The following is a 144,179-nucleotide window of genomic DNA, read 5'->3' on the forward strand; positions in this document are numbered from 1 at the left end:
CCTTGGCTGACGTTTTCACTGCACAGACTGCTGTACAGCAAAGTCCCTGTGGCCTTGAGGAGGAAGTGGCTGGTTCCTAGGGGATACTCCAGATGTCTGCGATGTTTGGATTGCTCTGCTTATCCCAGTAAAGATAACTGCTAAATACTGTCTTCCCCAGGGTATTCTGATTTTCCACACAGACCTGGACTCCAGTTCTATAAATGCTCATTTTGTCCTCTTCTTTGTCCCTTGTCATCACTTCTGAACCTGACACCAGCTGTATGCTATCTATTAACCTGTCATACTCATTGATCTCCCTAAGAAATCAAACCATCCTTCTAATTCCCCTATCTGATCTTGGTTTGCCAGAGCTTACTGACAAAATTGTCCCTTTGCAAAAGAAAAGTATAGGCTATTTGCTTTTGCCTTAACAGTGCCAAATGCTGTATAGTCCATACATGGTTTTCTGTTCATTTCAAACTTTATGGCCTTATTGAAAATGAAAACAGTTTGTATCTAACTCTGCTTTGATCTCCAAGACTATATGAAAATACAACTAAAATAAACCTAGGTAGGGATTAAGTAAGCTTATAAAGTATAAAGCCTTTCCATTGGTACTTTCATTATTCAACAGCAAATAGGTGTACTTTGTAACATCTATTATCATAATATCAAATACAAGCTGATAATTAATTTTCTCCTCTCTAATTTGTTGGTGAATTATAATGGGGGATTACTAAATTCCAATGTAGTGTAATATGCTGACAATGAAACTATGTCATGCCCTTTTCTGTTACAGAACCCCAAGAAATTCTCTATTCCTTGGTGATGATGTTCTTCATCCTCATGATGACTCTGTACATGCATACCTTCCTTGTCAAAACTAGGTCTTAATTTTAAAATAAGTACACAGTCAATTCATCATTTAACTATCCATCTACTCATTCTTTCACCTATAAATTCTTTCATTATTCAGCACTAGCAGTGTGCTAAAAACTTATATTAGTCAGTGTCCAATCAGGATAACATGAATTATTTTAGGCATTTCAAGAAGAGAGAGTTCAATGTAGGAAATAAGTTAAATCACATTGGATGTACATTGTAGCATTATCTATAGTAGGCAAGACATGAAAACAGCCTAAGTGTTTGTCTATGGATGAATGGATAAAGAAAATTTAGTATATATGTACACACAGTGCAATATTATTTAGTTATAAAAAGAAGGAAATTTTATTTGCAACAACATGGATGGAACTTGATTGAGGGCATTATGCTAAATAAAATTAGTCAAACTGAAAAGGACAAATACTGTTTGATTGCTTGCAGATGTGGACTCCGAACAAAGCGAAGTCATGGACACAAAGAACAGAGTGGAGGTTACCAAAGGTGCAGGGAAGGGGGTGGGCAAAAGGTACAAACTTCCAGTTATAAGAAATACATCCAGGGAATATAACATACAGCAGGGCAACTGTAGTTTATAACACTGTGTTGTATATTATATTATAATATAATTATATTATATTTTGTTGCAAACTGATAAGAGAGTAGATATTAAAAGTTCTCATGACAAGAAAAAAATAACAATGTGACATGATTGCAGTATTATGGTAATAGTTTTACAAATATGCATATATAAAATCCTGTACATTTGGAGTAATAAAATGTCATATGTCAAGTATATCTTAATAAAATGGGGAAAGGGAAAAATAGGGGTAGTAAGGATGAAATAGTAAAAGAGAAGAGCAAGTAGTGACAGAACTCAGAGTGGCCGCTCCTGGAACTGAATGCTAGGAGCTCAGTGGTCATTGTGAAGGACAGGGTAGGCAATATATCTATCTGTCAGTGCAGTCACTGATCTGTTGCCACTGAGCAGGTAGCTAGGAGCCTTTTCTTTGGAGATGCTGCTGAGAATGCCCCAGAGGCTGCTGGAGATGAAAACTACTGACACACTTTCTAAAAAGCTTTAGATATGCTATTCCCCTGATCTGAAAGTCACCATTTCTCTTCCTAAAGAACTTAGCTTGCTTTTCACCATCTAACACAAGATTACGACATGTTGGGAACCACTCTGCTTGGTTTCAGGAATTGTAACTGTCCCCCATGGATAAGGCTGAGTGAGCAACCTCCGGACTGTGAGCCACTAAGGAGACAAAGCTTATCTCCCTGGCAGCAGTGCTGCTTCTGCTTCATCCATCTGTGTCCCCAGTGCTTGGTCAGTTAGTCAGTGACAGGTAAGACCCCTCAGTGGGGTGGGGGGGGGCTCAACTTAAGCCAGACACGATCACTTGGGAGGCGCTCAAGGAAGGACTCTGGGGGTTGCAGCAAAGAAGGAGTAATGGACCCTCACCCCTGGCTATTCTGACATAGTCTGAGTCCCCATTTCCATCTGGGAGAAGTGCTTTCTGGCTCTAATCCACTTAAGCCTAAAAATCTATGACGGGGAAGGCAGTGCAGCCCTTTTCTGGCTAGAGTGGGTTCTGGGGTAATCAGGCATAAGAAAGAGTTCCTCAAGTCCTGTGAAGCCTGCTTTGCTAAGAGTGCTTTCATTCATATGATAAGGGTTTGAGCAGGAAATGAGTATGTCTCCCAAAGTTTTTGCAACCCGCTTACCTGACAGACACTGACTCAGACTAAGCCCTCAGATATCTTTGAAATGTTATCTATTGTTTAATCCTTGCCACCTGTCATTGATTGATGAGCTTTACCTGTATTCCTGTGTATTATGAACCTAACCTAATAAAAGCCATTGAAGAAGAAGTTCTTGGTCCTTCTCCCATGAGAGACTGACCACCTTTCCTCCCCAAGCAGATCATGTCTTGGTAGTTTCATTTTCATCTGTGGCGGACAGGGGGACTTGTGGGCAAAGTTGCCCCCACAGTGATATTGGGAAGTTTCCAACTTTATCATTCCCTTCCCTATCTGTTGCATTATATTTATTATTGCATGTCTCATGGTATGTCTGTTACCTGTGTATTTATTAGTCTCTTATTAAGTTGAGAACTTCTCAAGGTTGTGCCTTTTGTTGTTGTTGTTATTTATACCCTGTCAACTAGCACAGAGATCCTATTAAGTCTTAAGTAATATTTGTTGAATTTATTTTAATTGAATTAAAATATAGATAACTATGTTATATTTTGATGGGTCTAATATGCTGGATCAGGAATGGAAATGCTATCTTGCAGGTGGTGGGGAGTTGCTGGTGCTTTGGAAGACTTCCAGGGACATGATGTGATTTAGGTAGTCTGAGCTGGCAAAAGTTAGAGAACAGGAGCGTGGAGTGCAGCTCCATATCTTCAGTGTTCATAGGAGGTGAGCACATGAGTTTAGCTTGACTCTTCAGTGACCACTATGTCTTTCTCATTTGGGATATAGGAGTGTTACATTATCTTTATTGTGGAGATAGGGTTTTCTTCAAGATTAAAAAGTATTCTTTTCAGATCTGAAGGTGTCTGGCTGCCAAGCTGGCTGAGGTTTTATAATCAACCATTTATAATCATTAAATGTTCTAATTATAAAAAAAATAATGTAGTCAGACATTCTAAATTGTTTCCATTCAATTTGCCAAGTCCTTTTCTAAAGCCTTTTGCTCAGGCATCCTACTTCTTCCTCCTCTTCCTATTCTTATTCTTTTCTCTTTTTATAATGTAGAAAACTGGAGAGTCTAAATGCAAAAACAATACAACTTAGAACAGATTTAAAGATGTGAGTATCCATGGTTCAAGATAAACCACAATCTAATACTGTGCATCTCAAATCTAAACTCAACTTTTTCCTCCTGGAAAAACTCTCTAGAACAACAAAACCATATGCCTGTCAGGTGGAAATTAAACTAACAGTGATAACCCAGTAGTACTTCCTGACTTGGGAAGCGGTCTTTCTGTTCCTCCCAGAAGCTTTATTTTCAAGATAGAGTACAGTATGATCAAGGCCAGTGGATTTCCAATCATGTTTCATAGAGTCTTGATGGGCTTAAAGGTCCACCAAGGGAGAAAAAAAGAGACAAAGAAGGCAGAACTCCTTCTGCTTTAGCTTCACCTATCTTCACCCTCAGCTGATTCACTCTCATTCTTTTAATATATCTCATTCTCTATTAAAATGATACATACAAAAGGAATTTGACTTCTACAAACATTGTGAAAAAGCGCTGATCTATTCTTCACATATATTAGGAGAATGTACAATTGCATAAAAGGCTGTGTGAGGAAAATTCTATAGATCTAAATTTAGAGAGAACTTCTTTGATTTTTGACTGTGAGGTCTTGAACAATTTACTTAACCTCTCTACACATTAGTTTTTTCATCATGGATGTTGTGAAATTTAAAAATTACTAAAAATTTTCAAAAGTTGTTTGCAATCTGTAGTATTCTACTCAAACAATAGTTATATTTTTTTCCAGAGAATGCATCAGTAAAGTAATGAAATTCTAGAGGATTAATATAAATATGTCATTATCAATAAACTTTTTTGAATGCCTACTCTAATGGTTAATTTTATGTTATGACATTAACATAAATTAGTGGCCCTGAGTAAAGCAGATTGTGCTCAATAATGTGGGTGGGCCTCATCCGATCAGTTGAAGGCCTGACACAAACAAAAAAGCTGACCCTCTTGAAGAAATGAGAATTATTCTGCCTGATGGTCTTTGAACTGGGAGACCAGCTTTTCCTGTTTCTATTGTGGCTTTTGGCCTTTGGACCAGAATTGGGACATTGGCTCTTCTAATTTTGAACTTTCTAGTCTCTATAATTACATGAGCACACTTCTTATGATAGATAGATGGATAGATAGATATCCTGTGAATTCTGTTTCTGTGGAGAATCCTAATACCCTTACTGAGCTGATCTTGAAATATCTTCACAATTTTTTGACATCTTTTCTTCTAAAATGTGGAGCCTAGTTCCTCTATCCCTTGTTTCTAATTAATGGAATAGAGTGGAAGTGACAGTGGATAGGTGAGTGATAAAAGGCACTATGGCTTCCTACTCCTTCTGTTACATCACTCTGGGGAAGCAACTGCCATGTCTTGAGAACATTCAAGCAGCCCTATACAGAATTTTACATGATGAGGAATTAAGGCCTATAGTTAACAGCTACATGGGCCATATTGGAAGTGGACTCTAGTTCCTGTCAAGCTTTTGAAGACTGAAGCCGTTGTTGACATCATCACTGCAACTTAATGATAGATCCTAAGCCAGTGCTATGCAACTAAACTACATCCAGATTCCTGACCTATGGAAACGGCATGAGGCAATGGATGTTTATTTTTTTAAGCTACTATGTTTTATATTTTAGGGTACTTTGTTTTCCATCAATAGATAATTAATAACTGGCATTGAGTGTGCATTGCCTCTCCCTGTTAGGTCTTCTTAATGCAAAAGTGTCTTCTTCAACTCTTGGAAAAATTCAGTTTTATTTTGAAAAAAATATAATTTCACAGCTTGCATACATCAGTTTACAGACTTCAGATTTATAGATTTACAGTTGCTCTGCCATCTTGGGAGGCAGTTTTATTCCAGTTCTCCCAACTCTACTCTTTCCTGACTTTTTCTTTTGAAGCTTGATTCCTCAAATTGAGTTTTCAAGAAGATCTCAAACCCTTGTTTAGACTTCATATACCCATGTATATAGTGAAGATAATAATGTGTATCAGGGTCACTGTCAGGATTAGAAGTAATTTACATAATGTGCCTGTCTTACAGAGTTGAGACATCATAGATGCCCAAATACTACTATTACTGCTAATCCTGCTATAGCTAATGATAACAGTAATAAAAATAATGACAACCAGACTGGTTCTTAATAGCATGATCACTTGAAATTATCAGAATGGCATATTCTATTACATCAATATTTACATTATCAATATTAAATTATTGAGGTTGTCAAGGTTAATATATGTGCCTGGGACACAATGTTGAGTGTCAAAGACATACAATGTCTTCTCAATGCTAGATCTATTATTTTTTATCAAGAGAACCCACTGTGTTTTTCCTTCATAGGCTGTGTTTCTCTTATTTAGAGAAACAAAGAGAACATTTTACTTTTTTAAAGAATGCATTTCCATACCTATCAAGAAAATGAAACATTTTCAAGAAAATTCCTGTGAAAAGCCTGAGAATATTAAAAGAATAACTGTTGGAGAAAAAAGAAACAAATCATTGAATTTTTTTTCCTGAAAAGTTCAAGATTCTACTTCACAAATTTCTGCAATCTCCAATTTTATACAAGAGCTAAAGAAACTAACAGTTCCCAAGGCTCTAAGATTTAATTTCCATTGCATAAAATGCCTCTCACGACAGAATTAATCAAGTTTCACTTCCACAGTCCCATTTCCCTTTAGGAATCCTGTGATATAAACCTTGAAAGTATGCAACAAATATTCATCTCCTCACCTGGTTTGAACAGAAAAATGTTCAGGGAGTTAAATCATTGGCAGTGATAGGTATGCACTGACTTGGGTATAATTCATCTCCATCTAAATGGACAGAGTTCCTTTCAGCCTGCTATGCTCACAAGAACAAATGCATTACTCCAATATCTCATGCCAAATGAGCGTACATTTATGCTTTTTGCTCCTCGTGAGCAGACAGAACAAACCTTGACTTTGTTTCTTTTTTTATTATTTTATTTAGTTAGTTTTCAAGAACAGTTTTTTGTCTATTTCTCCCATCCCACTTTGTTTCTTTTTTAAAGAAATTTTAAAAAATCAGATGTGTGAAATAGCAGGTAACATTATCTAGGTATCCAGTTTTGCTACTTCTTCTGTGAACCCTGAGAAAATAGATAAAAAGGGCCTCTGGTGGTTGACTGGGCTCATTTTTTTAAAAATACAAAGCTTAGCAGCTATTTCTACACGGGGGCCTCTCACACAAACTACTTCAGGGAGAAGCTGACACTGAACTCCCTGCCCTCTGCACTGAGCTGCCAGACTGCACTGTGTTTCTGTCATTTGAGCCAACCCTTAAAAAAAAGGAGTTTCTGGAATCATATTTCAACCAATAGGACTGAGGCTTTCCCCATCCAATTGGAGCTCTGCAGCTCCAACCAACAAGAGTAGCTCTATTCTGACTAATGGGGATTGTGTATTTGGACCAATCAAATTGTGAGGGCTATTCAGGGACCAGGGGTGATGACTTCTATCCATACAAGCCAGCTTCCTTCTGGCTCTGAGAGTGTACTTCTTCTTCCCACTGAACTCTTGAGACTGTTTTGTTTGTTTTTTTTTGCCACAAAAGCTGAAGCTGAAGAACCAAAGACATCTAGCTGGAGAAAAGTGGAGCAGACCAAAGCAGAAAACAGGTGCGCTGGGCTGAACTGCCTAGCTGAGGAGACCTGGCCTGGGGCCAACTGAAAGCCATGCTGTTATTACAGCTGTGCTGTGTCACAATTGAGATCTTTGTACTGAATAAAGTTTCCTTCTTTACTGAACTCCAAATTGGGAATTCCTGTTGTGTTTATTTGACACCAATGACCATCAGTTGACACTATAATCCCTCATTCACTGATATTCTAGAATTATAAGAAAATTATTTCTGATATAATAAAGTAATTTCTGCTAGCAGTTTGGACATTTGTGAGCCTAGCTTCTTGGGTAATTTCTTTTTTTGTTGGTAGAAGTTTAAGGTATTCTCAAAAGCAAAGTTAAGATTTGGCCTTAGCTACAAGGATGTGAGGTGTTTTGTTGAGTACTTACCATACTTGTTTGTGGAAGGATGGGCCTGGTGTTGTGTATCCACACTGGGTCAGCTTTAGTTTACCTCTGTGTTTTTATTTTCTGAGCTTGCAGTTATACATTGTAGGAATGAAGGATGTGATTTCCCAGAGTGGTTTTTGTGGCAATAAAAGACTTAACTTATCCCTTCTCTCTTTCTTCCAGTTTCAATTTTTAGCAAACTCTGGTAATTTTTCTAGTTCAAAAAGTGGACAAAGGACAGGGAAGTGCTAATTTGCTAATCCCTCTTTTAGCAGAGACAGTAGGGAATCAGAAAGGATGAAATATGTCTTTGGAAGCTTTCTGTCCCCATGATAATTAGCATTCTCTTCAAATTCATTGGCCTCTGGGGAACTTGTTTTATGTTTGGGTTGGCTGTAAACTATATGCAGGTATTGCAAGCAGAGAAGCTCAAGGGAGTTTGGGATGTACATTCAGAGCATAGTAAGTAGCTTAAACTATCTTACTTATAACATGTGTACTTGGTCCTAAAGGATTCAGAAAAATTTTGAAGTCAAAAGATGCTTTATTTCAGCTTTGGTTGCACAAGGAGTACAGTACTTGAAGTTACTCATTTTTAGTTCACTTTGGATGTACAGATAATAATTTAGGAATAATAGTATAGCTTGTCCTTTCATTCCTGAGCTTTGATAAATTCAAAGACAATACCACATTTGGTTAATTGTTGGAGACTAGTGTAAGGAGACACCTAGATCAGCTGCAGGTTACTTCTGACTTTGGTGGAGTCAGATAACAGGAATCCAAATACGCACTAATATTGCTGTTTTTTTCTGGGTGTTGCCATGCCTGGCTGTTAAGTCTGAACAAAAAAAACTAGAGAAAGTAATATGCCCAACCAAGCAGAGACTTCTGTGGAACAAGCTGCCATATGCTGGAACCAACCAACTTTTCTTAAGTATGTCTAACTAAAATGAAACTGTGGAGGAAAATGTCTGGATCCTAAAACCCTCCTACAACACTTACACTGACCCCACCAAAACTTTCCTTAAAATATGCCCTTGCAATTGCCTGGACACTTGCTTCTCTCCAGCTATACTGTGAGCTCCCTGAGGGTAAGGGCCCAGTTTTATTCATCCAAGATACGGCAGTCTCATGTCTGAATGGGAGTAAGCATTTGAAAAATGTTTGTTGAGTTAATGTGCCAGATCTCTTGTGTAAGGGAAATATGACTCTCAAATCCTTTTTTAAAATGAGGATAATAGCATTCAGTTATTATTATGTATCTGATACTGTGTTGAGTACTTTGTCTATCATCTCTCTAAGTTTCACAGCTCTGTGGATGTTGGAACTAAATATGGTCGAATTAATGAGGTTTTAAAGACGGATAAATCTGAGTTCTAACTTGTTCTTTGCTCCTTGTTAGCTCTTGAGCTTAGTCAATCTATGTGAGGCACCAATTTTTATTTGCAATATGGCTTAATAATTACTTTCTCAAATAATGCAATGAAAACATTAATATTTGCCTCACGTGTAGCTTGGACCCTTTAGTTGTTATTTCTATGCTTAAGATTATTTTATTCCTATGCTTAAGATTATTTTATTCCAATGAATACTAGAAATAATTTATTAGTTAGCAACAGAGAAGGAAAAGGAATATTTTCTGTAGTCAAGTAGTCTCTTATTCTTACATTTTTATATGTCCATGAATTCCTTCTAATGTTAATATAATTTAACAGCTTTAAGTTATTTTGAGTCTAGTATATAAAATCCCAATTTTAGAAGTAATAATTTCCATTTAACAGAAACTTTTCTGATTATGTTTCATTGTCCATTCTACCCAGGGTTCAGTTTTTTGACACCTACTTGTTTGATACAGTATGAGAGACTGTGAGAAACCCTACTCAGATGCTTTTTCTAGTAGGACTTGCTGATTACTTTTACATAGCAGTTTAAGTCTCTTCTGCTAGGAATCAGTATTTCAACAGAAGCCAGAAGATACTACTATATAAATAAAATACATTCATGATAAAGATACTGCCATTGTTTTATTAAAATACAAGGTTTAATTATGGTTTAAAATGGCTTGTTGTTGCTTTCTATGTGGATTAAATAAATCAACATTTTGGATCAACACATGTTTATGGACAAATTGTAAATAAATGAGTCTTGAGGAAGGTAGATACATTGGATGTTCAGAAGTGGTGGAAATATGACATTAAGAAGTGTGAAGGGTCAGAGATTCTATCCTGCTTGCAAGTTAACAAGGTAGCCTGCCACAGTTTCATAGATTCTGATGGAAAACATGAGATACCTAGTTCAGAAACAGAGGAGTTTATTATTCACTGTGCAATGACCACAGAAGCTTTATATTCCCACTTATTCTTTATGCTCCCCAATTTCCACAGGGCAACACAGGTAGATATAGATGAATGCTGTGGAAGTAGTGTGTTTATGTCTCACTAAGAAATCCCAAGCTTAGGAAATCCTAATTTTTTATAGTGAGCCACAAGCAAACATGTTTAACCTTTGCTCCCCAAAAAGACATATTGATCATACTGGACAGCAAACAATCTACTTTCTGCTCTAGCAGAAGACAGTTCTCAATTACCTATGGCTGCTCTCCACAAAATATCCTTGAAAAGATAGTCTAGTACGGAGCTTGCTGATGTATTTATTTGCAAGATGTATAGAAGTGTGAAGGGCCCTTGTAGACTTTTCTTCCAAGATATGAAAGCCCAAAGAGTCATCTGGTTGTGAACCAACACTAAAAAAAAAGATTTGAACTTTTCCCTCTCCAATTCATATGGTTAGCATCCTCTCTCTCTTTTAGATAATGCCCTGACTAAAACAAATTCTGAAAGAATCAGTGCCACAGGCCTTTTTTATAGAAACTGAACCCCAGGGATGCCAATTGGCAATGCATTGCTGAGACTAGTCCATTTGTTGTTTCTCTGGCTAAGTTTGTGCATTTGAACTTTAAAGGTTTTGTTTTCATGGTCTGTAGTAAGGGGGAGATTACAAAACCAGCTAAATCTTCTATCAGCAACAGAAAAGTGAAAGCAAAAGCTTGTTGTCAAACCAATTTGATCTCCTTTTTTTGTCTTCTAAGCCCTGCTTATACACAGGTATTACAGAAATCTGTAGAAGAAAGACAAGTTAGACAAAAAGTAGGTACAAAACCTGGAAAGACTCCAATGGGTTAAAAGAGAACTGAACTGTACGCAAAATGTATTTAGAATGAACTTCAGAGAATCAAGTAGAGAAAAGGTCAGGATATGATATTTCTAAGAAACTAGAAGTGAGTCATAATATGTCTTTATTACATTTCTATTTGTGAAGCATTTCTCACTAGTTTTTAATTATTTGCTTTTCACTTAGAAAGTCGGTTTTATTTTTTTTAGCAAACTTTATACTAATGTGCTGTTTCAAATGTGAAATATATTCATCTTAAATGTAGGCTTTGGCACAATAGCTCACCTTTTAAATGAGAAATATAATCATTTTAAATGCAGGCATTGGCACAAGAGCTCATTATATTTTAGCAATGTCAAATATTGACCTGAAAGGAAGAAAAAAAGTCTTGGGATGACCAGTTAAATTTAAGTACCCATTTTTCCCTCTGGGATTTGATAATCCCTACAAAATTTCATAAAACTCTATATAGCTAGAAACCTTTAGCATCTAATTTGAAATATATTAAAAGGCATGTGTAATGTCAATAGATGGGGATAATTTTGCAGAACATGCACACATCGATATTTTGTCTTTTAAAATATATTAAAAAGTAGAAGAACATATAGTTAGTGAGTACATTATAAGATACTCTGGAATGAAAAGACTAACTGTAATACATTGGCAAATTCAATGTAAGTCCCAGGTAATTTTATACCTAAGTATCATAAATAATCTTTAATTTTTAAAAATTTATCAATCCTAACTGAGCTTTTACACTACAGCTTTCTTTCATGCAGCTGTTTTAATACAACAAACATTATCTTTTCATGTATATGGAGAATACATACTGACAGTCTTACCTGCTTTTAAGTGTAATGTTAACCACAGTTAAATGTATTATTATTTCTCATTTTGTTCTTTCCCAAATTCCTTCTCCTTATTTTCCTGTTGGCACTATTACAGATGTCCCCTCTCTCAGCCCCCTGCCACTTGGCTCACCTCCACCCACCCCCACCCCCTTCTCCAGGCCATCACCACACTGTTGTCTATGCCTGTGGGTTATGCATATATGTTTTTTGGCTAAACTCTTCACCTTCTTTCATCCAGTTCCCCTCACCCCCCTCCCCTCTGACAGCTGTAAATCTGTTTCATGTGTCCATGGTTCTGTTTCTACCACATTTTGCTTTGTATAATGTGAACTTTTTTTGCACAAATTTTTGAGGTGAAATAGGATGCACATTATACATGGGCAGTACTAATTACATATCTATATAAATGTTTTCCATTGTCTTGTTTATGCTTATGTGTTAAAAAGTATAACTCTAAAAAGCAATAACAATATCTGTATGCAAAATAATACCCTGGGACATGGCAATCAGTATTGTTTCTAAATATAAATAAATAAAAATTATAACAAAAGATTTTTTCTGAAAGTTTGGGCCAAAAATTTGAGTGTGGATTATACATGACAAAATATGGTATTTTGTTCATTAAGAGTGAGATTATATTATATTTGTCTTTCTCTGACTGGCTTCACCATTTACATTTAAGCCTATTACTCTTTTGGGTTGATTTTTTTGTACAGTATGAGGTAAGGGTCAATAATTTTTTTTCCACGTGGAATAAAGATATCCAGGTGTTTTATTCTCATTTTATTAAATCATGTTTTACTAAGTGAATCATCTTGACAAATCAATGGATCTTTATGTGTATATCCATTTCTGGACTCTATTTGGATTTAAGTTTGAATTATCATTTAAACAAATAATCAAGTAATTCATCATGTTAACAGTAAAAGAGAAGAAATCATCTCAATAGTTGAAGAAATATCATTAATTAAAATTCTAAACCTACTTGTTATAAAACTCTCAAAAAATAGGAATAGATAAATCAGATAAAGGACACCTACAAAAATGTACAGTTGGTGAAAGACTGAATAATTTCCCCCTAAAATTAGGGTAGGAACCAAGGTTGTCTACTTTTATCACTTCTCTTCATCATTGTACTGTAAGTTCTACCCATGTAAATAAGGTAAGAAAAATAAATTATTTACTTCTTTCCATTTCCAAAATGAAAAGGGCCGAATGTAATCTCAGCTCCTTAACAGTTAAGGAGTAGTTACACTTATAAAGTTCTAAAATTATTTTGGCCCTTTGAAGGCAACCACAAGGCCGATGTGACCCCCAGTGAAACTGAATTTGACACCCCTGTAATAGGTTAATGAGACAAAATAGAGAGTCCTGAAATAAAGCTTTATATATCTATTATCATTTATTTTGACACATATTTAAAGGAACCAACAGGTAAAAAATAATATTCAACAAATGGAGCTAGAAAAATTGAATATCTATTTCAAAAACTGACCTCTACACATAACTCACAGTACCTACATGTAAATTCTCAACTATAAAACTACTAGGAGAAACATAGGAGAAGATTTTGTAACCTTGGGTTAAGTGAGATTTCTTAAATAAGATCCCCAAATATGACACAGTGAAGGATAAATTGACAAATTGAATTTCATCAAAATTATAAGTTTGGCTTTTCAAAATCAATAGTATTGGAACAAAAAGACAAGCTACAAGCCATGGTAGTTGAAAATCATTTATCTAATAACTGACTTACATATAAATAACCCTCACAACCCAATAATAATGAAACAACAATATCAATAAGAAAGAACAGAAGATTTAAATGGTTACTTCATCAATATGAAAATATTTTCAACATCACTAGTTGTTATAGAAATAAAAATTAATACTATAACAAAATACTACTATATCTTTTTTAGAATGGCTAAAAATAAAAAATAGAAACAACCATTCGGCACACATAAAGTGTTGGTGAGTGTGTGAAGCAACTGGAACTTTCACAGCACTGCAGCTGGGAATGCAAAAGGAACTTTTGAAAAGTGTTTGGTCATTTCTTTAACAGCACCGAGTTACCTTTTGACCCACCTATTCCACCATTAGATAGTTATGCAAGAGAAATGATAGCATATATCAATATAAAGATATGCACATGAATGTTTATGGCAGTGTTTTGTCCAATGCCATTCACACCAATAGAATGAGGCTGAGTTCAGTAAAGCAGAGTAGGAACTATACTTGATCAAGGAATGGAGAAGGGTAAGTTCATGCTGTAATAGCACCTGCTGCCTGACTGGAAAGGAGCTTTCTGTAGTTATAGTCTGCAGTGTGGAGTGATTAAATTCTTCTAAGTATGTGGAAATTGTTTATTGCACTTGGCCCTTTTGCACATGATGTCCCATCACTCTGTTGATTTTTGTGCTAGGACCTTGGACTTCATAGCAGGCACTCCTCATTTTGAGATCTGGAGTCTTTTTTCAGTTCTTGTAAGCAAGCATAACTCATGACACAGTTTAGGTATTGAGAAACACGAAAGCTCTGGCCCAGGTGACTCAGTTGGTTGGAACATCATTCTATGGACTGAAAGATCATGGGTTTGATTACTGGTCATGGCACATACCCAAGTTGTGGATTCAATCCCCAATCAGGATCCACATGAGAAGGCAACCAACCAATTGATGTTTCTCTCTCTCTCTTAAAGCAGTGGGGAAAAAATGTCCTTGGGTGAGGATTTAAAAGAAAGTGAAATGCTAGGGTCTTTTGAATGATAGCCCAATGATAGTAGCTTTATCTATATGCAAAAAATAATTATACTCTACACATAAGTCTCACTGTATAAAAAAATAAAAACAACTCAACTATCCATCAACAAGCTAATGGATTATCAAATTTTATGAAATAGTTCTCGAGCATAAAAGTGAATAATGATTGATACATGATACAACAAAGATTACTCTCAGTAGATTATGCTATGTGAAAGAAGCTAAGGGTACTTTATATATGAATGCATTTATATAAAATTCTAATAAATGTAAACTCATTAATATTGCCAGAACAAAGATCCATTGACTGCACTAGAAAAAGGGCAATGAAGAGAGGCCAGAGGGAGGGATTACAAAAAGCATGAAGAATCACTTGGAAGTGACGGGTATGTTAAATACCTTGATTGCCATGATGGTTTCATGAGTGTATATATGTTTAAAACTTATACATTTTTTCACTTTTAATGTCAATGTCAATTATATTTCGGTAAAGCTGTTTAAAATAAAATAACAACTTAGGGCCTAAAATAATATCAAGTAACATTATTTCCCTCCATATGTAGTATTTTGAACATTGTCATTATAGTTTTGAAGAGTATAATCTGTAAGGTAATATATCATTTGTATTAAACCAAGGAAACAGGAAATAACCCCTGCTCTTAAGAAATTTATAATCTATTAAAAACACCCAATCAAATCTTTAGGATGAATATTTACATATAAAACCATAGACTAATATTTCAATGTGGAACAAACTCAGTGCCTGAAGGGATACAGGTTTTAGTTGTAATCAGCTCATTTCAGGGTTTTTTTTAAAGATGATGTTTACTTACTTTTTAGAGAGAAGGGAGTGGGGAGAAGAATGAGTGGGACAAAAACATCAACTGGTTGAGTTTAGAATACCCCCATCTCAGTACAAGGCCTGCAACCCATGAATATGCCCTGACTGAAAATTGAACCAGGGCATCAGTTGAGGTTTTTGTGAGCAAGTGATGTTTCCTATTATAGCAAAACTTTGTTACCTGTAGATTCTCAAGTCTTAACTATGTATAACAAACAAGTAAGTAACTTGTTGCAGTGTGTGAGTGGGAGTAGTAATCACTTTGAATTTACATCCAGGTATCTTTTCCTGCACCTCAGAACACACCTGTCATTTCCCATGCACACTTCTGCATAAATCTTTACATTAGATTTAAGAACATGAATGATGGTCTCTGTTGTCTTTAAAATAGATTTTATTTTTCTTAAATGAGTCATGGTTTTAGTGTACAAAAGGACAGCATTTCATTGTCTCATGTATTCCTTTAAAATCTAAAAATCAGAATTTTAAGTTTTTAAAAGTCTAATAATAATATTTATTTATTTGTATATGACAACAATTTCTTATATATTATGATATTTCTCAATTGATCCTCATGTTATTTTTTTCCTCCCAGTTGTTAGGGAATGTTATATTGGTATATGTTTTTGTCTATATTTATATATAGTGTTTTCTATTCATTTTCTTTCAAATGTCAAGGGCAAATACATTTTTTATTCATAGAAAGAACAAAAGAACTACTGTTGTATGGAAATGTATTGTGATGTAGTAATGAATTCTTATTCCCCAGTGGGATATATATGAACTCAATGTCACCCCGTAACATAATTAGAATGCTAAATGTGTGATGGTTGTTTATCCTTACATGTCAACATATAGCAGATTATCCTACGCAGAATATGTAAAATTTATTTGCATGTGAACTATCAGATTCAGAATAAACAGTTTCAAAATGCCTTAGGGCTTACACAGTGGAGAACTTGGTACTCATAGAGATGAACAGTACTGAAATGCTTATTTACTGCCTTCTTACTTAGGAAGAACTACTGCATGTGCTATATGGATGCTCTCTAGCATAGTAAATCTATTTCTATGGTTCAAATGTAATGCCATAAGAAAGATAACATGCTCTACTTAGAAGTTAAGAAACTATGTAGGTGAGATGCTGAGTTTCAATGACCCATTCAACCTAGAATTTAACCTAAACATGCTGCACTAAAACTTAAATTGAAAAGAAATAAAACAAACCTCATCCTCCACAGATTTGTGTTAAATTTTGCATTAGAAACAGATGACAAAGTAGAGAAGCTGTTTGGAAATCAATTGAATTTAAAAAATTAGATATGGAAAAATCAAATAATTTAACCAGCCCAATGGATTGTTTGGGGGTTTAAGGACTATTCTTCATAATACATACCCAGAATGTTTTGTCCTATGTAATCAAGATCAACAGGTGATAATTATTACTAATATTATTATGATTTCTCTATCCTCTTGTGGGGGCGACTTCTTCGAGAGTCCCCCTGGTGCCACGGACATGAGAATGAATAAATATGGCCAAGAGATGCTGGATCTGTTTGGGGAGGAGGAGTGGGCAATGGCCAGTTTCTCAGGGGAGACAAAGGTCAGCAGCGGTCAGTTTCTCTGAGGAGAAAAAGGCCCCCGAGTGCCCTCTTCCATAGCCTTTTATTGGGTTGTAATACACAGGAATACAGGGCCCCAAAGATCAAACAGTAGATAACACTTCAAAGATATCTGAGGGCTTCAGAGTCTGAATCAGTGTCTGTCAGGAAGAGAGTTGCAGAAACTTTGGGAGAAATACTCATTTCCTCTAGGACCCTTATCATATGAATGAAAGCACTCTTAGCAGAGCAGATTTCACAGGTTTATCAGGAAGTCTTTGTGGTGCCAGATTTTTCCCCAGGACATGCTCTAGCAAGGCAAGGAGCTGCACCCCTCCCCAACAGGTATTCAGGCTTAAGGGGATTAGGGCCAGGAAGTGCTTCTCCCAGAAGACATGGGGACTCTGGCTTTGTCAAAGCTGGGGGGCAAGAGTTCATTGCTCTTTGTCACAGCCCCCCGAGTCCTTTCACGAAGGCCTCCCAGGTGATCGAGTCTGTGTTAGGTTGCCCCTTGCTGTGAGGGGTCTTACCCCTCATTGACTGCTGATCAAGCTCTGGGGACAGGGAGAGAAACTGAGGCAGTGTTTGCTACCATAGACAAGCTTTGTCTCCTGTGGCTGGCATTTGAAAGGTTGTCTCCCACCCTTAGCCACAGAGGTATAGATATAATTCCTGAAACCAGGCAGAGCGATCTACATCTTCTCCCTCAAAAAAAACTTTATTTCTTATTCTAAAAGTCTTTATCCTCAAAAGTATTTCTATAAATTAAGCACTTGTGAATTTTAGGACAAGAGGGACTTAGAATAAAACCAAGAGAAATAATTTTAAAAAACATCAAAATCAATTTAAAAAACAATAAAAATAAAGTCCGTTTATTGACACTAACTCAAAATAAAAAAAAAATATTTGGGCTCATGAGTAGCCCAAATGACATACTGAAATCAGTTTATCTTTTTTCTTTTTTTTTTTGTTTTTTGCTATACATATGGGATAATGTGCATTGCTTGATCAGTCTGCACAGTTTTCATGTTGGTTTTGCTGCTGTCAAGAATGGAAAGGCATCATAATGAGCTCTTTAAAAGATGCCTTTCCTCACCCCAGAGCAGTAGATTCTTTTCAAATGCACATGGAACATTTTCTAGGACATACCATGTATGAGGACCCAAAATAAGTCTCAGTGAGTTTAAGAATATTGAAATTATATCAAGCATCTTCTCTGACCATAATGGTATGAAACTAGAAATCAATCACAAAAAACATAACAAAACAAAACTTTGAAACACACAGAAAGACATAGAGACTAAATAGTGTGTTACTAAACAATGAATATTTTAAGAGTGAGATCAAGAGAGAAATCCAAAGATACCTTGAAACATGAAAATGAGAACACAACAACACAGAATCTGTGGGACAAAAGAAAAGCAATCCTAAGAGGGACATTCAGAGCATTATAGTCCTATCTCAAGAAACAAGAAAAACAAAAAATAGACAATCTAACTTGACACTTACAAGAACTAGAAGAAGAACAACAAAGTGCAAAGTTAGTAGAATGGAAGTAAATGTAAGAGCAGAAATATACGAAATAGAGTCTAAAATACAAAGGATTAATGAAACCAGGAGCCAGTTCATTGAAAAAAATAAGTAAGTTTGACAAACTTTCAACTAGACTCCTCAAGAAAAAAGGAAAGGGGAGCCACATAAAATCCAAAATGAAAAAGAAGTAACAACTGACTCCACAGAAATAGAAGGCACTGTAAAAACATCACAGACAACTATATGATAACAAATTAGACAATCTTAAAAATGGATAAATTTCTGAAACCATACAATCTTCCAAAAGTGAATTAATATGAATCAGAAACTCTGAATAGACATGGTATAACAAATGAAATTGAAGCAGTAATCAAAGACTTCAAACAAACTAAAGTCCTTGACCAGAAGGGTTCACAAGTGAATTTTACCAAACATTTAAAGAACTAACATGTATTCTCTTGAAACTATTCCAAAAAATTCAAGAGTTATAAAGAGTCCTAAGTTCATTTTATAAGAACAGCATTATCCTGACTTCCGCCAAGATGGAGGCCTAGGTGGAGACACCATGCTTCCTCACACAACCAAGTTTAGAGACAATTAAATAATAGCAATAGAAAACATAGCCAGAACACAGAAAATTGAACTTTTCGGAAGTCTGATAACAACAAATTCTTCAGTCTGACCGGTAAGAGGGGTGAAACCAGCACCTGGCAGAGCGGGGTAGCACAGGAAAACTCGGTCAGACGGACTCAGGTGCGTGGAATCCAGGCGCAGGGTTGGACCTGGTGGGCAACTCAGCAAGCAATCTTGGGGAAACAGCGAGGAAGCAGGGCTGCGTCATGCATTCGTGTGTGGATAGACAAATGAGGGAGTGGGCAATTGGACGAGAGCCAGCAGCCCCAGTGGCAAGCGGCTGCAGAGGGCACCGCCATTTCCCTGCTCTAACCCCGCCTCCACATACAGCATCATAATCCAGCGACCTAAGTGGCCCTGCCCCGGTGAATGACCTAAGGCTCTGCTTTTCACCCAGCAGGGCGAAACAGCAGAGGGGGCTGCCATTTCCCCACTCTGACCCCACCTCCACATACAGCATCACAACCCAGCGACCTGGGAGTCCAAGGCTCCGCTCCTCATACTTAACGGGCGCGAACAGACCAAAAATTGCTCAAGAAGATCTCAAAGCCCCAGAGCCTATAAATCTAAGTGATGAAAAAATAGCAAAACTCTCAGACACACAGTTTAAAACACTGGTGATCAGGATCCTCACAGAACTGGTTGATTATAGCCACAAATTAGACAAACATATGAAGGCGAAACTAATTGAAATGAATGGAATTGCACAGAAAACCAATAGCAATGAAAAGGAAACTGGGACTCAAATCAATGGAGTGGACCAGAAGAAAGCAAATAATGGCCAAACAGAAAAGAGTCAAGAAGCAAGAATTCAAAAAAAATGAGGAGAGTCTTAGGAACCTCCAGGACATCTTTAAATGCTCCAACATCCGAATTATAGGGGTACCAGAAGGGGGAAAGGAACAGCCGCCAGTGGAAAACTTCTTTGAACAAATAATAAAGGAGAATTTCCCCAATCTGGCAAAGGAAGTAGACTTCCAGGAAATCCAGGAAGCTCAGAGAGTCCCAAAGAAGTTGGACCCAAGAAGAAACACACCAAGGCACATCATAATTATATTAGCCAAGATGAAAATGAAGGAGAGAATCCTAGAAGCAGCAAGAGCTAAGGGGACAGTCACCTACAAAGGAGTTCCCATCAGACTGTCAGTGGATTTCTCAAAAGACACCTTACAGGCAAGAAGGGGTTGGAAAGAGGTATTCCAAGTCATGAAATCCAAAGACCTACAACCAAGATTGCTCTATCCAGCAAAACTTTCATTTAGAATGGAAGGACAGATAAAGTGCTTCTCAGATAAGATCGAATTTAAGGAGTTCATCATCACCAAGCCCTTATTATATGAAATGTTAAAGGGACTTACCTAAGAAAAAGAAGTTAAAAAAAACATAAACAGTGAAAGGACAACAAACTCACAGTTATTAACAACCACACCTAAAACAAAAGCAAACTACAAGGACAGCTAGATCAGGAGTGGAAACACAGAAATGAAGATCTCAAGGAGGGTTAGCAACAGGGGATTGGGAGGAGGAGAAGTGGGGAGAAGGTACAGAAAATAAGTAGCATAGATGGTAGATAGAAAATAGATGGAGGGGGCAAGAATAGCATGGGAAATATAGAATCTAAAGAACTTGAGACACATGGTCATAAACTAAAGGGGGGTAATGGTGGGGACGGGAGGGTAGGGTGGAGGGGAATAAAGGGTGGGAATAGAACAAGTGTAACAGCATAATCAATAAAAAATAAATTAAAAAACCAAAACTTTCACATCTTAAAAAAAAAAAGAACAGCATTATCCTAATTCCAAAACCAGTTAAAGACACTACAACAATAAAAATTACAGGCCAATATCCCTGACGAGCATAGTTGCTACAGTCAAATATTACAGTTGCTCAACCAAATATTAGCAAACCAAACACGAATACATCAAAACAATCATGCATCATGATCAAGTGGGATTTATTATGGAGACAAGATTGGTACAATATGCACAAACCAATAAATATGATACACTATAGAAGTAAAATGAAGGGTGGAAACAACATGATCCAATCAATAGATGCAGAAAAAGCATTTGAGAAAATCCAGGACACATTTATGACAAAAACTCTCAACAGAGTGGGAATAGAGGGAACATACCTAAACATAATGAAGGCCATATTTGACAAACTCACTGCCAGCATCATACTCAGTGGACAATAACTATAATCATTCCCTTAAGATCAGAAACAAGACAGGGATATCTGCTTTCACTACTCTTATCCAACACAGTGCTGGAAGTCCTGCAACAGCAATCAGAAAAGAAGAAGAAATAAGAGGCATCTAAATTGGAAAGGAAGAAGTAAAAATGTCATTATTTGCAGATGACATAATACAGTATTCAGAGAACCCTAAAGATTCCACTGAAAAACTACTAGAACTGATAAACAAACTTAGTAAAGTAGCAGGATATTTACACAGAATATAGATATTTATACAAAATAAATATCTAGAAATCAGTTGCATTTTTATGCACCAATAATTAAGTATCAGAAAGGGGAATTAATTAAACAATCTCATTCACAATTGCTTCAAAAATACTAGGAATAAGTTTAATCATGGAAGTAAAAGACTTGTAGAGTACTTAGAAAATTATAAGACGGAGAAGAAAAAATTTAAGAGTTACAAATAAATGGAAGTAAATACAATGTTCATGAATAGGAAGAATTAACATCATTAAAATGTCCATACTACCTAAAGCAATCTATAGATTCAGTGCAATTCCTATCAAGGTACCAATGGCATAATTCACAGAAATAGAACAGATAGTCCAAAAATTTATATGGAACCACAAAAGATCCCAAATGGCCACAGCAATCCTGAGAAAGAACGAAGTTGGAGAAATCATGCTATCTGATATCAAACAATATTACAAGGCAAAAGTAATCAAAACCATATGGTACTGGCATAACAACAGACATATAGATGAATTAAACAGAATGGAGAGCCCAGAAATAAATCCATGCCTTTATGTTCAATTAACATTTGATAAAGGAGGCCAGAACACACAATGGGGGAAATATAGTCTACTCAATAAGTGGTGTTGGGGAAATTGAACAGATGAATGCAAAAAATTGAAATTAGATCACCTTCTTACACCATATACAAGTATAAACTCAAAATGGATTAAATACTTAAGACTTGAAAGCATAAAATTCCTAGAAGAATACATAGACGGTAAAATTTTAGAAACTTCTTGTAGCAATATTTTTTAATATATCACCTCAAGCAAATTAAATAAAAGAAAAATTAAAAATAGGACTACATCAAACTAAAAAGTTACAGCACAGCAAAGGAAACCATCAACAAAATGAAAAGATAATCCACAAGGGGAGAACATATTTTCCAGTAATAAGGGATTAATACCCCAAATTTATAAAGAACCTATACAAGTTAATGCTCAAAACAAACAAACAAACAAAATCCAATTAAAAATGGCCAAAGGACTTCAACAAAAAGAACATAAAGATGGCTAATAGACATATGAAAAGATGCCTGACATCACTAATCATCAGAGAAATGCAAATTAAAACCACAATGAGATATCACTTCACAGCTGTTAGAATGACTGTGATCAATAAATAAAAAGCAAAAATTGGTGAGGATGTAGGGAAAAAAGGAACCCTCACACACTGTTGGTGGGCATATAGATTGATGCAGCCACCATAAAAAATGGTATGGAGTTTACCTCCCCAAATTAAAATGGAACTGCCTTATCACCCAGAGATTCCAATTCTGTGAATATATACAAAGGCTAGAATATCAATTTGAAGAAATATATGCATCCCTATGTTCACTGAAGCATTATTTACAATAGCTGAGATTTGGAAGTTGCCCCAGTGCCTATCAGTAGATGAGTGGATAAAAAAATATTGTGACATATTTACATGATAGGATACTATTTGGCCACAAAAAGAAGGGATCTTACCTTTTGTGATAACATGGATGGACCTGGAACGTATTATGCTAAGTGAAATAAGTCAGTCAGAGAAAGACAAATACCATATAATTCCACTTACATGTAGAATCTAATGAACAAAATAAACAAACAAATTAGACTCACAGATACAGAAAACAAACACAGTCATTAAAGGGGAAGTTTCTTGGGGGATGGATGGAAAAGATGAACAGATTAAACAAAAAAACAAAACAAAGGGAGGAACTCATAAACACGGGCAACAGTTTGATCATTACCAGAGGGTGTGGGAGAAAGTAGAAGATGATAAAGAGAGGACAAGTAATGAAGGAAGGAGACTTGATTTTGGCTCATGAACACACAATACAATCTAAAGATGATGTCTTATAGAATTGTAGGCATTAACATATAATTTTATTAACTAATGTCACCCCAATAAATTCAACAAAATTTTTAAAAAGAAATACATCTTCATGGAGTCAATTGGTAATATTAACCCTTTTCAGTCATTCATGGCCCTGACAGGCCCTTCTGAAGTGATGATTGAGGAAAGAGCTAACGATGTGGCCTCCAAAGTAAAGATGACATACCCTGGAACATGTACAAAGCATTTAATTGATAGAGCACCAAGTTAGTAATATAATTTATATTGGTAGGTATGTGTATATACAAATGAGAAAGACATCAATTTGACCACTATTTAATAATATGTGGACCTACATGGACACCCTAAATTGATCTCTAGTTCAGACTTAGGCCACATTCTGTACTGAGGTGTCCTGAAGAAAAAGTAGATGTTCGCTGCTTAGAGGCGAGCAATAGTGAGCTTGTTATTCTGTTTGCTCATAGTATACTAAAATAGATCACAATATACTTTTGCCTAGGTCATAACATGTAATATTATACTGGCAACTAAATTAATTCTCACAAAGTGAAGAGTTTGCTTAAATTATAATCTATCTTAGAGTGTATAGAACACTTTGACAAATTAGTTGATGATATTAGGAAGCCAAAGAACTGAACAGGAGGACAAAGTTCTATAATGTTTTCAATTATGTTTAACATTTTGTGATACCCAGTCTAGCACTCTATGTCTTCTTAAGCATTAGGGAACATGTTCAAAATTTTCTGTTGATATTCTAACAAAGGGTTAAATTTTCTTTTTATATGGTTGAGTTGTATTCCATGGCTAGACCTGGAGAGTATTATGCTAAGTAAAATAAGCCAGTTAGAGAAAGACAGATACCATATGATTTCACTCCTATGTGGAATCTAGTGAACCAACTGAATTAACAAGCAAAATAAAGACAGACTCATAGATAGAGAGCAGGCTGACAGCTGGGGATGAGAAGGCTGGGGGTGGAAGGCTGAAGAAAAAAAAGAAAAAAACAAAGAACTTGTGTATGTGCACAATGGTGTGGTGATTGCAGGGGAGAAGTGGGGTGGGTGATGGTGGAAGGGGGTATGGATGGATAAATGGTGATGGAAAAAAGCAAAGATAAAAAAATAAAACTCTATAGAGATTCCTATTTATTAATGGACTTCAAAATGCCAGTGGTCTTCATGATACAATGAAAATGACTGAAACCAGACATAGACAACAGTAAAATGCAAACTAAAATACATTTCTTTGACAGTAAATACTGGCACCGGGAAAATATTGTTTAATATTAAAAGAAGCAAATATTAAAACAAATTCATATTGTGGAAGATTTACTATGCAGCTAGATGAAGAACAGATGTTTATAACATTCCTGAGCCTGTGGCACTTGCAAATTTCTGTTTAATAATAAATATAAAAGTTGAACCACTTGACTAAAGAGAAGATGTACTGGACTTTTGATTTTAATCAAAACAACTTGTAGACAAATTATGTTTGTACCTATGTATAGTGGCAGCTTGGCTGAAATTTATAGGAATAATTATGAGACAGTGATACTGAGTTAGCTTCATACTTAGAATATTTTCATCCCATGATTATTCATAGTAAAGTAGAGAATTTGAGGTGAGGAGTATGTGAGATGCTATGGTGTATCTCTGAGTGTATAAATACAACAATATTAGCTGGCATTAATAAAGTACTTCCTCTGTGCCAGGATCTGTTCTTAGCATCTTATACGTATTCACTAATTTAATTATCAAAATCCATTGAAGTAATGTAATTATTATGTCATTTTTCCCATGAGTGAACTGAGGCTTCAGAAAATTAGTAAACCTCCAAAAGATCACACCACTAGGACATAATTAATCCAGGTATACAGTCAGTCTGGCTCCAGAGCCAATGACTGAACTCTCTTGCCTTTCTGATTATGTACATTTGTGAGGTATCTTTTTTCAGCATGGTGGCCAAGACATGAAAGCTAGTGAAGTGTCCCTCAATAGATAAGTGAATAAAGATGTGGTACATGTATACAATGGAATACTACTTAGCCATAAAAATGAAATGTTGTAATTTGCAACATCACAGATGAATCTTAAAAATAGTATGCTAATTGAAATAAGTCAGATGGAAAAAGTCAAGAACCTTACAATTTCACTCAAATATGGAATATAAAACTGAAAGCAACAAAGGAACAAACAAACAAAACAAATAAAAACTCATAAACAATAGTGTGATGGTTACCAGAGGGAAGGATAGGTAGGGAGAAGGTAGTAAATTGTAAAGGGGGCCAAACATATGGTGACAGGAGACTTCTTTTTAATCCTCACCTGAGGACATGGTCATTAATTTGAGAGAGAGGAAGGGTGGTAGAAAAAGAGCAAGAGAAACATCAATTGGTGGCCTTTTATGCACCCTGACCAGGGACTGAACCTGCAACCTAGGCATGTACCCTGGCTGGGTATCAAATCCCTTTTGAGTCAGTGGGATGATACTCCAACCAATTGAGCCATGCTGGCCAGAGCAGTGACAGGAGATTTGAATTTGGGTGGTAAACACATCATGCAATATACAGAAGCTGTATATCTGCAACTTATATAATTATATTAACCAGTGTCACCCATTAAATTTGATTAACTTTTAAAAAATTTATAGTAAACAGAATGTAGAAGCAGCAGACTTTTAAATTACTACATATTCACTTAAATTTCTCAAAAATATTATTAAAACAGTTTAGTGACAAAATGAGCTTTTAAATCATTAGTTAGTATATATAAAATATAATATTTGTATTTTATCCTTAGAATATTTTAAAGATTTTCTATGACTTGTATATTTCATTATGTACGTAGAATATTTGTAACTATATAATGTATATGTTGCTGTTTATGGGTGTGTGTGTGCATACTTTCATTAGGCTATGAGTGCAAAAAATTTACCAATGTGGGTAAAATAAAAAGTTTGGGTGGGATTGGTGAAGTAAAGAAAGAATTCATACTAAGTAATAAAAACAATTGGAAAAAGCAGGAGAGATAGTGTGAAGAGGGTTGCAAAGTCTTAATATTAGGAGTAACCATGGGCATTTGGTGGAAATGTGAGGAAGAAAGTATGGGTGAAGCACAGAGAGCAAGAAAATTGATGGGCATGTTATAAGATAAAGCTGCAAAGGGTGTTGTGGAGAACAGACTGAAGATGGGTTTGCCCTGAAGCTATATCAGAAGGAGGTCAATGGGAGATGATGGACCTTGGACTAGATCGGGTGCAAAAGAATAGATAAAGGATACATAGAAATTATCTATCTATCTATCTATCTATCTATCTATCTATCTATCATCTATCATCATCATCATCATCATCTATCATCATTATCTATGCATCTGTCCATTCATCTATCTAAAGAAAATAATTGGTCATGGTGATGTAGGGCAAGGCCATATATAGTCAAAGAGAAATCAGCATTTGACCAAACAGATTTTTTAAATTGTCCAGTAAATTAAAAGCTAAAAAAAATGGATATGAAATGTTTTATTTTCTTCATCATAATTTCTGATACTAAAATTATCTTGAAATGCTTTGGCACTGAGTTTCTCACTATATTAATTTCTTAATAATCTTTAAATAAACACTTAAAGTAACCTATAATTTTTTAAATGAAGACTTATTTGCATCCTTAATAAGTCTAACTCTAATTTATGGGTTTGCAAAAGCTGCAAAGTGTTCTTCATAATCATATAAGATTCTGTCCCATTTAGAGGACATTGTCAAGAGAAATACAGCACACAGCAATCTTCGCAGGCTATTCTGAGTTTTTTAAATAAATAATATCATTTCCTTTGGACTTTTGAGATTTTGGTCTTAATTACTACCTCCACACTGTTGCACAAAAGTGAAAAAAAAAAAAAAGCTTTCCTCTCTTTGAAGAAGGCAAAGAGGGTCTTATTATATCTGTGGGAATGGCTTGTAAAGGGCACACTGGAGTGCTATGTTCCAACGCTTGTCATGAAATGGTGATGAGTGGGTCTAAAGTTTCATAACCTTGAGACTAAAAGCAGGACTGGAGAAGCATTCCTGAAGATTCTGGTGTGTTGTCTCTCAACAAGGTTATGGGAGACTGTCAAAGCTTTTCCTATAAAACACGGAGTCTCTGAAGAGACATTGAGACTGGTAGAGTTGATAGAAAGTCTCCAATTAATAATTCTCTAAATAAGTAAATAAATGAATAATCCAGGAAATTATAGTGAAAAGGAGTTAATGGGCTTTGCAATGTTGGAAGAAAGTGAAATTAGGCTCTGCAATGGCGGATACTTAACTTGGAGTCTAAAATAACAGTGGTTCTGTAAATTTTGTGAATATTATATACTTTAACTGAGAAAGTTTTAAAAAACTTATTCATGTATTCAATATGAATTTTAAAAACTGTTGAAGATTGTTTTGCAAATGAAGGATACATTAGCATAGTCCAGGAAAACAGAGGGTGCAGGATCCATTAGTACAATCTATCAGATTCTTTATCTTGATGTGTTAACACAAAAGACATTAGAATTATCCAGATTTGGCAGATTTAGGTGTTAAGAGCCCTTAAATAGCTTCTGTCTCTCCAATGAGACAATAATGGAATAAGGCATAGGGGGTGGAAAGATGTGAGGGTTATTATTATATCCTATGAATATTTGCAGTGTGACAGCATACAGTTAATTAAGACAAGGATTTTTCAGTTAGGTAGTGAGAATCTTGAAGTGTCCACGGTCCTTTCTACTTTCTGGTTTTTTTACTTTGCATCTAGGGATTTTCATGTTAAACTTAAATTAAGGGCAAAGCAAGGTGAAAATGGAAAGTTATTATCTTGAACAAAATTGTGGTTCATCCCACAGTTGTGAATTACCTACATTTTAAGTTACAAGTTATTTCCCCCTCTCAATTAGACCTCTCATTATGATTCATGAATGAAGTTTTTTCTTAGTGCAATGTGCTTTTCTAATGTCTGGGTTAGATGATTAGATACACTTTACCAAGCTCAAGAAAAAAACACATACATTTGGGCAAGATATGGTAAACAGTAACTTAAACCATTAAAATTTATTATAATTATTCTACATTCTTGGCACCTAAACATCATCAAACAAAAATGGAGCACTAACTCTGCTTAAATCACTATAGAATTTTAGGGCGAACAGTATATGTTAGAGATGCATTACACCCACTATCCTCTCCTAAGGAGATGGCACTCATTGTTAATTCAACTTTCTTTTCTGCTGAGCTTCAGACTCCCTAACACAGATACCAATAAATTGAGACTTGGAATATGAATTAAAATACATGTTATCGTGTATGTCCAACGGAAAGACATAATCTAAAACTTGTATAAAAAAGAGAAAGTATTATGAATATACAGAAAAATTCACTGGAGGCCCCTGCAACATGGCAAGCCCAGAGGTAGTGCATAGTGCTATGATCGTGGAGCCTTTTGACTCTTTAGGTCTTCCAATCCAGTTATGCTTCTGATATGACTGTGTTTCCTTCATTGCCTCTTATATCTTTGTTTGGAGAAGAGTAAAGGTTGATAAGGAAATCTAATTTATAGTCATCTAGAAAGTTCTTTTGAGGGAGGATATTCCAGTTGAGGATCACCAGTGGTATTTGCATTTCTTCATAATTTCTAAAATGTTAATTAACTTATTAATTTAAATCATCAATATAATTTTTCCAAACCTTGTCCTATAATATTAAAATATTGCTTAATTAGAAGTGAGGTCTGACTGGTTAAAAGTTAAAAATAAAATCATTGTCACACTATGTTAACAATTATTAAACTATTCACTTAAAAATATGAGAATGAAGTATTTTGGAAGAATCATCTTTTAAAATCACTCTAATGGACAATAAAATGGTGAATTTCTGGGTGCTAGGATTAGAACCTATCCAAACTTCATAATTTGAAGTAAGTTCTATAGATTCAGAAACAAAATAGCTTATTAGAGATTCAAAAATAATTGTGATTAGTGCCAGTGTGGGTTCTCTGGGAAATCCCTACATGTGGGCCTCCCACAGGTTTCCACCACTATGGCTCCAGGATCCAAGCAAAGAAAGGAATTTCTTGTTTTTCCATAGTTTTTGTTATCACTCATATTTTAAATTCTCTCTTAACTGTATCTCCTTTTTCATAATATTTTTGATTATTAATTTAGCCCACTGTTACTTGTACACAATATTTTGTAAAAATATTTCCACTGAGAACACAAAATATAATTTATACCAGTCTCCAAAGCTTCTTAAGAGTGAGTCAGAATTGGGTAACATTTTTATTTTTAAAAAACGTTTTATTTATTTTTAGAGAGAGTTGAAGGAAAGGAAAAAGAGAGGGAGAGAAACATCAATGTGTGGTTGGCTCTCGTGCACCCCCTACTGGGGACCTGGCTTGCAACTCAGGCATGGGGAACCAAACTAGTGACCCTTTGGTTGGAAGGCCCTGGCTCACTCCACTGAGCCACACCAGCCAGTGGTATTTGATTTTTTTAATCTTCACCAGAGGATGATTACTGATTTTAGAGAGAGGAGGGGGGCAATGAGAGAGCAAGAGTAACACTGAAGTAAAAAACATTGACTGGTTGCCTCTTATATATGCCACAATCAGTGATCAAACTGGCAACTTTTGAGTGTATGGGACAACATTCCAACATTCCAATCAACTGAGCCACCCAGATAGGGCAATTTTTAGTTGATTTATTAGTTATCTACTGTTGCATAAACATTACCCCCAAACTTAGTGATTTAAAATGACAAACATTTATTATATCTAAGTTCCTATGGGTCAAGCATCTTGGTACATCTTATCTGAGTGCTTGAGGATCAGGGCTTCTAAACAAGGGTTGTTTGGGCTGTCCTCATTGCAAGGCTCCATTGGGGAAAGGTCTGCTTCCATGTTTACTTCACAGTTGTTGAGAGTCCTTAAGGTCATCATTGACTATTGTGCAGTTTTTTGCCATGTAGGCTCTTGATAAGGGAGTTACAACATGGAAGCTGGTTTCCCTCAGAACAAGGCAGCAAGACAACAATGGCAGGCAAACACACAGGGCACAGACTTTGAGAAACCTAATCTCCTGTCTTCTGTCACTGTTGCTATAATCTGTGTATTCTAAGGGAGTAACTAGGTTCAGTCCACACTCAAAGGAAAATGATTACACAGGGTGTGAAAGAATCAATGGAAGCTGTCTTAGAAGTTTTCTGCCAGAGATGATGTGTAATACATTTTAAAGCATCAATTTATTTTTGACTTTTTATTCTAATGGAGTAGTTTTTCAACATTATTAAAAATTAATATTCTTTAATTATTTGTTTGTCAAAGTTCATTGATGCCTTTGGGAATTAGATTATTGGGGTTAACAATGAATCATGGACATATAGGAGACATTTACATAAAGAACAATCAAGCAAAAAAAACCCCACAATATTTCTTAAGACAATGGTAAATGGGGTTTTATTAGTACAAAATATAAAGTTTATTGTCTCAAATTTTTATTAATAAAAGATAATTTTTTAGGATTTGGGGATTTTAAAACATGTTCACTAAAGTAATATCAAATTTTGTTTGTCAGCTAATTGTACTTTTTTAAACTCTTTTGGGCAGTTTTCCCTTTTCTTTCCCTGTTTATTCAGTCCCTGAAAAAAAGATTTCCTGCTTTTTCCATTCTTACATGATTTCTCAATTTAGAATAAAACTGCTAAAAATATGTTTTGTTCTTCTACATAAGAAACTAAATAATTATAGTAGTGCTGAAAGAATAGACAATAATGAATAATGTTTGATAGTCAAAAACCCATATTTTGAAGCTGGATTCTCCTTGAAAAGGGCAGTCTGTATTATACTATAGGACAAGAGTATTTATACTACATTACAAATGAGACATGCTTTGTCAGCCATTATTTAGTAAGAAATCCAAAACAGATCTACGATTTTGTTCAAACATCTTTAGTAGATTTCTGGTAGTGGAAATCTGCAGAGTCTTCAAGACTTCAAGATTTTTTTTTGTTATATATGCTATTTTGATCATCTTCAAACATGTTTCATATGATTAGTATAAGCACCTTCCTCATGAGATGTAATTTGAAAGTAATTCTACTTTGTTTCATAAGGTCACCTTAATGGCCAGTCATGTTTTGGCTATATTATTTTCATTTAGCATGAACACCTGTTTATTGTACATGGAGTAAGAAACTGTTAGTATATGTCTAGTCAGCTTATATTTTCTGTATCATTTTCTCACTAGTTCTCAAATTAGTAGAGGCTATATGCAGAAATGAATTCCTTTAAACCCCTGTAGTTATTGGCTAGGATTTACTTTATGTTTTTTTTAAATTTTCTTTAGTTATTTTTCAAGTACAGTTTTTTTGTCTATTTCTCCCATCCCAGTCTCCCCCGCCCCTCGCTCCCCACCTCCCTCCCATTTCCACCACCCTTAGTTCTTGTCCCTGTGTCCTTCCTATTTGTTCCTCCAAATCTCTCCCCCTTTTCCCCCTTAACTTCCCTTCCCTCTCCCCTCTGGTCACTGTCCCCTTGTTCTCTATTTCAGTGTCTGGTTTTTTTTCTGCTTGCTTCTTTGTTTTGTTGTTTAGCTTCCTGTTAAAGGTGAGATTATATGGTATTTGTCTTTCAACACCTGGCCTATTTCACTCAGCATAATGCTTTCCAGTTCCATCCATGGTGTTGCAAAGGGTAGTAGCTCCTTCTTTCTCTCTGCTGCATAGAATTCCATTGTGTATATGTAAAAATCCTCAACAAAATATTGGCAAAACGCATCCAACAATATATCAAAAAGATCGTATACCAAGACCAAGTGGGATTCATCCCAGGTATGCAAGGATGGTTCAATATTTGCAAATCAGTAAATATAATGCATCATATAAACAAAAGCAAAGACAAAAACCACGTGATCATATCAATAGATGTGGAAAAAGCTTTCAATAAGGTACAACACCCATTCATGATAAAAACACTCAGCAAAGTGGGAATAGAGGGAGCATTTCTCAAAATAATAAAGGCCATATATGAGAGACCTACAGCCAATATCATACTTTATGTTTTGAATGCTACCTTTTAATTATTCAGCATTCTCTTTATTGCTAATAATTTCTCTATTTTTTCAATGTTCTAATAATTTATTTGAAAATGTTTTAATTGAAGAAAGTAAGGGGTTGAGTCTATTTAAATCTAGGTATATCTTTCATATATAATTTGGATTTACCTTTGCAAAAGCAAACCATATCATTTCCATCTACCTAGTGTTCTGTCTTTGGACAATTAGCTCATGTGGTCACCATGCATCTGGAAACTGGATTACTAAATTTGGTGTTTCACTTTGACATAAAACAATATTAACCCTCAGACCATTAAAAAAACTAAACAAAAATTAAGCCTATTATTCAAGATTTTTATTAATATTTAATTTGGTGTGGAGCAGTAGTACTTGCAAAATGGATACAGGGAAAGAGGAATCAACTATTTAGCTAATTAAAAGAAACAAGATCTTTAATATTTTGATAAATAGGATTTTTAAAAATCAAAAATAGAGTAGGTTTTTATACAAATAAGCTGATATGAAAACTTGAATTTAATAGTTTCTAATGCCTGAAATTTCCATAACATGTGTTATTATACCTGTAATAAGGTCTTATTTACCTAAAATGTAACCAAATAACATGAGGGACAGGACCAAATAACATACCTCTCCATGCTTTGCAATGTAAGTTAGTGTTTCTCAGGACTTAAAATGTTCTGTGGTCCTTGAGTAATCTCCAGTAGGTCCAGCGTGGAGCTGGGGGTGGTTGGGGTGGGCTGGGGAATGTGAAAATCATTACTAGCTGGATACCAAAGAGTGTGTCTTCTGATGGGGCAACAGCACTGTAGGCAGCCAAGTTTCCTCCTCTCTGAACCCCAAGAGCAGAAGAGAGCCATGACTTCTCAGATATGCATTTGTGTGCTCTTATGTAATTTCACAAATTTCCAAATGTGTTTTTCTCAAAGCAAACAAAATATTTCTAATTTGCAATTGCTGTTCTGTGAGTTGGTGGCCAGTTTTCCATGCAGGAAAATGGTACATTAAGATTTGTAAGCAATTCTCATTGTGAACATAGTGCACTGGGAAAAGCATAAATGATACCATTAAAGACTCATTCCACAATCCTCACTAAAGTTTCCTACAGCTATATGGTGTTATGTTTAATACAGATTTAGAATACATGCTTTCTTTCATTTTACCACTTACATATCTGTGGTTTGTTTGGTTTAGCAGTCTGTTCCTATGTTAACCTTTTAAGATGGAATACCCTCATTTAGATTTCTTCTCAGCTATTTCTCCAGACTCTCATTAAAAGAAATACTTAAAATAATACAGCTCATCTCCTCTGCTCATGACCTTCTCAGAGACTGGGACCTACCACAGAGCTAAGCTGAGCTTCCCTCTCTCAAACTATTCCTGGAGCAAGAAAAATTTTTGATGTTTGTATTTAACAAGATTTTTGGTTGGGTTACATAGTCATGTGCAAAACAGAAAGAAAGGGTTATAAATCAACATTATTAATAATGTTTTTAAAAAATAAGGAAGTGGCTTCAAGGCATATATAACTTGTCTAGTGCTTTAGGTGCTTAAAAATTTACCAGAAAAGTCGACTTACTTTTCATACTGCACCATGGCTCAGCTCTCTCATCACTAAGTGAGAATTGCCTGAATGTATCCAGTGCAGTATGCTTTATGGGTTTTCAAGGCTTCTATTTTTAAACTTAATATATTATGTTGTAATTCATAACATATCATACAGTATAAAATATTTATTAGCTTCTCTCTTGACTTTTTATCTTTAAAGATTTTATCAACCATCTTTGGGTCACAGGTATCCATGATTATTTGATTAATCCATTCACTCAACTAATTTTTAAAACATGTATGTCAGTGACCTTAAAAAGAAAAGCTGGTTATCTTCTCCCAAGAAAAAGTACTTGTACATAATAGTGTATATACACAATCTGAAATTTGGGGGATTTATTTTCAGACCATCCAAGCATTTCTCAAATTAAGAACACCTGTGCTATTTCTTCTTTCCTTTAGCATGTAAATGTATTCTAAAATGATTCTCTACTGCGTAAGCAAACAACACAAATATATCTCTTAATTTAAATATTTTAGATTATCCCATAGTTAAAACATGCATTACTCTTTGAATATTCATTGTCTTCTAAGTACTACTCTATTTTAATTTTTTTCTACAGCATAATCTTACTCCAGTTTTCCACATCTCATTCATTCTTCTGTCTGCTGCCTTCTGGCTTCTGTTCCATTGAACTTGGTCTTCGTCATATCACCAAATAAGTTCCTAGTTTTTGACACCAATGGTCACTTTTTTGTTGTTAAAATCTTAGACTTTTAATAAATGCTTTTCATGGGAGCATGTGATATCACTCACATCAATATTACAACTTATGTACACTTTAAATTATTTTAGAAGTTATTAATTATAGAATAATGCATGAATATATTCACCATATAAAATAAAAACATTACATATAAGGCCCAACCACCTGTCCTCATAAGGACAGTCATAGTTATCAATTGATTTGAATATTTCTAGATTACTTTCTCAGCTTTTATATAATACAGATACACTCATAAATGTGTATACTACTGTTTGTGTGTATGTGTTTTATATAGTTGATATAATTTTGTTTTTATTATTCTAAGGATTTCTCCTGAGTTAATGATTATGTTGGAGTTCATCTTCATACCATAATGAACAACTCTTTTTTCTTTCTTTCTATATTAATGACCATTTCAGTGAAGAGTGAAACTTCCCCAAATGTAGATCTTGAAACAATAAGTGGAGTGTAGATACTTTACTTGGAGGCAACTGGTAATCTCAGGAAATACCAGTAAGTGAGTGGGGAAATGAGACAGGAAAGAAAAGGAAGCCAGTGCATGTTTCTTCCATAAGTAGGTTGTTGCTTGGGGCAACAGGGACTTGGTCCCACTGGGGCATTCTGGGGGACTGTGTTACTAGAACATGCTTCAGAGAAGTCCCACTGAGTGGTGAATACACAGAGATGAACCCAACAACTCCAGCTTATAACTGACTGTGGGCTACTCCCAGGGGCAATGACTCCTCGCACTCTGACCTGGCCCCGGGTGCGTTGCACAAGCTCCTGTATTCATTACCATGAAGAGTTGTCACTCAGGCATTCATCGTAGGAGGCCATTGCTGTGCAGGAACAGGACTGCTGGAAGGCTGTGGGTGGGGCTTCCAGAACTTCTGCTATGACATTTTTATGTGCCTTCTTGTGTATTTGTGTCCATATTTTAACAAGTATTTTGGGGAAAAATAAATTATTTTAACACATAACTGGACCCTGTGTCTTGAATTCTTGAATTCTTCTTTTTCTTTTCTGTGAAAGCACTTTATTGCCAGGAAATCCTACTCACCTGCTCCATTGTTCACTTAAACACAGAACTATTTCTATTCCTTTTTAGCTTCATCTCCTGCTGACTCAGCCATTCATTTTGTCTTGAAACACTCTTTGGCTCTACATTAACAATTTGACTGTAACTTTTTCCCAGGGGAGTTCACTTGTCTTATAGGTGGATTTCAAATGAATAAAGTCAATAATGAGTTTGATGTCAAATGCAACCTGTGGGTCAAGAAAAATATCTTTGTTAATACTGATTAAGCAGAGGTAATTTTTGTTGCTGCTCTGATGGTGAATTAATGATTTACACATAGCCACTAGAGCTTTCTTCTGAAACAGGTATTATGGTTTCCTCTAGTCCAGTAGCTCAGCAAGTATGGCCAACTTACCAGCAGCAGCAGTATCCCTGAGAATTTGTTCCAGGTGCACATTCCTAAGCTTTCTTCCTCCATACCTAGCCAGTCAAATCTCTGGAGTTGGACTCAGCAATCTTTTTTTTTTTTTTTTTTGCTATTGTGAGGTACATTTACTTTTCCCCCTTAATTCCTTTACCTTTTTCACCTAGCCATCAAACCCCTCCCCTTTAACAAATGCTTCTACTGTCTCTATATCTACCAGTCTGTGTCTTTTCTGTTTGTTCTTTTATTTGTTTTTTAGATTCAATTGTTGATATAGATGTATTTACTGCCATTTTATTCTTTATATTTTCATTTTTTCTTCTTCTAAAACAAGATTCTTTAACATTTCATGTAATATAGTCTCGGTGGTGATGAAGTCCTTTAGTTTTTTTTCTTGTCTGCAAAGCTCTTTATATGTCATTTGACTCTAAGTGATAGCTTTGCTGGATAGAATAATCTTGATTGTAGGTCCTTGCCTTTCATCACTTTGAATATTTCTTGCCACTCTCTTCAGAAACCAGTTGATAGTCTTATGGGAATTCCCTTACAGGTAACAAACTGCTTTTTCCTAGCTGCTATAAAAATTCTCTTTTCTTTTAACCTTCTGCATTTTAATGATGATGTGCCTTGGTTTGGGCCACTTAGGGTTCATCTTTTTTTGAGACTCTCTTCAATTCCTGTATTTATTTGACTCTTTCCTTCACCAGGTTAGAAAATTTTTCTGTCATTATATTTTTCAAATGAATTTTCCTTTTTTAAAATTAAATTTATTGAGGTGATATTGGTTAATAAAATTATATGTATTTCAGGAGTATAATTCTATAATATATCATCTGTGTATTATATTTTGTGGTCAGCACCCAAGGTCAAGTCTCCTTCCATCACTGTTTTCCCCCACTTTACCCTCATCTATCTGCCCAGACCCTCCTTTCCCTATTATAATTACCATACTTTTATCGATGAGGTTGCAGTTTCTTTTTTTCTTAATTCCTTATGTTTTTCTTCTAAGACCCCTACTCCCTCCTTTCTGGCATTGTCAATGTGTTCTCTGCACTCTTGATGGGAATGCAGACTGGTACAGCCATTGTGGAAAACAGTATAAATTTACGTCAAAAAATTAAAAAGGGAACTGCTTTATGACCCATCAATTCCACTTCAGGGAATATATCTGAAGAAAACTAAAAAACTAATTTGAAAGAATATATGCACCCCCTATGTTCATTGCAGAGTTACAATAGCCAGGACTTGGAAGTCCCGGCGTCCATCGATAGGAGTGCATTAAAAAGCCATGATACAGTTACACAGTGGAATACTACTCAGCCATAAAAGTAGAAGGAAATCTTACTCTTTGCAACAGTATGGGTGAACCTTGAAAGTATTATGGTAAGTGAAATAAGCTGGTCAGAGAGACAAAGACCACATGATTTCACTTATATTTGGAATCAAATGAAAAAATGAAATGGATTGAAATAGGTTTTCAATTTCTCTCTCTTTTCCTTCCTGCACCTACGCTGACTTGAATGTTAGTATATTTGAAGTTGTCCCAGAGGCTCCTTACACTATCCTCATTTTTAGGGATTCCTTTTTTCTTTTTTGTTGATCTGATCTGGTGTTTCTTGCTTCCTGATTTGATCATTTGCTATATTTACTCCACCATTGATTGCTTGTAAAATATTCTTCATTTCAGTTATTGTATTCTTCATATCTGACTGGTTTATTTTTGTGTGTTCTATCTTTGCTGTTATGTTTCCTATCTTTTTATTAAAGTTTTCACTAAGTTCATTGAGCATCCTTATAACCAATGTATATTGAACCAATGTATATTGAACTCTGCATCTAGTAGATTGTCTTATTTTATTTAATCCTTTTTCTGGAGATTTACCCTGTTTCTTTCTTTCAGACTCATTTCTTTGTTTCCTCATTTTGGCTGTCTCCCTGCGCTTGTTTCTACATATAATGCAGAGATCCTATACCTCCCAGGCTTGGTAGAATGGCCTTATGTAGTACATGTTCTATAGAGTCCAGTGGCACAGCCTCTCCATTCATCTGAGCAGGAAAGTCCAGGTGTCCTCACTCTTGTGTGGGCTTTGTACACCCTCTTGTAGTTGAGCCTTGATTTCTGTTTGCCTATTAATGGGAGTGATTTACCCCCAGGCCTGTCTGCTGCAAGGACTGTCTGTGACCACTGAACACCATGAAGGATCAATTGTGTGGAGGCCCACCCCACAGAGCAGGACTTAGTTCAGCAGGGCTCTGATGCCCACTGAGTCAGTCCCTTGTGTGTGTTGTTTGTGGAGATGGTTAAGTGGTGCTTTGATATGGTCTGAAGCTGTCCACTAGGTGTGCTGAATCTGGAGCCTCTCCAGTGGTGCTGGCCAAGATCAGTCACTGCTTGTGTTCTACCCACAATCATCTAGCATGAGCTACTAAGCAGTATGCAGATGGCTGTTACTTGTGTTGGGCTTGGAGGTACCTCAGTGAGATGAAGGCCAGTTGCTGCTAGTGCTGGGGCAAGGGCCACTTAGTGAGAGGTGCAGGACACTCTGAGGCCAGATGCTGCTTGTTTGGGAGATTTTAGGAAAGTCTGAAACATGAGCCAAGACAGGCCATTTTTACAGTAAAGCCACTATAAACAGTTTGAGTGGGTCAGTAATTTTGGTGGGGTGGAGTCTCAGGGAATCACCAGGGTGGGATGAACAGTGTGAACCAGGCTAATGGAGACTCACATATGGCATCAGCCTGCTAGATCTGTCTGTGTTTGTATGTGTGTGTGTTGGGGGTCTAGGAAAAGAAAAAGTGGCCTCTGTCAGTACTCTAGTCTGGTAGAAAGCTTTCCCCACTCCCAGCTTGTGCCCTGATGCCAGACATTTCAGTTCCTCTCCATAAATCCCTGCAGGACTAGCAAAATCCCTGTCAAATTGCTGCCCTGGTCCTAGAGCTCAGAGGGTGTGAGCCGGGGTAAGTCCATGTGTGGGCCCTTTAAGAGGAACTGCCTGGGGCCTCAGAGCCCCCTGTCTAACTCAACCACAATCCCCACTGGATTTTACAGCAAGAAGTTATGGGAACTTCTCTTTCTGGCAGTGGGCTGGGAAGCCTGGTGTGGGGCTGTGCCCCTTGCTCCTCTGGGTACCTCCACAGCTGAGATATTTCTCCAGATTTTTATCTGCCACACATTGATGTGGGACCAACCCATTCCATGTCTCTGCCCCTCCTATCCAACTCCCCATGGCTTCTTATTTAAATCCTTAGTTGAAGGACTTCCATTCAGCTAGATTTTAGGTGGTTCTGAATGATGGCTGTTCTGTAGTTGTCATTTTGGGAAGATTTGAATACCACATTTACCTATGCTGCCACCTTGATCTGAAGTCACTAATGGGTACTTTTTAAATTGTTATGTTTCTTTTTCTTTCTTTAACATTGGATTTTTCTGTGGGGAGAAAGAAAAGAAGAAAATAAAATACTTTTTATGCTGTCTCGACTGCCCCTTCTTGATTTTCTTTAGTCATCTGATAACTTTGACACTATTTCATGGAATCTCATAATCAGTTTTTGCCTGTTGTATTTTCTCAGTGAACACGTATAGGCTGATGGCTTCCACAAGTCCATTCCTAGCTGACAGTGCTTTAACTACTGCACTTTTAAGTCTAACAATTACTACTGTTACATTTCTCTTTGCAGTCTCACAGATATCTGAAAATGAAAATTTCAAAATTAAACTTATCTTCTCTGAAAAGCATATTATTCTTGTATTCTGTCCCTCAATAAGAGGCATTTCTACAAGCTCAGTTATCTGCTACAAAATCCTGGGAGTCATCCTATGCTTCTATTCCTTCTTTTAACATATCTCATTGATGACCCAATCTTAATAGACTCAGACTTCTTATCTTTTCAATTTCTACTCTTTCTCTTACCCTCATGTCAGAAATATTTATGAAATATATCTGATTGGAAGGAAGGGTTTATACACACACACACACACACACACACACACACACGGCATTGATGCTATAGTCTTGAAACAGAATTTCTTCTCTGGGAAATGTCAGTTTTTGCTCTTAAGTCCTTCCAACCAATTAGATAAGGCTTACCTACATAATGGAGTACAATCTCCTTTGTAGGAAGTCAACTGATTATAGTCGTTAATTACATTACGACAGCAATATACCTTCATAGAAACACCTATATTTTTTTAATTAAGTGCCAAATACTATAACCTGGCTAAATTGACACATAAAACTAATCATCACAAGTAATAATAGTTCACCAGCTTTCAGCACAGTTTTGAGTCGCTTGGGGTTGTTATGTTTTCATTTACAATAGATTTTTATTATTTCATCTGAGGGAGAAAGGACGAAGAATAGGACTGGGATTGAAGGTACTATCCCTGTAAATGAATTGTAATCTTTTGCTTTCTTTGCCATTACTATACCAAAGGAAAGCAACCTGAGTAGTAATTTCACATGAAATTATTTGTCCCAGTGTGTGTTACATCCCCTCTAAAGAGCATTTGCAAAGTACGAGACTATCAGAGAGTAGGGAAGGATCCTGAATGTATGTATCTAACACTTTTATAGTGGGCTGCTCTATTTATATCATAGCATGTGACCATCTACTTGCCTACACACGAAACTAGGCTGATAGGGCACCCTCAGCTATTCCTCAACCCCCCAAAGCTCATAGCAGGAGGCCTGTGGCCTATGGAAGGGAAGTGAGCCCAAAGCACTGAATTGGCAATGACATGGTCATTAAAACCTAGAGATAAACAAATGTCATCAGCATACTACAAGTAAAGAGAAGAGTTGGAAACAATGTTCCAATGGAAGGCATGTAGACTTGAAAGATGCGGTGATGATTATATTCAGCCCATGAATTTTTCTCAATTTGTTTGACTATTCTTTCCCCCCCTGGCAATTGAATCATCTGGTTTTTCTTTAAAGCTGTTAAGGCTTGAGAAAGAAAACAATGTAGGCATTCTAATTAACTTAGATGCCGTGTTTGCTTGAAAAATAGTAACTGATATAATGTGGTCTCCTCTGCACTGGCAGCAGCAGTTTGAAGGGGTTTTACTAGAAGAATAAGAGAGGCTTAAGTTTAAACTAAAAGCAACACAACAGTTACAAGCTCTGCATTCATGCTGTGTTCAAAAACTTCCTCTATTTCAATTTCCCTTCCTTTTTAGAATAAGTAGGGAGGAAGAGAATAAATAATATCTTGTGGAAGCTTTCCTCCTGCGGGACTCCATCTTTCCGCAGTGAGCTAGCACGCGTTCCCTTGTCAAAGGACATAAATGCAGACCTCCAGGGGAATTTTAAAGAAAAAGATCACAAGAAAAGTGACACTTCTAGAAATAGTATCATGGTGTTCCCTCATTAGCCTTGGCTGGTGCTGAGCTGTTCCTCTCGAAGAATTCCTCTTAAAATTCTGCACTTCTAAGCTCAGTATCATAAAAGACAATGACAAATTCACTGGAAAACAATTTACATTCTCTTACTATTTGATGGGCATTAGCAGTGAAAGATACAAAAAGCACAGAACCTAATTTACCTTGTTTAATTGTTCTTTCCTACTCATTGTCTATTAGTATATGTGGTAGGGTCCCTTAGAAGGCCCCCTGTATCCCATATCCTAGAGTAAACACTCATGGGTAGTCCCCTACCCTTGTGTGTAGCTTTGACCTTGTGAGTCTTTTCCATGAAAGGCATGTGTCAAAAGTGACGGGATGTCTTTCTCAAGGTTAGGTTACCAAGGGGCTGTGGTGTCCATCTTAAGCACCATCTCTCCTTTCTCTGGTTCATTTTGAGGGATGCCAGGGGCTGCATTCTGTGCTGTCTTATGGAGAGGTTGATATAGCAAGGAACTGGTATCTCTAGCAACAGTCTGCAAAGACCTGAGGCCTCTTAACAGTATCATGGGAGAAGTCAAGTGTATATCCTACCCTCCTTTAAGCCTTGAGACAACTGCAGCTTAATCAACAACCTGACTGTATCCTCGTGAGCAGTTCTGAGCCAGAGGACTGAGCCAATGAGCTAAGCTGTGCCTGAACTCCTGGCCAACAGAAACTGTTAAATAAACAATATTTATTATATGTTAGATTTGGGGATATTTTTTAATTCAGTAGCAAATAATACATAGTTTATACTATAACAAATGTTATTTTTCTAAGAAACTCAATTTGTTTGCTTATATCTAGCCCCCAAAAGGAAGAAAGAATAGGCAGATCTCCAGATAATTTCATCAATTTAAATAGGGTAGACTATTTGGCTTTAAAGAAGATGCTCTTCTTAATACCACTCAGTTTCGGTGTCTTCATTAGATTAAGTTAATTTAATGAAAGCCAAATCACATGCTTCACTTTCTTATGGCTTATGTATAGAGACTATATAATCTAGAACCCATTTTTGCCTTTAGTTTATTTATTTAGAAAAAAAGAAAATTTCCAGCAGTACTATGAGAGACTATTTAGAGAAGTGTTGAAAGATATGTTAATGTCACAATTTTTTTTGAAATGAAACACTTGAATGTCAAAACACACAATAGGGAAGTTTTCAAATGGAAAAACTTTGAGTAGTTTCAAGGAGAGTCATTTGTATATACATAAATATGTGCTAATTAGCTTAAGCCTGAGATAAGACACATATAATTGTGCAAGTAAGAAGAAAGAATTGTACTATTCAAGATTATTAGCATTGTGGTGGCATAAATGCAGAATCTGGTAACGAAGTGAGTATTAATTACATAACACCATTAATAATAATAATAATAATAATAAAAGATACACACTATTTTTGCACATTTTTTGCTTTCTCTTCATTCTCATAGTTAATCTTTACAGTAAACCTTTGATGCAGATATATTGTTATCTTAATTTTACAGAGGAGGAAATGCAGATTAGGAAAGAGGAAGTGACTTGTGTAAGATCACACAGTAAGACATGGAGCAAGCACCTAAACCTTTTTTTCCTGGTCTCTTAGGCTACATAAAAGCTAAATTGCATATTGATCGATTCATAATTACTGGAATCTTCTGTAATTATTTATAATATTTTTGTAATCTTTCATTCCCACAGCCATCCTATTCCAGTTACAATGAATTCATTAAATGAAATTTCCATTGTTCAGTCATATCTTTATATCAGAAACAGGGCTGATCTAAATTTCTTCTAGATAGATGATAAAAGAAACTGAGAATTGTATGTTTTGAGACCAGGGAGTATACACCATGTAAAATCGTATCTATCATTTAAGACAGTTTTACAAATTAAAAAAATTTTAAAAATCAAATCCTATACTCATTTAAAAAAACAGCAAGTGATTTCTGCAAGATGGAGGAGGAAGCCCCAGATGTCATTCTTCCACAGAGACACTAACTGAACAACAGTAGATGGTCCCAAAAGCCCTTATTAGAATTGCAAGAAGTAGTTAGAAAGTTGCAGTACCCGAAGCAAGCGCAAAGCTAAGAACAGCTGCATTGAACCTGGTAAGAGAAGTGTTTCATTTCAAACACATGGGCCCTTCTCTCAAGCTGGCATAGCTCAGTGCAATTAGGAGAAAAAAACCAAACTTGCAGCTTCTCCCTCGAGAGGGAGAGAGAATAGCAGAATATTTGTCCAATGTTCTAGCCTTTCAGGCATCTGCACCATGGACTGGTTTCTGGCTCACCTGACTCAGAGCACTGGCCTGAAACTACTTTATTTTTTTAAATTTTTATTTATTTATTTTAGACAGAGGGGAAGGAAGGGAGAAAGAGGGAGAGAAGCATCAATGTGGGGTTGCCTCTTGTGCACCCCCTACCCAGGACCTGACTTGGCCAGCAACCCAGGCATGTGGCCTGACTGGGAATTAAAGTGATGACCCTTTGTTTTGCAGGCTGGCACTCAATCCACTGGGCCATACCATCCAGGGCTGAAGTTAATATACTTTAGATTTCTGTGGGCAGATGGCAAGAAGAGAGGTTGATGTCTTGTTGTGGCAACAGAGTACTTCACGCTACTTTAGTAAAGAAGCCAACACAATTAGATGAGATCAGGAAAAAGCACTCAGTTTGTGGCTTCTACCTTGGGAGAAAAAGAGAAAGCTGAAATGTTTGTCCAACATTCCAGATTTCTAGGGCCCTTCTTGAAGGACTGGTTTCTGTCTTACCTGATACAGTGTGTTGAGAGAACTGGCAAACTTTGGAGGCCTGGGAGTCATCCAGAATAAAAGAGAACTCAGCAGTTCCATGCTGTACCGGAGAACATTCAGAACAACAGTCACCAGAGACAGCAAGAGATTATAAGCTCCTGAAAAAGAAACCAGCAAACTTCTCAAATAGGGAAATTACACCCACAAGCTCAGAAGGACACATTTCCAAAAAAGGTTGGAAAGGGTCCAGGAATCTCCTGCCAGGATGACTGATGAAAGTCTTCCCCTGTATGATGCTACATCACAAAGATTGGGAGAGGTGACTGATTTTTCAAATGCACAAATTATATCAATACAATGACAAAGCACACAAAGAGATAAGGAAACATGGCCCAATTGAAGGAATAAAATAAATCTCCATAAAATTATTCTAAAGAAATAAAGATCTACAAATTAGCTAAAAAAATTCAAAATAATCACTTTAAAAATCTCAATGCACTACAAAAAATACAGACAACTAAATGAAATCAAGAATATGAATAAAAAATGAGAATGTCAACAAACAGGTATAAAGTATAAAAAAGAACAAATGTCTTCTGGAGTTGAAGAATGCTGAACTGAAAAATTTACCAGAGAGGTTCAATATTAGACTTGATCAAGTAGAACATAGAATCAGTGGACTCAAAAACAGGTTATCTGGAATGATTATGAGCAAAATGAAGAAAAAAGAACAAGGAAAAATGAAGAAAACCCAAGCGACTTATTATCCCATAAGTTAAAAGAACAAGTAACTTGTGCAAGTTCGCAGTGTAGAAGTGTCAGCACTCATCCTCTCACAGAAACATAAATTTGGACAACTATCTATCCACACATAAAAATATCTTCATAATAGACAAAGATTCCAGTTAAGAGACTACAGCACCTGGTGGAACATAAAAATAAGAAAAGATGCATTGAAAAGGATAAGAAGGACAGTTTCACTTTATCCCTGTTACTTCTCCCACAAGCCTGAGCAGCCCAAAGTGGAAAGACCTCCTCACTGTGGTGGAAAGAGAGTAAAGTGTGCTTCCTGTGTGCTGTACCACACACCCCAGCACCAGGTCCACTCCATTAAATATTGGCGCCCATGGACACAGATTCCATGGACACAGGTTCACCCCAGCAAGAGACTATCCCCTGAGGCCCCAAGCTGCAGGCTTGTCATAATCCAGGCCTCTCCTGATTTACATTCCAGGCTTGTTATTAGAACCCAAATTGACAGTTTGCCAGAGTACCAGTCTGGCCCACATCATCCCAAGACAGCTCTTTTAAACCAAGGCAGTGTCAGTCTGGCCACTGTGGTCCCAGACTGTAGGCTAGCCCCCAAGGTCCGAGGCTCTAATCTGTTTCTTCATTCTCAAGCTTCATACCTATCCCAGCTCCAGACTGGCCTCTGGGACTCCAGGCTCTAGGCTCACCCCAGTGCTAGACTGGCCTGTGAACCCCAAACTTCAGCAGAACCAGGGTCAGGACTGCTCTAGTGTATTAAGTCCTTCTTCATGGACTTAAGAACTGGGCTTATCTAGTGTGAGGCCACCTTCTGCAGCTTCAGGTTCAAGACCAATTCCAATACCAGCTCCTACTCCTGCGAACACAGGCACAAGGCTGGTTACTGTGTAACCATGTGACAGGCATGCTCACTTGCTGATATGGGCAACACACTGGCCCATCAGAGCACTATAAGCAATAAGCCTGCCCTGTGGACACTACCAGGTGGCCGGCCTATAATCTCTGGGAAAGCTGATTGGTGACTTTCTCCATCAAAACCAGTCTGAAAGGAATGCTGCTTCTTCAAACCGGCAGACATCAACTCAAGGCCACAAAGATTACAAATAATCAAGAAATATGACATCATCAAAGAGATAGAATGAATCACAAATAACCAGCCTTAAAGGAATTGAGATCTATGAACTGGCTAACAAAGAATTGAAAATAATTGTCTAAAAGAAACTCAGTGAGCTACAAGAGAACACAGATAGACACTAAACAAAATCAGGAAAATTAATATATGAACAAAAATGAGAAGTTCAACCATGAGAAACCAAAATAAATGTCAGACCACAAAATAATTCTTAACAAATTCAAGAAGATTGGAATTAGATTTTTTCCTGATATGAATAACATGAAATCAGAAATGAATAATGAGAGGACAATTTATAGATATGTGTAGATTAAATAACATAGATAAAGAGCAGGATGACATCTCTGTGGTAGGGGGAGGTTAAGGGGTGGAGGTATTGAGAAAAAAGGAAAAAGCACTTATGGACATGGACAGCAATGGGGTGATTGTTGGAGAGAGGGATGAATAAGGGGGTTAAATGGTAATGGAAAAATACAATAAAAAGATTTTCAGGCAATTATTAATAACAAGAGAGCAGGGGTGGCCATACATATATCTGACAAAATAGATTTTAAGTCAAAAACTGCTGCAAGACACAAATAAGTAATTACATAAAGTATTCAATTCTCCAGTAAAATAACAATTATATATGCACCTGGCAGCAGAGCATGCAAATAGTAATAGAATCAAAGGAACAAATAGGCTGTATCACAATAATAAGAGATATTGATGCAACCCTTTCAATGATACATCAACCAGGAAGAAGGTCAATAAGGTAAGAGAGGATTAGAACAAACCATAACACATTTGACCTTATAGATTTATGTAAAATACTATACCCAAGAGCAAAATATACATTTCTTTCAAGTGTACATGGAACATTTTTCCAGATAAGATTACATTAGGCCAAAAAAGAAGTCTTAAATATTATAAGAAGATTGAAATCTTTAAGTTTTTTTTCTGAACACAGTGCAATGAAACTAGAAATCAATAGAAAGGAAAACTGGAAAATTCTCTAATATGTGGAAATTAACACATTTGAATAGGTAAAAAAAGAAATCAAAAGAGAAATAAAGAAATAAAACACTGGAGATGAATGAAAACAAAAATACCACACACCAAAACTTAACATGTTGCAGCAAAAGCAGTATTAAGGGAAATGTATACAAGTAAATACCCACATTCAAAAGAGCTTGGAAAACATAAAATACCCAAACTCTTTACGTTAAGGAACTAGAAAAGGGATGGACTAAAGTTAGAAGAAAAAGGGAATAATGACTACTAAAACAGAAGTAAACAAAATTGAGAATAGAAAAAAAATCCATGAAACTAAAAGATTTCTTTTTTAAATTAATAAAAGTTTAAAAACAAATAAACCCTTAGCTTGGCTAAGGAAAAAGAAAAGATTTAAGTAAGTAAAACCAGAAATAAAAAGAATACATTACAATTTATGCCATAGACATAAAAAGGACCATACCATACAAGAATACTATGAACATTTTTTTTTAATTTTTTAAATTTATTTTTAGAGAGAGGGAATGGGAAGGAGATAGAGAGAGAGAAACATCAGTGTGTGGTTGCCTCTCATGTGTCCCTCACTGGGGACCTGACCTGCAACCCAGGCATGTGCCCTGACTGGGAATCGAACCTGCCACCTTTGCTTCACAGGCCCGCGCTCAATCCACTGAGCTACACCAGCCAGGTCACTATGAACATTTTTATACCAACAAATTGGATAGCTTAAAGAAATGAAAACTTTTAGAAATATGCAATACACCAAGACTGAAACAAGAACAAAAAAAATTTGGAAAGAGGTATAACTAGTAAGAGGATTAAATTAGTAATAAAATAAACACCTGATAAAGAAAAATATAGGATCAGATGGCTTTACTGGAGAATTTTATTAAATATTTAAGGATGATTTAACACTAATTCTTCTCAAGCTTTTCAAAAAAGTTGAAGAGGGAGAACGTATTCAAAGGTATATGTTCAAATGTATTCTGTAATACGAGGGCTACCATGAAACCAAAATCAGACAAAGGTACTAAAAGAAAACTGCAGATCAATGTCCCTGATTATTCCTGGTGCAAAAATCCTCAGCTAATAATAGTAAATCAAGCTAAGCAACACATTTGGAGGGTTGTGTCTCATGTCCATTTGGGACTTATTCCTGGAATGCAAGGATGGTTTAATTCATTAAACTCCATCAAGCTGATACACTATGTTAATAAAGGATAAAAAGCACATGATCTGTATCTCAGTTGATATAGAAAGAACATTTGACAAAATTCAACACTGTTTTATAATAACAACACTCAAGAAATTAGCAATAAAAATTAACAACATAAAAGCTGTACATGAAAAACCCACAGCCAACATCATACTCAGTCATGAAACATTGAGAGCTTTCCCTCCAAGATCAGGAACGGGCAAGTATGTACATACACTCTTGCTACTTCTATTCAACGTGGTGCTGGAAGTCATCCTAGCCAGAGAACTTAGGCAAAGAAAAGAAATTTAAAAATACCCAAACTGGAAAGGAAGAATTAAAATTATCTCTGTTAGCAGATGTCATAATTATTATATATAGAAAACAATTTCAACAAATTTGCAAGATAAGTATTAATATAGAATATTAGCTGTACTTTTATACACTAATAATGAATCATCTATAATGAAATTAAGAAAGCAATTCTATTTGTAATAGCATCAAAAAAATAAAATACTTAAAGAATAAATTTAACTAAGGAGACAAAAGATTTGTGCAATGTAAACTACAAAACATTTCTGCACTGTATTAAAAACACAAATAAATGGAAATATATCCATGTTTATGGATTGGAAAACTTAATATATTAAAATGTCCATATTACCCAAAGTAATCTACAGATTCAATGAAATCTTTATCAAAGTCTTATTGTTTTAAATAGAAAAAAATCTCAATAGGTAAAACAACCCTGTGGAAAGAAAACCAAACCCGGAGGTTTTGCATGTCCTGATTTCAAGACATATTACAAAGCTATAATAATGAAAACAGCATGGTGTGAAAACAGACATATATGTTAATTCAAAATAATAGCTCAGAAATAAACTCATATATATGAACAAATGATTATTTAAAAGGTGCCAAGGCTACACCATGAAAAAATAATTGGCTCTTCAACAAATGGTATTAAGAAAAATAAATATCAACATGCAAATGACTGAAATTGGATCTTTACATTAAATCACATGTAAAAGTTAATTCAAAATGGATTAAATGTCTAAATGTAAGACCTAAAAACTTAAAATTTATAGAAAAAAATAAGGGGACAACTTTGTAATATTGGATTTGGCACTGATTTTTTTTTAGATATGAAAACTAAAGCACAGAAACAAATAGACAAATGGGATTACATCAAACTCAAAAACTTTTGCAGAACATACAAAACATACAAAGGCAACATACAGAATAGCACAAAATATTTGTAAAGTGTGCATCTGATAAGGGATTAATCTCCAGAATATGACAAGAATGCCTATAACACAACAAAGCACCAAATATTCTCATTTAAAATAAAGACTGCATAAATATGTCTCCAAAAAAGATAAAGAAATGACAAAAAAGCATATGAATAGATGCTCACCATCACTAACCATCAAAGGAATGGTAATCAAAATCTTAATGAGATATCACCTCATATCCATTAGGATGACGACTATCAAAAATTCCTAGAAACTCTCGAAAATCCCCAGAAACTATCAAGGGTTGGCAAGGATGTGAAAAATTGTAATCTTTGTGCACTCTTGGTAATCCTGTCATATGCTACATTATGGAGAAAACTTGAGAACATTATGCTAAGTGATATATGCCAATCACAAATAGACATATACTTTATTATTCTACTTAAATGAGGTATTTAAAATTGTCCAAATCTTAGAAACAGAAAGTAGAATTATGTTTGCCAAGGGATGGGAGGGAGTGGAGAACTGTCGTTCAATAGATACAGAGTTTGTTTTGCAAGAAGGTTAAGTCCTAGAAATCTGTTGCACACCAATGTGCATATATTAAATCTCCTGTACTTTACAATAAAATAACTAAAATGGCAAATTTTATATGTTTTTACCGCAATTAAAAATAATCAAATATATCTGGTATATTAATTCAGATATACCAATCTCATTCTTTCTCTGAGCTTCCTCACCCTAGTGATGAGAACATTTCACTTGGAGCCTAAAGCTTCATTAGCAAAGGCAAGTGGGAAATACTTGATTCAAAGTCAAAAGATACAAGTTTGACTTCTGGCTCCTCCAGAGTTATTCTATTCCCTTCAGACAAGTCACTGAGACTCTATTCTATCAAATAGAAAAAATACCTAAGGATTTTTCTGTTCTGGCTCACTGTACTATTCAAATCTAAAAATTAAATTAAAAGAAAGATTTTTTTTACATTGTGAAAAATTTTAACCCTGTAGACAGGTTTTAAAATTTTTTATTATCATTGCAATCATCAAATGATGAAAATATCCCAAATGTCTATCAGTAGTTAAGTGGGTAAAACAACTATGGGACATTTACATGATGGCATACTACTTGGCCATAAAAGAGAAGAACCATTTACCCTTTGCAACAGTATGGATGGACCTGGAGAACACTATGCTATATGACATAAGCCAGTCAGAGAAAGACAAATACCATATGATTCATTCATATGTGGAATCTAATGAACAAACTGAACTAACAAACAGAATAGAGACAGACTCATAGATGAAAAGCTGGATGACAGCTAAGGGGGCAAGATGACAGGTTAGGTGGTGAAGGGATTGAGCAAAAAGTCAGAAGGACTCATGGACATGGGCAGCAGTGTGGGGATTTCAGGGCAGGTATAAGGGAGCCAAATGATAATGAAAAAAATACAATAAAAATACCTACAAGCTGTGCAACTACACAGAAAGATTATATATATTTTTACTGGGTAAAACAATGGGAAATTCAGTGGGATGTACTTATTCAGTTTAGTCCTGTGGTTTTTAGCTGAAGGTGATATTGCCACCCAGGGAACTTTTAGTAACCTTGGAGACACCTTTGATTGCCATAAATGGAAGGGTAAATTCTGCTGGCATCTAGTGGTAGAGACCAGGGGTGATCCTAAAAATATTATGGTGTACAGGCTAACCCTACACAACAAAGAACTACACAGTCCTAAATATGAATGTGCTGCTGTTGAGAAACCCTGCTTTAGATGACCCTGTGTAACATGCACTCTTTCAGATTAAGCAGCTATGGCATCCCAACTTGTAAGAGGCTATAATGTCTACTATGTGACCCTATCCTTTGCTCCTTTCCCTGAATTCTCCATCTAATTTAAGGGCCTTATCTCCTGTATCCCAAAAGACTACTGGGGGGGGGCAACTTTGCCCACAAAGTGCCCTGGCTCTCCAAGGATGAAAGTAAACACTACTAAGACATGATCTGCTTGGGGAGGAAAGGTGGCCAATCCCTCAAAGGGGAAGGGCCAATAGCCCCTGCTCAAGGGGCTTTTGTTAGGTTCATTTGCAGAAGAATACAGGTAAGGATCAAACAATAGATATCATTCAAAGAACTATGAGGGCTTATTCTCAGTCAGGGTCAGATAGCTAACAAACGAGGCATAAAACTGAGGAACAAACTTCTTGCTTGGATCCTTATCATTTAAATGAGAGCATTCTAAACAAAGCAGGTTTCACAGGGTTTTTATATATTCTTTCTCATGCCTGATTTATCCTGGATACCCACCTTTTCCAGCACAGGGCTGCACTGCCTTCCCCATCATAGGTTTTTAGGCTTAAGTGGATTAGAGCCTAGCAGTGCTTCTCCCAGAGGACATGGGGACTGGGCTATGTCACAATAGCTGGGGGGATGAGGGTCCATTGTTCCCTGTTTGTCACAGCCCCCTGTGTTCTTCCATGATGGCCTCCCAAGTGATTGTGTCTGGCCTAGGTTGCCCCTCTCTGATGGGTCTTACAAGCCATGGACATCAACCATGCTTTGGGGGCAGGGGAAGAAGCAGAAGCAGCACTTGCTGCCAGAGACAAGCTTTTTCTTCTGTGGCCCTCATTCCGGAGGTTGCTCACTTAGCCATGGGAGGCAGTTACAATTCCTGAAACCAGGTAGGGCAGTTCCCAACAGACTACCTCATCCTTTATATCTTAAGTCGAAATTTATGTGGCACTACTGTGGAAACTCATAAGACATGACAGACCACAAAGGTATTAACATGCTACTGACACCAACTGCAAATGCCCATCTCATCTGCTCCTGACAGAGCTACCTCCAAGAATTTGAAGAGCCTGAAAGAAGTAGACTCCTGAGTTTAAAAAAACCAAAAACACAACTGTCTTAGGATCAATCTAGGTGATACAGAGGTAGCGCTGCCCTGCATGGGAAAGCATTTTGAGAGCTTATCTGCTGCTGACTTCCCCCACAGTTGATGTTTATACTGTTCTTTCTTAGAGATTTTCTTCACTTTTTCTTTTTACTCTTAAGCATTACCACCACACATGATCAACTTGTTATATTATAAACGTCTGTCTAAAGTTACAATATTGAAGATGATGGCTTAATTTCTTGGTGCTTTTTAGACTGGTTATTTTCCCAGTTATTCTATCAAAAGATATGGATAGAATTTTAACTGATGACAAAATTAGAAATCTGTAACCTTGAAGTGGAAGGCCAGCAATGTGCAACTTCCTGAGCTTGTTTCCATCCTTATAGCCCAACCGCTAGATGAACTTGACTCAAAGAATGCCATGACTAGGTATTGTGATTCAGGAGAGAGGCTAGATGAATGCAGGGCATGTTAAAACTGTGTTTTCATCATGCAAACTGCATTCATATAGCTGGGGAACAATGTGGAAGAAATTGTTATATTACTTCCTCTCTAGTTTGATTCTAAATGGAAAAAATGTGTTCTGAAGGATGCTTGAATACTTAGGAATAAATAATAGTTTATTTAATTTTAGGAAGTTAAAGTGGTTATTGCATACTTGAATGAGGCCAACAATAAACAAGAGTCCTCAAGGCCATTTGGGTGTATGACTCACTCTTTGAATCCCTTACATTTTATAACAAAATGTTCTAAAGGGAAGTAGTTAGAGTTTTTTTTTCTGATTATGTTCTTTTGATGAGGTTGCCACTTGAAGCATTTATTCAACTACTTGACCACTGTAGTTCTCTGAATGTCAAAGAGATGTGAGGAAGAAGCATTAGTACTTTTTAAAAAAAGAATACTTTAATCAAGTTAAATCAGAAAGAGATTTTGGCAACTGTATCTACTTCTGAAATTTGCCTTTAAAGGGTGTACTGTGTAATCAGAATTCTAACAAGGAGTCAACATCATTTTCCCAGTGAAAAAAAATGATTTTTTAAAGTGTGTTTGTCGAAGCTGAACAGCCTTGAAAGAAGATGAAAAGGGAGCCAATAAATTCAGTGTCTTACTGAGAGACTCAGCAAATACTGAATATCACTATCCTAACAAATCTTAATGAAAAGCTAAATCTACCTGTGAACAGAGGGAATTGATTGGGAATACACTTACTTCATAAAAAGTACAATCAAGTGGACATACAGTACTGTTTTGCCAAGTTTAGAAAAGCTTTCTCATTAAAAAGAAGAGACTTTTGTTGTACTTGATTTTCAACATTGCATGAGAGTCCTAAAAAGATTTTGTTACCAGTAGCATGGCCTGATGTGGGCAACTAGAGAAAAGGCAGGAGTGATTGCAATGAAGCTAAACAGATCTTACCTTTCACACAAAAGGGGGTGTAAGACAAAATGGTCCCAGGAGTGTTTCCTCACTACCTGCCCCACCCAAAATTAATTATAGTGTTTGGATTAAGGATGTCTTTGGAAAGCACAGGTCTTTTAAGATCTGTGTGGTCTCAGGAACATATTAGTGCTTAAGATGTCATGTGAAGATCTTTGTACTGCTTTATTTTAGAAAAAATGTGTGCACTGGCCTGTAAAAGCAAATCTTAAACAGATAATTTGCCATCTTCTCTAGGCTGAAGAGTAAATGGTTGTTCCAAAGGTTGCAAATAAATCATTTGAAGTCCAGGTCATGGATTAAGATTACAAAGAAATTAGTATACACTGGATTAGGGATTTCCAGAGGATGGGCTAGCAAACTGTATACCCATCTCCCATCCACTTTATGAGCAAGTTGAGAAATGAGAAGTAAATAAGGATAAACAACACATTTACTTCTGCTAGTCTTCAGGGCAGGTTTCTGAGTCTATTAGGAAAATGGGCTTTCTAATACCAAGCCCCAGAATTAGGCATACCAAACCCTACACTCCTGGATAACTTTACCTATGGCTTAGACAATGTTGCTTCCAAAATGATGAAAGATATTGCTGATCTGAGTATGCCTAAGTAATTATCCTTTGAAAAATTACCACTCAAAGCAGGCTACTTCCCTAGGATTATAATGAGTCCAGTAATATGCTTAGAGAAATGCCCTCAAACCAAAGTGAATTCATTTTAAAATTCAGTTTTTGAAGTATTGTTTATATGCCAAACATTTATGTGTGTGTCAGAGAGAGAGAGTAAACTTCTTCTTATGAAAGAAAGCACTCCTATAATATGGCTAATATTCTTAGACTAAACTTGTCTGATACTACAATAAATATGTGGAATCTTTACCAATATTCAAATGAGATTTTTCCCCTGGAATTTATAAGGAAGACTATATTTATGGACCTAAACAATGAAATCAATAATTGTCATATCAGAGTAGAAAAACACAAACTTGGCATAAGGAGACAATTATAACTGAATTGAATATTTCTATAAAAGTAAAAAAGAATATGACTATGCATAGGAGGATCAGCTAAGAAGGAGAGTGAGAGAGAAAGAGAGATTAAGAGACAGAAATATTGAATGTGGGGGGGGGAGCAGGACTTTTTTTTAGCTGGGCTCATTAGCATTGTCCATCTAAAAGGAAACCTTAGTCGGCCAACTCAGAAACTTGGGTCCCATGGATAAGGTCTTCCCTCTGGTCATATTAACCATTTGAATGATCTATCTTTCATTGCTCTGATCCCTTGCTTGTTGAGCCAGCTTTGGCTGTGGGGTTGCTGCCCATGTAAGTCTTCTGAGGGAGATGATACGTTGTTCTTAAAACTTCAACTTTGTTCAGTACCCCTGAAAATTTCTTCATGGCATCTGATTTTCTCTTCTGTCAGTCAGAAGATGTGATAATCATGTGCTAGTTATGTTTTCCTTGGATACTTATATTTTCCTTGGAAATTAGTAAATCATCACTTCTGGTTCATAGATGAGTTTTCATGAGCCTAGTGGGGATGAAGCCTTCTCCTGAGCAGTAGATCAGTTATTAGTTTTCTCACCAAATAAAATTTCTGTGCATATAAGGCTGAGGGAGAAAGTTGTTACAAAGATCACATAAACAAAGGTTAGAATATAGAAAAAAGGTGTAAAAGATCAAATTATACAATGATTATAAGAATATAGCTGTATAACTGTATGAGAACAATTCCATAAATTTACTAAAACTTCTAAAACATTCACCAAATGTTTGTGCTACTATAAATTAAGGGAACATAAGGAAATATGATCTGGTAATGCAAATTAGAGGAACATAAGGATATCAATTAAAAATTAGAAGGCTAAGAAATCATTTCCAGGTGTCTCAGAACTATTGGGAAAGCTAAATAGCCATGATATAGACACGCACAATGGTACTTGCTAGTGAGATCCATTTAAAGAATGGTTTAAATCAGTTATAAAATGTTTCCATTTTTGAAGTTGAACACTAATTTATCAACAGGAATCTACACATAACGAGAAGACATTATCATTAAAAGATGACATGGGCCTGGCTGGTGTAGCTCAGTGGATTGAGCACGGGCCTGTGAACCAGACAATCGCAGTTCGATTCCCAGTCAGGGCACATACCCGGGTTGCAGGCCAGTTCCCTGCAGGCCAGTTCCCAGCAGGGGATGCATGAAAGGCAACCATACATTGATGTTTCTCTCCCTCTCTCCTTCCCTTCCCCTCTAAAAATAAATAAATAAAATCTAAAAAAAAAAGATTTAAAAAAAAAAAGATGACATGGGGTTATATAATATAAGGAATGTTTGAAAAGGAAGAAAAATAAAGGAAGATTAAAGAATACAAATAGAAGCATATAGTTGTGCTGACACTGTTGTATACATGTAAAGTGCGTACCAATAATAATGAATAAGATATCTGACTGATATTTGTTGAACTTTTATTTATTACAGGCTCTGTAGTGGCTGTTTTATGTTATATATCTTATTTAATCTTTGAGTCAAGTGTTAATATTAGCTCCATTTTATAAACAAGGAAATGGAAGCTTAGAAGTGATATAATTTCATGAATAATAACAAGGGGGGGTGTAAACAGGAGAGGGAGGTGAGAAGGCTTGGGTGTTGGGGAGGGGTGGGGGAAAAAGGCAGAAAACTGTACTTGAACAACAATAAAAAAGTGTTAAAAAAGGTGATGTCATTTGGCCAAAAATACATCACTATAAATGGAGCTGTTATTTGAACCAAGTCTCTAATTGAAGATCTTAACATTACATTTTATTACCCAAAAGAGTAATAAAGTATACAGAAAAATATATCAGCATTTGTGTTTTATGGGGCAATATATCAAAATCATTTTTATGCAAGAGTCTTTACTTAGAAGACAGACTGACTAGATTTTGAGCAATACTTTGAAAGATGGAAGCTATGCAATTTACTAGATAAAAGAAACAGAATTTTCTTTGTTTTGTGGAGTACTGGCAATTTATCAAGTCCTTTCAAGGAAAAGCAAAATTTAGGGAATAAATTGTACCAGATAATTTTGAGTCCTGTTTTTGTCCTTGAAAATTATTCATAGAAAGCCATCAAGACAGTATAGAAGAAAACACAATCAAAAGTTTATGGTGCTTTCTTACAATTCTATAGTGCTTCATAGTTTTGTATGTATTTTAATATAGACTTTATAAGTAGTTTCTGTTGAAGTAAGTAGCTTGGATATATTATTTCCATTAAATTATGAGGACACTGATGTTCTGAGAGATTAAAGGACTTGCCTTAGATGATACAGCCAGTAAGAGACAGACCCAGGGCTAGTGCTCATGTAAGAATTCTCTTGTAAAAGTACTGAATTGCTGAGTCATTACTTCCATGAGTCCACAATTTAGCACAGGAAAAGAAGGTTGGACTTAGATGTGAAATCAGTCAGGCAAAATGATTATATCTGAGAATATAAATTAGATAATAGGGCCAATTGAGAGGACTTGCAGAAATGCAATTTCTTCCTAGTGACTTAGATTCAGATAATGGATTCATTTTATGATTGCTACTCACTTTATTTCCCTATATTTTTTTAATACAAGGGTATTTTTCTCAGCATCATTTTGCTCACAGCCCACTGGAGGCTATCTATGGAGTGAGTTATAGACACAACTGTACTCTATCTTATTAGGAACACTGTTAAAATATAGTGCTCTAGAATTGTGTAGTCAGTAAGATCATGGCTTATTGAAACCCAACTGCATCACAAAGTATTCCTGGGCAACTTATACAACCTCTCTAAGCCTCACTTTCCTCATAAGTAGCACAAGTTTAATCCATTAACATGAATTTGCTATGAGGATTACATACCATGATGTATGTGGAGTGCTTAGCTCAAGAACTAGTATAAAGAAGTACTCAGTAAATGGTAACTGTTATTTCTGTTACTAGAACACAAATACCATCCATAGGAGTGTAAGTGAAATTTCTAACATGGCACATAAAAGTTTCACTGAGTTTTGGGAGCTCTAAGATATTTTTAGAATCTTCCTTACTGAAATATATATTTAGTATATAGATATCCCACAGGCAAATCAAATTCAACATTTCCAAAACTGAACTTATTTTTTCTCTGAACCTGCTACTCATCTTTCACTAATGAAAGAAGGTGAAGGGATTAGCCAAAGAACATATATGCATAACCTATAGACACAGACCAATGTGGTAATGGTCTGAGGGAAGGTACCAAGGGATGGGTAGAGGGGAGAAAGTTGGGGAAATGGGGACATCTGTCATAATGTAAACAATAAAAATAAAGTTAAAAAAAGAAATAGATGGAGCAACCATTAACCTGATTGTTCAAATCAGGTACCAGGTTATAGCAAATTATCCTTCATTTCTTTTCACTAACAATGTTGATTATGAATAGACTCTACATCCAAAATGTTGATAGAATCCAAACTGTCTTCATGCTCTCATCTTGGCTGAAGCATCCACCATTTCTGGCTTAGACCACAGAAATATTCTTCAGCTGATCCTATTGCATCTAGTCTTATTTTCCACCTAACTGTTCTTCACACTGCTTTCAAAGCCATTTTTCTAAAAATAAAAATTTGATGTCATTCTCTTCCTCTTAAAATCTTTAAATCCTCCCTTATAGTCAGATGAATAAAAATTTAGCGTCTTAGCCCAGAATACAGACACTTTTCTGATCAGGCCTCTAATTTCTCTCTCTTCTTGGCCTCTTTCTCTCTCACTGCATTTCATCTTTCTGGCAAATTCATCCTGATCCTCCAAGATCAGAATGCCCAAGAGTCTCACCTTCATAGAAATCTTGTCGGGCTGGCTCAGTGTTCCCTCCATACCCTCATCTCTTTGTGCCTGCATTCCTCTTCAGTAGAACTGAATACATGGGTTCTACAACACATTGTGTCTACATTTAACCTCTGCTAGTAGATGTAAGTGACCTGAGGGTGAAGGTTTCCACCTGTTTATATTCACTTATTAATATCTGGCACTTACTAAATATTCAGTAATATATGTTCAATAAGTTTATTAGTTTTTAGGAATCTTTTACTAAATAGCTGCTGCTTTTAGACTAGCTAGATTAATGCAACTGTTTTAAGATTAGTGTCCAGTGACATTCTTAATAGCTTTATTAGAGTATATTTAGCATATAGTAATTAACATAAAAAGTGTAACATTTGAAAAATGTTGACATAGGTATACACCCCTGGGACAGTCATTACAACCAAAGTACTGAATGTAGCCATTGCCCTCAAAACTTTCCTTGTAGCCCTTTGTAATCCATCCATTCCACTTCTAAACCCCTTCCACCATTAGCCAATCACCGATATGATTATTGTCACTCTAGATTGAATTGTATTTTTTAGAATTATATATAAATAAATGAAATTGTACAATATGTACTTTTTTTGTCTTTTATCCTCCCATGGAGCATAAATGTTTTGGGATTCATTCATATTTGTTATGTGTATAATTAAAACCATTAGTTCTTTCTGTTTTATTGCTGAATTTTCCATTCACCCACAATTTGTTTATTCATTCTTCTATTTTTAGAGGGGCCTTCTAATTTCTATTTGAGTTTTTCTCAAATAGGCTTTATTGCTTTAGAGTAGTTTTAGGTTCACAGCAAAATTGAGGGGGAGGTACAGAGATTTCCAATATTCACACCCTTTGCTCCCCCCTCTACCCAGGCACAATTCCTCCATTATCAACACCCCACCAGAGTACATTTGTTATAATAGATGAACCTACACTGACACAGCATTATCACCTAAATCCAGAGCCTACCTTAGGTTCATTGTTGGTTTTGTACATTTCACAGGTTTGGGCAAATATGTAATGACATGTATCCACCATTATAGTATCATACAGAACAGTTTCACTGCCCTAAAAATCCTCTGTGCTCCACCTATTCATTCCTCTTATTTTAGTTTTAATTTAATCTCTATTGTAGTTTTTCATTACCACTTAGTTCATTTATTCCCCCTCCCCCCAACAGTCATCACACTGTTGTCCATGTCCATGAGTCCTTTTTTTCCTTTTTATTCTTCTACTGATGGACATTTTGGTTATGTCCTTTTTAAATTTGTTTGTTTATTTTTATTTGCTATTACAAAAAAGTAGATTTAAATATTTGTAACTCTTTGTGTGAACATATACTTTCACTTTTCTTTATTCAATGCCTAGGAATAGAATGATTGGATCACATAATAGTTGTGAGTTTAATGTTTTAAGAAATTACCAAACTCTTCCCAGTGGTTGTGCCATTTACCATTTAACAGAAACATCAGCAGTATAGGAGAGTTCTGATTCTTCTACACTCTAGCTGACTCTTGCCATGGTGAAATTTTAAATCTTAGACCTTCTAAAAGCTCTGTAGAAGTATCATATTAAGATTTTAATTTGCATTTCCCTAATGAGTAATGATGTTGAGCATGTTTTCATTGTTCTTATATACCAAAAATTAATGTAGTTGTATAAATATTTTCCCACCTTTAAAATTGAATTGATTTCTTATTATTGAGTTTTGAGAATTCTTTGTATATTCTGGATACAAGTCCTTTATCAAATAGGTGATTTTTAATTTACCAGAATATCTTTTAATTATCCAAATACTGTCTTTCAAAGTACAGGATTCCTTAACTTTTGATGAAGTCTAACTTATCAGCATATTTCTTTTATGTATTATGCTTTTGGTTTTATACTAGGAAGTATTTGTCTAGCCTAGGATTAGGAAGTTATTATTTTATGCTTTTTTGTAATTTAGGTTTTATTATTTTAGGTTTTGTACTGTGGTCTATGATACATCTTTTAAATTAATTTTTGGATATGGTACAAGGTATGGATCAAATAATTTTTATATGGATAGTCAATATTTCCGATACAATTTGTTGAAAATATTATTCTTACTTTACTCAATTATTGTTTCATCCTTTTAAAAAAATGAACAGTACTTCTTGAATGTTCAAATGATTTTGTGTTTCTGGAATAAATTCTACTTGCTTATGATGTAAATAGTTTTATAAGTTAAAAGCCAATTTGCTAACATTTTTGTTAAGCCCTTTTTGTATCTATGTCTGTGAAGGGAATTGGCCTAGAGTTAAATTCTTAGGGAAGTATTTAATGACAAAGAAACTATCTGTTTAAAAACATAATAATTTCTTAAATTTTCCAATTACAGTTGACATATAATATACTATTGGCTTCAGGTGTACAGTATGGTTATTAGATATTTATGTATCTTACAAAGTGATCACACCAATAAATCTATAACTCACCTGACACCGTACAAAGTTATTATAGTATAATTGACTTTATTCCTTATGCTGTACTTTATATCTTCATAACTATTTTGTAACAACCAATTTGTACTTCTTAATCCATTCACTTTTTCACCCATCTCTGTAATGCCCTCCCAACTCACAACCATCAGAATGTACTCAATATCTGAGTTTGTTTTTGTTTTATTTGTTTTGTTTTTTAGGTTCCACATATAAGTGAACTCGTATGGCAATTGTCTTTCTCTGTTTGACTTATTTCACTCAACATAATACCCTCTATGTAATCCATGTTGTTGCAGATGAAAAACTTCATTTTTTTATGGTCATGTCCTATTTCATTTTATATATGCATCACTTCTTCATCCATTCATCTATTGATGGCCACTTAGTTTACTGTGATACCTTGGCTATTATAAATAATGCTGCAGTGAACATAAGGATACATAATAGTCTTTCAAATTAGTGTTTTGGGTTTCTTCAGATAAGTACTCCAAAGTAGAATTGCAAAGCAGGGGTGTCTATCCCATGGCCCACTGGCCACATGAAGCCCAGGATGGCTATGAATGTGGCCCAACATAAAATCATAAATTTACTTAAAACATTATACTTTTTTTTGGTGTGTGTGTGTGTGTGTGTGTGTGTGTGTGTGTGTGTGTGTGTGTGTGATTATGTGTCAAAATGTATTTAATGTGTGGTTCAAAATAAGTCTTCTTCCAGTGTGCTGCAGAGACACCAAAAGTTTGGACACCCATCTTTTAAAGTCTATTTTGTCTGGTACAAGTATTGCTACTCTAGCTTTTTGTTTGTCTGTTTCTATTTTCATGAAACATCATTTTCTATCCCTTTCCTTTCAGTGTGTGAATGACTTTTTGATCTGAGTGAGTGTCTTATAGTTAGCATACATACAGATTTGTTTTCTTATCTGTTCAGCCACCCTGTCTTTGATTGGGGCATTTAATCCATTTATATTTAACATAATTGTTCATAGATATGTAGTTGTTGCCATTTTATTATTCTTATTATTTATTTTTTCCTGCTTCTTCTTATATCCCTTTAACATTTCTTATAATATTTATTTGGTGGTAATTAACTCCTTTAGCTTTTTCTTATCTGGGGAGCTCTTTATCTGTCCTTTGATTATAATTGATAGCTTTGCTGGGGAGAGTAATCTTGGTATAAAATCCCTGCTTTTTATCATTTTGAATATTTTGTACCATCCCTTCTGGCCTACAGAATTTCTGTTGACAAATCAGCTAACAGTCTTGTAGGTAACTAACTGCTTTTAGTTTGCTGCATTTAATATTCTCATTTTGTTTTTAGCATTTGACATTTAAATTATGATGTGTTTTGGTGTGGGCCTCTTTGGAGTCATCTTGTTTGTGGCTCTGTGCTTTCTGAGCATGTATATACATTTCCTTCATGAGGTTAAGGAAGTTTTTTGTCATTGTTTTTTCAAATGGATTTTTAGTTTCTTTCTCTCTCTCTTCTTGTTGTTCCTCTATGATGTAAACATTGGTAAGCTTGATCTTGTCTTAGAGGCCCCTTAAACTATTCTAATTTGTTTGGATTTTTTTCTTATTTCTGTTCTGATTGGGTGTTTTCTGTTGTCTTCCAAATCACTGATTCAATCCTCGGCTTCATTTAATGTACTATTTATTTCCTCTAATGATATTCTTTATTTCAATTATTGTACATTACACTTTAAGTGGTTCTTTCTCATGTTCTTATCTCTATTTTTATGTTTCTTATCTTTTTGTTGAAGTTTTCACTAAGATCATTGAGCATCTTTATAATTGGTGTTTTGAACTCTGCATCTCCTAGACTGCTTGTCTCCATTTTGTTTCATTTTTGTTTTTAAATAAAGTTTTGCTCTCTTTTTCATTTAGGACATGTTTCTTTGTTTCCTCATTGGCTGTCTCCTGTGTTTCTTTGTGTGTGTGTGTGTTATGTAGGGCTGATAAGTCCCCTGATCTTGGTAGAGTGGCCATATGTAGTAGGTGTCTTACGGAGCCTAATGGTGCAGTCTCTCTGGTCACTTGAGCCAGGTGCTCCAGTTGTGTCTTTTGTGTAAGTTGTATGTAACTTCCTGTTGGAGTTGAGACTTGATTGCTCTGTGGCAGAAGTGACACACAGGCTGATTGAGTGTGAGAACTATGACTACAGTGGAGCAGCTCCTGTGCAGCATCTGACCTTACAGAGCAGAATTTGTTTTAGTGGGGCTCTGCTATGTGCCAAATCTGCCCTTTGAATATGTCATTTGTGGTGGTGGTTGGGCAATGCTCTGGTGTGGTCTGAAGCTGGTCACTGGGTATGTTGTTTTGGGGGTCATCTTGGAGGGGTCCTCTGCCTGGAGTCACCTGTTATTAGCTACAAAGTGATCTGCAGGTGGTTTCCACTTTTTGTGGGCTTGGATATACCTGGTAGAGGCTGAGATGAGAACTGAGACTGGCTACATCTAGTGCCAGCTTTAGGGTTGATTAGTAAGAGACATGGGCCATGCTGAGTGCACATGCTGTTTGTTTCAGTTTGTGAACCTTTGAGAGATATTAGGAGTTTGTAGCATGATCCAAGACAGGCTGTAAGTACAGAAGAGCCACTGGAAGTGGCTTGGATGAGCTTGCAAGTTAGGTGGGGTGGGGTTTCAGGGAATCACCAGGGTAGGATGAACATTGTTAGCCAGTTGATGGAGACTCAAGATGTGGCACCTGCCAGCAGGCTTTGTGAGGTGAGGGCTCAGTAAAGAAATAATAGTCTCTATCAGAACTTCTATGAGAAAGCTACCTATCTAGCCCTCACCCTTGAAGCCTGACAATTGAGTTCCTTCCCTTATGCTTGGTACCTTTTAAGCTGCTGTTGTTCCAGTGCTGGGACTCAGAACAAGTGAGTCTGTCAACAAAGTCTGCACATAGACCCTTTAAGAGGAATTCCCAGGACTTCAATAGCCATGTCTCCCTCCGCCAGAATCCCTACTGGTATTCACAACCACAGTTATAGGGAATTCTCTACTTGCACTGGAGCCCTGGGCTGGTGAGTCTGGTTTGGGCCCAGGAATCCTTTCTTCTTAGCACAGAACCTCATCAGCCCTTATATCCCTTCCAATTCTTATTTGTTATGTGTAAGTGTGGGGCAGCCCATTTTGAGTCTCTGCTTCTCCTACCAGTTTTGACTTGGCTTATTCTGTATATCTTAGTTATAAGACTTCTGTTTAGCTAGACTTCAGGCAGTTCTCAATGATGGTTGTTCTGGTTGTTAATAGTGATGTTGGCATGGTCATGGGAGGAGGCAGGTATAGCATTTACCCACTCTTTCATCTTGACCAGAACCCACATATATGCTATCCTGAGTAGATACAGCACTAGTTAGAATATCTATTTCTTCTTCATTGAGCTTTGATTATTTCTATCTTCTATGGAATTTTGTCAATGTTATCTACATTGTCTGATTAACTGTCACAAAGTTGTTTACAGTATTCTCTGGTTATCCTTTAAATATCTATAGACTCAGTAGTCACAACACCCTTTTTATTCCTGATATTGGTTATTTATGTGCTTTCTCTCTTCACTGACCAGCATAGCAGATTTTTCTTAATTTTATTGATTTTCTGAGAGAACCAGCTTTTGGTTTAATTGATTTTATTGAGGTGAATAAAGTTAATAAAATAACTTTATTTTATTTTTAGTTGGTTGATAAAATAATGCAAGATTCAAGTGTACAACTCTATAACACATCATCTGCATACTGTGTTGTAAGCTCACCACTGAAAGCCAAGTCTCTTTCTCTCACCCTTTATGTCCCTCTTTGCCCACTTCTAACTCCTCTAACCCCCTTTTCCCTCTGGCAATCACTATACTATTGTCTGTCTGTGTGCATTTTGCTTAATGTCTTCACCTTTTTTTCCAACCCCCACAACATTCTCCCCTCTGGCAGCTGTCAGTCTGTTGTCTGTATCCACAAGTCTGTCTCCACTTTGTTAGTTGATTTTGTTCATTAGAGTCTACATATAAGTGAAGTCATATGGTATATGTCTTTCTCTGACTGTCTTATTTCAGTTAGCATAATACTCTCTAGGTCTATCAGTGCTATCACAAAAAGTAAGACTGACTTTGTTTTTAAGGCTAAGTAGTATTTCATTCAGTAAATGTACCAATCCTTTTTATCCACTCATCTACTGATGAGCGTTTGGACTGCTTCCAGGGTTTTGGGTTTCTTTGTATAAATTCAGAGAAGTGGACTCACTGGGTCATAAAGCAGTTCCAATTTTTTTAAAAAAATTTATTTAGTTATTTTTCAAGTACAGTTTTCTGTTTATGTCTCCATTCCAGCCCACCCCTCCCCCATGCACCCCACCTCCCTCCCATTTCTACCTCCCTTAGTTATTGTTCCTGTGTCCTTTATACTTGTTCCTATAAGTCCCTCCCATTTTTCTCCTTAAATTCCCTCCCCTCTCCCCTCTGGTCGCTGTCCCCCTGTTCTCTATTTCAGTGTATTTGTTTTTATTTTAACATTTTGAGGAAACTCCATACTATTTTTCACAATGGATACACCAATACTCATTGCAACTAACAGTGCACGAGAGTTCCCTTTTTCCCCCACATCTGTGCTAAAACGTTGGTTGATTTTGAATTATGGTAGCCATTCTGACATGTGTGAGTTAATACCTTATAGCTTTAATTTGAATTTTTCTAATGACTGGTGACATTGAGTATCTTTTCATGGCTATTGGCCATCAGTATGCACTTTTTGGAGAAGCATATATTCAGGTCCTTTGCCCCTTTTTAATTGGATTGTTTGTTTTCTTGGTTTGGGATTGTACAAATTCTTCATAAATTCTGGATATTAAATTTTTATCAGATGTATAATTTGAGAATATGTTCTTCCAATCAAAAGTTGTCTTGTCATTTTGTTGATGGTTTACTTTGTGTGTAAAAGCTTTTTAGTTTGATGTAGTCCAATTTGTTTCTTTTTCTTTTGTTTTCCTTGCCAGAAGAAATACGTCAGGAAAGATATTGCTATGAGATGAGTCTGAGATTTTACTGCCTATGTTTTCTTCTTGGATTTTTATGGTTTTGATTCTAACATTCAAGTTCTTAAGCCATCTTGAGTTTGTCCTTCTATATGGTGTAAGGAGATGGTCTAGATTTATTATTTGCATAACCTGTCCAATTTTTGCAATACCTTTTATTGAATATACTGTCTTTACCCTACTGCATGTTCTTGCCTCTTTTGTCAAACATCAATTGACTAAAGAGTAATAGGTTTATTTATGAACTCTCTAGTCTGTACATTATTCTCTATGTCCGTTTTTATCTCAGTACCATGCTGTTTTGATTACTATGTCCTCATAATATATTTTAATATCAGGTAGTGTTATTCTTCCAACTTTATTTTTTCTTGATATTACTGAGGTTATTTGGGGTCTTTTGTGGCTCCATATAAATTTTTGGAATATTTGTTATAAATCTGTGAGATATTCCATTGGTATTTTACTATGGATTATACTGAATCTATAGCTTTGAGTAGTATAGACATTTTAATAATGTTAATTCTTCCTATCCATGAACACATATATGCTTCCAGTTCTTATCTGTATCTTCTTCAATTTCTTCCTTCAGTGTCATAATTTTCCAAATGTAGGAGGTATTTTATGTGCTTGGTGAAATTTATTTCTAGTTACTTTATTATTATTTTTTGTGATTGTAAATGTGCTTGTTTCTTAGTTTCTCTTTCTGATAGTCCATTATTAGTGAATAAAAATGATATCAATTTCTGAATATGAAGTTTTCATTCTGTTACTTTACTGAATCCATTCACCAGTTCTAATAGCTTTTTAATATTGTGTATTGATCATGCTATTATAGTTGTTCCAATATTTCCCCCTTTGTCTACTTCCACCTGGTACCCCCTATTACCTCAGGCAATCTTCCTCCTTAGTTCATGTCCATGAGTTATGCATATAAATTCCTTGGCTACCCAATTTTCAATATTTGTTCTTAACATCCTGCTGCCTATTTTATACCTACCAATTTGTAATTCTTAATCACTGTACTTTACCCCATTGTCTTCCTTCCCACTACCAACTAATAACCTTCCAAATGATTTCCATATCTCTGATTCTGTTCCTGTTCTGCTTGTTCACATATTGTTTTTTAGATTCAATTGTTTATAGTTGTGAGTTTATTGCTATTTTAATGTTCATAGTTTTTATCTTCTTTCTCTTAAATAAGTCCCTTTAACATTTCATGCAATAATGGCTTGGTGATGATAAACTCCTTTAGCTTTACCTTGTTTAGGAAGCACTTTATCTGACCTTCAATTCTAAATGATACCTTTGCTGGATAGAGTAATCTAGGCTGTAGTTCCTTGTTTTTCACCATTTTGAATACTTTTTGTTAGTCCCTTCTTGCCTGAAAAGTTTCTTTTGAGAAATCTGAAAGTCTTATAAGAACTCCTTTGTATGTGACCACCTGCTTTTCTCTTGCTGCTTTTAAGATTCTTTCCTTATCTTTAACTTTTGTCATTTTGATTATGATGTGTCTTAGTGTGATCCTCCTTATGTCCATCTTGTTTGGGACTCTCTATGCTTACTGGACTTTTAGGTCTATTTCCTTCACCAAATTAGAAAAGCTTTCTTTTATTATATTTTTCAAAAACTGTCAATTTGTTTTGCTCTTCCTCTTTTCATTCTGCTACCCCTATGATTTGAATGTTGGTACATTTGAAGTTGTCCCTGAGGCTACTTTGCCTATCCTTGTTTTTTTTTGGACTCTTTTTTCTTCTTGGATTTAATTATTTTTCCTCCTTATGTTCAAAATCATTCAGTTCTCAGCTTCATCCACTCCACTGTTGTTTCCCTGTACACTTTTCTTTTTTCACTTATTGTAACCTACATTTTTGCCTGTATTTTTTAAATTTTATTTAGTTATTTTTCAAGTACAGTTTTTTGTCTATTTCTCCCATCCCAGCCCCCCCCTGCCCTGTGTTCCCCACCTCCCTCCCATTTCCTCCCCCCTGGTCCTCATCCCTGTGTCCTTCATACTTGTTCCTCCAAATGCCTCCCCTTTTCCCCCCTTAAATTCCCTTCCCTCTTCCCTCTGGTCACTGCCCACTTGTTTTCTATTTCGGTGTCTTTGTTTTTATTCTGTTTGCTTGTTTGTTTTGTTGTTTAGCTTCCTGTTAAAGGTGAGATTATATGGTATTTGTCTTTCAACACCTGGCTTATTTCACTCAGCATAATACTTTTCAGCTCCATCCATGTTGCTGCAAAGGGTAGTAGCTCCTTCTTTCTCTCTGCTGCATAGAATTCCATTGTGAATATGTACCATAATTTTTTTTATCCATTCCTTTACTGATGGGCACCTAGGTTGCTTCCAACTCTTGGCTATTGTAAATTGTGCTGCTATGAACATTGTGGTGCATAGGTTCTTTGAAATTGATGCATCTCACAGAAAGAACTGGAAAGGGAAAAGAGGCTCAGAAAGAACGAAGAGGGATTTGCCTGTATTTTTTATGCCATTGAAGTACCCAGTGAGTTTCTTGACCATCCTAATGACCATTGTTTTGAACTCTGCATCTGATAGATTGATTCTCTCTATTTTGTTTAATCCTTTTTTTGGAGTTTTGTTCTGTTCTTTCATTTGGGCCATATTTCTTTGTCTCCTGAATTTGGCAGCATCCCAGCATTTGTTTCTATGTATTAGGTAGAGATGCTTTGATTCCCTTTCTTAGTAACATGGCCTATTGTAGAAAGTGAACTTATAGGTTAGATGAGGCAAAGTCTTAGGTGATCACTGGGGCAGAGCAACCTGTGTAAACCAGGTTGCTGGAGTGTCTGATATGTTGTTATTGTTAGCCCTCCCCTCACAAATTTCTAGTAGTTTTTTTCTTTTATTTTTTTTTGTGGAGTCTTAAGAGTTTTCTATATCCAGTATCATGTCATTAATAATATGATTGCCCACATGGAAACATTTCAGGGAATCCACAAAATATCCAAACTAATAAAAAATATAACAAGTTTGCTGAATATAAAATTACCATTCTAAAGCAGTGGTGTTCCTGGAAACAAAAAATAGCTAAAAAAAAAAATATATATATATATATATATATAGTTAAAGATGAATTAGACGATAGCAATTATAACTCTCAATTACAGAGAAAAAATCTAACAAAACTGTATGGAGAAAAATTTAAAACATTAAATGGGATAAAATTATACTTTCTTAAATTGTGAGGTATGCCACATTCATATATGATTTAGCATGAAGCTTGACTTAACTGAATGTGAATAATATTGAAGAATATGAGTAAGATGGGACTGGTGATCTAGAGTTATAAAGACAAAGGAAAACAGTGATATATTGTTCTAGGCAGATATAAATAAGCCAAAACAATAGAATAAAAAGCCTAGAGGAAGACTGACATATTTATAGAAACTTACTGTGTGACAAAGATGGCAATACAAACTTTGAAAAAAAATCTGAACAATCCTTAAGCCATTAGGAGGAAAACAATAAATATGTAGTTCAATGTTTTTTTACCAGATTCCAAAATAATATGTGAGAGAAAATTTATAATAAGATATCACAATTTATATTGTGATATAAAAGATATCACAATGTGAAGGTGTTACAGATGGGGAGAAAATATTTTCATTTTATATAAAATGATAACATTGCTGCAGAGAATATATGAAGCACCCCTACAAATTACGAAAGAAATGACCCAATGGAAATATGTACAATAAATATGAAAATACATTTCACAGGAAAGGAAGCACAAAGGTCAATAAACACTAAAATGTCTCGCTCTACTAATTGTCAGGATACTGTAACATAAAATAAATATTATATATCATTTCATACCCACAAAATTGGAAAAAGTTTAGTAATGCCACATTTGACAATGATGTGAGGAAATGGGTATTGAGAGAGCATCAGTAAATAAATGTGGTGACAGTGATTTTAACATGCTTAGAACTTAAAATTTAAAAAATTCACTTCCCACTCTCTCCAAAGAGGATCTTTTTCAACTATGTGAAAGAATGAAATTGACATAACAGTTTTCTAACAGCAAAACTGTGAAAACAAAGTTGCAGGTTTGATCTTTGGACAGAACACATTCTTAGGTTGTGGGTTCCATACCTTGTTGGGGTCCATATGGGAGGCAACTGATCAATGTTTCTCTCTCTCTTCCTCCCTTTCTCTCTCTCTAAATATCAACAAACATATCCTTGGGTGAGGATTAGAAAAAGTAAAAACTTCTCTGTTTCTCAAAAAGGAGATGACTATTCAAAAATTTACTTTAATTATAAAGTGGAATAATATATACATCATGCAAAAGAATGAACTAGATCCACATCACCATGGTGGAAAATTATTATATACAGAAAGTACTAATAGTAAACTAGAAATTTAAAATACAGTTATTTATGTTGTCTATAGAGAAATGTACATTTGGTAAAAATTATCAAAATATACATTAAAATCTTACATACTACAGATAAATGATTCTGTGTGAGGAGAATCAAAGAATAGAAGAGTGGGTCTTAAATGGTAAAGTTTTATTTATTAATTAAAATAATGACCTCAGGGAAATGTTACAAAATATAAGCATTTACAATCAGGTAGTGAGAATCTGATGGAATCTTTCACAATGTGTTTAAAAATTATAAATTTATATAGAGCCTAGGCCAAAAACAGGAGTTATAATTTTAGCACTTTCTAAAATTTAGAAAAGAACTAATTTTTTTCTGAAGCTCCTTTCTATGAATAGGGTCCTGGTTATTCTAATAAGTTAGAATAAGTTATTAGGTAATTTACAATCATCAGTAAATTAAATCATCAGTGACATATATTATTATATAGTATATATAATAATATACAACAATGTGTAGCATAAGTTTTTACACAAATTAATATTCTATAAATATTTTGGATAATAATTTTGGTGATTCTGATTATAATAATCAAAGATTGATAACTTGGAATTGCTATTTCATATTTCTTTGGCAATGTAGGGCTTGTAGATAACCCATTTTGAAATAAAATAATATATTTGGGCTGAATCAGATACCTTTCCAATTTCTAATGAATGTGAGTTGAATGAACTGGCTATGTAAATGTGGAAACTCAAGTGCCATGCTGGTAGCCCAGAATACAGACCATTTAATGCTACAAAGGACTCTGAGTTCTTGTGATGATGGTTATTTCAGAAATCTTTAGATGTGTTTCCCAGACCTAACTTTGTTATATACACATGGCTAAAAGTCAAAGACAAGTTATTACTTCACCATATCTCATATAAATTCTCCATATTTTGACTATTTTCCTTCAAAAGAATTAATATCAATTTTAATGTTTTAATTGCAAAAGAGAACTAAGAAAACCACAGCTCGATTATCCCTTTCACCAATCCAACCCATACTCTGGAATGGCAGTCAACTCAAAGATCTATTTTGCAAGTTAACATTTTTCCTCTTTAAATGCTCATGTACAGTGTATAGAACATTTTTCTATCATGGAATTTGCAATGATGTAAAGAATTGAGAAGGTTTCCAAAATAAGTAGGTTTCAAAAAGTCAACAAATGTGGACAATTCATACACTTTGGGAATAGATGCTTATTTGTTCATTTACCCAAATAGCATATCTGTGGAACAAAGATTTATTAAAGAATGAATGAGATATAAACATAATTTTCTGCATATTGGAAGAGGGTTTTGTAAAATAGCACAAAGGACAAGAATTTGGTGACTACGCATATAAAGGCTGTGCTGCTGATGAAAATCAATCATGAGAGAACACAGTATTTATAAATACTTGATAACAAAGATGGAACTGCAGCAACTGCCCTGTGATAATTAAGTGAACGGATTATCAGGCACAACATAATGAATGCATTGTTTCCAATCAGCTTTTATAAATAAACAATGATAGATCCATCATCCAAAATTAGCAAAAAATCACAGTGCAATGATGATTTAATTAAAATAGGCAGGGTAAATAAATTAATCAAAAATGAATGCCATACAAAAATAATATGCTCGAAAAGTGTTATGAAACAAGAATCTTGAAGTAGAATATGTATAAAAAGCCAATACTGCTTCTGAAGGCAGTAAGACTATGATGTTTTTACCCTTATGGCAAAAAATTTAACATTTAATTTTGAATGAAAACATTTTCTGTATTATTAGAAAAAATTTAACTTGGATTAACAGTGGCACAAATATACAGCAGACTGTATTTTAGAGAGATTTTTTTACCATATGTTATATGAATTATTTATATAAAAGTGTTCACTGAGTTGGTTTTCTAATATGGCCAAACTATGCTGATGCATTTTGGAAAAATAACAATTATTAAATCATAAGGAGTTTTTATAGACACGTAATAGAACTGATTTATGATATATAACTCTAGAATTCTAAACATTCACAATTTCAGTGTTTTCACAATTTATATATCATTTGGGGAACAATATTCCTTTTATCTTTTATTGAAATTTCACTTTTGTTTTAAAAAATATAGTACTTTTGGCTTTAGGACTTTAGAATGTGGTATAAATTTCAATCTTCAACAGCAACTTAAAAATTATATAAAGCATAAACTTATTTTAAAGTTTTTTGTTAGAAAAATATATTTTTTAAGTTTTGAACCAGACTTATGGTTTAGGTTATTACAAAACCCAACATTTGATTATAAAACATTTTAAGTGTATATGTAATACTTTCAATAATAATTTAACATAAAACTAAAATAAAACAATCTTTTATCTTAATAATGATGTGCTCTTGGTAAATTCTGTGTTACTTCTAAAGTAATGGCAAGATGTGAATAATCATAAATATGGGATTCCAAACAAAAATTACAGGTCAAATTTGGTCCAGAGATTAAAATTTGGTATGCATATGAAGTAATTTTGAGCAGGGAACATATGAGACATTTTAGAAGGTTGACCATTATTCTTTAAACAATAAAAATTCAAATATGAATGTTTTGTCTTTAGAGGTTGTTTTGTGTTGCTTTTATTGAGATTTGACACAATTTTTTAAAAGACATATAAATAGAGAAAACTGGGAAGCAGGTTTGCTTAAAATAATCACTAGCAATCAACAAGCTTACTTTCAGAGAACTGTCTCTTCTTAGAGACTCCTCCCTTTGAAGTTGATACTTGCTCTTTGCAGATATTCAGGGCATGAGAACAAAATCTGGTATGAGAACTGGAAGATAAATGACTAGCTAAAAGAAATAACTTTTAGAGAGTTGGTATACATAAAAGAAGATAGAGTTTCTAGGCTCTGATGAAATTACATTTCAAATGGATAGAGAAATATATAGATAAGAAGAACTAAAGAAGTAGAGTTTGCTTAGTGTGTCTCAGAAAGTCAGTTTCCACATCCAGTGCAGACAGTGATGTTCTTTCATTTTACTTCTCCTGCTCTGAGCTACATATTGCTCTTCTGTGAATCTGAAGATACTACTACATGGACTGTCATCTTACATTTCTTCCTCCTCTCCACTAGACACGCATCATTATGCTTTGTCCTAATTCTGTAATCTTGACTTGTACCTTTATTTTTTAAGGCATTCATTTTCTACCCATTCTCTCCTCTGTTTCTGGCTGTGTTTTCTTCACATTTAATCTGCTAGTTTGGAAAACAGACATTTTAAAATTTAGCAATATTTATCAAGTAACAAACATTTAAAATAATTGCCCTACAATAACACAAGCCTCTTTCTCTATGTTTGTGTATATATATGTATACACAGATGCATATATGTATATATGTGTATATGTACATACACATTTGTCTATATATGTAGAGAGATGGATTACATATATCAATCAATAGATATATTAATCAGTAGATAGATGATTAGATATATGTTCATGTGTGTATGCATATTGTAAGCTCAATCTGTTGGAAATTATAGACATTGCACTATCTTTCCCATAAATATTTTGAGATAGTTTATGAGAATAATGACATTTTCCGATATAACTATATCATTACTATACCTAATAAAGTTAGTGTTAATTTACTGATATTTAAGACACTGTATCTGCCTTCTCTTTCTTCTGTATCTATTAATGTCTTTCTGATTATTTGAAACTTTTTTACACTTTCCTTCTTCATTCTAAGAATATTTTGCAAATGCAGTGTATCTTGTTTCAATTTTATTCAGTAATATTTCTATTCTTCGATTGCCTCCAGTGGATAATTTAATTCTGCCTTTGAAAAATTGTCTTTATGTGTTATCCTGTTTCCTATCTCATTTAGTAGTATTTCATCTCACATATTACTCTGTTTTTCCACTCACCTTAGTAATATTTAGAATCATCCTGACCTGTTCCTAGGATTTCATGTTCTTTTTTTTCCTTATGGCCATATTTAATTGCATCATGTTGATTACATTCAAATAGTATCATAAACTCTAGCCCTACATTTCATTATGCTTTTAAGATGCATTTTATCTGTTTAAAAATGAAAGATGGTACCTTTTTTTTTTTCTTCGCTTATGGTAAAGGATGAATTACTTTGGTACCTGAATTCTTATTGGCTTCAGAACTTGTCAAACCTGACACTCATTACATTTAGATGAGAAAATATATTTCAGCACTTGGCATTTGCTTGCCATTTGTCGCACTTGCTAGAACTTGTATGAGTCACACCAACCTGCAAGAGAAAGTATTTCATTAATCACCACTTGCTCACCACTCACTGGAACAAATTAATGATGAATACTAAAGTATCCTGTATGCATTTTTTCTGACTACCCTCACCTTAAAAAGGATAAATATACTTATATCCAACAGTGAGATTTTTGGATTGTCATATCTTGCTCAATACCCATTTATTTAATCATGACATTTTTATTTGCATTTGGAAGAGGGACTGCAGTTTACAGCTATTATTCCAATATTTGGTTTCTAGAAAAAAATTCTAGCATGTTTCTGATACACTGATTTGGAAACTTACTGCCTGGTTCAGTGACGTTGATGTAATTTAATGATAAAAAACCAACAAATTATCTAATACTACTGACAAGTGTCTTATTCCAGAATTTTGCTTAATTTATCATACTTCAAATGCAGTCTGTTAAATGATTTTATCTATTTCCACAGTCTTTTCACTGCTTGTTCTATTGGGTTTTGTGGGACTAAAAATAAATGGTGTATGTGGAGGCAAGTTTTTTTATTCTGGCTGCCTCAGACAAAATAATATGCTATCATATGATACCATACAGTATCTAAAGTGATGAGACATAGAATGTGATGTGACACATTGTGATGCATCTCAACACACACAATACAATTAATAACCAAGCAGTTGAGGGATAGGTGTGTAGTTTTTTGATTGGTACAAACTCTTTATCTGAGTCTTAGGAAGAGGAGGAGTGGTGGGAAGAGAAATATTTTTCTAATTTTCATTAATAATATAAACATGAGTATTTTTTTATTGATTTATTTAGTTAAATTCCAATGATTCTGGTAATTCAATAATTTTAGTTAGTATTTAAAGTTGTGCTATATTCAACAATTAAAATAATTTTTGGAAGGGGAAGAACAATGTGCTCTATGAACAAGTAGCCAAAGCTACAATAAATTTAAAATGCATAACTACTTTTGGATTTGATGAATTTGACTATCAAGCTCAAGAAATTTGCATTTCCCCAACAAAACAAATAAGCAAGCAAAATATAATCAGAGACATTGAAATAAAAAACAAACTGACAGTGACCATAGGGGAAAAAGAGAGGGATTATGGTGGAAGAAAGGGGAAAGGTTGTCAGGTAACATGTTTGCAGGACACATGGCCAAAGCCAAAGGGGAGTATAGTCCAGGGTGGGAAGTGGGAATGGGTGGAGCAAGGGGGAGTTGGTAGGGGGGAAATGGAGACAACCGTACTTGAGGAACAATAAAAATAAAAAGAGATTTGCATTTCTCCACATTTGTCTTTCAAAAAGATTATTTTCTTAGTAAGTATCTCTTATTTGGTGAGTTGTATTACAAACTTTATCTCATATGATTATCACAATAATATTGCAGGGTAGGCATTATTATTGTTTTACTTTTTACAGAAAACTGAGCATCTGAAAATATTTTATCTCTTCCAAATTTTAAATCTGAAGTCCATGCTACTTTCTCAATAGTGATATTCCAAAAGGGGAAAATTTTAATTGATATATATTCATTTTCATAATGTACATAGGTAACAAATGTGGAAACATTATAAAGAATATAATTTTGAGAAAATATTTTTATTTATTGTCTGCAATACACTTATTCAGAAAGGACCAATTATATAAAAATATTGCTAATTGTTTGATACATTAAATTTTTCTAAAGAAATCTAAATATCTAGATATAGAAATATTATAAAACTTCTATACCTCATTATATGCAAATTAAATACACAGCAGAAGTTGTAATTTTTTAGAGACCTAGATTCTTCCAATTCTTTCAATATTTCTTTCTGAGTAAAGTATAACATTTAATCAATTATTGAATCCCCTCCCTAGAAAAATTTTTAGCAAAAATCTGACTTGAACTACTCAAACCTAAAGTGAATTTGCTTAAAATGCTTCATTGGAAATGTAATAAAATGGGATTTTTTTCATAGTTTATTTTTATTGTATTTTTAATTACCATCTCTCTCCCTTATACCTTTTCCTGACTCCACTCATCTCTCTTTCCCCTGAATACACCAAACTGTTGTCCATGTCCATGAGTTCTTTCTCTCTTTTGTTCGATTCCCTCCACTCTCCCAACCAGAGCTGTCAGTCTGCTCTGTATCTATGAGTCTGTCTCTATTTTGTTTTTTAGTTCAGTTTGTTCATTAGATTCCACATATGAGTAAAAATTGTATGGTATTTGTCTCTCTCTGAATGGCTAATTTCACTTGGCATAATGTTCTTCAGGTTCATGCTGTCACAAGGGGTAAGACTGCATAGCCAAATAGTATTCTATTATATGGATGTATCTCATTTTTTATCCACCTGTACTGATGACACTTAAGCTGCTTCCAAATCTTGGCTATTTTAAATAATGCTGCAGTGAACATAGGGATGCATATATTCTTTTGAACTACTGTTTTGAGCTTCTTTGGATAAATTCTCAGAAGTGGAATCACTGGATCATAAAGCAGTTCTCCTTTTAATTGTTTTAAAGATTTCACTTATTTATTTTTAGATGGGAGGAGAGGGAGAAAGAGAGGGAGAGAAATATCAATGTATGGTTTCCCTTGGCATGCCACCTACTGGGGACCTGGCCAGCAACCCAGGCAAGTGCCCTGACTGGAAATCAAACAAGCAACTCTTTGCTTTGCAGGCTGGCACTCAATTCACTGAGCCACATCAGCCAGGTTTATTTTTAATTTTTGATCTGTCTCCTACTGCTTTCCACATAGCTGCACCAATCTGCATTCCAACCAACAGTTAGGAAGAGCTTCCCTTTCTTCACAACCTCTCCAGCCTTCTTGTTTTTTGATTTATCAATGATAGCCATCCTGACAGGTGTGAAGTGACATCTCATTGTTGTTTTAATTTTCATATTTCTGATGATTAGTGATGTTGAGCATCTTTTCATGTGTTTAATGGCCATCTGTATGTCCTCTTTGGAGAAGTGTCTATTTGGGTCTTTTGATAATTTTTTAAATTGGATTGTTTGATTTTTTAGTGTTGACTTCTAAAAGTTCTTTATAAATTTTGGGTATTAAAGCCTTATCAGATATATTGGTAAATATGTTCTCCCATTCAATGGCTTGTCTTTGCATTTTCCTGATGATTTCCTCTGTTGTGCAAAAACTTTTTGGTTTGGTATAGCCCCATTTGTTTATTTTTTCTTCTGTTTCTCTTGCTAGAAGAGATACATTAGAAAAAATGTTGCTATAGGCAATGTCAGATATTTTACTACCTGTATTTTCTTCTAGAACTTTTATGATTTCAGGTCTAACATTTTAGTGTTTGATATATTTTGAATTTATTCTTGTGAGTAGTGTAAAAAGTTGGTCTAGTTCCATTTTTCTGCACACATCTGTCTAATTTTTTCAACCTCAATTATTGCATAAACTATCTTTAGTCCATTATATGGTTTTGCCTACTCTGTCAAATATAATTGACTATACAGTAAGTTGTGGATTTATCTCTTGCTTCTCTATCTGTTCCATTGATCTATGTATCTTTTTTTAATGCTAGTAGCATGCTATTTTGATTACTATGCACTATAGTATAGTTTGTTATTAGGTAGAATTATTCATCCAAATGCGTTGTTTCTCAAGGTCACTGCTGCTATTTGGGATCTTTTGACAGAAATACATTAATAGTGGAGGACATAACACTTCATTGACTTCAATACATAGATCTTCCAGACAAAATCAATAATGAGATGTCAGATTTAAAAGACACATTGGATCAAATGTAACTAATTATCTTCAGGTCATTCTGGTCCATAGCAGCAGAACATACATTCTTATCAAGTGCACATGGAGCAGTTCCTAAGATACACCAGATATCAGGACACAAACACAATTCTCAATAAATTTAAGAAGATTTAAATCATAGTAAGCATATTCTCTGACTATAAACTAGACATCGATCACAAGAAAAAAAACTGAAAAGTACACAAAAATGTGGAGGCTAAATAACATGTTCTTAAACAATGAATGAGTCAATAATGAGATCAAGGAAGAAATAAAAAGATACCTTGAAACAAATGAAAAGGAGAATACAACTACCAAAAATCTGTGGAACACTGGGAAAATAGTCCTAAAAGGGAAATTCATACCATTACAGCCCTATCTCAAGAAACAAGAAAAAGCTCAAATAAGTTATCTAACTTTATACATAAAGGAACTTGAAAATAACAAAAAATCTCAAAATGAGTAGAAGGAAGGAAATAGTAAAGATCAGAGCAAAAATAAGTGAAATAGATTCTAAATAAACAATAAAAAATCAGTTATTCCAAAAGCTGATTGTTTGGAAAGATAAACAAGATTGACAAATCTTAAACCAGTCTCATCAAGAAAAAATGAGAGAATACCCAGGTAAATAAAAGCAGAAGTGAAAGAGGAGAAGTAACAAAGAAATACAAAGGGTTGTAAGAAAATATTATGAACAACTATATGGCCACAAGTTGGACAATCTGGGTGGCCTGGATAAATTTCTAGAAACATATAATCTTTCAAAACTAAATCAGAAAAAAAAATCAGACAATATAAATAGAAAGATCACACCTAGTGAAATTGAACCAGTAACCAAAACAGTTCCAACAAACTAAAGCCCTGGAATGGATGGCTTTAAAGGTGAATTTTATCAAATAGACTGAGAAGAACTAAGACTTCTCCTCAAACTATTCTCAAAAATTAAAGAGGAGGGAAGACTCCAAAGCTCATTTTATGAGGTGAGCATTGTCCTAATTCCAAAACCAGTTAAAGACACTACAAAGAAAGAAAAGTATAGGCCAATATCCCTGATGAACATAGTTGCTACAATCCTCAACCAAATATTAGTAAACCAAATACAGCATTACATTGAAAAGATTATAAACCATGATCAAGTGGGATTTATTCTGGGGACAAGATTGGTACAATATGCACAAATCAATAAATTTGATATACTATAGAAGTAAAATGAAGGACAAAACCACATGATCCTATCAATAGATGCAGAAAAAAGCATTTGATAAAATCCAGGACACATTTATGACAAAAACTCTCAGCAGAGTGGGAATAGAGGGAACATACCTAAACATAATGAAGGCCATATTTGGCAAACTCATTGCTAGCATCATACTCAATGGACAATAATTACAATCATTCCTCCTAACATCAGAACAATAGAGGGTTGTTCACTTTCACCTCTCTTATACAACATAGTACTGGAAGTCCTGTGACAGCAATCAGAGAAGAAGAAGAAATAAAAGGCATCCAAATTGGAAAGGAAGAAGTAAACGGTCATTATTTGCAGATGAATGATACTGTGCATAGATAACACTGAAGATTCCACCAAGAAACTACTAGAATGTTAAATGAGGTCAGTAAAGTAGCAGGATACCAAGTAAATATCTAGAAATTAGTTGTATTTTTAAGAGATTTTGTTTATTAATTTTTAGAAAGGAAGGGGGAGAGGAAGGGAGGGAGAGAAACATCCATGTGTGATTGCCCCTTGAGTGCCCACTACTGGGGACCTGGGCTGTAACCCAGGCATGTGCCCTGACTGGAATTGAACCTGTGACCCCTTGCTTTTCAGGCTGGCACTCAGTCCATTGAAACACACCAGCCAGGGCTCTGAGAAATCAGTTGCATTTTTATATGACAGTAATGAACTACCAGATAGGAAATTAAAACACAATCATATTCACAAATTGCTTCAAAAAGAATAAAATATTTAGGAATACATTTAACCAAGAATATAAAAGATCTATACTCAGAAAATTAGAAGATATGGAAGAAAAAATTGAAGAAGATACAAATAAGCAGAAGCATATATCATATTCAAGCATAGGGAGAATTAACATGATTAAAATGTCCATACTACCCAAAGCAATCTGTAAAGTCAATGCAATTCCTATCAAGATACCAATTATTTATTTCATAGAACTAAAACAGATATTTCAAAAATTTATATGGAACCACAAAAGAAATTGTATGGTCTTTTCAATAAAACATACTGAATATTTATACAGAGAAAGCATGTTCACAATATCAGTGTCAGTAATAGCCTAAAGCTAGAAATTACCAAAAGTCCATTAGCTATACCTAGGATAAATAAATAGTGAGAGAGCCACTCAGTAGAATACTATACAGCAGTGAGAATTAATGAGGTACTTTTAATGTGCAAAGACATGGATGAATCTTACAAACATAGTAAGAAACAAAATAACCCAGAAATATAATAATAAATGAATCCATGACATAATTTATGTCAAGCACAAAGGATACAAACTAATCTATGGTGTTAGGGGTTGAGAAAGTAACTCCTATTTAGGGTTTTGGGATGTTAGTGACTGGATGGTGCACAAGGTGAACTTCTGGTTAGTTGTTCTTGATCTGAGCCCTTGTTACACAGTTTTGCACAGTTTTAGAAAATCCACCAAACAGTCCTTTTATAATATGTGCACTTTTCTGTATCTATGTTATACTTCAATGAAAACCTCTAACAATCAACCTTTAATCTGGAAGTTTACTGATAGTTAAAAGTTTCAATTTTTCACGGGTAAGAAAATAATGTGAAATGCTTTCAAATGTACCCGATAACATTTGTCATACTCTGTGCTATATACTACTGCATTTGGTGGCCCAAATTGTGCCACCAGCTCACACAGGTGATGAGTGTAGAGTGTTAACCTACAGGAAACTCTAGTGACCCTACTTCACACTAGAATTATGGAACTGTCTGACTCTGGTTCAGTGTAGAAACCACATTTAAATTTAGTGCCAGTGCTAAATGTGGTCCGGTGTCATTGAGGAGTTAACTTCTTAAAAGACTAAAGGTGTCTGTAAGGATTTATGATATACTGATAATCAGACTTAACTTATCTAGCATATAAAACCACTATCATGTCAATATAGTATGATATGCAAGGTTTTTTAAGCTTGAAAAACTTTCTAAGCACTATGACTTTGAAAATTAACTGAAGGTCATTAATACAAGAAATTTTAATGTAAAAAGAAGTAGAGGAATACGCTCTCTGTTTAGTTAAATTTCTCATCATTTGGGTATAATTTCTAGAACTCATAATGGAAATAGAAAAATCATAACAATAGCAGCCAAGAGCTAGAGACCCAAGTTTTAGCCACATTTAACCAATAGCTAGTTTTGTTATAATGGGCAGTTGTTAAAACTAAGAGCATAATTTTTATTACTGATTAAATAAAAGGATTGAATTTGATGATAATTAATTTTCTTTCTAAAGTTCATGATCATGTAGTTCTCATGATAGCACTAACTTTTATACAACTTAAATGTATTTCATGCTTGCTTTTATAAAAGTCTATATGTATGTTTCTCTTTTTTTTTTTTACTTTATCTGGACCAAAATTTGTCTTTACTGAAACCTGAAATTCATCTCAGTTCAAGCTTATAAATTTAACATTAAGTATGGGAAATATAAATAGAAAATTACTAATTTTTGCGACTAATTTAGGTACCTTTAATGATCAGCAATTACCAGAAATAAAAGGGTATGAGTAATACTTTATAAGCCCAGTTAATTAACAAAATCATCACTTATGGTTGACAAAATTGAATACTGAGAAGACATTTATAGATAATCTCAAAATTACTCCAATAAGAATATTTATAAAAATGTAAATTTAGGCACTGGCTAATGTTCAAGGATAAATTGAAGCTGAACAAGAATTCAAATAATAGTATCATTTAATTGATAAAAACTTTATCACATGTCCTACTTTAAAATTATACGTGACTGACATTTTTGTTCCATTTTAAAATCATTTTTCTTAAAGCAACTCTAGAAATTTTGTTCAGAAGAGTTTGAAGTTGCACTAAAACATGTTGTTTTGTCAGCATATTTATTTTATTTTAAGATTAAACTTAAATAGAAGAAATAGCTTTGTTAGATACTTTTAGAAGATAGTCAAGCATACAACATAAGATAAATAATAAAAATAAGAGGATACAAGAGAAATGACAATATGAGACAATTTAAACCTTTTGAACATTTTTGATTTTTGAAGAATTCAACTGATAAATAAAGAAACTAGCAGGACATCTTTCGCTTGATGGTAACAGATGGAATTGAAGAGTCACAAGAATGAGAAATTACACAGGCAATACTTATATCCATTTACTTATTTAAAAATAAAGAAATTAAGGACAGTATTCTAAGAGCAAATCTATATATGTGCAATCCATAAGACCTTTAAAATGATGAGGCATTGATGAGGAAAATGAAAATTATAAACAATACCAAGAAATACAATTTTTTTTAGTGGAGAAAGTCATTACATAGCAAGTCATTATATTGTAGATTTTTAAATTTTTTATTGTTATTCTATTACAATTGTCCTAATTTTCCCCCTTTGCCCTCCTCTGCCCAGTCTACCCCCACTCCCACAGTCAATCCCCCCCACTGTTGTCCTTGTCCATGAGTCATTCATATGTGTTCTTTGACTAGTCCCTTCCCTTTCTTTCCCTAGTTATCCCCTTTCCCCCACCCCTCTGGTCGCTATCAGTCTGTTCCATGTTTCCATGTCTCTGGTTCAGTTTTGCTCATTAGGTTATTTTGTTTATTAGATTCCTATTTATGTGAGATCATTGGTATTTGTCTTTCATTGACTGGCTTATTTTCCTTAGCATAATATGCAAGACTTTACTGTAGAATTAGCTGATTTCCTCTACCATTATCAGCACAAATGAATAAGATCTTGGAACACTAGAAAGGTGAGTTAAAAGAGTACAAGCATCTCTACCTCTCTACCTTGCCAAAGAGTTGTTGATGGCACCATTATTCTGCTTGGGAAGAAGAGCTGAAAACAGACAATTTCTGCCCCACTGAAAACCTGAAGCCATAGGTATCATTATGAAAATACGTAGATGTGAGCAATAGAGCTAGAACTGGGCTTGGTTATTCCAGGAAAGGGTCTGAAAGAGAACAATCTCTTCACAATGCAGTAGAGACAACCTGGCCCACATGAACAAATGATCTAGTTGCAGTGCAAAAAGTTCTTAAGAGCAAAATTATTTAGATCATCTACTACACAAAGAAAGACTGAAAAATCCTTTAGGAATTATAAAATGGTGTTGCTAAATGACTGGTTTCATTTCTTCAAATCAATTTCTTCAATAATTTTTCAAAATAATTTTAAAAGTCCATGACTTCAAAGGTTGTGCTTACAAACACAGCAGCTAAATTTTTCTAGCTCATGAGTAGATTGCAAAATACTCAATACAATAAATGAATATGACTAATTTGGGTAATAAGAATTTTACCGAGAACTCAAATTAATTACATGTGCTACATATTTCGAATGAATTTTCATATGAAGCGATAAAAATACATTTTCAATCATTTTTCCCTTTTAAATCTATATGCATTCAAATAAGTATCAAGCAAACGTTTTGATTCATTGAATTGTATTCATTAACACATTGTTTTCTAAGAGTTCTTTGATGTTTGAGAAATCTTATGTCTTTTGGATAAGCTTTCTTAGGCCTTTCTCCCTCAAGTCAGAAAGTTATACTTCAGTAACTAAAGAAATATCTAGGGATTAAAATTTGCTTTGCAACAGAAAACCAAGAATGTTCCAAAGAATTGCCAACACACATCTCCTTTATCCACAAACCAAACAGAAGTCAGGGAGCAAATACTTGACAACTGATCAGTCTATTGGAAAATAAACAACGGCGAAGAAAGAAAAAATCACATTGCAAGGCTAGAGTAAAAATAAAAATAAAAACATTGCTTCAAAAGTAAGGATACTGACAGGACATATAATGAAAATGCATTCTAAGTGGGATGTGCCCTATGCAAAAGATGAAAGACAAATAAAATGTGATATATTTCTTTGATTTAGATTTACTCTACAGAAAAGCAGAGAAAAGTTTTTGTACTCAGGTTTGAGTTTTGGATCTAAATATTTTAGGAAAAAGTTGAAAAGAAAGTATTGTTTTTCTTTTATTAATTACACTGATATTTACCACAGTGCCCACTAACAAAAGATTATTAGCCAAGTCAATTGTACCATGGGTAATATTTAATACATTACTAAGGGATACTTAGGAAAATGTGTATTCCTGAATAATACATTCTTATCACATTTTATATAATAACATATAAACTAGATGGTTTAACTTCAGTAAAACCAAATATGTCAAATACATTCCATGAAAATAATGGGCAATCACAGCACAATGTAGCAGGAAATTGGATAAATTTTATGTCAGTAATTCGTGGCCATAAATTCTGGATCTATTTAATCATTTTCAGATTCAGTTCCCTTATTTATAGAATAAGTAACTGGATAATACCAAACAGTAAATAAAACAATATGTGTGAAGGGCCCAGTACAATGTCATCTCTCAGTAGATGATTGTTATTACAAAGCATTTTTTTAGGCAACTTGAAGATGGATTTCAAACTAGGGAAAGCAGAAAATATAACCTTCTCAATGTATTATTGTAGTTGTCAGGTTTGAGAGAAAAAACTGCCAAGACTTCCCTGTGTAAATACATGGTTTATACACCAAATAAATCTATGGTAGTCCCTTATTTAACTAACATAGGTGAATGAAGTACCTGGTGTTGTGTGGGTAGCTACTGTCACAACTAATCATGGCAGTCTTGCAAATTGCTTTTCACACAGTGGCACTTTGGCTGCTTCTCCTTTTCTGTTAAGTTTAGCTCCATATGTATTTATTGCCTGACATTAAATGTTTCAAAGGGGAATAGTACATAATCTGTTGCTCTTATGCATTCATGCAAAAGAAAGTCACCATAAAGACAGTCTGTATTTTCAGTAGAACTTTAAAGAAACTAATGGAGCATTAAAGAGGAACTTAAAAATTATAGTTTTGGGAGGAAGGATATTAGAGAGCCTGGGGCAAGACTGATGGGGAGGTGAGTAACCAGCATTAAAGAGTGCATGCACACAGGCCAATCTGGTGGAAGAGTGTTGGCAGTATGAGGGAGAAACCCGGGGTCATAAAGGGGCTAGAAGTTGGATATTTCTATATAGTTGATAAGAAATATAGGTGGACTATAATGATTTCAGTAGATATGCTAACCAGACAAAAGAGACTTAGAAGAAGTTAAAGGGTAGTGACTTAACTTCCTTCAATGCCAAAGAGTTTTTAAAATAAAATCTTCTCTTTTCAAATATAGCATAGAACAGTATTGTGCAGATAACCTATGTCCCAATTCCTCATCATTACAGTGAAAGCTGGGAATCTGCACAAGGAACCTGCCTGGATCTGGCTTTTGGAGAGAAAACAAAGCCTTCAGATGCTGAAGCACTGCATTGGTGTATCACAAAATAGACCAGGCAGGGTCTGGTATCAAAATGTATAGATGATGCCGCATCATAGAAATGTACACTTGAGAGGACCTCCACCAAGATGGAGGCATAGGTGGAAACATTGTGCCTTCTTGCACAACCAAGTCTAAAAACAATGAAGTTTTAGCAACAAAAAATGCAGCCAAACCACAGAAAACTGAACAATACAGAGAGTCCGGAGCCCAACAATAACAAACCACTCAGCCAGATGAGTAAGAGGGGCAGAGCCAGAAGTGGAGTGGGTAGGGCAAAAAAGATTCCCTGACCCAGGTGCGCAGGCAGACAAGGGCGGATCCCAGGTGTGGGGTAGCGAGGGCAGACCCAGTGAAGATGCAAGGCGGCAGGCTGACCCCAGTCACACATTTGCACACAGATAAACCAGCGAAGGAGTGAGAAGTGAGTCAGACTGGGCAGGCCCCTGTGGTGGGAAGGAGCAGAGGGGATCCCTATTGCTCCCTCTCTGACCCTGTCCCCACATACAGTGTCACAAACCAGTGACCTGGGTGGCCCTGCCCTGGTGACCAACTAAAGCTCCTCTCCTCATAGATAACAGGCACGAACAGATCTAACATCACTCAAGAAGAACTCAGAGCCCCAGAGGCGATAAATCTAAAGGAACAAGAAATTGCCAACCTATCAGAGGCACAGTTCAAAACACTGGTGATCAGGATGCTCACAGAACTGGTTGATTTCAGCCACAAATTAGAGGAACATATGAAGGCTAAACTAAGTGAAATGAAGGGAAATGCACAGGATGTGATGGAAAGCAATAGTGATGGAAAGGAAACTGGGACTCAAATCAAGGGAGCAGACCAGAAGGAAGAAAAAATTGACCAAACAGAAAAATATGAAGAAACAAGAATTCAAAAAAATGAGGAGATGCTAAGGAACCTCCAGGACATCTTTAAACACTCCAACATCCGAATTATAGGGGTACCAGAAGGGGAAGAGAAAGAGCAGGTGGAAATCTTATTTGAACAAATAATAAAAGAGAACTTCTCCAATCTGGCAGGGGCAATGGACTTTCAGGAAATCCAGGAGGCATGAAAAGTCCCAAAGAAGTTGGACCCAAGAAGAAACACATCAAGGCACATCATAATTACATTAGCTAAGATTAAAATGAAGGAGAGAATCCTAGAAGGAGCAAGAGATAAAGGGACAGTCACCTACAAAGGAGTCCCCATCAGACTGTCAGTGGATTTCTCAAAAGAGACATTACAGGCAAGAAGGGGCTGGAAAGAAGTATTCCAGGTCATGAAATCCAAAGACCTACAACCAAGATTGCTCTATCCAGCAAAGCTTTCATTTATAATGGAAGGACAGATAAAGTGCTTCTCAGATAAGGTCAAATTCAAGGAGTTCATCATCACTAAGCCCTTATTATATGAAATGTTAAAGGGACTTATCTAAGAAAAAGAAGATAAAAATATGAACAGTGAAAGTACAGAAAACTCACAGTTAGTAACAACCACACCTAAAACAAAAGCAAACTAAGAGGACAGCTAGATCAGGAGGAGTGGAACCATAGAAATGAAGATCTCATGAAGGGTTTACAACGGGGGAGTGGGAGAAGGAGAAGGGGGGAGAAGGTACAGAAAATAAGTAGCATAGGCAGTAGATAGAAAATAGATGGGGGGAGGGCAAGAATAGTAGGGGAAATATAAAATCTAAAAAACTTGAGACACATGGTCATAAACTAAATGGGGCAAAATGGTGGGGGAGGGGGTGTGCAGCATGGAGGGGAATGAAGGGGGGAATAGAACAACTGTAATGGCATAATCAATAAAAATATATTAAAAAAAAGAAATTTACACTTGAAACCTATATGATATGATTAATCAATGTCACCCCAATAAATTTAATATAAAAAAAGAAAAAATGTATGGGAGGTGGAAGATTAAGATAATATATACAAATCTTTCATTTCTGAGGACCATGGATTCCTCATTTGTAAAATAATAAAACTAAATTAAATCTGTATTTCCAATATTTTTGACACAATATGATATTGTTAGTAATATATAAACTAATAAATCTATATGGTACCATTGTCATTTTGGAGCATAAAAATGACATACACTGTACTGTTGACATTTAATTACCAGTAGTTAGAAATTTAAAAGTATGCATTGTTATCATATTCATTTCTTAAGGCTGCCATAACAAATTATTCAGAAACTTAAATGACTTGAAACAACGGAAATGTATTCTCTCCCAGTTACGGAGATCAGAAGTCTGAAATTAAGGTGTTGACAAGGGTGTGCTCCTCTAAGGAAGGATTCTACTTTTTCTCTTCCAGCATTTGGTAGTTCCCAGGCTGCCTCAACTTGGGGTGCATTACTCTAATTTCTGCCTCTTTTTTGTAGAGACTTCTCTTCTTACGAGGGCACTAGTCATTGTACTTAGGGCCCTCCCTAAACCAGGGTGGTCTCGTTTCAAGATCCTTGCCTTAAGTACACCCATAAAGATGTTTATTCCAAGTAAGGCCATGTTTTTGGATTCTAGGCAAACACATTTTTTGAGGACTGTTGCATCCGCCATCACAAGAAACAGAGGTTCGGAGACTTTCAGAATTTTCAAGATGTTACTTTATTGGCCAAATTTTACCTGCACAGGGGCGAGTTCTCTGAGTGTCCGAGGACACTATGCTCAGGAGAGCTGCAGATGAGAGCTGCGCCCCGGTGCTTCCAGCTATGTCCTTATATAGGGGTATGCAAGCAAGCTTTGAACAGAAGCAGATGCGGCTGTTAGCTATTGGCTAGCTCTAAACAGCTGATTGCCATTGGCTTATTAGGGAAATTGGCGGTTAGCCCTTTTAGGAAGTAAAAATTTCCCTGCTCCTGGTCAGCCTAACTTTATCCGGGGCTCGTTCGGGATTGTCCCTTTTCAACATCTGTTTTGGACCTCAACAGGACCACTATGATCAGCAATAAATTATTGAGTGATGTTCTCATTCTGCTTTTTGTTATAAAATACTAGATTGTATCAAACCATCTTGTATCAGACCATCTCTCCAGCTAAGAATTTTGAAACCTGGATAAAATTTAAAAAAAAACCTGGATAAAAATTTTAAAGTCAGTTCCAAGAGCAGGCAGAAAATGTATATGGCAATTGGGCCAAGTTATTGGGAGAAGCAGAAACATCTTGAAAGGAGCCAGATACTCTGCCACTTAACTTCTTGTCTATTCTTAAATACATCACTGACTAAAATACCAGACAGAAAATCATGCCTTAGAGTTTTTGACAGTCTCATGTGGTCAAGGAGATAAAAATAGAATACATGGTAACCAAGGCAGTCAAGATTCCAGTGACCCAGATTATTGAGAAAAGGAAGAGAGAAGTTAGCTTCCAACATTTTTTCTTAAAGTATGTTTTATAAATTCTGCCACATTATAGAAAATAAAAACAAAAAAGCCATTGCCTGAAAGGTTGAGAAAGTAAATGAAAAGGTGACAATCTAATGGTGTTGGAAGGACAACAGCCAGAAATATGGCTGGAGCTCAGAGTTTACTCATAAAGAAGGATATTGCTAAATTGCCCAGACACTTAATGAAATCCCTGAAGGGTTAAATCCTAGAAATATGATCAAGCAGAAAACAGGTCATATACTTCAATTAGGGCAATTCATGATTGGATCAAAATGACATTCCTGCATTCATTTCCAAGAAGAAAATTAAAAACCAAATAGACAAACAAATCAGACCTGATAAACAGACCCCCTGGTAATCATATTACTAGAGTTATCAGAAAAGGACAGTAAAGTAACTGTGATTAGTATGTTTCCAAAATTGATGACAAAATGGAGAGTTTCAGTAGTGAACTAGTATTTGTGGAAACAAATCTAATGAAAATTTTAGATCTGAAAAGTACTATAGCTGAAATTAAGAAATCAGTAGATTAAATAGTGAATAGATAAAGCTAATGAAGATATTGGCTATATTAAAAAAAGGTCAGTAGAAAATATTTCAATAGAAGAACAGAATGCTAAAAAATAATCTGGCTTATATTTTTAAATGGATTTATTGAGTTACAATTTACACATTATTAAATTTTCACATTTAAGTGTGCAATATAATATAATAATATACAAATATATATATACAATATACTTGTCAAAAAGACTAATGATTTGAGGCATTATATCATTTGCTCATTGCCGTGTAGGTGAAGTATTTATTTGTCTTTTGCCTACTTATTTTAATTAGTTGTTAGTCTGATTAATGAGTTATAAGAATTCTTTATATATTCCACATACAATTCTTTTATTTTTATTTTTAAAGATTTTATTTATTTATCTTTAGAGAGGAAGGGAAGGAGAGAAGAAAGGAAATATCAATGTATGGTTGCCTCTCATGTGTCCCCTGCTGGGAACTGGCCTGCAACCCAGGCATGTGCCCTGACTGGGACTCGTCATGGGGTTCACAGGCCCGTGTTCAATCCACTGAGCTACACCAGCCAGGGCCTCACATACAATTCTTTTATTAGGTATATGTTTTCAAATGATTTATTTTTTCAAGTCTCTGTTTTGTCTTTGATTTTTATCATAGTGTCTTTCAAAAAACAAAATGTTTTAATCTTGATGGCACCCAACTTCTCAATATTTTTCTTTTTTTAATGGACTATGCTTTTAGAGCCATACCAAAGAAATCTATTTCTTGTGGGGAACCACTTTGTAGGGTGTGGAAATGTAGGTCAGCACCCACATAGAAAACCAGTAGAGAGCAAGTTGTCATGCAGGACCATGCCTGTGAAGTTCTCCCATGGGAAATCAGGCCTAAGCTGCTTTGTGACTTGCTCTTGCTAGAACTTTTTCACCCTGAGTTCAGGCAGAAAGCCCTTGCTGCATATCTTTAAAGTAACTTCCTGAAGTCTGTGCTAATTCTCCCAAGGACTAAAGTGTAACCAGAGCTGTTACTCTTATCGTTCCCTTGCATTTGCAACATTTTTTCCTTGTTAGTCTGTAAGAAGTAATCGGTAACATCCCTTCCATTGCTATCTGTAAAAAGTAATTACCTAAAGCAAACCTAAATATAATGAATGAAAACCTTCTTTGATGTATGCTATTAGAAAGCCAATAAAAACTTGTCAAGGCAAGGGTCAGTGAGCTTTCCCCTTGAGAGAGCAGCTGTGCCATCCATTTTCCTCCACAGGACTTGGTCATGTGAATTTATCTCATCTCATCTGTAATACCTCGGATACTGCAGGCCAGTGTCCCCATCACTTTCTAACCCATGGTCACACAAATTTTTTTCTTTGCTTTCTTTTAGACTGTTTATAATTTGAGTTCTTACATTTATATCTGTCTTACATTTATAATTTTTGTTAATGTTCTGTTTGTTTCTAAATAACAACAATAAAAATTTTATTGATTTATTTGTAGAGAAGGCATATAGGAGACCATTCTGCATGATATGGGCCCAGCTTGCAGTGGAAAGCGAGGTCTGATGCACGGGACCCATACCCAAGGATAGGTTCTCCCATGGGGAATCGGGCCTACATTGTGCCTAGGCCACCTTGAGACTTGCTTTTTGCTAAAACTCCCTCACCTTGAATTGAGGCAGTAAACATTTACTGCATGTCTTTACTTCCTAAAATCTATGCTAAATCTTCCAAGGATGAGTGTAACCAATTCAACCACTTTTCCCTTTGCATTTGCAAATATCCTTCTTCTGTGATGCGATTAAGTGGCATCCTCTCCTTTGTTTTCTTTAACCACCTAAAGCGAACCTGTGAATAGTAAATGAGGACCATCATGTAATGTGCCCAGAAAAGCAATAAAAGTTTGTCAAGGCAAGGGTCGGTCAGGGTGTTCTCCCCTTGAGAGAGTGGCCGAAGTGCTCCAAGGCTCTTTCTGCTCTTGAGAGAGAAGCCATGTCATCCCTTTTCCTCCACAGGACTCACTAGTCAGTGCGAATTTCTTGTATCTCATCCACAATGTCACAGACCCCATGAGCCGGGTCTGCATCAGGGAAAAGGGAGGGAGAAAAAGAGGGAAAAAAACAATGTGTAGTTGTCTCTTGTGTGCCCCCAACTGGGGACCTGGCCCGCAACCTAGGCATGTGCACTGACTGGGAATCTAACAAGTGACCCTTTGATTTGTAGGCCAGCACTCAACCACCAACCAGGGCAATAAGAATGGTTTTAAGCTGTAGAAAATACACAATATGTTGTGTTTAGATAGGTTTAATCTTACTAATTAAAATCTGAATTAAAGACAGTTGCCATTTTAAGACCTTTTATTTTTTAATCAAATTTATTGTGGTGACGCTGGGTAATAGGGTCCTATAGGTTTCAAATGCACATAACTATGATACATGATCTCTATGTTACATTGTGGGCCCACCCAAAGTCAAATCATTTTCTGTCACCATGTAGTTGTCCCCTTTTACCCTTTACTAATCTCCCTATTCCTTTTCCTCTGGTAACCACCACACTGTTGTCTGTTTCTCTGAGTTTCAGGTTTTATTCCACATATAATGGAATCATATGATTCTTAGCTTTTTTTTCTGACTGACTTAATTTACTTAGCATAATATTCTCACTGTCCATCCATGTTGTTGTAAATGGCAGTATTAAGACTTTTTAATGTTTTGTAAAATACAAAGTTATCTTGATATGACATGCTTAATTTCAAGCAAGTATAAATCATATCTCTAGTGAGTGTCCTTATAAATAAATTTCTTGTTATATTTATTGTAGTTTTCATGTTTGATGTTCAATAATGTTACTTCTGCCCATATTCAATCTATTAATAGATTTTTTAATTAAACCACATATAATACTTTATAATAATAACACAAATTAAAGCAAAAATGAATAGATAATACTACATCAAACCAAAAATAAATTACAAAATAAAATAGATATTAAAAGAAATAACAAAATGAAAAGGCAACACATAGATGGAAAACTATCTCCAAATTGTATATATGCTAAGTAATGTCCAAAAGATATAAAGGACTCATATAACCCAATAACAAGACAAACAATAAAAAAAAAACCCAAAACTCAAATAATCCAAATTTTAAAAAATGATCAGGGCAGTGAAAAAAAAACATTTTTCTGAAGGAGACATATAAATAGCCAACAAGTATGTGAAAAAATGCCATGTATCGCTAATAGTGAGGGAAGTAAAAATCAAAGCCACAATAAAAAGTCACCTCACAAGTGCTGGAATAGCTGTCATGAAAAAGACAAGAAATAGCAAGTGTTGGTGAGGCTGTGGAGAAAATGAAACCCTTGAGCACTGTTAGCAAAAATGTAAATTGGTACCGCCATATGGAAAAACTATGGAGTTTCCCCTAAAAAATTAAAACTACTGTATGATCCAGTAATCCCAATTCTGGCTATGTAGCCGTAGGAAATGAAATCAAAATCTCCAAAAAATACTGGATTCCCACCCATATTCATTACAACATTATTCAGAACAGCCAAGATGTTTAAACAACTTAAGTGACCACTTATGTATAAATAGATATACATGATGTTATACATGTGTATATATATATGCACATACACACAGCATATATGTTATTCAGCTGAGAAAAAGAAGGAAATTCTGCCTTTTATGCTGACATGGATGATGGATGAATCTTGAGGGCATTATTATTATGCTCAGTGAAATCTGTTAGACAGAAAAAGACAAATAATGTGTGATGTTTAAATAATGTGTGATATCTAAAAAAAGCTGAACTCATTGAAAGAGAGTAGGATGGTGGTGCTAGGACTTTGGGGGTGGAAGAAATGGGGAGATGTTGGTTAAACAGTGCATATTTCTGATTGTAGATGGATAAGTTCTGGGGTATAATGTACAGCATGGTGATTATTATTAATGAGGCTTCATGAAATACTTAAAAGCTACTAACAAAGTGGTTCTTTTAAAAAATTTTTTGTTTCTGTATATTATAACAAACTATATATATATATGTATTATTGCAATTTTTAAAACTTTTACATAAATATTTATATATCTCTTTGTGCCTGACTTTTTTATTCCATATTACTTTTTTATCTTAAATGTCCTGATTATAAAAATGAAATGGTAATTATGTAAGGTGATGGAAGTGTTAATTAACCATAATATGGTAATTAATCATTTTGCCATATGTAAGTATATCAAATCAAAATGTTATCCACCTTAAATTTACACAATGTTAAATGTCAATTATATGTCAAGAAAGCTGGGAAAAAAGGAAACTGGCCACAACAAATACAGAATTTTTCTAGTTATACAAAGGTGCTTTATGCATTCAAGCCACTTAATATTACTTATACTATTCTTTTTGCACATACTTTCAGTAGTCTTGCTGTTTAACAGAGGAGTTCCATGGTACATTAACATATTTCATTTAAATAGGAATAAACATGCCTAAAGAAAAGCAAGCATCCTCCTTCCTATAGTTTACCACACAGGCACAACATAAATTACAAACAATAGCATAAGAAACCTATAGAGTTTGTGAGTTTTTCCCTTCTGTTTGGTAAGATGAGTGTATGATTCAGGTAATTCTGAAGTAATAAATATCTACTGGCCAAAGCCAGTGGAGAAAATCTGTAATTTTAACATACTGCTGAAAATTGATGAAAAAGTAAAATATAATGTTGAGTTGGCCATGTTATTATGATGGTTTTGATCTGCAAAATTTTTCATAGATAAACAATGCCAATGAAGAGTTGAAAGTCTATAGAAAAGAGTTAATAATCTACAGAAAAAATGACAAGCAGGAGCAGAAAATCCATAGCTTTACTCATATTTTCCTAGCAACAGAAACATTTTAGTGATTAGATATATGAAAATAGTTTCTCTTTGAGATGATGTACCCTACACTACCATTTACATTAAACATTCATACATCCCTAGTACCATGCAGGATTATGTACTCGAAATGTGTGCTATACTTTATGGGTGAGTATAAAAGTTTCCTCAGGGGTAATTTTACATTATGTGCTGAGCAAAGAAAATAACCCTCCCTCTAACTCTATCCTATATGCTGGAGTTCCTTCCTTCCTTCCTCCATTCCTTTCTTCCTTCCTCCTTATTTTTTAAAAAAATATCCACCCAAGATTCCATCAGAGTCTCTTGGTGATTTGATGAACCTTCCATCAGAGCTTTTATCTTTTTGCTCTCTAGTTACATGTTTGATTAAACTGGGAGAGTTTCTGTGGCTGGGATTGACATTTTAGTAATTCCTTGGTTCTGCTCAGCTTACATAGCCATGACTAAAGCTCTGGAAGCTTTAGTCATGGCTACAAACACATAACTAAAGTTATATTTTTTATTGTTTTTCAAGTACAGTTTTCTGCCTTATCCTCCCACTCCTTCCCACCACCCCAGCCATCCCTGCCTCCCTCCCCCATTTCCACCCCCTTGTTGTTGTCCATATTATATGTTAAAGACATTTGCAGTGAATAAATTGCTAAAGCTTATTTTTGAAAAGGCAATATGATGGCTTTCAAATATAAAGTAAACATGTGTCAGAAATTTTATTCAGCTCATTAATTAATGAGGGAATCAGAAAATATTAAAACCACTTCAAAGAGCTTTTGAGAAGCAAGCTGTGTGTGTGCAATTTAATTAAAACAGGGATATTTCTGGCTTAGATACAAAACAAATGACTTATAATGTAACAAACCACAATGTTTGAGATATCCATTCTGCAGGGCAGAAATTATTTGCTTGTTTTCTGGACAATAGTCTATAACTTAATACATAACTTCAGTTTGTCTAAGGGCTTCAGTTTGTCTAATCAATAGTAAATAGCAATTCATTGGCAGTGTATTACCCTGGACGCTTAAGTGACTTTCACTCCCGAATGATATTGAAGAGATATGCTTCCCCTGGGCCACAGGACAATTGCTTCCTGGCTATGGCAGACGGGCAGTATTACCAAACCCTGTGTGCTGACTGAGGCAGTAAATCTGGACCGAGGAGGACCGGGTAGGGTCCAGGCTCTCTAATAATCTGAAAAGGCTACTTGCTGTGTGATTCCAACTATATACTGTTCTGGAAAATGCGAAACTATGGATGCAGTAAACATTTTGGTGGTTGCCAGAGGTGAGGAGGAAGAGGGCATGATGGGCAGAGCACAAAGGGGACAGGAACAATACAGTTTGGTAATGGTGACTGTCTGTCATCACCCATTTGTCTGGATTCATAGAATGCACACACCTAATGCAAACTATGGGCTTTGGGTAATTATGAGATGTCAGTGTAGATTCAACAATTATAACAGATAAACTACTTTGGCGATGGAGGTTAATAATGGGGGAGGCTCTGCATGTTCAGAGTCAGAGGTATGTGGAACTCTGTCCTTTCTGCTCAATTTGGTCTGAACCTAAAAATTATCTCAAAAATACAGTCTACTAGAAACTGAAAAAATATGTGATTTCTCTTAAAAAAAAAGTGTTTTCCACTTTTGTGCCTTATTTCCAAGTTTTGTCCAATTTTTTTTATAAAGGAGTGAGATAGCATGTTCTTCCTGATGCTATCTGTTAGGGACATTGCTGCTGAGGGGATTTTCATGTAGGTGCTGATCCTATTGACTTAAAAATTTAGTTATGCAAAATGACCTATTTTCTCATGATGGCCAGATAACTGGGGTTTCACTGTGATTTGATTTCTCACCACTGTTTTTTTTAATTGCCATTTTATTTTTTAATAATTTTATTTAGTTATTTTCCAAGTACAGTTTTTTGTCTATTTCTCCCATCCCAGCCTCCCCTGTTCTGTGCTCCCCACTGTTTTGAATACGCTGGGTAACTTGCTCTTTGAGAAGGGATTACCTTTGAATATCTAGTGTCCATGAAATGAATGATTATAATGCAGAGGATTATAATAAAAATCTTAGAATTTTAACAAGTCAATTTGGAAGTGGAAAATAAAGATTTATAGTTTTAAAAACCAACTAGAAGGTTGTTTACCATGTGAACAATTAACAGGCTTATTAATCATTTTGAATAAGAAATGAAAATATGTACATTAAACTTCTATTAGTGTTTACATAAACAATGGAATGTTAGAACTCAAATGGACCAGGAAAATTATTGATTACAGCCCCTTCACTTTACAGGTAAGAAAACTGAAGCTCAGTCAAACAGCTCATAGTTAGTATTATACAACTTCATATAAATAATGACGTAATTTTAAAGAACATATCACTTACAAGTATAAAGTATAACATGTAGGAAGCATAACACACCTGAAATATGACATGCATGATGTTTAACTGTGCTACTTGCTGAATTATTAGAGATATACAGGATAAATGCTAAATGTTTTTTTACAAGCAATGAAATCAGTTTCTTGAGTTGAAATAACTCATAAAACATAACCAGTTTCACTCTATGTGATTTCCACCTTCCAAGGCAGCTGGATTTTTTAAAAAACTTGAAATACAGTGATGGGCAAAAGTAGATTTACAGTTCTGAGTACCTGAAACAGAATGTATTCTTGGCCCTGGCTGGTGTAGCTCAGTGGATTGAGCACGGGCCTGCAAACCAGACAATCGCGGTTCTATTCCCAGTCAGGGCACATGCCTGGGTTGCAGGTCAGTTCCCTGCAGGCCAGTTCCCAGCAGGGGACCCACAAAGGCAACCATACACTGATGTTTCTCTTCCTCTCTCCTTCCCTTGCCCTCTGAAGATGGACAGATGAAATCTTAAAAAAAAAGAATTTTTTAAATTTATCCTTCCATTAAATATTTTCCATATGAACAACTGTAATCCTACTTTTACCCACCCTTCTTATTTTGAGGTAGTTACTTAGTAAAGAAAAGGCGTGAAACTTGTGATTAACTTTGAAATAAAATTTCATCAGCACTTCAAATTTATTATTTTCTGGTATGACTAATTTTGATGAACAAAAGATTACCATAAGTTTTTTGTTGGTGTTTTTTTCCTGTTGGTTGCTTGTTTTGTAATCTTTTTTAGGTATCAGGGGCCTTTTCTGTTAGTATAAAGTATGATGGTTTAGAAAACTGATAACTTTAGTATTCTGGTCTGGAGAAAATGTTAAGAATTGAAGAAAGTGGGGAAAGAAGGTACTGACTGCCTCCCATTCCCCCAGTTTCAAAATACATGAATATTTCCAGAAGAATTACCTCTGCCTGGATAGGGAAAGGGTGACATTTTTTTAAAGTGTCAACAGTTGGGAACACAGACATCAGAAAGAGGGAAAAAATAAATATTTAGTAAATTTAAACAGTGTAATGTTTGGCTACTTCAAAATAATAGTTCTAGAATCAACTTAAGAACAATAATTCTTAAACCAAATTCTACAGAGCACCTTTGCATAGAGGCCAGAAACCAAGGCTCAGAAACCAGGCGAAAACTAAGGATGGCTGGGCAGTAGAGCCCTGCTGGGCTGACTGGTCCCCACCTCTGTCCCTGTGGCTGCTGGGCTTCTGTCACTGCCTGCACTCTACTCTTGGTGCTGTGGCTTCTATTTTTCTCTAAGAATAACTTTTCAGTCATCTTTCTGCTTTTCCGGATTCCTTTTGGGTCATTCTAAAACCCTTGTGTCAAGTAAGAACATCAATTTTTGGTGAAGTATCTATGTCTTAATTTCCCTTAAATTTGAATTTCCCTTAAATGTGAGTTTCTCTTAAATTTGAATAATAGAGTACTCATTGGAAGGACATTTGGCAATTGTTAGGAAAAAAAGATAAGTAACTGTCCACTACACTGGTCACATCCCCAACTTTGAATCATAATCTTGGAAGAAATTATGTGAATCAGTATTTTTAAATAAATATGTTTAGTTCTGCTATAATGTGACAAAAGTATTCCTGTAAATCACTACCTGATATGCAACCACATAATAAAACCATGGGGCTTATGAGAAAAGTAGAGTAAGGAACAGAGAGCTCAAAAATCTTCATTTGTGATAACAATGAAAAGAGAGGAACCTTGTGAACATGACAGTGCAGTTTGACATATGTTAAATAACTAAGAGCCCTGGTTGGTGTGGCTCAGTGGACTGAGTGCTGGCCTGGGGCCCAAAGGGTCACTGGTTTGATTCCCAGTCAGGGCACATGCCTGGGTTGTGGGCCAGATCCCAGTGGGGAGGGGTGCATGCTAGAGGCAACCATACACACCGATGTTTCTCTCCCTCTCTTACTCCCTCCCTTCCCCTCTCTGTAGGAGTAAGTAAATAAATAAATCTTTAAAAAATCTTAACTAAGAAATACATAACTACTATAATAGAAATGGCTTTTTATCCTGAAAAAGACTCGAAGTTTGTTTTTTAAAGTGATCATCCAGAGGGTGGCAGCTTGTGTTGTTGGTAAGCAATGGAAGGAAGGTTATCCGAAATTGAGCAGAAAGTTAAAATGCCAGATGGGTACGAGTTTAGATGTGATGAAGTGAGGTCGCCGGTAAGAAGTTTCAATTGTGTGCTTGTGTGCATTTTCCATATTTCATGTGGCTCAGCTCGGTAGGGTGCAGTTTGGGAATTTGTGTTTCTCCAGATGAAATCTGACATAAGCAAAAGAGAAATTTACATTATGCTCAAATGGTTACCTAATATACCAGTAATATTGGAACAAATTCACACTTCAAAACAGCTATTATACAAAATTAACTGTACTCCTATGTGATTTTTACATAAATCAGAGCATTACAACCTTTGGGGTTTGGATCATCCCCAACCATTCTATGTGTTCTTCTGTTTTAAGCCATTGATGAGATGGGGCTGATGATTTCTCAACTCTCCAGGAGAGAGGGTCTGCACGGGAGAGTCCCCAGACTCACTGACTTCAGTACCTGACACACATTTCCTCTCTACCCCACCGCCTATCACCATCTTCAGTGATTTTTATGTCTTTTGTGATTTCTGAGTTGACATTTAGATTCTAACATACTGAATAACTACTGATCTTCCTCTTCCCTTTCCCGCAGCCCCTCCCTGCCACCTTGAGATCCCTAGTCTTTCTCATCATATGTCTGTGCTGCATATTAGTAAGCTTGAGTCAAGTTTGTGCCCCCCCCCGTTTTTCTTTATTTCCCAGGTAAAATGTAAGCATGAAACCTGTACAGTGTTTATCAATGGCATTCTGTGTTTGGTGTATCTCATTTGCCTATATGCGAGTCTAACGTAACCAGCTAAGTCTGCACTTGGCCGTCTGACTTGCTTTACCAAATGCTGGGAGTCAAATAATACTGGGAGTGCTGCAGCCTTTCATTTTCTTCAAATGAAAAACTGTATGAATGTCCTTTTAATACAAAGACTTTTCTTCTGTATTTCATTCCTAGCTACTGTTTTTTTAACTTATCATTCTGTTGGGGAGATTAAAGACAGAGGATCATTATGAGTTTTCTAAGAAGCCAAGGAACTATAGGTAGATTAAAAACTATTTATTCTGAACTTTGTATTTTCTTTGGTCCTTATTTTCAGATTGAACATAAGGTATCTGCATCACAGATTGCTTTCAGAAAGATGAATTTGACTAAAAACCATACTATACATTCATTCAATAAACATTTATTTTTGAATGCCTCATATAATTCGGGATTTCAGTAAGCCCAGGGCACATAAAAATGAATGAGAAAAAGTTTTTGTTTTTAATAAGCTGTAGTGGATTGCACAGTGCTCTGACCATATCCCATCACCCTGGCTACTGAGAATGTGGGTGGCTGGCAGCTCTTAGCGGAGTCTCTCTTCCAGCCTTGCCAGTAACCAAAGAAAGTCACCTCACCCAAGATTGTGCTTATTTCCCAGAGGAAACCCATATCTAATGACTTGTCTATCTGGGGATTCGTTATCTTGCCCCAATTTGTAACAATTCTGAAGGGCCAACCCAAGTTTAGAGCTCCCCATAGGATCAGCTGAGGCTTTTGTTGTAATTGCATTAATTCCCAATCCAACTCCTCTCTCTGTCCACTCCTGTGTCCTTTACTAGCCCACAATTTTTGATACTGAAAATATAAAAAACACTCTCTAGTAACTTTCTGTAATGTATGTCTATATTTCAGAGTCTGATTTCTAGGAAACCTGCTTGCAATGGTGAGCCACACATAGCATTAGTAATTGTGACAATATTTTGAAAATTACTATTGGAGATTACCCCATGTCATTAGGCAAGGCATGTAGCTCACACTGGGGTGGAAGTGGGGCCACCCTGTTCTCATCAATATTTATCTAGAAAAGGAGAACTAAGGGAAATAGACAGTGAGCCTAATAAATTAGGCAGCAGTAGCCTGTTGGCTTCATCAGGAAGCTACAGCTTTTCGCACTCCAGAGGGTCATAGCATTGCTCTACCAAGGGGATTCATACTCCTCCCTTCCCCCATCCAGTACTGGATTGTTGCAGGGAGCACCTAGACCACAGAGGCCTGTCCGTCTAACTGGGGGATCAACCTTATACAAATGCCACAAAAGTTTGGGAAGTCAATTGGTTATTTTGAGAAAGCACCTAGTCTGTCCCAAACCCAAGCTCCTGGTTATAAACCCAGGGGAATAAAGAAACTTTCTCTCTTGTTTGTGATCTGCGTTAACCATGTGAATACATGTGTTCTCTCCATTGCCCTCAGGAGAGAGCCTGAATACTGTAGCACAGCAATGAACTACAGCTGAACACACACACTGAGCTAGCCGGATGCTGCACTAGACTGTATTTTGATAATGGAGCATAAACTCTGAGCCGTGGCCTTTGTCCTGCTTGATTGAAGACAGATGGAGATAGGACATTGGGAAATCAAAAGGAAACTCCCTTAATTGTACATCATCAGTGAAGCACACCACAGAGCCACGTGCTTGTGAGTGAACCTCAGGAAATTTTTTTCTTCTAGACACTGCAAGAACCTCACCTCCACCGATCATAAACCTACCTTCCCATGGAGAAGAAGGAGGGAAAAAGAATGGCTTTCTGAACATATAAACTAATATTTGCAAAGACAAATACCTATTAGTGTACTTGGCACAATCAGGAAACTTCTGATAAGTCAGTATGACTTGAATCTCTGGGGACAGAGAACGTGGGAAGACGTTCTGACGATGAAGTGGTATACAAGACCCGGTTTGTGAGATACTCACATCTCATGTTGAAGAATTCACATTTTATGCTGAGAACATTTGGATAGTGAAGTTTTAAGCAAAATGTTTAGAAGGGTATATTGACAGTTACATGAGCATTTGTTGGAATGAGGTAAGGGTGCAGACATGGAGGCCTTTAAATAGATGTAGAAAAATGGGTAGAGAAAAGTAGATGATATCAAGGCAGAAGATAGGAGCAATGAGAGAATTTGGAGTGTTAATTGGATATAAGGAATGAACATGAGGAAACATTACCATCCTAGTAAATTGGGGAGGGAACATAAAAGAAGGAATTTAGGGACAAAATCCTAATTTTTGTTTTGACCAGGTTGAATTGGAGGGGTTTATGGGACAGGGAAGTAGATACATTTAAGAGAGAAAGGGGAAATAGGAGAGAGAGAGAGAAGTGTGTATAGGTTGCACTTGAAGCTGTGACTCAAGAGCAAGAAAGGGAAGAAAGGATAGAGTAAGAAGAAATGAGAGAAGACACTACCACTTTGGAGAAATCACTGTGTTAAAGATTGAAGGGAGGAGGCCATAGAAAAAAAGCTTCTGAAACTGGTGTTGTTGTTAGAGCTACTATCTGCTTCATAAAAAGTGAATATATTTTTAAGTTTTCAAGTACATTATATTTTTTCCACCTAATTATTTTTATAGTAGTCTTCTATGGGGCAATTACCTTTATGTCATTAAGGAGAAAAGCTAAGTTAAAGATAGATCCTGGTACAATACTGTTATTATACAGAAAGTTGATGGTTCAGCCAGGTCATTTATTTGAAAGATGACGTGGGAAGTAAAAATCTGGGGAGATTTCAAATTAGTTTACAAATTAATTCCTCCTGTTTGCAGTTGAATATGATTTTAGTTATTATATCCTCATGAACCCAATTAGTCTGAAAATAATTTAAGACACTCACATGCATGACACTTTCAATATCTCAAACTTTTCTTCTTTTATTCTTGCTTTTAAAATGTTTTCTGCCCTCTTCTTTCGATTTAAAGTTAACAGCTATCTGCAAACACTATGTACAATTAAAATCTAAATATTGTAGCTTTATGTGATCTGTTAGTTATTTCTTTTAAGTTAAACCTTTTCATAAGTGCATTCAAGAAGTGGGATATACTATCTCCCATGAGATTACATATTATCTCATAGTACCGCATGGTATCTCTGTATTTAATCCAATATCATTCTTAATGTGGATACATATGTCACTCCACATATTCTGATCAAGCTGCAGTTCTCTTTTTTCCTGACTCCAGATTTTGCTGTTTTCTTTATTTAGGAAAGACTGTTTTTCACTGGCTTTCAGAAGTCACAGGTATTTAATTAAATGCAGATTGTATGGTACATTAATGACTATTAAACATTATGTCTTTCAGCAGGCAATTAAAAAGGGCAAAATATTCTAAATGAATTTTTAAATACCTTCTTCCAATCATTAAGCACAGTTACCATGGCCATATTTTGTAAATGTAAAACAGTGGAGTTCTCACAAGTAGGCTTGTCACAGTCGTTTTTATTGATGATCTATCTGAGCTTCATTTCCTAGCTGAGAAACCTTGTCGGTCAATTTATTTCAACATAACACCATTTGGTTGGGTGGTTATTAATCCTGTAATTGTTCATGGCATGCCAGGAATAATTCAGTTAATTATTACAATATTTCTTACTTTGCTATGCTTCTCTATGTCAAAATATCCTTTACATACATTGGAAGAAAAATCAGATGCTTATTTAAACTCAATACATAAAAATTGCCTACTAACTAAAAATATAAGATAAAGGCATTTTTTGTTTGCCCTGTATAAAATATCTGCTCATCTAAATGCAGTTTGATGAATTATATTATCAAGTATCCAGAAAAAGGAAAATTTTAAACTATCAGTTTCAATTAAGTGCTATAGTGTAACAATTCATCCTTGATTGTATTAAAAAGAGAGTTCATTTTTTTTCATTGCAATATATGGAAATAGAGCTAGTGTCTATAGTTCCATTACACTCATGAAATTAAATGTTGTGTAGTTAGGTAAAAAGCGTGATGATGTATATCTTGCATAACTTGCAAGATAATAACTTGCATGCACAGAATTAAATTTGTTAAAGGTATTTGGGGTTGGATATGCCTGAATGGATTTCAGGATGTAAAACCCTATCCATAAAACATAACAATGTATGGACTATTATATTCTAACACTTAGAATAGGTTATTTTAGTTCACTATAGAAATGGAAAATACAATATTCATGATACAGCACTGCACTTGCTTTAAATCAAGTTCAGCAGAGGTCTTCCGTAAGAGATAGGGAGACAAGGAGAGCTTTATAGGTAGCTTCTTTTGCTAGCCTCTAACTTGCAACAAGCAAATGACCATATGCTTGTTAACCAAATTAATATCCTTCTCTACGCTCAAAGGGACGGCAGTAATTGACTGTGACCAAAGCTCTCTGAAGGAATTTAAAGGCAAAGATGATTTCCTTCTTATTAATGGTGGTGAGTGAGAACAGAAACAAAATAATAAACAAAAGATGCATTTCTATTTTGTCTGATCAAAATCGCAGGCATTATAGCACAAACTATGACATTAGCTGGAGATCACTTAATTTGGAGTCAGTTTTGCTAGATTTGCAATATCTCTAGATTTGCTACATAGTTTTGTGAGTTTAAGCAAGTCATGAAATCTGAATTTACCTATAAAAGTGATATGGACTACTCATGGGACCCTACACAGCTTCAGGATGGGGACTGGTCATTAGAAAGGTCAGCCACAGGATTAGAGGGTTAGAACTGTAGGCCAGCTGGACCTCCATGGAATAGGGAACTTTAACTTGAGTTTTATCATGTGGCCAATGACTAATCTATTCTGCCTACATCGTGACGCTTGTGTACAAAAGGTGGCCACAGGGCTAAACCTACAAGCTCAGTGGAGGCCTGTATGGTGGCCTTGGAAACTCAGAGACCTAAAGTAACCACATAGGATGGTCTGAAGTTAAAAGCTTTCTAACTAAAAGCAAGTCATGACAGGCGGGAACCTTGCCTGCAGGAAGTCCATCTTTAACTTAATTAAACCTATCTACTAGCTTTTTGCATTACAATAACACCTTTGGAATGTCAAAATAATTTCCTTTTTCCAGACCCTCCCAAGCACAGGCACCGCACCAGAGGGAGACCACAAATCCCCTCATTGGTATTATGTGAGTTGTTGACGGTTAACTGTCCAGTACCCACCTGTGTAAAAGAGGTATGTGTCTATCATTCCACTTTTTATCTGGTCCCAGAGGTCCCTCCTCTGCTTTCTCCCACCTTCCTAATGTACCACCAAGGGACTTTGTGTCACCCACTTAAGTCTTCTCTTTTGATTTTAATGTATAAAATAAGGTGCAAAATGGCCCTTTTTTTCTGGAGCATTTTCTCAGCCCATTGAGGTTTTGCTTTCTGGCAATTGTCATCAGTTTGGCTCAAATAAACTCACAAAAATTCTCTCCAGGTTTGAATGTTTCTCAGGATGACAAAGCCTCGTGAAAATTCTGGATCTAGAAGACCAGTGGAACTTTTCAACGGACTCACTCGCCGATGTGTAGAGAGGGTGACACTCCTGCCTCCTGTGGGCGAGACCATGAAAGCGCTGAAACTCCGCCAGCCCTAACTTCCCCTTTGTAGTTCTTCTTTGTTCGGTTGTTCTTGAGTTGCCTACTCTACAGTAAGACGATAATCATAAGTATAGCCCTGTCTTGAATTCTGTGACTCATCCTAAGAAATTACTGAAGCCAAGATTGTCCTGGGAAACCCTGAATTTGTAACTGATCAAGCAGAATTGTGGGAAGCCTCCAAGACTGTGGATGGAATCTGAAATGAGGGGAGATGTGTGGTCTTAGCCCTTGAACCTGTGGAGTCTGACACTGAAGGTAGTGTCAGAGTTTATGGCAGTACTGTACTTGGGGTAGAACATTTCTGGTTCAAAAACCAAACATTTTTCCTAACCATGACAAGATGATTGCAAACTGAAAAAATTCCATATTACTATTAAAATGCCCAAGATGACATATTCAATTTTCAAGGAAATATAAATTACATGCGATATAAAATGCTCTGGTAAAAGTCAGTTGAAATAAGCCATATAATTGAATATTTTTAAATTAGCAAAAGTAATTCTATTTTTTTTAATCCATTTACTTTCAGTAAACAGGTGGCCAAAATTTTAAGGAACATTATGGGGGAATATATAACCCTATCATACATCTGCTTAAAAGATTAAGGGTGCACCCTGACCAGTGTAGCTCAGTTGGTTGGGCATCATCCCACAAAATGAAAGGTTGCCGGTTCAATTCCTGGTCAGGGCACATGCCTCTGCTGTGGGTTTGGTCCCTAGTCAGTGCACATAAGACAGACAACTGATGGATGTTTCTCTCTCGCATTGTTGTTTCTCTCCCTCCCTTTCCCTTCCCTTCTCCTCTCTCTAAAAGTAAATAAATAAAATATTTTTAAAATTTTGGGAATGCTACAAGAATATTTATAAAATACCACAGTATATCTTTAAATGCCTACTGCATTTAAAATAAATTAATTAAAATGTCCAAAGAACAGAGACAAAGAAGAAACTACCCCCTACACATGTCCTGTTTGAGTGAGGAGGATGACAATGGTTTGAGGGCATCGGTAATATGTGTGTGGAGGCCTTAATGCCCACATCGTGCCGGTGGAAAGGCGTGAAGCTCAGAGATTTGAAGTTGGAACTGAGGCCACCCTGCTTAAAGCTGGATCTTTTGAAGGACTTTCTGTTCTATAGCAATGTGTATTAGAAAAATAAAAACTGCCATTTTTTCTTAGCTTGGTAGGTTTTTTAATCTAATCTCCCCTCTTATTGAATATACTAGAACACATTAATGAGCTAACAAGAATATGAAGTATATTGGCAAAAAACTACATACTACCAGATTTCTCAGAGTACAGAGAGCAGTGAAGTTGGCTTAGGTCTTGAGGTTACTTGTCTTGTGTTATGAAAATTGGCAGAGAACAGCCTGAAGATTATTCTACCAGTGTATAGGCGATTAGCAATAAACCTGTTTTCTGTGGGACTTTGCTAAAGAAAAGGTGCCTGTCTTGAATCTTGGTACTAACTAGGTGTTAATGAAAGAAATCTCTTTTAAAATGTATATCTAAAAACTGAACTTCAAACGGATTTGCAACCTAAATCCATAGTATGTGGCATGTCCAAGATAAAGGCACCATAATGTCCATCTCTAGTTCATAGCCCACTTTCTGGCTCATAGACAGTGCCTTCCTGCTGCTGTCCGGTAACAGGTGAAAGGGGTTAGGGTGCCCTGTGGAGTCTTTTTTATAAGAACATAAATTCCATTCTTGAAGTTTCCACCCTCATGACATAATCACCTTCCAAAAGCTTCACCTCCTAATACCATCATTTTGTGATATAGGATTTCAATATATAAATTTGGGGGGAGGGGACAAAACCACCCAGACCATACCAATGATAAAAATATTTTTAAATAAATTGAGTGTAATAGTAAGAGATTATTAAATGACCAAAATATTTGAACAGCAACAATATAGAAATCCTAGAACTAAAAACAAAATATATTAAACAATTTTATCAGCAGTTTTAAAACAGATGAAGAGATGGCGAAAAAGTTAAGCACAACATAGCAGAGAGAAAGAACTTAAAAAAGTTAAAAATAAATTAAGAAAATTGGTGAAGTATTGTTCAGAAATTATGAAAGATTTCTATCTTTATATTCTAATAGAGTCTGAAATTCGTATCTAGACCAATTATAATGAATCAGAAAAATTCCAGAGGGGACAGGAAGGGAATTTAAGGAGGAAAAAGGGAAGGGATTTGGAGGAACAAATAGGAAGGACACAGGGACCAGAACTAAGGGGGGGTGGAAATGGGAGGGAGGTGGGGAGAACGGGGTGGGGGGAGGGCTGGGATGGGAGAAATAGACAAAAACTGTACTTGAAAAATAACTAAATAAAATTACTTAAAAAAATTCCAAATACAAAAGGGAGAATAAAACATATAGTGTTTGAAGGAGTGAAATTTTACTGGAAAGTGAGTTCTCAATAATAACAAAACCAGAAGACAAGATATTTTTGGTAAGTTCAGGTCAAATAACTACCCACCTATAATTGCATACATAGTTAAAATATATTTTAAAATGAAAAGATACAAGAGATAATTTTAGATAAATAAACACAAGATACTTTGTCACCAACAAACTCACCTTGAAGGAAATTCTCTTATGTCTATTTTGGATAAAAAGGAAATTATTGCACATGCAAGTAAAAGTTTATAAGAAAAGAAAGTAGTAAATGTATCACTAGACAAGAATTGATTATAAGAAACAAAAATAAAATTTTGTGAAATTTGCTAAACACATATGAAGAAAGAAACTTATAGTCATAAATTAAGAGAAAAATAATTAATGTGAAATTGTTTTAAGTGCCTTACATTGTTTAGGAGAAAGATAATGATTCTGATTAATTTTACATTTTGGTAAATTAGGAATGGAGTATATAACTTCCAAAGTAGTGGAGGAAAAGTTATGACATAAGATATACCTTTGTTCTGGTTAAGAAGAAACTTTTGAACAAATGAAAATAATTTTCCCCTTAAGGATTATAGCTTGAAATAAACACTTTTTAAAAAGTGAACAACCAATTCAGGATGCGATGGTAAGGTTTGCCAGTTCTTTCTTCGGTCTGAGTAAATAAAGAAAGCTGGAAGGTTTCCCTAAATCTGCAACTATGGGAATGCATTTTATATCATATAGAGATTTAAATTTACATTACTTGCATGATCCAATAATCTAATATATAGGGTATTATCCTAAGATTGGCCTTCAGCTAGCAGTATTACTTTGGGGACTAATGGAAGCATGCATAATAGCTCTGAATGCACAATATCTCAACTGACGCTGCACAGCATTCTCTATCAGAGATGGCAAGCTCACAATACCAAATCATAAAAACACAGTCACGCATCACTTAATGACGAGGATGCATTGTGAGAAATGTGTCATTAGGTGATTTCATCAATGTGTGAACATCATAAAGTGTACTTACACAGACCTGGGCAGTATAGTCCACTGCACACCTAGGTTATATAGTATAGCCTATTGTTCCCAGGCTACACCCCTTAATGTGTTACTGTACTGAGTACTGTAGGTAATTGTAACGTAAAGATAAGTGTTTATGTACCTAAACATAGAAAAAACAGAAAAAATACAGTATAAAATATTTAAAAATGCTACAGCTGCAGAAGGAACTTTCCATGAATGGAGCTTGCAGGACTGGAAATTGCTGAGTGAGTGGCAAGTGGATGTGAAGGCTTAGAACATTTCTGTGCATTATGGTAGACCCTATAAACAGTGTTTATAAATATGACCACAAACATGCGAATAATGCCTTGTGCTAGGCCTGCAACAGCTACAGTATAACTAGACAATAGGAGTTTTTCAGTGCATATAATTTTATGGTACCACCCTCATATATGTGGTTTATAGTTGGCTAAAATGTCATCATATGGCATATGACTCTACACACTAAATAAGATTCAGCTGAAACAACAAACAGCAGTAATAGTCCATAAAAATCAAATAACAAATAATTTAAGAACATTTAAAATAGCATGCTAAAAATCACTGTAGATAGGAAAGCAACATCAACAGGATGGCAAAACTGTCAGCCTTAAACCTGTTGCCCCTAAAAGATACCAATTTATCAGCTAGAGATAATCCAAAAAGGTTTTATGTAAACTTCAGAAACTAGTTAGGAAGTTGTAGTACCCCAGGAAAGCTCGAGGCCAGGAATAGCCACATTGAAATGGGTAAGAAAAGCTGGTTCATTTTAATTACATCTGTCCATTCCCAAAGCCAGCACAGTTCACTGATATCAAGAGGGAGAGCACCACTTGCATCTTCTGCCTCAGGAGGAAAAGGGAAGAGAAAAACATATGTCTACTATTTCAGTTTTTTTTGGGGGGGAGGGATTTGCCTAAGGGACTAGTTTCTGTCTCCTAACGTGGAAACTAATGGAAATGGTACTTTCGATGCCTTGTGGCAGCAGAGGATAGCAGGCAGTGCAGGTTGCCCTCCTTGAGATAATCTCAATTTACTTCCACCCGCTGTCAGCTCCCAGGATGCAAGCCCAAGCCAAGCCCCAGATTCCTTGTCCCTTGCTCAGAAAAGGTGTGTCAGAAACAGGACAGTTAAGTGCCAACTTCTGTGCCAGTCCAGAAATCCCATCACACTCCCTGCAGTTTCCCACGCGAGCACTGGCACCAATTTCCAGTTTCTCTAAGAGTGCCAGGAAGCACTTCAGGCCTCAGGGGTGTCCAACCCAAAACCTGCGGACTGCATGTGGCCCAGGATGGCTATGAATGCTGCCCAACACAAAATCATAAATTTACTTAAAACCTTTTTTTTTGCTCATCAGTTTTTGTTAGTGTTTGTGTATTTTATTTTTATTTGAAGTGTCATTCAACAGTTTTATTTGCACGACCATTAAAGGAGTATTTGTACATTTAATGTATGAAGAAGATGATAACTCTTCTTCCAGTTTGGTCCAGAGATACCAAAAGCGTGGACATCATTGCTAGTGTTGCCAGATTTAACCATCTAAGGCAAAGATTTTCAACCTTTTTCATCTCATGGCATGCATAAACTAATTACTATAATTTTGTGGCACACTAAAATAAGTATAATTTTGATTCCTGAACACTGGATTATGCTATTGTTGTGTTAGTGGTTGTCATTTTTTAAATTTGACAAAGTAAGGGAAAAGAGGTCAGTGCCTCTGACTGAGTACTGAGGTATTGCCCATTTAAAAAATTCTTTTGGCAAGCACATTGGAAATAGCTGACCTAAGCACCTGCTTCCTCAGGGAGTTTTACTTTGTTTTCCATTGTTGTTGTTGTCACTTACCACTCATAGTTTCTGAGTGAAGGTGTTGGTTTTCTATAGGCCAGGAAAGGCTTTCCTTGCTCTTACACTGAGACTTCCCTGAAGTTTTTGCTGCTTAAATTATTGGCATGACAAATTTACTGAAGTGTTTTCAGGGAGTTGAGGAGTCTGCATTCTGCACACTCTGCTTTTGAGTTACTGATATGGTTTAATGAAACAGGTGGCCAAGGCTTTTGTTGACATCATTGACTAAGGCATTATCCTTGTACTTTTGGGGGAACATTTGAAAGTCATATGTGAATAATTTTTGGGCTTCCAGTCAATTCAGTTTATATGTGTTGCCATTTCCATTCATTTCTGCAGATATTAAATATTATCTAGTAAATTATTTTGAGAATTCTTAGCTGTGCTCAAGTTAAGGGTTATAAAATGAAAAATGCATTTATTTTGTGGGGATCTTCATTGAACCTGGATGCAATATTGTCTTAAAACTATCTTGATAGTAAACTAAGTTAAATCCTGTGAAATTGCTATTTGACCATTTTGACCTAAAAAAGCTGATATTACATAAAGAGGTTAAGTGAATGTGTGCTTATTAATGTTTTACTTACAAATTGCTATAGTATCATGACACTTTATATTTTGCTTATATATTCATGCAATATTTTTCTAACACTACTTTTCAGAGAATAGTGGCCAGATTTTAGGCGTGGAAAGTCTTTGTAGTATTAATTTAATTGCAAGACAATCATATTGAGAGAAAACTCTTTAAAATTTTCCTTATAAACAATTTTAAAAGGTGTGTTTGACCCTCTGCCATGAAAAATAGGAAAAACAGAAATTTATTTATTTCCTCCATTTGAATCCTTAACACTCAAAAGAGCTTGAAGCTACTAGGCCCTCAATAAGTATTAATATAAATGCACCAAAAATGCTTATATTTTTATAGCCAGTGCATCTGGAAGACAAAAGAAGAAACCCATAGATTGAGTACCTACTGTATTCTAGACAGCTTTTAGTTTTTATAGCTATTATAATTTCTTATCACAAAAGTTATATAAACATATTATAAAGAATCTTCATACAGGTGTGGGGAAAAGGGGTCCTTAGTTCACTGTTGGTGGGATTGCAGACTGGTACAACCATTATGGAAAACAGTATGGAATTTTCTAAGAAAAATAAAAATCGACCTGCCTTTTGACCCAGCAATTCCACTGCTAGGATTATATCCTAAGAATCCCAAAACATCCATTTCAAAGAACCTATGCACCACAATGTTCATAGCAGCACAATTTACAAAGCCAAGAGTTGGAAGCAACCTAGGTGCCCAACAGTAAATAAATGGATCAAAAAATTGTGGTACATATACACAATGGAATTCTATGCAGCAGAGAGAAGGAAGGAGCTACTACCCTTTGCAACAGCATGGATGGAACTGGAGAGCATTATGCTGAGTGAAATAGGCCAGGTGTTGAAAGACAAACACCATATGATCTCACCTTTAACAGGAAGCTAAATAATAAAACAAACAAGCAAGCAGAATAAAAACCAAGACACTGAAATAGAGAACAAGGGGACAGTGACCAGAGGGGAGAGGGAAGGGAATTTAAGGGAAAAAGGGGGAGGGATTTGGGGGAACAAGTGTGAGGGACACAGGGACGAGGGCTGGGGGGGTGGGGATGGGGGGAGGTGGGAAGCGCGGGACGGGGGGGTGGGTTTGGATGGGAGAAATAGACAAAAAACTGTACTTGAAAAATAACTAAATAAAATTTTTAAAAAAAGAATCTTAAACATTCCAGTAATACGTAATAGAAAATGAAAATCCACCTAACCCAATTCCCAAAGTTACTTCTGTTCACGTTTTGTAGATATCTCCCCCAGGGTTTTTTAAAAAATCCTGTATATTTATGTACTATACATTTAGAATTATCCCGAAAACCAAATCTAAGTCATTGATCTTGGCCTAATATTGTTTTGCTCTTCCTTCATTGGCGTCCTTTACTTTTTTGCCCAATAGTGCCTCAGAAATAATGTGAAGGCTTGAGAACATGCCCTATGCACAAGATCCAGAGAATTGAGATTTTTAGCCTCATTCTCACAACATGTCTATAAGCAGAGATTATTAAATGAAGAAGCTCATAGATATTAAGAAATTTGTCAGATGTCACACAACTAGTGGAATGATTGGGCTTGCTTCACTAAAGTATAGTACCTGTGTACCATGGATCTTGGCTTGTCTTTTCCATATAATGGCAAAATTCAAAATGAATAGAATTGAATTACTCTAGACACTCAGAGTTAGTATTATATTGTCCATTTGCATGGAATGGTTGAGTAAAGTTTGTTTTCACATGTGTTGTAAACTAAGAATAATGATTGAGTTTAAATTCAAATGTCAACACTTTAGCTACATTTAAAATAATCAAACAAAGGGAACCAGTTTGGTGGGATAAAGGCCGAACCTGGCACCAGTAGTATAGAAATGTACACATGTAATTGAAAACTCATGTTGTTATCAGAGAACCCAAGTTAGGGGACGCACTCTCCTCAGTTCTTGCCTCGCTTGTAAGTGACAAATTCAGGCAAGAGACAACACATACAGTGGAAATGAGATAGCAAGTTATTTATGAAATACTCTTGGGCATGAAGCTGCAAGCAGGCACCCAGCTAGTCTGGTTGCCCCAACTATTGGGGTTTTAGGGGTTTTATGCTTATAACCAAACAGCTTCTAGTCCCCCCTCCTCCTCCTCTCTCCAGACCTTGGTGTTAATATACAGTTTCAAAGGCTTTCTTTCCCAGATAGTGGAAATGATACATGCAACATTTAAAGGGCTCCTCTCTTCCTGTGCTACCATGGTTTTCTTGTGATTTTTGAACACCTGTCAATCTTATTGGACCAGGCTCAGGGCTGCAGAATAAATAAGTGAGACACGTCTCCCTTCCGCTCTTTGCCTTGGCTTGCTCAGTATCCTGCTTAACAATGTCACACTAGAGTAAGTTAAAATATTAAACATTATCTTCAGAGGATAAAAATACATTATATGCACTAAGAAAGGATTATAAAATCAACAATCAAGTAATTGGTAAAAAGGTTAAATAACTTGAAGAGATTTCTCTAGAGACCCAGGGTTTTTCAATTTTTCTTTTAAATAGTAAAGGTTTCATTTCAATCTTCTTAAAGGAACACTTAAATTTATTAACAGCCTTAGTGTAAGAAAAGTGAAAACATTTATTTGTAAATAAAAATAACTTAATTTGCTTCTGCACGTTTTAGAAGTGTCATTTATGCATGGGTCTGTATGTCGCCGTGAGAGGTAGTTTGATAAAAGGAAGGGTACTGGAGGCCATTACAGAAGAAAAATGGTGACACCAAACCCCTTAGGAACAGAAAGCTATGGGAGTCTGCCTAATCATCTGTCTTACAAACAGAGCACATGTTCGCACACTGGTGTCTTATAAACCTGAAGGCAGCAACTGCATTTGTCACTAACTCCAACCCAATATTTGTTTTCAATCATTTCTAACCCAAGAGGCCTGGATGATACAAACCCAATTTAAAGGCTAACAAAATTGTCTTTCCTTCTCTGTATTGCTACAAGTTATATACCTCACATAAAGAAGAAGCCTTTACTGCTCTCTGATCTGGCGGCTCTTATATTGTTTCACCTTTTCAATAACAGCATGACAACAGATGTGTGAAAGATTTAGATGTGTTCATGATGACCAGTTTGTAGATCTGTTTGTATTTCCCCTAACTTGGACTGTAATCATTTTTATTTAAAGGCTTACTTTTTTGGTGCAAAAAGAAAACACGAGGGATTTGCCAGATGTGAAAATTAATACATCTGGATTGGTAATGGGATGGAACTGCCGCTTTCTGAGTAGAAACATGGCCTGAGATTTGGGGCATGGGCTTTGCAGATGTGAGGCCTCTGCAAAATCCACAGGTGGTTTCAGTGCCTCGTGTTTCCTCTCTCTAAAAGGAGGCAACAACCACCTATCTCGCAGTGCTTTGTAAGTATTAAATCAAAGAATAGAACACAAATTATATGCACTTCCTCCTCCATGGACGTTGACAATTAGCTCCCACTGGACAAAAGTACAATGCTGACCTTTTCCTTTCCCTGAGCAAGATGTGTTGTGGAATCTCCGGGATTTCAGCCCACCAGGTTTCTCTGCTTGCCAAATAAATTGTAGAGATAGTTTGGCTCAATCTTGAAGATGGAACACTGAGAAATTGGGTCTATCACTGTCATTCTCCTCTCAAATTTCTCTCATCTGTCACAACACAGTAGTTATGAAAAATGAAACCATAAATTCAATTTATGGGGCAATTTGCAGCTAATCTTTGGAGTAATTCCAGTGTGAATAATGCAGCAATTTGGATGCATGGTCAGTCAATTCAGTCCTGATTTATTAGTATTTAAGAACTCTTTCTTTCATTAATGGTGATTACTAAACAAGACAAAATTTCTTCAACATTATCTACCTTCATATCAGTGCTTTCGATTCTGAAAAATGGCCACATTTTTTGTTAAAATTATGATAAATACAAGCTTCTGCATTGTTATTTAAAGACACAAGAGCAAGATGTGTTTAGATTTTAAGCAATAATTCTTTCCGACTCTCATGTGAATTTCTCAGCCCTGGCTTATATCTGCCTTTTTTCTTTCCCAATATGACTCCCATTAAAGTTAACATTTTGAATATCTCAGCAGAAGAATTCTGGGAATTGCCATTGATTTACCACACTCCTTATTGCAGGAAGGATGTGTTAAAATCTAACTGCAAAAAAAGAGTGACATTTTTGTTCATGTCTAAAAATTGAGTTTATCTGAAAATTTTCCTACTTATTAAAATTCTATACTGTGACACATCCAATATTCTCTGAGTCAGTGAGTTTATAAGCATATGTTTAAATAGAGTGTAACATCACATCAATATCTATAAAGAGCAGTCCTCAGAAAATGTTTACATTCATTTACTTTTCTGTATTTTTTGCATGGGTTTTAAATGTTATGTGTTGAAATATAGAAATAGGTATTTAGAAACAAAGCAAAAAAAACAGATGTAATTGTAAAGCCTTCCATTATTTTTTTTTTGCTTCATTCTAAAAAAATTTTTAAAAATATTGATTGATTTGAGAGAGAGATGTTTATTTGTTGTTCATTTATTTTTGTGTTTGTTGATTCTTGTATGTGATCTGACCAGAGATTGAACCCTCATTTGCACTACACTTTAACCAACTGGTCTTCCTGGACAGTGCTTAAAATCTTTCTTTTTATTTGTCCCCCCTTCTCTGTTTACTCCAAGTCAGGGCCATGAGTCCTTCAGATTTCTGTATTATTCCATGAAGCAGGGACTGTGCTTGTGGTCCTAGGTGTATAAAACCCCTTTCGTTTTGGCATTTATGGAAATAAACTAAGTAAACAGGATTCAAGTGATGGCCTCAAGGCTGTTGTGTTACAAAACACGCATTTTGTAACTGTAGGTGTTACAAAATGCGAGGACAGGAGGGCGCTCATCTGAGGCTGTCATTGCAATGCCCTGCCAATCATTTTGTGAATACAATGACATTCCATTTTGTTCAATGTAATCAAAATTGCAAACTGATCAAACTCATGGAATTTCCCCAGAGGTTATATATTTGTAACTTTTTGTATACACATTTAGGGTTTAAGTTTAAGTGACACGAGTGGATGGTGTTAAGTCCTAATGATTGCTTAAGAAAAATGAACTCAGGGTGGAGCATTTGTGGTACCCATGAGACTCATTTGCAGAGGGCAGGTATGCTTCCTCCTCTGAAGAGATGGAAAACCCTGAAACTTGAACTCCCCACACATTTGTTTGCCATAGTGCTACAGATCTTTCTGGCTGTTTTCTGTTGAGTCCTAAAATGAGGTCTGGGGCTGAGGTTAAATGCAGAGTAGAGAGGAGAGGACGTTGCCAGTGTGTGTTCAGAAGTTTTGTGGACCTCAGCTCCAGCCCTCTTCTCAGTTGCCCTTCGTTCTAGGTGAATTCTCGTATCAGATAATAGCTTAGGGCCTGTACAGCCCTGCCTTCACTTTCTCCTCCAAAAGCGCAGCCTTAAAAAATTCCTCTTACACAGTGGAATCTCTATTCTCTTCATTTTCATACCGTGAAGATTCTGCCAGAAGCCATTTGTGTGTCTGTGTGCTGGATTCTAGTACACTTTAATTGCAAGAGTGTTTTTTAAGTTTTAATTTATTTGCTTCTCTGTTTAGAAAGAAAGCATAGTTTTGTTGTTTTGTTTTAACATTTCACAAATTTTTGTTTTATTGTCCACAAAATATACCAGGGGCTAAAAATTTTGGGAATTCACAGTTTCCATTATATCTGAAAAAAACACTCTTCATAAGAATTTTGATATCAAGAACTCAAGCTTCCCTGGGGCTGAAGATGCCTTATCAGGACAGAGTGTTTGGAGGCAGAGAGTTCCTGGCCAATCAGAGCACTGGTAAGGTTTTAAATCTTGTAGGGTCACTGGGGTGGGACCTACTTTTCCTGAGACCTGTGAGAGGAGGGTATGTCTTTGATTGCTTTGGCCTATAAGGTGTTTGCATTAACTTAAATCCTTAGGTGCTGGAGTAATTTTATGAAGTATTACTTACCTTACCTGAAATCCTGTGGGCTTATTTTATTTTTAGGGTGGGGTTAAATATGTCTGCAGACTTGGTTAGCTAGGTTTGTGTCTCCTTAAAGTTAAAACTATTGTTTGCTTGGTCTGACTACTTAAAGTAGTGCTTTTTTTCTTGCCTATTCTAATGTTTATGTTTATTCAAATAAATTCAAAATGTTTATATTGCCCTTAGTTTTAATATCTCTGAGCCTTTTAGGTAAAATAAATCATATTGGCATTTCTTAAAAAACAAACAAAAAAAAGACCCATCCCTCTGTGCTGTTCCCAAACATTATCCTCTTTCAGTCAGAAGTAACTAGGTCATTTTTTTGTGTGTTTCTGTAGTGCTTTTTATTGCAATTTTATCATTGCATTTTATACATGTTTGCTTAACCTTCATATTTCCATTCTAAACTTTATTGAGTTTAAGATGGAGCTTAATTCATATTTGGGCACTAGCAACATTTATAGTGATATGTGACAGGCAATCAATGTGTTTGTTCAATTGAGTTTCTAACATCTCCCAGGTGATAGCAATGAGGACCCTTTTGCCTGTTAGTGTACAGACTATGGATCAGGAAAAGCAACATTACCTGGAGCCTGTTGCAGATGCAGAACAGCCAGCTGTACCCTAGGCCTACTGATTAGAATGTGCATTTTTCCAAGATCCTAAGTGATTCCTGTAAATTAAAGTTTTAGAAACACTGTTATAGATCTGTAAGTTCATGTTTCTCTAAGTGTGGTCCCCAGACTGGTAGCATTAATGTCATCTAGGAACTTTTTTTAAAGGCCTAATCTCAGATATAGCAATAATAGAAAAATCTCCAGGTGATTCTGTTGCCTCCTAGGTCTAAAAACAAAGATAACTGACTCTTAGTAAATGAAAATTCAAATGGAAAGAACAAAATGTACACTGGTGTATTAGACAAGAAATATTTGATCATGACTAATTATTTTATTCACTTGTATTTCCTTGAGATTTAATGAAGTCATGAATCTTTATTATAAATTTTCACATAAAATTTTTCCATGCCAAATTCTAAATATGTTAAATTTAAAGAGTTCTAACTGTTGGTATTTTAGGCTGGTAGCCTTATAAACAAATGGTTTCAACCTGGGCCATCAACCTCATGAATACTTTTAAAAAATAATGTTGAACTTATGTATTGAAATTTTTTCTTTGTATTAATCCTAAAATATTGATTTTTGTTAAGTCCTAATTGATAATAATCCGTGCCAGACACTGACATTGATTGCTTTATATACACCACTGAGTTCCCATATTAAAACATTTTCCCTGACAGTGATTTGAATCTTCCAGAAACTAGGTTATCCTCAGGTTTATTTTTTTAAAAGTTTCCTCAGTTTTAAATCACTGCACAGATAATATCTACTTCAAAAAAGCATTGAGATGATTAAGCAATGGTAACAGATACAAATCGCAGATCTCAGTGATGAAAATTGTAAATTATAATTGTTCTAACCCTTTACCTTTTGGGTACAAATTTAAAATACCAGATGGGGTAAGTTTGATGACTGATTAATAGAAATGAAAAATAAATTTGCAAAAAGTATCCACAAACTCATTCTAAATTGCTTAAAGAAAAAAATATAGGTCTATTCATTTATAAGAAAAAAATAGAATGATAATGTGATTTGTAATCAAAAGGGTGACATGAAAAGAGAAACTGTTATTGTAAGATTTTAATTATTTAATTAAAATCAATGAAGTTGAAGGATGAAAAAGTATTTCACCTAAGTTTGTCATTGTCTATAAAATAGTAAAAACACAAGGTTAAACCTGGCTTTCCTTGACTTCACTATAATAATAAGGAAGGCAAAGAGGCCACTGAAAGGAACTTGGTGGAAAAGTCCAATTCGAACTGAATGCAAAGTAGATACCACTAGGATCGTATTCAAGAAGGAGGTCCTAATTATTATTCATAGGGTAAAACAGTTGGACGAGTAAGAGTTTTAATCTGTTATAGGCCAATCTGCACTATTTGCATCTCTTAAAGCAGATTTGTGGAGGATTTTAAAACTTCCTTAAATTGATGTGGATTCCCTGTGTTGTGTATACTGTTGACATTGAAAACAAGTCTAAGTCAATCCTGCCAAGTTCTGCTAATAAACTGTGGGGCTGGGTGCTATGTGAAGACACAATCTGTACATGAAAGGGGCATTAGTCTATTAATATTTGCCTGTATGGTGTTTTAAATGTATTTGTTTCCTCTTGTTTCTGAGGCTGTGTATGCCAAGATCCAGTTTCTCACCATAATAAGCACCTTGTTCTGTGCAAGGTAGGCAGTCAGTAAATCTTTATAGTGGGTTTTTTTGGTTCAAGAGCAAAAAAGAAAAAAGGACTCATGGACATGGACAACAGTGTGGTGACTGCAGGGCAGGAGTGGGGCATAAGGGGACTAAATGGTATAGAAAAAATACAATAAGAAAGAAAAATCTTATATATTAACTGAATGTACTTTACGTGAAAACTCACCAAAATAAACAATAATGTAAAATAGAGTATAAAAATTGCACACACACACACACACACACACAAGACATAGTAAATTTTGGATTTAAAAAATATGTTATCATGGTAATCATATTCTATTTTGTTGTTATAGAAAAACATAAAAAAGTAAAATTAGTAAATGTAATTCAATTTTGAGAATTTGGAAGAACTTTCAAGTCATTCAGTTAAGATTCTCTACCATCAAATACTTTTTACATAATTTCTCCAGTTTTAAAATTTGAATTTTGTGAATGTGTGAGACTTAGGTATTGATAAGTTGTTTTTCTTAGTTCTATATTTTTGGCAGTTCTGTTGATTTCCCCCAAAACGACAGTGAGGCCACAGTTGAGAAAGAAGCTGTAACGGTTGAAGGGGGCAAATCGGGCATGGAGGAGGTGAGCTAGGAGGAGGAATGCCACAAAGGCACGAGCAGCCGAAAAAATGACAGATGTGAACTCGGGTGAAACAATCGTGGTAGAGGCAGCAGTGGCTTAGTAATTCGTGATTTACAGATAGAGTCTGAAGAGTTTTTGCAGCACTGGTGTAAGTGGTGCGAGAAGAGGTAAAAGGGATTGAGAGATTGGCTATTGAAGGAGGACATGTGCCCTGGAGGACAGACAAGTAACGCTGTTTTAGAATGATGTAATCTTAGATACAGGTTGCTTGTTCCAAAGGCTGTGCTCTAAGGACTCCAGTAATCTTTTCTTTCTTTTTTTAAAAAATCAAACCTATTGGGGTAACATTGGTTAAGAAGATTATACAGGACGTAATAAGATTATAAGACTATACATTTGTATGGTATATGATCTGAATATTGCATTGTGTTCCCATCCCCCAAAGTCAGATCATCATTGGAAATGACTCCTGACTACAGAGTATGATTGGGAGGCATAAGTTTTATATAAAGGGTTTAATGCATCTCCTCATCTATGCCTCTGATGGCTTCCTTATGTAGGGGTAAAGGCTGCTGCACAATTCAAATTATTTACATTGTTTGTAGACATCCTTTTCTCTACTCCTGTCTTCTACTCCCCAGTACTCAAGTTGTCCATGTCTATGACAAGAAGGATTAAAAAACACTCTTCTACCTCATAGCTGAATCTGAAAGCTATTGAGCCCAAATCTGACTTTCCCTGATTTTGGCCACAACCTTATGTGTAGTCAGCTACACCTTAGAACACAGGTGGCAAACACAAGGCCCGCGGGCTAAATCAGGCCCTCCACCTTGTTTTGTCTGGCCCAGCACCTTGTTTCTACCTGATGGCAGTGTCGAGCTCTTGCTTAACTGTTTAGGAGTAGTTACATGTATATAGTCCTAAAATTACACTTGGCCCTTGGAAGGCAACCACGAGGCTGATGTGGCCCCTGGTGAAAATGAGTTTGACATCCCTGCTGTAGGAGATAAAAGCTTTTCTTCATTTTCAATTAAATAATTGGAGGAAGGAAGCATTAGGGAATACACATCATTCCACTACCTTTTGTGAGCACTAGATAAGCTGTGACAAACAAATGTTAAGAAATTGCAAGATTTGTCTAAATCTGAATTGTTGTTTTGGGATATTCCTTTTATCTCATTTTAATAATTAGGATCAAATTCTTGTAAAATGAAAGAGGGCTTGCACAGAAAGACAGGGTAATTGGAAAAATGCTACACAGAGTCTTCTACAATTGTTTTGTTGTATAACATTTTCTCCCTCTACTTGGAAAATGCTCAGACCAAGTGCCCTGGAAAAGTGGTCCATTGGCATCCCAGGGGTAGTCTTTTATTGAAAGATAGAAAACAATACAAAAAGTGCTATCTGAGACACTTCATAACTAACCTATCACCATTCAAGGTATACTCAGTGAAGTTATTAATGACTTCAATTAATTTTTTATTTCTCTAAAGAAACTTTTTGTCAAATATGAAATAGGAGGAATAGATCTGGTTGCAAAGATTACTCGTGCTTTCCTTGACTATGTGGGGAGAACAAAAGATGTAAAACCAATGTTAATCTAGGGGGAAGGCTAAAATGACTCTGTGTGTGGAGTGTTCAGAGCTGAATCAAGAAAATAATACATTGACACAATTTTTAAGGAATGTTTTAATACCAAAGGTCCAAAGAAATTCACACAATAATTAGTCTTGTTATTTCATCTTCTTTGCTTGTTTCTCTCCAAGCTCTTTTTTCTCTTTTGTATTTTTTTCACCAACGGAGAATTTTTATTTAGGGACTCCTGCTTTTTATCATGATTTGGAGGCTTTACATTTAGAAGACTACTGCTGTATTCACTGAAGTTAGATAGATATTCCCCTGGGAAATTTTAATTATAGACTTCAAGATCTTATATTGCTTCTCATCCACATTCACCAATAGAATTGTGAACTTGATTGTTTGCATCCCAAGCACAGTGCCTGGCATAAAGGCCATGGTTGTATGAATCCTGTGGTAAATAAATAACAGCGTTATCTGCCAGAGTTCTCAAACATTCACAGGATATGAACAATTTTAAACTCTTTCAGTTGAGGAATCCATGTGGAACAATGCAATTTTTGCCTTTACAGCTTTACAAGTTTGTTAGCTTAATGATGTGTTTATTGATGATGTTGTCAGTGACACAGTCATCAGAATAAGAAATGGAGAAGAATAGATCCCCTTGCAAGAGGAAGATGGGTAATAAGCTTGTTTCCTATTGAATTACATATTGTACAAACACAGAACAAATATTTATATGAACAGGAAAACACTTTCTCTTGTGAAGACAGGTTAAAATAAGATTTCCTTCATGGCAGAGGTATAGTCATTGCCTTTGGAAGAATGCATAATACCTTTGTTTTACAGCCTTAAGGGAATGAGGGTTTTTATTTTTTCGGTCATGCTTTCTTTCTATTTCATTTGTGTTTCCAAACTAATTCTTCATTTTAGGAACTCAGATTGATTCATTTGAGTAGCCTACCAAATCTCACTGTGCTTATATTGTTCTGCAACATGTATTTCTTGGTTTTTCTCCCCCTAGCCCCTATCTCAGCACTAGAAGAATCCTTTATCACAAATTCATGGTGGTAATTAATAGGTTCTGGCCTAACTTGGCATTTCATGTTTATTTTTATGCAAAGGATGAATAACATTGTGCTGTTATTGCTCTGCTTATGTAATTGCTGTGTTTAAATTAAAACTTTTTTTGCTTACAGTTTTCAAATTTAGTGAGTTTAGCCATTAAACAGATTTGGAACAGATAATGGGTATTGAACTGTGATTTGTGCATCCTTCCTACCCTGTTGATGCTGAGATAAATCAACATTTCATTTCCACAATGTATGAGCATGCTAAAAAAACTGATTAACAAAAATAAGAAAACCAAAACAAAATCAATTTACACACAGCATTTTTTGTTATACCAGTGTGCTATTTACATCCTCATATTGTAACATTTCAAACAGTTCTTATATAAGATATTAGAGCAACTAATCTACAAAAGTATGCTGGGAATTGCATGCTGTTATGGTGTAAAACAATGCAAGGCACATGATGTGAAGGCCCATGACATGAAGGCCCATACTTAGCTTTTTTATTTCTAGTGCTAACAGGTAGTGAAATGATGGTGCATACTCAAAAAATATTTGGTGAAAAAAGAATGTAGTCAGAAACAAATGACTGTAGAGGGAAATACATTCTAGTTTCCATGCTTAAAAATTCTTCTCATTTATATTTATAAACATATATGAAATTTCTTTAGAAACAAGAAAATAGTATTGGGTTGCCCAAAAAGCCCATATATTTTTTTCCATAAAATAATAGACACATTTTTTATTTTCACCAATAACTTTATTGATTTGGATATTTTGAGTCTGTTAGCTATCTCCCGCTATTGACTTCTAGTGAGTACAGGTCATGGGTGCTGCTAAACATCTTCCCATGCATAAGACAACCTCAGAGCAAAGAATTATTTGGCTAAAATGTCAATAGTACCAAGAAACTTTGCAAACCACCTTTGGCATGTTTGATCAGTCACAGCACTTTTTCCATACACTGCACAAATCTTTTTTTTGTGTGTATATTTCAGTTGCACTTTTACCTTTCTTGTAATAATAAACCATAATGTGTCAAAAATGTTGTGTATATTCTTCCATCTTCAATATTAAAATGACTGCACAAAAATTCACCAATTTTGATAAGTTTTTTAAATACATGCTCGTATGAGCTGTCACAATACAATTTAACAAAATTGTTTCAAAGAAAGTTAAAGACAACTAAGCGCTACTAGCACCCTCATACAGAAAAAAACATGACGAACTTTTTGGCCAACCCAATATGATGAAGCTGCCAAGCTAGTAACTATAAAGACTAGGTAGGTCTCATCCCGGCTGGAAACAGAATCCCGATAAAACAACCAAGTAGAAAGCCCTCTGACGGCACTGCAGCTGGGCCTTGTGTTTCTTTCAAATTGTCACTCATGGGAAAACAAGACTCTCAAGGTAACAGAACAGATGGAGACTGAGTGATATTGTGATGCTCAAAAAAGTTAATATATTACAAAATAGCTAATATGAATATCTCTTTGCTAAGAGATATTTTAGCAAAGAGATCACTTTTCATTCATATTTCTGTAATACATAAACCAGATAAAATTAGGCTTTTATTATGGTCAAGACAATAGTGACATCTGGATTTTAAAACACCCTAAAATATTCTCTTCTCTATACCTTCTTCCTCATTACCCTCACTTCTGTATGACATGAGTAATTAATACGAAAGCATTTTTTCCGCTGCCTCTTTTCAACTATCGCTGCCTGACAGCTAGCCACACAGAAACATTCTATGTGTCACTGATGTGACTTCAAAGGAAAGCCACTGTTCTCAAATTAAAAGTAAAATGTTTGAGTTTCATGCATCTGTAAACAAAAAATAGATGACAGTCTCTGAAGATTGAGGTGATTTCCATTTTAATCAAATGGCATAAACTATTAATGTTTACTCTTAAATTTATAATAAAGGATTAAATAGTAATATCACTTTCTGGGAAAACAGACACCATAGTGCTGGTTGCCTTGAAATTGCATTAATAGGTAATATTGTGCTTGTTTTGCCCTTTATCTGTCATATCTTACAATTTTAATTTTATTCCTGTTTTAAAGTGATAAACCTAAATAATTTTTACTAAGAGAAAAACATTATATATTACCCTGCCTTTGCTTAATTGCTAAAATATGTATTTTAATTACAGATTCTATTCCAATAATTCAAAAAACTTAAGTTAGTAAATCCTTTGACTTACTGATAAGTCCATGTTAGTAAGTCCACATGGCACAGTCAGGTGTAGATTAATCGAATAGTGGTTTACAGAGCCAGATAGTATAAAAATATGTCCTATCTCTCACATAAATTCTAGCAGGGCTACACTTATGCTATCTAGAATGAAGAAAACCTTTTTAAAAGACTCAAGTATACATTTATCCTTCATTTTCCCCATCTTATAAAGGGGATAAAATTTACCTCATACAATTGAAAGATTAAGGAAATTATACATGGCACTCCGCACACTGCCTAGCACATAATAGCTGCTCAAAAAAAACTTAACTATTGATTAGACAAAAAGTTTGTCACGTTTTTCTGTACAATGGCTCTAGTAGTGCTTAGTTGCCTTTAACTTCATTCGAAACAAATTTGTTAGATTGTATTGTGACAATTGTCAAATCAGCATGCATTAAAAAACTTAAAAATTGGTGAATTTTTGCAGTCATTTTAATATTGAGATGGAAGAAGATATGCAACATTTTGGGTGTATTTTTATTAATTCAAGAAAAATAAAAACACAACTGAAATCTTAAAAAGAAGGTTTATGCAATGTAAGAACAAGGTGCTGTGACTAATCAAATGTGTCCAAACTGTTTTGCAAAGTTTCTTGGTACTATGACATTTTGGCCAAATAATTCTTTGCTGTGAGGCTGTCTTATACATTGGAAGATGTTTAGCAGCCCCCTTGGGCCCAACCCACTGGAAGCCAATAGTGGGAGATAGCCGACAGGCTCAAAATATCCAAATCAATAGAATTATTGATGAAAAAATATGACTTTTGTTTTACAGAAAAAACATATGGACTTTTTAGTGAAACCAATAGAAACCTAGAACCAATTAACAAGCAACCCAAAAAGAAATTTAAGACAAAGGATAGCCCAAATATCAGGAAAATTAAGTATTTAGAGGCTCATATAAATGTTTCTATACTGTTTTTTATGTAGAGGAATAAATAATTCCTCCCGGATGAAAGTTTTATTTTTAATGGAATTTGTAGTTACCAGTTCATTACTGACTTATTGATGACTTATTTTCTGTTACAAACAATAGTTCTCACCATATTAAGAAAAAAATGAGAGGGGCAGGAGGTAAAGAGGAAGAGGTAGGGTGCAAGATAAGCTTATAGGGCAGTCACTGATCCTGCTTTCTCTGTGGCCACTTTGCTTGTCAGTCTTTCTAAATGTATGAAGCAATTGCCTCATTTTTATTATTAATTCAAGTTCCTTCATTTTGGTTTCCACCACCTCCTCTAGCTGTCTGATTTCCACTGGGTACTGCAATAAGTTAACAAAGTGGCATTTTAATTTTCTAGGCTAGATTGGAAGCAGACTCAGGGAAGTATACTATCTTGCTCAAGATCACCCAGTTTGTAAATATAGACTAATGTTAAAACTTAGGTTTTCAGCAGTAAAATGTGTCTTTCAAAATCTCCTTATTTCAGTGTCTTCCTTTGACTTCATTCAATGGTCTGGCATTCGAGCCTTCTCTGCTATCTCCTGAACCTGATTTTTTACATTTCTATCTCAGGGCTGCTTTAGGAAGACCCCTTGCATAGTTGTTTTAGTTGGATAACAATTCTGAAAGCTACCACTTATTGGGTGGATTGTCCACTAAGGCCTTAAGAGCTTCACATGCATTTAATCTTTACCACAGTGAAATAGTTCAGGGCCAGGCTGAGACCTGTGGGTGCTTTCGGCAGGGCAGGCTAATTTGCTCCCCCTAAAAAATATACTTCAAATATTTGTTCAGCATTGAATTAGATGAGACATTGAACCCTGAATAGGAATAGGCACAGATATGATACCCGCTAAGGTGACCACAGCAGGTTTGAGAATAAAAGCTCTATAATTTCTTCTCTCAAAACGGTTGAGAGAATGTCAGTTTTACATTAATGGCCATTCACGAGGTGGGGCAGGGACTTGCTGAGAGCTCACTGCTCTCCCTCTCAGTCTAATAGGATAAGGTGTTCTTTTTAATCACACATAATAATCTTTCTTAAGTTTTTAGAAATGCAACTGTCTTTATCTCAATACACGTAGTGGATGTCCTCTGACCCCTTACTGACTGGTGCTCTGGATATCTGACCCAGATGACCTGACTTTAAACCTTCACTTATAATGACATTATTATCTTCATTTAATGATGCGTACCAGCGTTCAAACCCAGGTGGGAGTTCAAGCTCCTTATTTCTCTGTAATACTACTCCTCTTTGATCTCACAGTTCCTAGTTACATATTTTAAGTGTTCCATCTTTATCTACTTTTATGACAGAAGTTATTTTAGGGATTAAATGTTAATCAATTGCACTTCTTTCACACTTTTCACCCCTTCTTTCAAGTATATTCTTGCTGTTTCAGTTTTCTTTCCCTGTACTGGTCTCTCAGGTTTTTATTTGTATCAATAAACTTTCTTCAAAGATGCAGTTCTGCATTTCCACTTGAATACCATACCAAGGCATCGCTGATCTTTTGTCAAATTGGCCCCTACCCTCTCTCCTGCTTAGGACGTGTTCCTCTCAATCCATTTTACCAGTCCCCGTATAAACCATGTTTTATTGATTATTGCTTTCCTTAGCTTCATTTCCATTCAGGCTACTTTAGTTCTGTTATCCCTGCTTGCACAAAGCTGAGCTCTCACCTCTTACCACCATGACTTGTAGGAGAGGTTGTAACTGATGTGGCTGCCTCCATCCCCTCTGTCCACCAGCATTTTCATGCTCTTCCAAAAATCTAATTTGTATTTATCACTCCTCCGTTTATAAAACCCCGCTATCTTCCTCTTGTGATACACTAAGAGCCATACTCCTTAGTACTTCTCAGCAGATCCAGAGTTACTTCACTTTTTTTTTTACGTTTTGTTCTAAGAGTATTTTATTTCTCTTTACTTGCTGATCCCCAGTAGAATTGCACTTAGAGTTTCACACCAGCTGGGGGTACCTCTTCTTATAATTTACCTAATCCTGTACAACTTCCAAAACCCAATATTACTTCTTCCATTACTCCTTCTCAGACATCCCCACCAAAAAAGGATCTTACCGTTTTCTGGACAGCCCCAGCTTTAGCCAGATATGTATCCAGTGAATTCATCCACTGCTCAGTCATTTCCACCAGCCTGTAGGTCAATACCTATCACAGTGGCAGGCAGAATAGATGAGGGAAGTATCTCCATCTATCACTATGTCAGTCAGAACAGTTCAATCATTCATGACCAGCCACGCGCCAACCACTCTGATAGTGAAGACAGACCCTGTCCCGGTGTCTTCCTCTTTAAGCATTTGCACCCAACTATGATCTTTAAGAGGGAATAGAGGCAAATGGGAACCACTGTTCTGCTTCATACTTTGTTTTCAACTGTGTCACATACATTTTTGGGTATAATTATAAGTCACTGAATTTTATTGTTCCAAAGAGGTAACATCACAGTTTTAAAAAGACAAATTTATTTTTGCTCAAATCAAATGCAATGTAAAGTTTTAGGATATTTATATTTTATTATTAACAAATTGATAGCACAAGGGCTTCTTTCTGTTTCTTACAAAATTGGCAGCACTACTGCCATTTATTTGGTTCTGTTGTCAGAGGAGTTCTTTGATACAATACATGCAAACATTTCCTTACAGTGCAGCAGAACTGAGATGCTCAAATATTTTAACAAATCAGGTTCTACAGTTAATTTGGGTTTATTCAAACACACACTACTGAATGCCTTTGATTACTCAGGGGTATTTCAAGAAATGAGACATCTTAAGATAGTATTTCAGCATATTCATCTGTATATATTGTTTTAATATATATAAACTTTGTTTGACTTTCACAGACCTGCTAATCTCAGTTCAAAGCAGAAAACTTGCTTGTCACCAGTTTGCTCAACAAAAACTTTAAGTAAAATGCAACAAATGAATAGATAATATTAGTTGAACAGCTAGCTCATTATAGGTAGAGTTTCCATATTTAGTGAATAAAAGTGCAATATACCAGTTACATTTAAATTTCATATAATAAGACCTGCAACCCCTACCAACACAAGAATTCCCTCTCTCCTTCCCTTCCCCTCTACAAATATATAAATAAAATATTTTTTAAAAAATAATAAAAAAATAAATTTCATATAATAATGAATAATTTTAGTATATGCATGTATTACTCAATATTTGAGGTATAAGTACTAAAAAGTAGTCATTGTTTATCTGAAACTCAAATTATTTGGATGTTTTTATTTTATCTGGTAATTCTAATTATATGGAGTATACCATTTAGTTTTTACAAGGTAGTTGCTGTAATTAACCTCATTTACCACAAGATACTGAAGCTCAAAGAGTTTAAAGAATTTACACAAAAGTCAAACACTATTAAGAAAAAGAAGCATCTGTGCCCAGGTATGGTTAACTTCAGAACTGAAGCTCCTAGCCTTATTTTCTCGTGTTAAATGTTTATTTATTTATTTTTAAAACTTTTTAAACAATTTTATGTTGTATTTTTTCCATGAATACTTAGTCCCCTTATTATGCCCCTCATTACATTTTTAGAATTGTAATTTTGGGGTAAGATATTACAGTTGTTTTAAAGGTTTTGGAATATTATCAATTTTCCATATGGAATGTGAACCAATTTATAGTCTCATCAATACATGTTTCCTTGAACCCTCACCAACACTGGCATGATTTTCAAAAAATTTCCCTAGTTAAATTAAACCATAGGACAACATATTTGTTTATTGTGCTAATTTAATTTCTAGTGAAGTTGGACTCTTTTGCATTCTTTTGTAATATTCTTTAAGTTTGAAAATTTGAAGTATAATGTTTTATACCTCAAATCTCAGTCTTCAGTGTGCATCAGAGTCAGCACAAGGACTTGCTAACAGACAGATTTTTCGTCTCTCTCTTCAGAATTTATGCTTCAGTAAGTCTTGAGTGAAGCCAGATTTCCATTTAGAGGAAGTTCCAAGGTAAGGTTGATGCTGCTGTTCTGGGGACCATACTTTGGGGACCATACTTTGAGCACCACTGGTGTATAGCAAGGTATAAGGCTCACGGTAAGTAAGAAGCAGCATTGCAACATTTGCCATCCATTGTTTAGCATATTGCTGCTGATCTCAAAGTTATAACTCAATGCCAGACAGAAGAATCACCTAAATAAGAATTGTGTATCAAGTTTGATAGATGACAAGCTATTATGATCATTTAAAAATAATGCAGTAAAAATATCTTTCAAGATATTTGTCAAAGATAAACAATGAAAGCATCAGCTATTTAGGCTATGAATAGAGATTTAATGCTTCTCTTTCTGTTGTATAAAAAACAAATTCTGAGTCTATTAACAATTTGACACATCTTCCCTTGAGTTCAGAGCAGCTTTAACAACAACAAAAAATTTGTTTGGCATGTACTTAATTGAGGACAGCATTTGACTAAGTATTGATATGCAGTTAATGAGTGCTATGGAGTCCTTGACCTTTAGGGAACTTCAGATTATAAAAAAATTACCTTTGTAAACTCTGTGGGAAGAGTTCATTCCTGTCTTTTTTAACTCCCTATTTTATTTAATTTATTTATCATTAAATATTTTTGAATTTTATTGTTGTTCAGGTACAGCTTTCTGCCTTTTCCCACCACCCCAGCCATCCCCAGCTCTCTCCCCTGTTTCTCCCCTGCCCATGTGTCCTTTATAGTTGTTCCAGCAAATCCTTCACCCTTTCCCCCATTATCTCCTCTCCTTTCCGGTCTGGTTACTGTCAATTTGTTCGTAATTTTAATGTCTTTGGTTATATTCTGCTTGCTTGTTTGTTTTGTTGATTAGGTTCCAGTTAAAGGTGAGATCACATGGCATACCTGTCTCGTTCAGTGTTGTATCCTCAGCATCCAGCATAGTGCTAGCATAGTGCTGACATAGTGTTAGTGGTCAAAGAATATATATTGAATTACATTGAATAAGTATAAGAAAGAGTTCCAAGTTTCCTAAAGCTTCACTAAAGATTGCTTCACCATATTTTACTCATTTCATAAGAGATTTCAGGAAGGGTAAAAATGATGAAGGGATGAATTACCAAGAATAAGGGATATAACCAGCCTTGGGTAGGCAGTTCTGGGGTGATTTCCTTTAACAAGGTGAAGGGAAGACTTGATATCTTTGTAGAGTAAAATGAACTGCAAATACCCTAAAGCCTAACTTGAGACTGGGCGTCTAAGAAGGAACTATATTTTTAGGCAAGGGCAAGTTTTTAGAAGAGGTAGGAATTTGCTAGGAGAATGCTAACACTTTCTTCTGCACTGTTCCCTATTTACCTGTTAGCTTCACTTCTTATCATAGTCCTTTTGTTTTTATCCCAAATCCTGCTGCATGCCTCTCTGTTCCTCAGGCACACAATGCTTTTCTTGGAATTAACACATTGCATGTGCTGTTTCTTATCTCTGTCAACAGTCTATCTCCACATTATCTACCCCTACACATTCTTTATTTTTTAAGTTGGAGATTTCTTTTTCTCGTCTTTCTTGATTTTCCCACTTCCTGGCCTGTGCTAAATGGAGCACTCTTCCTTGTGCCCCCCTCGCAACCTGTGTTAGCTTTCATCATAATAGTAATTGCATGGTAGTGTTCTCTTACACACATGTGTTTCCCAGTTTACTTCTATTGTTAGCCTTGGAAGTTTCTTCAAGTCAAAGACAGGGTTTCAGTAATCACTATTCATTGGAATCTAGACACTCAGTAAGCATTATAGATGTTCACTACATCACAGTTGAATGAATACATAAATGAATGAAGCCAACAGAGCTAGAAAACCACATGTACTTAAGTAAGTGGTTTGAGAGGAAAATTAGTCATGGTAAAAATTGGCACAGGGGACAGGACCAGCATAGAGTTTTCTGTTATAATTATACTGATGTATCTTTAAAAGAACAACTGTTTGGATTTTCCATTTAAAGGTAAACATTCTTAGTTGCAAAAAAATAAAACCTATCTTGTGTAAAATGAAAGAAGCTTTATAAAGGACATTATGAGACACCCGCACTTTTCAAGAGGACAAAGAGTTAAACTCTGGTTGGGTAGCCAGGAATTATATCCATGCTATGCAACAGGCTACTCCAAGGGATATTCTAGGCCTTTGACCCCAGACATAGGAGGCTTACACTAGGCCTTCTGAGCAGGAGATTCTTTGCTTAGAACTCCATGTTGCTGCCTCTGAAAATGGTAGTCTTCTGCCCTTTGCCACCTACACATCACTCTCTTCCTAAAGAAGTCTCAGGAGCATGTTTCTGACTAGCCCATCTACAGAACCTGCATACCTGTGCCTCACTGCAAGCAAGGCTGACAAAACACTTTTTTTTTTCACCTAGAGAAGTAGAACTCATTGGATAGAAAGTTACAAAACATAGGGATGTTCAGAAGTTTCAAATAAGACAAATGTCCATTACACTCGACCTTAGAACATACATGGGAACTGGAAATTGAACTTCACACCTTCTGAGACTTTCTTTTCCATAGGGCTCTGTTTGCGCCCGTTAGTTTCCGTGGATAGTCCTCATACTAAAATGCCTTTGAATCTGGGGAAGAAAGTTTGGTCGACAGATTATTACATCTTTTTTATGGCCCCTAATATCTCAGCATTAATGTTTCTTTGCTGTTCTTTGGAAAACATGCTAGTAAGTATTTAGCTCTGATTCCTTGATCTCTTAGAATGCCTGAACAACCCAAACTTTTCTTGTCTGATTCAGTTCAAACAAATAATACTGAAGTTTTAAAAAGTGAGCACGTGGACACAAATTACATCAAATGATGGTGAATAGCAGAAGTTCACATTTGGTCTTCCCACACGCTTGATGAACCTGGAATTATGAGGGAATGAAAAGACCAAAATTAAGGGCTGACATGAAAAAAGGAGCATTTGGTGGTAATTTTAGTCTTCAGAGCCTCTTAAGGAGTCAAGGGGATGCCCACTTCAAAGGTGAAATCAGAAAATAAAGAATAAAGTTCTCTAGATTTGATTTTTACTGAGCTTTTTTGAGCAGTTTTGTGTGTCTCACTCAGTTGGGTCTCCCGACAGCTGTGGAAGTCAGCAGAGCGTGGTCACCCCCAGCACACTCAGTAATAAACAATTTGCTTTAAACAAACATGCTATCCTCCAAATTACCTCTTTTCTCCAGAAGCAGTCAATATTCTTATAAGATCATAAATCCAAATAAAAATTGTTCAGCTGAACTCTTGTTTTATTAGCTGAAGAGAATAAAGGCTAGTAGAGTGCAAGAAAGAAAGGCATTCCCAGGTCTCTCAGCAGAATCAGATCTGATTCTATAGACATAGAATTTCATCTATAGACAATGCATTGTCTATAGCACCACTCCTTTCTTATACATTTACTTCACTGTCTCTGCTTTGTTGTTACCTACTCACTGATCTCAGTAGTACTCTCAGACAAGCTACAAGAATATCAAGTATCATGGTGTTTTCTTAGCATTCATACCATCATCCTGTTTTGCCTCTTTCCCCAACATTATATGGCAGTGCAGGACCTCGTTTGCCTTGTCTTTGTTGCTAATCTCTCCCTGACTCTGTTTTCTTCTTTTGTTTCTAAAAGCAGACATTTCCCAAGTTCTTCTCCAGTTCTTTCCCCAGCATTCTCTCCACATTCATGATCAGACATTGAATATTCTCCAAGTTTTAAACAATCATCTTTTCTAGGCGATTTTCCAAATCTATGCCACACCGTAGGTACTTGAATATGGTAGCTCAAAATATACAAAATGTGTTTACACTCAATGGCTAACCATTATTAGCTGCCTTTGGTAAGCTGTTCAAACTCTCTGGGCCTCAGCTCCTCACCGATATGAGGATTCAGATGACCTCATTTCAATGCTTACACAGGTATCTGGCATAGTTAAGTACCACAAGCATCTTTATTAAATGAATTAAAACACAGATGCAGAAGTTATTGGCATATAGGTGGCAAAGTGGTAGATATGGAAAGAGAACAGGCCAAGAGACCTCATTCGTAAGTTGAGGGGGTGGAAGAGGAGAGTGCATGGAGTAAAACATCCTGTACTGTACCCCGAGTTAATGGATTTTCTCCTGCTTCCCACCCTCATGACTGCATAGCTCATCCTGCTGCCTCTGCCTGGATCATCATTCTCCTGCTGGCCCACCTGTCTCACATTGTCTAATCCTCCTAGTCTGTCAGAGGCCACTCCAAACGGCTTCCTCATGAAAGGACTTTGTATCGAGATTGCAATCTCTATTTATAAAACAAACAGTCCTCCTACTAAAAGCTATTGTTATTTGAGTATCTTTCCAAGTAATATATAAAATTTAGGAGGATGTAAAGTTTGTATTATATACAAGTTTGTCTTCCTCAGACCCCCTAATATTGTATCTTCCATATAGTGGGCATTCACTTTTCACATAACTTCAGTTGAGTTAGTTACATTATGGATTGCTGTAGGTTATGGAGGCTGGTGTGTATGTGTGTATAATGGAGGAGGAGGAGAGGAAAATGGAAGGGAGATAGGTGAGTGAGGCCACTGTCTTTCTTCACACAGTTCTTTCTGTAAGAACTGTAAAGCAGTGGTAATAATTTAGCACATATATGGACATGCCGGCCAACTGGTCGGTGAATCTTGACAACTATTATTTTTTTCTCATTGAAAAATCTTGCAGTCTGAGTCTTTCAGTCGCTGGTCGGTCCTCTCTTTTTTCTGATGCGGAACCTGAAGCACGGAGAGTGGAGTGCCTGTGTGAAATCCCAGGAGTCCCGGAGGCAGCCAGGAGCCACAGGAAGTGCGTGTCTCACAATGCCTCTGCTACTTGGTTGCTCTGTCATTTCAAAATCTCTTAGCTTATGTGTTTGTTTTTACCTGTGGAATTAGCTGAACATCTGTCCATCCTTGTGATCAGCTTAGTAGGTGCTCAAGAAAGTAACTATTTCATAATTTTTCTTGTTTAGTATCATTCAACAGTAGTGTTTCCCCACGCAGCTTATTGAGGTGCACGGGCATGACTGATGCTAACTATGGCTGTTGGCATGAGAGATGGTGACGGTAGAATATAGGTCTCTTGATTCTTAATCTATGTGAGTATATGGTACTATGTTATTTGCTGACTTTTGTTATGTGGCACATTTTGTGAAATAAAAACTGGATGCAGTATGATAACAAATCTTCTTACACCAATATTTTACTTTCTCATAAAAACATATTTTATATTTTAGGACTTTTTCTATTTATGCAAAAATATAATCTGTAGGTGTCTTGCTTCACAAAAATATAATAGTATCATTGGATATATAGATAAGAAACTTACAACCTGTAAATTAATATTTATGGAGTGAAAGTTTTAAAAGTTTGATAACTTGGGATACCATAAATATGGTTTTTCAGGAAATCAATTGATTTAAAACTGACAAAATGACTTCAAAAGAAGAATATAAAATCATTTAGGTCTTATTAAAAGGATAATACATTATGTAAGGAATATTAAGTCAAAGGTAGGGGAAATTACATAGAGATATCACTATAATAAAGTTATATACAGTAACATAAAAAGATGTTAAATAGTTTTATTAGAAAACTTGTAAGAGTGATTTTCTTTTTAGAATATCAACATAAATTAGAAACTAGGATATTTGTATTTATGCTGTATTAAGGTAGCACTAAGTTACTCTTAAATTAAAAAAGAAACAAACATTATTATAAAATACCTTAAAATAAAATTTAGCTTTATAGAAAAATATTTGCCTTTGGTAACAAATGCTTTATTGGGCTTGGTTATTACAGTATCAACATTCTATTTAAACTAATTCCTTAATGAGCAAAAAGTTTTTGAATATTATATTACCTTTGTTTATATTCTGCTTTGTACCAAAATATTTTATTAATACTGTATTACTCACTATTCAAAAAATTATAAAAGGAATGAAATAGCTGAGTTTCTTTTAACCAACACAACATTCACATTACCCACCTTGGAAATAATGATTTTTTTTCTTCCTGAAACCCTCTGCCAACGAAGGAAAGCACATTAATCTACTTCCAGCCCCAACAATATTTTTCTTTTTGAATCACAGGCAGAGCTGCCATACATGTGTTAATAGTTATATATCATATGGATTTAGGATAAGGAGCCCATTATTATTATTTTTAATTTTATTTAGTTATTTTTCAAGTACAGTTTTCTATTTCTCCCATCCCAGGGCACACTACCCCGTGCTCCCCACCTCCCTCCCATTTCCACCCCCCTTAGTTCTCGTCCCTGTGTCCTTCATATTTGTTCCTCCAAATTCCTCCACTTTTTTCCCCTTAAATTCCCTCCCCTCTCCCCTCTGGTCACTGTCCCCTTGTTCTCTATTTCAGTGTCTTGGTTTTTATTCTGCTTGCCTGTTTGTTTTGTTGTTTAGCTTCCTATTAAAGGTGAGATCATATGGTATTTGTCTTTCAACACCTGGCCTATTTCACTCAGCATAATGCTTTCCAGTTCCATCCATGCTGTTGCAAAGGGTAGTAGCTCCTTCTTTCTCTCTGCTGTGTAGAATTCCATTGTGTATATGTACCACAACTTTTTGATTCATTCATTTACTGATGGGCACCTAAGTTGCTTCCAACTCTTGGCTATTGTAAATTGTGCTGCTATGAACATTGTGGTGCATAGGTTCTTTGAAATTGATGTTTTAGGATTCTTGGGGTATAATCCTAGCAGTGGAATTGCTGGGTCAAAAGGCAGGTCGATTTTTATTTTTCTGAGAAAATTCCATACTGTTTTCCATAAGGGTTGTACCAGTCTGCAATCCCACCAATAGTGAACTTGGGTCCCCTTTTCCCCAAGACCTCTCCAACATTTGTTGTTTGTTGCTTTGTTTATGATAGCCATCCTGACTGGTGTAAAGTGGTATCTCATTGTGGTTTCAATTTGCATCTCTCTAATGGCTAGTGATATTGAGCATCTTTTCATGTGTCTCTGGATCCTCTGTATGTCCTCCTTGGAGAAGTGTCTGTTCAAGTCCTTTTCCCATTTTTTAATTGGGTTAATTGTCTTCTTAGTGTGGAGTCGTGTAAGTTCTTTGTATATTTTGGAGATTAAACCTTTGTGGTATCATTGGCAAATATATTTTCCCATACAGTTGGTTGCCTTTTTAATTTAATACTGTTTTCTTTAGCCACACAGAAGCTTTTTATTTTTATTAGATCTCATTTGTTTATTTTTTTCTTTATATTCCTTGCTCTAGGGGACATATCAATAAATATGTTGCTGTGTGAAATATCTGAGATTTTCCTGCCTATGTTCTACTCTAGGACTTTAATGGTTTCATGGCTTATATTTAAGTCTTTTATCCACCTTGAATTTATTTTGGTATATGGTATAAGTCAGTGCTCAAGTTTCATTTTTTTGCATGTAGCTGTCCAGTTCTCCCAACACCATTTGTTGAAGAGGCTATCTTTACTCCATTTTATGTTACTGCCCCCTTTGTCGAATATTAATTGACTGTAGAGAGTTGGGTTGATTTCTGGGCTCTCTGTTCTGTTCCATTGGTCTATGTGCCTGTTTTTATGCCAGTACCAGGCTGTTTTGATTACAGTGGCCTTGTAATACAGTTTAATATCAGGTATTGTGATCCCTCCTACTTTGTTCTTCTTTCTCAAAAGTGCAGCTGCTGTTTGGGGTCATTTATGGGTTAAGGAGCTCATTATTTATGTGTGTTCCCCATCACATAGTTTGTGTTAGATTTTAATTACAAAAATTAAATCAAAGATAAAAATCTCAACTAATAGAGGCATATCATAAAAATAAAAATTAAAAGAATTTATGAAGCAAAGGAGCAGCCTATTAAACCACCTTTGGAAGCTGAAAATCATTTTTTATATTTGCAGGTCTATTCATTGCTTTTATAACTATGAATAATCAACATTTGTTAATGTATTTATTCTCTGCTGAAGAAGTTGAAGATAGAGCTTACCAATACTAAATCCACCCATCTCTTCATCTCTTTTCAAAGTATAAATTTTTAAGATTTATTATCTTTATTCTGTTGGTTTACCAATTATATGTAAAATAATATGCATAAACTTGTACTTCTTGTCCTAGAAACTCTAGGCCATTTCTCTTGACATCCTGTTGTGGAGATGAGTATATTAATACTCCCATTCTTTCTAGCACATTTTATTAATGATCAATATTAATATACTGAGCCCTGGCTGGTGTAGCTCAATGGATAGAGTGCAGGCCTGCGAATCAAAGGATCACAGTTCGATTCCCAGTCAGGGCACATGCCTGGATTGCAGACTGCTTCCCTGCAGGCCAGTTTCAGGCAGGGGATGCACAAAAGGCAACCATACATTGATGTTTCTCTCCCTCTCTCCTTCCCCTCTAAAGATAAATAGATAAAATCTTTTAAAATATTGATAAACTGTAACTACTCATTTTTAAAATACATTTTAGATTCCTTTCTGACCTCTTTTTCTATTACAAGTTGAAAATGTTATTTACCTAATTATGAAAACAGTGCTTCTAAAGTTAAATGGTATACCATGATAACATTTTCTTTTCTGCTTGTCTATGAATTCTAAGGAGACTATTTCAAACACTAAGTTCAAATGGATGATCTTTTCTCACATTTCATCAATTATCAAAATTGTGCCATATATTTTAGCTTGCCAACAGGCAAAGCTAATTTCTTATTTCATGTTTTCGTTTTCATTATGAAATTAGAGATATGTACATTAAGTATCTGTTTAGTGGAATACGTTGTACCTTCTCTCAAGGCTATTTTTGTTTATCTCGCTGACTTCCTGTTCTAGTTTAAATCAATATATTTCTAGGCTAGCTGTGTGTATTTTGGAGATTTTTTCCCACATTCTTTCTTATATTCCACGTCTTTATTTTTCCTGAAGAAGTGAGAAATACAAGAGAGACCCTCCCCAAAAACCTGGAAGTATGTTTTGGAAGGAAGGCCCCTTATAGCACAGTTTTCCCTTTGCCAAGTGAGAGGAACCCTCTGTATCAGTGCACCAGCTGTTCTTGTTGGGAGAGGCTGTGCTCAGCTTCAGTAAAACTTTTTTGAAGACCCTTTCAATGCCTTTGACCATTTCATCATGGGTGATTTTTGAGTCCACCTGCCCATACCAACACTGAATGTTTGGCAGTGTTTGACCAAAAACACTGATGCCCATGCCCCATCCTCCCAATTCACCTGATCTCGCCCTGGGTAAATTTTTGTTTTGTTTTCCCAGATGAAAAAAGTCCTCAAAGGGAAACATTGTGCTGATGTGGAAGAGGTGAAACAGAAAGCAGCAGTGGCAGTAAAAGGAATCAAAATCGACGAGTTTAGAAACTGATTTGGGCAGTAAAAAAATGTCTCAGTAGGTGTATTTCATCAGATGGAGAGTGCTTTGAAGGTGACTGAAGTTTAAACATGTAAGAATAAATACACATTTTTATATGGAAATTCAATTTTTGGATTCGTCTCTTAAACTGTTTATTGAAATTTCTTTATTGTGCTCTTATATTTGATTAATAGTTTTTACTGATAATAGAAATACAGTTTAAAAGTATTTTCTCTCAGTACTTTCATAACATCCAGTGTTGCTTATTTTAAATTCAATGCCAATTTTATTCACATGCATATGCTTTGTTTTTTATCACAATAGAATCGTTTGTATTTTGTTTCTGTAAACTGTCCATGATTGAATGTATGACTGGTTCTTTTCATGTTCATTGGGCAATTTCATTTTGAAGATATGTGCCTTTACTGCTGGGAAATATTTTTGTACTTTTTAATTTTACAATTTTCTACCCTCTCTTTTCTCCATTATACCTCTCTGGCATTTCTATTAATTGGATGTTCCACTTCTTTGTTTGATCCTTTGCCTCATATTTTTTTTTCCTGCCTCTGTTGCTTTTGATTTACAACAGGTTTTTCTTATTCCCTGATGTTTCCATGTTTGGGTAGCGTAGTACTTTATATTCCTGAGGATACCAGTGAGATTAGTTTCTTTAGTTTTCTTCTACTTCATGGGTTATGTGTGATTCATTAGGGTGCAGGGTTTTTCATTTGATTGTTTTTTGTTGTTATTATGCTGTTTAGTCTTGATTGTTCACTTTCCTCTTGCTAGTTTTTTTTATATGTCTGGTGACCAGAAGTTTTCTATTGATATTTTGTAATGATAGAATTGGATTAATTTTTCTGGGCAGCTAGCCTTAGTTTTTTTTTTCCTGTTGTGTGAGTTTGCTTACATAATAAGCCTCTCTGTTACAAGGGCTGACTAGTGTTTTGTCAGGGGAGGAGGTGATCAATTTTGAGCTTTCATTTGGGGATAAGTGAGAAGGAGGCAGCTTGGAAATGTGGTCATTTTTTCTAACTAAAATTTTGGCCATGGAATTATCTTCCACTGTCTGTTTCCCATTTGGCTACTTCAAAACTATGACTTACAATAAAGAGTGCATGAAGAAACTTCTAGCAATCTGTGTACTCTTTGTTCCTGAGGAAGATTCCTATGTCTTATGAATTCTTGTTTCCTTGAACTGAGTTGGTTTAGGCAATGTAGATGAAAACCTCAAAAAAATGTCTTTGATCTTCTAATAATTTAATCAAACTACTTACAATGTAGAGGTGTAGGATCCAAATCTTTTCCATTATTAGTTCTAATGTTCTGGGCAGAGATCCATTTAGCTTTGATTCTGGGAGTTCAGCATGTGACACAGAGCTGAGGGGGTTATTGTATCATATTTCTCAAGATAAAATGATTCTTTCTAAAGTAAACTAGAATTGTATTTATCCACATGGAAAAAATGTTTGAAATTAATTTTGTATTATGTAAAACAATCAATCTCAGATGGGTTAAGGAACTAACTATATTTAAGATACAATAAAATAAACATTTAATAAAAACAAAATTATTTTATAATTTTTGGCTAGGAAAGAATTTAAAAAAATACTCTAAAATCACAATATTTTTCATAAAATATAAAAAAATATTTGACGACAGCTAAATATAAATCTGTAATATTTTTGCCAAGCTGTAAATTTCAAGAAAAGCAGTTTCTGTTATTATACCAAAAATTGTAATAGATATTATATAAAAATTTTTTGTCAATTATTAAGAAAAGGACAAGATATTCTAAATGAAAACTCTTAAATATTTATCAAGGGAGATATGTATAAGAATGTTTATTTCAACAGTGTTTTAGTAGTAAAAAAATTGGAAGCAACGTAAATGTCTAACAATAGAATTAGAATATTATAAAGTCATTAGTTAATGTAAATCAACCAGCGCTATACATATTTACTTGGATAAATCTCACAAATATGTTGAACACAAAAAATTTGCAGAAAAATACATATTTTAAGACCTTTATAAACATTGGAGGTATGCAAAAATTCTGTGTGTGTTTCTGTATTTGCTTATGGATTAAGCTTACAAATAATAAAATCATGAACATGAAAACAAGTTAATGATTATATCTGGCAGGTGGGAAGAGGCAGGTGAGGAGAAATGATCAAGGATTCCTAGTGATCTTTAAGTATATTTGAAGTGTTTTATATCTTAAGCCAGGTTCCTTCTTTACTGTATAAATGTGTTGTGGTTAATTAAAAAATAAAATAGAATTAATCTACTCCAGATAACATCATGTGAGCTTCTGCATCCAAATGAGCCCTGAGCCATCACCCCCAGCTCTGTGGGCACACTGTGCAGTTTTGCATTGTCAGTTGAAACAGAAAATGCCAATTTATACAGACAGGTAGGGCAATTATTGTTGCTTTCCAGTTGAAAATTCGAGATTTAAATATGCAATTGGGAAATGTAGAATGTGTGAGACTTAATATTGAGATCTTGGAGGAACATAATGTCTGACAGAACAGCTTCTGTGAGAATGGGTCCAAAATGGAGGTCTCTCAACTTCGCTTAGATGAAAACAAAAGAGCAAAGTATGTTTTGTAATTCTGAGGAACTTTATTAAAATCTTCTCTTGTGAATCAGACAAGAAATGTGGAAATTAATATGTTATTTTTTTATGTGTGTGCGTTTGAAATGTGACACTTGTTTGTGAATCGATGCTTTAACCAAAGGGCTGGTCCTGGCAGGACAATGAGTTAGAATCCAAGTAGAGCCCTCCTGAGTAAGTTATAGTTTTTTCTCAAAGTATGAATTCTTGATATATCTGACTTCTTCAAACTTGAGTCACTACATCACTCAAGTAAAATCATTATAGTAGTTAAAAAAGAATATATGGGACTTCCGCCAAGATGGAGGTATAGGTGGATGTGCCGTGCCTTCTCACACAACCAAGTTTAGGGACAACTAAATATTAGCATCAGAAAACACAACCAGAACACGGAAAATTGAACTTTTCGGAAGTCCGTTAACAACAAATTCTTCAGCCCGACCGGTCAGGGGCGAAACCGGCATCTGGTGAGGGGTTGCACAGGAGTACTCGGTCGGACAGACCCAGGCGCGGAATCCAGACGCGCGAATACAGACGCACGGGTTCCAAAAGCAGGATTGGACCTAGTGAGCAACCGAGCAACCCACCAGGTGAGCGACTGAAGAGGAGACAGTGGGGAGGCGGTGCTGCGTGTTGACTGCGGTCGCCTATTTGTGGGCGAGCGGACAGGCGAGGGAGTGGGTGGTTGGACCGGCCGCAGCGGTAGAGGGCACCGCCATTTCCCCCCTCTGACCATGCCTCCACATACAGAGTCACAACCCAGCGACCTGGGAGTCCAAGGCGCCGCTTCTCACACTTAAAGGGCCAGAACAGACCAAAAATGTCGCAAGACCTCAAAGCCCCAGAGATAAATCTAAGTGACGAAGAAATAGCAAAACTCTCAGACGCACAGTTTAAAACACTGGTCATCAGGATCCTCACAGATCTGGTTGATTATAGCCACAAATTAGAGAAACATATGAAGGCTAAACTAATGGAAATGAATGGAATTCCACAGGAAACCAATAGCGATGAAAAGGAAACTGGGACTCAAATCAATGGAGTGGACCAGAAGAAAGCAAATAATGGCCAAACAGAAAAGAGTCAAGGAGCAAGAATTCAAAGAAATGAGGAGAGTCTTAGGAACCTCCAGGACATCTTTAAACGCTCCAATATCCGAACTATAGGGGTACCAGAAGTGGGAAAGGAACAGCCACCAGTGGAAAACTTATTTGAACAAATAATAAAAGAAAATTTCCCCAATCTGGCAAAGGAAACAGACTTCCAAGAAATCCAAGAAGCTCAGAGAGTACCAAAAAAGTTGGACTCAAGAAGAAACACACCAAGGCACATCATAATTACATTAGCCAAAATTAAAGTGAAGGAGAGAATCCTAGAAGCAGCAAGAGATAAGGGGATAATCACCTACAAAGGAGTCCCCATCAGACTGTCAGCAGATTTCTCAAAAGAGACCTTACAGGCAAGAAGGGGCTGGAAAGAACTATTCCAAGTCATGAAATCCAAAGACCTACAACCAAGATTGCTCTATCCAGCAAAA

Source organism: Artibeus jamaicensis, unplaced genomic scaffold (assembly GCF_021234435.1).
Source record: "Artibeus jamaicensis isolate MK-2021 breed Jamaican fruit bat unplaced genomic scaffold, CSHL_Jam_final contig_415, whole genome shotgun sequence".
Taxonomy (NCBI): Eukaryota; Metazoa; Chordata; class Mammalia; order Chiroptera; family Phyllostomidae; genus Artibeus; species Artibeus jamaicensis.